Below are 144179 nucleotides of genomic sequence, written 5' to 3'. Positions count from 1 at the left end.
ACAGGTTAAGGATGACTATTTTCCCATTGGTACTGCGACCTGTATACATAGAATTTTCTTGCAGCAGATCTTAACAAAATCTTTGGGGAGGGCAGGGGTGGAGATTTCATGCCATGCACATTACCACAGAATGCAAGTTCAATAACATAGCAATAGCACCATCCAGTGGCAATACCTTCCCTTTACGAAGTTGTTCACTTTTGTGATCCTGATGGAGCAACTGTAAAATATCAAAGTAGGGTATTTCCACTTCTAGTCGCAGTTTTTTGACCAGCCAGCATCCAAAGAATACAGGGACCATGGTGGGAAACGCAGTACTAGCAAACAGTGTGAAAAGTATGTGCAACTGCACATACACATAATTGTACAAAACCAACATTGAACTTCAAGTATCAAATATAAGATTCTGCAACTTGTAATATTTACAAGACCTGCAGTGCAGGTTTATTCCAATGCTGAAATCCTACTAATATAGGCTGAAGGCTGAAAATGCTTTTTTCCTATACTAAGCTGCTTCTTACTGCTTTTTAGGTAGAAAATGATTCAGTGTCTTCTCAGTACATACTGTTAAAAATTAAAAAACAAACAAACAAAAAAAACACAACAAAAAACAAACCACACCACCTACCCCCCCAAAAAAAACAAACAACGCTCCTCTGTGAGGCCTGATCATTCCTCCCTCTATTTTTTTTTTTTATTCCTATTCAGTTAAGTTTCTCTCTTCTACTCATTTAGTTGATGTCTTATTTCCTCAGAAAATACAGTATTTTATATTTTCAGGTACCAGAATGGCGACCTCTACTCATAGTAAGCGCCTGTGGCAGAGCCAAAAGAGATCATGAAAGAAAATGAAGGGAAAAAAAGGCTGTTGTACAGTAATTGCCATCTGCACCTAACCAATATGACAGGAACAGAGAAAGAAAGAACTGGTTTTAAAGACATTCACAGGGTGTTTTTCTCAGAGTAGACACAATAAATAACAGTCACACAGTTTAATAGTTCGGTGTCCAACCCCTGACACAGGCACATCCTTCCATCTTAGGAAAGACTCCTGTAAATTATATCAACCACTAACATACGTATTTGGACAACTACAATGGCACAATTTTCTCTTTGTTGTAAAGTGGGATGACCACACATTGGGAGGTTCTAAGAAAGCTGCTGTTTCAAAAACATTCCCATAGCAGCTGCTGGGATTATAACCCAAAATTTTTTAACCCCCAGAATTTTTTTTTCAGAATTCAGAAATTTGCGCACGACTGTGCCAACAGAAGGGAATGGTAGGCTTATTCACTGTTGCATACAGACAGATTTGCTGAATGCTAGAAATGTTAGCTGAAGAGATCACCTACTTTAGAAAAGTTATTTTAGTGAATTCAGAAGTAAATTAGAGTAGCCCATCTCAGCTTTCACCAAATCTGTAAGATAACTTGTCACTACAATTTAAAAGTACAGTGTTAACTACTGTAGTTGCATATCTTGCTTAAATATCCACTTTCAACTTAAAGCATTCAACACATTTTTGCACTAATATTGAATTTCCCCAAATACTTTTCTCAATAGAGCGAAAGACTGATTCTCTCTTCCTATCTTTGATGGCCCAACACAAGACCTGCAAACATCCTGCTGACCTAAATCAAGGACAAGCAGGATAGAACGTGTATGTACTCAGTTTTGTTTATGCAGATATAAGGAATTAATAACTGAGATGACTTAATACCCTTATATTCTCACCGTCTGCAGGTCTGTTGTTACTCCCCTCACAATCAGAGCCAGCTGCATCAGTTAAAGAGACAAGGCTAGGCCACATGTACCGGGAGCAGGGTGCTTAAGATGCTTAACTGGCACTGGGATTTTATCTCCATCACCTCCCACAGGCTCCTGCACCAGCCTGAATAATGTATATTGGTTTCAGCTGCTCAGCAGAGACACTGGCATCTGCAGCTGCAACTGCACCAGCTGACGCATGTGACCAGAAGGTACCACTGAATCCCTTGCAGCAGCTGCACTCCATCTGTGATCACTGGTTTGGGGACAGAAGCTGCAGTGTGTGTCAGCTGCTGTTTCTACTTCTTGTAAAGCAAGGTCATCTGATCATCCAGGCAGCACGGTATTAGGGCAGCAGACCCCCTTCAGAATAAGCAGATGGCTCGGTGGTTAAGGCACACAGCTTCTGAATTTGCAGCAAGTTTCCCATGCAATTTGCAGCCAGCTATGTTCCCTGTTTGCTTTGGCCACAAATCCATAAAATTACAATCTTATCTAACAGAAAACTGCAAGAACAAATCAATTTAAATGTCTGAGATACCCATATACAATGATTACTGAGCTGTATAAGTACGTAGATCAGAAGATGAGATATTTCCTGGCAAGTCTTCAAGGCTATTCACAATCAGTAAGAAAGCAAATCAGCATACTCTAAAACACAAAACTTATCTCCCTGCAAATGTAAAACAGCATACCCACAGCAGACACGTATACTTACACTGCTAAGCAGGGGCTTCTAGATGTCCTCATTAACTCAAACAGTCAACTTTAAGTGATCATTTCCAGCACACTAACAAAACTGCTTAAGTCTCAATATTTTCCTCACATATCAGGCTCTACATTTTTGCCTGCATAGGTGCACAGAACCTTACCCCAGCAAATACATATGAACATTCTCTGCATATGGCCTTGTCCTGCCAATCCTGCACTGCTCTGGCTCCCCAGTTTAGAACCATTGCCATTTTTTCCCAGCCAATTCTTATGCGTTCTGTAATCTATCCAACTCCCTCTTTGCTGTTCTTTCTCCACTGTTTAGTTGACTTACAGGTGTTAGTTCTGCATTTCATCCTGCAAGCCCTCTGACACTCAGTGCTCTTACAGCAGAACTGATGCAAAAGGAAACTTCTGTAACAACAGAACTGCCAAATTTTGCACCATGATTTCTTGTAACAGGAAGGCTCATCTATAAAACCTACTTCAGAAGTACAAAGAACTGTTCTTCATAAATAAATTTATACACCTTTGAACACTCTAATTTGAAAATGATAGCAAACTGCCTTCAATTCATGGTCTCCTGTTTACCAGGAGGCAAAGAAGAACGATCCACTCCCAACAGCACCACAAACTAGCAGCCATTCCAAAACAACGATCTTCAATACTCTGAAGCCACATTAGAAATTTGAGTCACAAAGAAACTCTTTCAGGAATTAAACACGCAACGTTATTTTGTTGTTGTTCTATGTAGTGTATCCAGAGAACTTCTGAGAGTCAATTATCTGAATTATTTAAAATATCTAACTTTCTTTTCCTGAATTCATTCACTGGGCAGGGGGAAGGTCAGTCATGTTTGAGTAGAGGTTAATTAATAGTACAGTTATTCTTGAACTTAAAAAATTAAATCCTAAACATATGATGTAATAGGTGCTGAAAATTTTAAGCCTTTTTATTAGTCTTGTTTCTTAATTAACCTGAATGTTAATAAACTAATTTTTAGTTCTAAGGCATACCAAACAGCATCTCCAAAGTGACATAAAAATTTAAATTTAAACATAACAATTTATGATTCCAATACTGCTTCTCAGAATACTGCCCTCTTGTCAGCTTTGAGTTTAATGTGTTTTAATTTGATACCTTAGGAATTCCACACTACATATTGCAGGGCTACAGCTGGAAGATTGCATCCTATTTTTGGTGACACACTCCACGAAGTACCTAAAACAGCTGGAGAGAGGCCAGAAGAATGCAGTGAAACTGGGAAGAAGCTGAGATTGTGTGAGCTGCAGGAAGAGATGTATCCTGCATTCTCCAGCCTACAGAAGAGAAGAAAAGGACAGACTTGAGACCACAAAAATAAAAACAATAGGACAGGAATGATCTGTTCTCTGTGTCAGTGAAGAATTGAACAGCTAAAAGAACTGAACTGTATTCAGAACAGATGAAAATTTAAATTTAGTGTGGGAGGGGGAACTTTTCAGTGGGAATGAAGCATCACACCAATACTGATTATGCATTAAGATTCACTGTCTCCACATGACATCTTACTATTTCTGAAGACCTTTCAAGGCAGCTAGACAAATATCTACCAGGAATGACAAAGATGCATCTCTAGCTGGATTAGGGGAATAAAACTAAATGATCTCTTGAGGTCCTTTTCTAAAGTTCTATGAAAGGAAAGGCTATTAATGAACAGCTACTAAATTATTTTCACACAAGCCATTTAATCTGCTCTGATAGATGATCACCTCCTTTAAAAGGGCAGAATCCACTATACCGAGTGTTAATTGGTACTCTTGGGGCTAAGCTTAACCCAGAAAAGACTGAATGGACAACAGAGGCTTATCCATTCTTTCAGTTTCTGATAAACTGTATAGCTTATATTTTTTTATTTGGGGCATTTACATCTGTAAATGAGGATACTTTTAAAGCTAAATTAGTGAAGAGACTGATGTCACATTAGCAGCTTTAGAAATGGAATATCTGATGTAATCATACCTTTTTTACAATAGTATAACAAGCAAGACATCAATTTAGTTCCTCTGGCAATTCAGTTCTAAACAGTCTCACTGAAAAAGATTTTAAGTGAGAAAACTGAAGTCCCAGCACAGGAAAAATATATACCATGTTACTCACTGAAAAGCATACAAGCGTCCAAGAACAACACGAATACACAACAATACAGCTCATTACCTGATTATTTAGGAAAAACAATGGCATTATATCCTGACTACGTCTCTTATGGAATTATGAAGAAACAATAAGTTACATTAAAAAGGAATGTCACCTGGAGAACAGCGCAAAGTAATTACAGCTGCTCCAGTCAAGTCAGACTCAATGAAGACACGGCTGAACTGCCTCTACGCAAATGCACGGAGCATGGGGAACAAACAGGAGGAGCTAGAGATGTGTGCACACCTCCAAGGCCACAAGCTCACTGGCATCATAGAAACTTGGTGGGATGACTCCTATGACTGGAGTGTTGCCATGGAAGGCTACAGGCTCTTCAGGAGAGACAGACAAGGGAAATGAGGAGGCGGTGTTGCCTTATATGTGAAGGAGCAGCTGGAATGCATGGAGATCAGCCTAGGGATGGATAAAGAGCCAACTGAGAGCCTGTGGGTCAGGATTAAAGCAAAATCGGGACCGGGGGACGTTACAGTGGGAGTCTGCTACAGGCCACCCGACCAAGCAGACCGAGTGGATGAAGCCCTCTATAGACAGATAGGGGCTGCATCACATTCACAGACCCTGGTTCTCATGGGTGACTTCAACCACCCCGACATCTGTTGGAAGGGTAACACAGCCAGGCATAGGCAATCCAGGAGGTTCTTGGATTGCATTGAGGACAACTTCCTTCTCCAAGTGGTGGAGGAGCCAACGAGGAGAGGAGCTATGCTGGACCTTGTTCTTACCAACAAGGAGGGGCTGGTAGACAGTGTCAAACTCAAGGGTAGCCTGGACTGTAGTGACCATGAAATGGTCAAGTTTGAGATCCTCGAGGCAGCGAGGAAGGTGCGCAGCAGGCTGACCACCCTGGACTTTGGGAGAGCTGACTTTGGCCTCTTGAAGAATCTGCTTGGTGTGGTGCCATGGGATGAAGTGCTGGAGGGAAGGGGGGTCCAAGAAAGTTGGTTAATATTCAAGGACCACCTCCTCCAAGCTCAGGAGCGATGCATCCCTACAAAGAGGAAGGCAGGCAGAAAAGCCAGGAGGCCTGCATGGATGAACAAGGAGCTCCTGGACATGACCAAAAGGAAAAAGGAGGCCTATAGGGAGTGGAAACAGGGGCGGGTAGCCTGGGAGGTATACAGAGGAATCGTTTGAACAGCCAGGGATTGGGCTAGACAAGCTAAAGCCCATATAGAACTAAATCTGGCCAGGGACATTTAGACAAACAAAAAATCCTTCTTTAAGTATGTCAGCAAGAAAAGAAAGACTAGGAAAACTGTGGGCCCTCTCCGGAAGGAAACGCAAGAACTGGTTACCTGGGACAGAGACAGAGCTGAGGTACTCAATGACTTTTTTGTGTCAGTCTTCACTGGCAAGGACTGCAGCCGCACTGCCCGTGACACAGAATGAAAAGGCAAGGATTGGGAAAATGAAGAACTGCCCACTGTAGGTGAAGATCAAGTACGAGACCATCTGAGGAATCTGAAGGTGCACAAGTCCATGGGACCTGATGAGATACATCCGCGGGTCCTGAGGGAGCTAGCAGATGAGGTCGCTAAGCCACTAGCCATCATATTTGAGAAGTCATGGCGGTCTGGCAGGGTTCCTGCCGACTGGAAAAGGGGAAACATAACCCCTATTTTCAAAAAGGGAAACAAGGAAGACCCAGGGAACTATAGGCCAGTCAGTCTCACCTCTGTGCCTGGCAAGATCGTGGAGCAGACCCTTTTGGAAACTCTGCTGAGGTATATAGAAAACAAGGAGGTGATTGGTGACAGCCAGCATGTCTTCACCAAGGGTAAGTCATGCCTGACAAATTTGGTGGCCTTCTACAAAGGGGTTACAGTGGCAGCGGACAAGGGAAGACCAACTGATGTCATCTACTTGGATTTGTGCAAAGCGTTTGACACTGTCCCACACAATATCCTGGTCTCTAAATTGAAGAGACATGGATTCAACAAATGGACCACTCAGTGGATAAAGAACTGGCTGGACGGTCGCACTCAAAGAGTTGTGGTAAACGGCTCAATGTCCAAGTGGAGACCAGTGATGAGTGGTGTTCCTCAGGGGTCGGTACTGTTCAATGTCTTTGTTGGCGACATGGACAGTGGGGTTGAGTGCACCCTCAGCAAGTTTGCTGATGATACCAAGCTGTTTGGCGAGGTAGTGTCCTGGTTTGAGGTAAAACAGAACCATTTTTGTTCAGTAACTTCGCTTCTTAGCTAGGCCTCTTCTAACTACTGAAATTAAGGGCATATTGTGCAGACAGTGTTCACTCTCTCTGAGTGATAAGACCAATTGTTTATAGCTGATGCCCAGGCACGGTGTGCAGAGAGGCTCTTGCTTATACTTATTGCTGTAACCCCCAAGGCCAACGAGCTTTGTTATTTGCCCCGTTGGAGGGTCGGAAGCGGAAAAGCATAGTGGGGTCTCACCTGCAGGGAGGAGCGGACAGGACAGATGACCCAAAACTGACCAACAGGGTATTCCATCCCATCTGCCTCATGCTCAGTATAAAAGCTGAGGGATCAAAGGGTCAGATCTCTTCCTTCAATGGCCAATGTCTGAGGAGGACTCTGTTCATCTGCCTGTGATCCTGATCCTGAATCCAGATACGGAATCTAGTTCCCGTCCGTCACTAAGTCCAGCCTGGAACTGCCCCAGTGCCAGCCGGTGACGTGACTGTCATCTCAGGAGCTTGATAGGGTTTTGTATGTATTTTTCATTATTTCTTTTTATTTTATTATTAATATTTCATTAAAGTAGTTTAGTTTCTTCTAAGCTCATAAGTCTCTTTTTCCTCCTCTACCTCTCTCTTTGAAGAGGGGTAGAGGGGAGCATCTGTCGGTCCCATCTGGGGTCCCTCAGGTCCCCAGTAGTGGATTTTGGCCTAAACCACAACAGGTAGACATGCTGGAGGGGAGGGATGCCATCCAGAGGGACCTGGACAGGATGGAGAGGTGGGCCCAAGCCAACCTCATGCAGTTCAACAAGGCCAAGTGCAAGGTCTTTCATCTGGGTCAGGGCAATCCCAAGCAAAAACACAGGCTTGGCGGAGAATGGCTGGAGAGCAGCCCTGAGGAGAAGGACTTGGGGGTGCTGACTGACAAGAAGCTCAACATGAGCCAGCAATGTGCTATCGCAGCCCAGAAGGCCAACCGTATCCTGAGCTGCATCAGAAGAAGTCTGGCCAGCAGGTCCAAGGAGGTGATTCTGCCCCTCTACTCCACTCTCGTGAGACCCCACCTGGAGTACTGCCTCCAGCTCTGGAGTCCCCAACATAAGGAGGACATGGACCTGCTGGAGCATGTCCAGAGGAGAGCCACGAGGATGATCCGAGGGCTGAAGCACCTCTCCTATGAGGAGAGGCTGAAGGAGTTGGGGCTGTTCAGCCTGGAGAAGAGAAGGCTCCGGGGACATCTTATTGCAGCCTTCCAGTACCTAAAGGGGGCCAGCAGGAGAGCTGGGGAAGGACTTTTTACTAGGGCGTATAGCGATAGGATGAGGGGGAATGGCTATAAACTGGAAGAAAGCAGGTTCAGATTAAACATTAGGAAGAAGTTTTTCCACTTTGAGGGTGGTAAGGCACTGGAACAGTGAGAGGTTGTGGAGGCCCCTTCCCTGGAGGTGTTCAAGGCCAGGCTGGACATGGCCTTGGGCAACCTGGTCTAGTGGGAAGTGTCCCTGTCTATGGCAAGCGGGTTGGAACTCAATGATCTTCAAGGTCCTTTCCAACCTAAACCCCTCTATGGTTATACATAGTTTATGCATTCGAACAGAATGCACACACATAGGTGCCATCAAGCAATAAGTTCTATTTTTAAAATGCTACGACTTCACAAAAGGTTGAAGCTATTAGAAAATCAAATTAAAGATGTCTTCATGTTAAAATTCACTTATAGAATATCTTCTGTTACAGTAGACTTTTTCATTAAAATGCAAAAATACTGAAAGCTTAAATTCTCCATCTACTCTTAGGACTATCCAAAAGAATGCATATAAACTGAATTATGAATATTTTTACTTCCTTTTGCATTGCCCAGCTTTTAAATAATCATACCAGCAACACACCTAAGTCATTTTCAAGCACATCACCTCAACCACATCATGCCAGTAACAAAAGAAAAAAAAAAAAAAAAAAAAAAAACAAAAAAAACAACCAAACAAAACAAAACACGAACACAAACCAAAACTGAGTTAAAATACTATTCCGGATTTTGCATCTTTGTCTATTATAACAATCTTATTGACACAATAATCTGAATACAAAATATTTTTGTGGTCTGCGTTACAGAAAAACCCCACACAATTTGCTTGCTGTACTCAGGTGCATCTCATCTCAAGCTCAAACTGTGCATGCACATGATGCATTTTATATCTTTTATGGTAGTCTTCAATTAATTGCCATAAAGCTAGCTACTACATAAAGCACCACCTTGTGGCAAAACCTGTACTGATTACATGTCCCTTTTCTAAGGCTTTCAAACATTGCCACAGTTTCAACAGCTTTGCTGCGTATTTCATTAAAAATTGAACAAAAACAGAACTAAAAAAGGATCTGCCAAGAGAAGATTTTCTGAAGATTCTCCTCCACACACACACCATTTATGAAATTTATGAAATTAATGTAATTTCATAAAATGTTCATGCAGGTATTAACTTTTTTCCTGCATCTAGTGCTGTCTCCAGAGGACTGTGAGCAAAATACAACATGTAAAAGAAGTACAGTAAAAGAATGGCATAAAAATCCCATGTTAAGTTAAACTCTCATTCTATCTCTCAGAATATTCAAGCTGCAAGACACACTACAAGAGCCACATAAATTAATTATTGACAGATCAAAATTATTCCATTGCAATATCTTTATGTTCTCTTTCTAAGAGATAAGACAAACAGTATATCATCCAAATGAGTAAAGTGAATAGTCATTTCTAAATTTTATAAAATCTCCAGTTTAGTGCAACATTGCATAACACATACAAACTGATACTCTAAAGAGAGATTTTGTCGAATTCTAAATTGTGCACTCTTGTGCAACAAAGATGCAGAAAGCTACCTTAACTAAGAAATGGCAATCCCAGAAGATTTTGCATGCTCTGCAGCTTAAGACTGCATCTTATTATAAGTATGCACCCCATTCTCTATCTGAAAGAAATCAATACAGTGACAGAAATACACATCACTCTGGAAAAATTAGTCTGCATATTCAAAACTCAGTCTTCAAATACATCACTGGTTGCACACAGTCATGTCACTATTATATTAGCAGTACATTTTGTGCATACCTGGAGCTAATGCAAAATACAGTTAGCGCCATTTTTCACACCATTTTTTAATTTGTTGTAAAATAAGAAAAGTGTCAAGAGAAGCAATGAGGGAAAAGTCTCCTTCTTCTGGACAATCATGCCTCACTGACTGCCCAAACTTGCATATACTAAAACATGAAACCCAGGGGCACAAAGAAGGTGCAATGATTTCATGCTGTTTGTGAAGCCTTTGCCATGAACACTCAGTGAGTAGCAAGCTGAAACCCTTTACAGGGTTCTAAGTCTGGGCATTCAATTTAGTGCTGTGGGCTACCCATCTGCACTTGAGGGTGATTTCAGGAATAGGCAGCAAAAGCAAAAATGTATTTCCTTGCTTCCAAGTACGTAGAGTACATACTAAGTAACAGCAACTACTATCAGAAAGAGCAATAGAGTACTGACTCATCTCATTAGCTCACCATATCTAAGAGCCAGGCAAGTCAATGTCAACCCATCTATTCCTGCATAAATTTTCCGAGTGGTTATGAAAGATCAATTTAACTCAATAACCAGTGCTGTGAGACTCCTGAAAGCTGTCAATTTTGAGCTGGAACTACAGGTTCAAATATTCCAAAACATTTTTCCGTTCAAGGATCTTTTGATATCTCTGTTGTACCACTTATAATATGGTAGTGATAACCAAAGTAGATGACACAGGTACTTAAAAAACATCTCTTGAAGATAACAGAAGAAAAATTAATATATGAGATTAAGTCACATAAGAGCAAGACTAGAGAAGAACAATAAATCTGACACTGGGCACTTCTGTAACTTGATTTGAGCAAAATAAGTTTCGATCCTCTAGCAGCTGTTTTCAGACCTTTGATTTTTGAGTTCTCACGTGTCACACACACAGTATTCTAGATTCTCCACTGGCTTTTACATACATCCTCCTCTCTCCCCTCCAGCTCTCCTCCTTCCCACTACCATGTAAGTGTTGTATCACACAACAGTCTCAGGCTATAAAACCAAATTCCCCAGAGGAACATAATCCTTTTTCTTATCTGCCAACCATAGCTATTATCAAAAGTTTTCTCCTATTTTATATCACATAACCACTTTTTATATAGGGATGAATCAACACTCATTTCCAAGAGCTGCTTAACAATAAAGAATATTCTAACAGAGCCTATAAAGCCACGTAGCAAAGTTTTGTTTTAATATACTGTATACACAAAAAACAGAAGCAGAGGCAGAAGGCTTAATTACAATATTGTATCGATACATAAGCACAATTTAAAAATACTGATCCATTATGTTTACTACCCTGTATGGGTAACCTGCAAATTACTTCATACCATCAACAGCAGGATGCAAAATGAAATTATAAAACATAATTAACACTTGCAATTTTTCATTTTAAATTTAAGTAGATATTATGATTGCCTCCATGAAAGAAAGAAAAAGCATTTCTGCTATAATTTAGATTCTTAATTTTTTGAAATTTTATGCTGGATTGTCTGTTACCAAGAATTTCACGAGAAGGTTTCTGTAACGCTAATTTGCATTGGTGCTGCATTTTAAAGAATTGGGTGGGAGGTGAGTAGGCAGAGAACTGAAGGGAAGAATAGAGGGAGGAATCTGCAATAGAAATTTTGTAGCTAGCCATAAATCATTCTTTATGTACATGACAGTCAAGCCTTTATATATACCACAGAAGTGATAAAACAATTCCAGAGAAAAATCAAACTGCAATTTAAAGTAATTTCTACAGAGGGAGCCAACAACCCAAGGAACAGGATTAACAAAATGCTTTCCAGAGTCCTTTCTAACCATCAATCTCTCATTACATTTACATGTTTTTGAAATATCCACAAGCACATTGCCCAGATTCTTACTCCATGGAATTCCCAAGAAAAGTTTAGAATCAGAATGGTTTCAGTTGGAAGCGACCTTTAAAGGTCATCTAGTCCAACCTCCCCTGCAATGAGCAGGGATATCTCCAACTCAATCAGATTGCTCAGAGCCCCATCCAACCCAACCTTGAATGTTTCCAGGAATGGCGCATCTACCACCTCTCTGGGCAACCTGTTCCAGGGTTTCACCACCCTCACTGTAAAAAAAAAAAAAGTCTTCTTTCTATCTAGTCTAAACCTACCCTCTTTCAGTTTAAAACTGTCACCCCTTATCCTATTACAATAGGCTCTACTGAAAAGTTTGTCCCCATCTTTCCTGTAGGCCCCCTTTACATACTGAAAGGCCACAACAAGGTCTCCCCGGAACCTTCTCTTCTCCAAGCTGAATAACCACAACTCTCTCAGCCTGTCTTCACAGGAGAAGTGCTCCAGCCAATCTCCATGGCCCTCCTCTGGACTCACTCTAACAGGTCCCTGTCTTTCCTGTGCTTAGGGCTCCAGAGCTGGACCCAGTACTCCAGCTGGGGCCCCACCAGAGTGGAGTAGAGGGGATGAATCATGCCCTTCGACCTGCTGGCCATGCTTCTTTTGATGCAGCCCAGGATATGGTTGGCTTTCTGGCCTGCTAGCACACATTGCCAGCGCACTTCCAGCTTTTCATCCACCAGTACCCCCCCAAGTACTTCTCCTTGAGCCTGCTCTCAATCCCTTCATCCCCCAGCCTTTATGGACATCAGGGGTTGCCCTGACCTAGGTGCAGGATCCTGCACTTAGCCTTGTTGAACCCATGATGATGACATTGGCCCAGTTCTTGAGCCTGTCCAGGTCGTTCTGCATGGCATCCCGTTCTTCAGGCATTTCAGCCACACCACTCAGCTTGGTGTCATCCACAAACTTGCTGAAGGTGCACTTCATCCCACTGTCTCTGTCATCAATGAAGATACTGAACAGTACTGGTCTCAGTACAAACCCCTGAGGGAAAGGGGCTTACCTAAAGAAGTGCTTGATTACATGTCATGGAACAGTGTCAATATACAACAATTTGTATTTGCTTTGGGAGAAGGTGGCAATTTAAGAGACTGACCATTCTAAATTACTATTTACTCATTAAGAAGAGTACTTTAGAAGTTTCCATTTGTAGCAATTCTAAAAATATGAGGTTTTGTAAAAAATCAGTTCCACGGTAGACATTTTTATTGAAGTTTTCATACAAACCTCTACACCAGCAATCAGGCCAGTATGATAGCTTGATCTAAAAAAATGAGGAGGAAATCTAAAATAAAGTTGTGTAAAGATGAGAGTTGGTACGCTTTTTCATAAATTTCAGCACCTTGTTATTGCTGTAACAGTTCTCCACATTGCTTCATTGCCAAATCACGTTGTATATTATGTACTAATCCACTCAAATGTAATTACAAGTTAGGGATATTATATAAAGTAACTCACCCCAACCATACAAATGATCTATGTTGTCAGCATACGTTGAATGGGACAACAAAAGATTTAAATCTTAGTATTTCTGATATTTTAGTATCTCCTCCCCCAAAACAATTTTCTACCCTCTTTTTAGGTTTGGTGGGAACAGGGTGGATAAAAAACAGAGGTATTTTAGAGAGACAACACACCAACAGGACACTGAACCCTAAAAGGGATCAGGAAAGGATTTTTGGAATTTAGTGAAGATAAGCTACACCCTCTAGTGGCACAAAATACTGTAGCTTGGTTGTTTCCAACAGCATTAGACAGACAGTTGCACCCCTTGATGTCCTCAGTATTCATGCCTCTCTCACTACATGTTGAGCCATCAGTGAGGCATGGTTGCTTAGTAAATGGGTTTGGGCTTGAGTCCCTTCGCTTTTGCACTGAAGCGTGTGATAGGTAGTGATTTACACATGGTAACCCTTCCAAATAGAAGGAAACTCCACTACAACATTCCCATGAAGACGTTTTGCATCCTCTAGCTTTCTAACATACCCAGACTACTTCTAAACCCCTACCGTAAATTTCTCTACTCTTTCCCAGGCATCATACAGGCCCTCTGTAATCCCCAAACAGCCTTACTATGACTCTAATATTCATCCTTCCAATACTCACTCATATATATATACTCACTTATATATATCTTGGCTAAGCAAAACCAGAACACACAAAAAACAGATGTTACAGATAACTCAAAACTGCATCAGTCACTCAAATAGCTGTTCTCAAGCTTAAGACTTCCTCTCTCCCTTGTTCACTTTCACTATGAAAAAGTATTCATTAGCAACTATGCAGCTAAGAATGAATTCTTCTCAGCAAACTTGCAGCAGAGCAACACATCTGCCCTCCATTCTGACTGCAACAAATCAAACAGCTGACAGAAGAGAAAGGAAGCTTGTATTTATCTTCTTCCTCACTTCATGGCCTTTATCTCTAAAAAGATACATTATGAAAGCAGAGGTAGCAGTGGGGCACAAAATGGGTACATTTCCAACTTTCTCCTTCAACTAATTTCCAAAAAAAAAAAAAAAAAAAAGTATTCCATCATGGCTAAAACTGCTTAAACAAAACAGTTTACAAAATTGTACAACCAGCAGTCAAAGCTGTATTAAAACAAGTGTCCTGAAGCACTGCTTACAGACTCAGTGGTACCACTAAACTCCAAACAATGTTTTTAAGACTCACAATGAATATGTTTTAGGTGCCTATTCATATAAGCTAGTCAAACGACCAAGATTTTGCTACAGCCCATATTTTAGTAAGAGACACTAAAAAAACCCCAACACCTATGCTAACACCACTGTACACAGTGAAAATGGACTTTGTATTAGGCATTGGGTAAACAAACTAAGGTTTTCTACCTTAATATCAATACAACTTAGATCACATCCCATTGCTTGCTGCAGCTAGTTTAAATTTATTCTTCTCAAAAACTTTTGATGTGGAACCATACTAAAAAAAAGAAAAGTCAGCCTAGCCAACCTCACATGTGCACACGCGCACGCAAACACAAGTCTATACTTGGTTAATATGACCTTCAGTTAAAGTCATTTAGACCAATTCTGAGAATTAAAAATAGGAGCAACTCTTGTAAAACGACTGTACAAACGGTCAGGAGAAATATTTTCATTTCCATTTTTCTCAGAGCTTATATTTATTTATTGTTCTCAGAAGGGGAAAAGCATATGCAACATTAAGGCCTCACCAACCTTATTATGTCCAAGATTCCCCAGCAATCTTGCAGGATGGAATTCTTTTTTTCCTCTCCTCAAAGTTACAGGGGATTTGTTGGGGATTTTTTGGGTTGGAGGAGGTAGGAAACATCTCCAGAATAACTGTTCAGCCACACATGCATGTTTACCTTGTAAAACACCTGTGCAAACCTAAGATACTACTGTTCCTCCATCTTTGTTATTCTTGCTGCAGAATAACAAACTTACCAGCAAAAACAAATATGATTGCTCATCTGATTCACTACAACATTAGTATGCTTGGCTTGATCATCATTTAAGACAGTTTGAACTAATCTTGCTAGTTTTACATGGAAGCAGCCTAAGGAGCCTGTACACATTCCACTCCCTGTCTGAGCTGCAGGACAGTGACATCCACCTTGTGTGCATTCAGGAGTTGATTAAGGCAGGGGGAATAGATATTTCCAGCTCAATTCTGAAAATAATGTACATATGCACCAACTTACAATTTTAGTGCTAGCAAACTCCTTTAAGATAAAGTATACACTAATGAAAAGACGCAATTTTAAAAGGCTGCTACAGTCCACAAGTGAATTGGAAGCAGAAAAAAGAAAAAGGTGATCTTTCATACCTTAGCTCTTAAAATAGAAGTTAAGTATGATGCCATGCCTGTAAACCAACTCCAGTCTGTCTTAGTGGCTGTACTTCTCTCTCTAGATAACTAAGATTCAAGGACAACAGGATCAAGCCAAGTCAGGGTGTATCTGGCCCAATTACCTTTGCAGATAAGGCATTCATTACTGAACAAAATTTACATTTTTCTGAAGAACAGCTACATAGAAGTGATCTCTAAGAAACTGAAGGACATCTGACAGTTGGAGAAATCATTGTGGTATTATAGATGAAGAATGCCAAAAGAAGTCTTCTTTACTAGGTAAGTCAATATAAAAGCTGCTGATGTTCCAAAACTGGAAGATAAAGTATTTTAAGCAGAGGGATTTTGGCACTGAACAGGAATATGTAGAGTCTAACTTTGTTTGTATTTGACTTAAAAACATTAGGACAGGTTCAGGAGAACACCTTAGTTACAAGGGCACTGAACCTAAGAATAACTTTACAACCAAACCAGTGACAATGACCCTAGTGGTAAGTTGTCTTGCACCATTCCCTGGAATTGGCATGTCTTTTAAATATGAAAGCCTATCTAAGTATAGGATAAGTAAAGTATAAAATGTAAAGATAATTAAAGAATAGTTGAGTATCTAACAATTCATCATTAAGTTAAATCAGAGAATTTAGCTTGAAGGACTGAAAGTGCTCTGAGGTTCAACACTGTTTAATCTGTTCTGTACTGTACAGTTAATGTGGTCCGAGAAGAGCAGCACACAGCATATTAGAAAAGTTCCAAAGGTCTGTCCTGAAACAACGTGACACTGACCTATGAGAGTTTCTCCCCGGTCAAGTATCCAGCGACATTCAAGATGCCAAGGTCAATGGCAAAAGCATGTTCAAACTCTTTCATTATCGCCAACAGCATATAAATTATCTCAGGAGCTACTGTAGTGATAACAATGAAAAACTAAAGAAAAGTTTCTGTTGCAGCTGATTCATATAAAACTTCAGTTTTAATGAATTTTCTTTATCTAAAGGAGTTCAACCCTCCATTTAAGAAGTGACTATGCTGTGAACAGATCAGTAAATAATACACAATTAAATAATATGAAACATACTAAAAATAAAAAGCTCTAACAGGATTTTAGTATGTTTAAAGTACTTCAAATGAAATACTTCACATCAAAATGTTCAGTTTAATCAGTATCTATTGTGCAAATAAAGACTGTGTACACAGTACAACTTGTACTGTCCAAAATACAGACTTGTATGTCATTTAACTTGTGTTTAACCTCTCAACACGCTAGTACTTTCAATACTCCTAGCTTATTTATACCTTTTAAAATGATCTAACACATTTAATGGGTTAATCATAATTATGCTGTCCACAGCTGCTCCATCATTAGAGTACTCTACATAAAATCAATTTTATCTACCAATCAAAGGCAACTGCTGTTGCCTTTCTTTTGCCAGAAGCTCGAGCAGTTTTAATGTCACAGGTACATTACCATGATGCACAAATCTAAGTTAAATGTCTTTTTCTGTCCTCTGAAAGAACAGGGAAATTTCATTTGGCTAGTAATTCAATCATTAAGGCTTTTAGCAAATAATTCTTTTTCCAAAGGAATTAAATCTTCATCACCAGAATACATTTTAACTGTTTACAATCTATGATCTTACTGAGAAATATCCAAACTTTTAACATGGGAAAACCTGACAGCTGTACATATTAATTCATCTGAAACAGTCACCTCATCTTACACACGGATAAACAAATATTTAAGTCTTTTGGGGGTACTATAAAATAATGCAAAATAATGCTAGTGGTAATAATGGAAACAGACAGTTATGTCCAAGAGCTGAAAGTTTAAAATCAAAAAGAAAAAAGGTGTTTTTCTTACATCTAAGCATGCAGATTCACACAAAAGGGAACAAATTCCCCACTATCTCTATCCTGAAAGGAAGAAATGAGAAAGTAATCCTAAAAATCTCTATCTTATTTGGAAATACAACTTTTATATAACTATTCCACTAGTCATGGAGAAGACACTGAATAAAATTATGTAAGGGCTGACAAGTGAAGCATTTTATACAGTCTTTCATACCAACTAACTATCGTCAAAAAAAAAGCAGTTACATAATGCAGATTTGAGGGATGGCAAAGACGACATTCACATAGAATGTTTTTCAGGCAGCTCATGGAGAACAGTGAGTGAACATAAGAAGAAAACTGGAGTTCATGCACTGAGTATAGCTCTTCCGCAAGTGGTATTAATGTGCAGGAATTAAAAACAGTAGTAATAAAAGAGACAATTACTTCACATAACAAAGAGCTTTAAGAACAAGAGAATTTTTAAACTAAATTCTGAAATAAGAAGTATTATAGCATTGCCTTTACATAACCTGCATGCTTACACGTAGATGTCAGGAGGAATGTTCCCGTTGCGACATCTTTTATTTTGTGAGTACTTTTCTCGCATTTAATATAGTAACTCTTGATTGAACTAATCAGTCATCATAGAAAGTATACCAAGCTCCGATAAGTCCTCCCCAACTTTCAAAACATGTATCCAGTTCAAAAGTCAGTAACTTGAAGAACTTCAATACCTGTTTTAAAAGCTACCATTACTGAAGGAAAAAAAAAATATTTTAAGTAAAAAAAGGAAGGTTTCAAAACCAGGATACAAACTCAAGAATCCCCCTCCCTCATATCTAGATAATATGCAGGCAACTCCTACCAGTCTTTTTACTTTGCATTTTCCAAATATAAACACATTTATGCACAGTATCTAGTATTTACTTTCAATTCAATTGTAGAGCTTTTGTAAGTTAGTACATAGTGTGCCAAGATAAAAAATAAAGGTCATTTTGCCTAAACATAGAACACTATCTAAAATCAGAATAAATCTGATCTTCAAGCCTCTTTGGTTTGGGGCATGTCTTTAATAAAGGAACAAAATAACTGAATACGCTGTTATTGTAATGTTTGATAAAGCTTCCTATGGCTACTTCTCCTTCAAGACAAAAGAATGATCCATTCAACAGTGGATCGCATTTTTTCCCCAGGAACAAGAGTTTTTAGGCTACAAAATCAGATTAGCCAAAACAAGCAAAATTTCAATACAACTGACAGGGCACTGGTGACTTTTAGCTACATTCCACACCGCAGCCCAACTGTGTTGATGGGAACTTGCAAATGTGGGAATGGCTATGGTATCACACAAGTAGGCAAATTAAAACAGTGAGTCAACACTGAACCTGAGGAAAAAAAAAAAAATAAAAAAATCTTCCTTGTGATTTCTACCAGATATAAACATTCATTGCACTTATAAACAAACACACTACAGGCAGTAGCTGTTAGTGTAACCACTGTCACACATAAAACATCAACTAAGACGAACACCGAGACATTTAAATTGCATGTATTGCATCTTAAATTGCATTTTAACTGCAGTTAAGAAATTAATGAAAAAAAATTAAATCTTTTTTTAAACAATTAAGTTTTTAGACAAGTTGTGTAGTTTACAGCAGACAATAATGAAAAGGAGAAACTTCACAAAAACACAAAATTTTTGCCTCAGGGCATTAATAATAAAATATGTATGTACATAGAAAAGTAAATACATATAACATGCATGTATATCACCATAAAAGATCTTACAGTTCTTTGTGCTTCTCCTCTGCCAAAATTTGGTCATTTGGCTTCAGCCCATACCTTGAAAAAAGAAGAAAAAAAAAGAAAAAAAAATCAAACACAAAGAAAAAAGCAGTTACTCCTTTGAGAATATAGCCATAAAATTCTATTTTTTTTTCCAAACTGGAAAATTATTAAACAATGTAATATTTGTTGATTCAGGTACCTCAGGTATTGCAAAGACAGCAGCAAAGTCTTCTAAAAAATTTATTACATGTTCATTAAACATCACACACAGCTTTTGCTTTATATCACAGCTTCAAATTGTATCAGACAGTTTGGCTTGCTATATATCCAAAATCATTACACTTCATACCATAAACTGTACATTGATCTTATAATTTGGATCTGACAAAAGATGACAGTGAGGAATACAAACAATGTGAATGCTGAAAGTGGCTGTAGTGTTTCCCCCCTGTACCAAATAAAACTATTATAATCAATACCAAAAACATTCTATAGAAAAATTATACTTCAACAACAGGCTATTTGGGAAAAATTCTGCAGTCCATACAAGCCAAGTCTGATGAAAATGAGAGCTTGAGAGAAAGCAGCTTTCTTTGCTAGCTTAGCCTAATATGCCATTTAACAGAACAGGTTGCCTATACTGCCTGAATCAGAGGGAAAAAGGAACCCAGTCTGCCCCAGACCAGGCTACAACCAGTCACGCTGCAGGCTGCACTGTCACTCATTTGGGGAAACCTTTAAGAAGTGACCTCACTTTTGTTCTGCCTCAGAGCAAAATCTTTTGCAGTCTCAAAATATTCCACGAATCTAATTGCTATGGTTCTCTGTGGGCTTTGGTTCTTTGGGTTTGGGGTTTTTTTTTTTGGATGGCTGGTTTGTAAGACAGTCATACATAATGTAAGCAGCTAAAAGTCAAATGTCCATTTGATAATTTTGCCAACAGTTAACTGCTCACACTGCAGAGGCAGAGGGTTCCCACTGTCCCTCTGCCTTGTGTTTTTGTTCCTTGCTCCAGTCAACTGCAGAACCATAAATTACTCCTCCTGAGGAAAGATTCTGGTCACCAACCAACTACAATCAAGCTATCTTGCAAACTGATTTTTATTTCAAATAAACAGATAAAATGCATGTTCTCTATTCCTTATAGCATTTTCTGATGATATTCTCTGTGGCTTAAGGACTGATAGGATGGTAAACTGTAAAGAAGACTCAGCAATTAGACCAAGTGACCTGAATCTATTATTGAACAGTGTGCTACAGTATAGTTGTCTTGCTGTAAGAGTCAAATGCAAACCTTGCATTTAGAAGGAGAATGTGGATGAACCCCCACTGTATCCTGATTAGAAGTGACTGTGAAGGGTCTAGCAGCGAAGTGGATAAATGGATGCAAGTCAGCATGATACTATGGCAAATAACCTAAGGCACTCTCTGCATATGTAAACAAGAAAAATGGGTCAGCCAGTGTCTTGCATGTTTGAATGCGGCACTAGTGAGCTTGAGAATGTGTTCAGGGTTGATGCTTGCATTTTAAATGGATGCTGGAAAAACAAGTTTCAAATTGTAACTGTTGTGATCTTACATCTACATCCAAATCAATGTTTTCTGTAATGAACAGAATCAGGCTATTTAATGAAAAAGGGTCTAGCCCAATACCAATCTCTTCATAATTCTGCTACACCTCCCCAATATCTCCATTTGTGATGCCTTAATAAGCATTTTATTGATAGCAAATACTTACATATCAGAGAAAAAGCAAAGAGCTACCAGGAAATTCTAAGAGGAACATCTTTCAGAAGTCAAAGGACGCTAACTCTTCTCATGCAATTTGCAATCTTACTTAAAATTAAATCAGGTCATTTGTTAAAAGGATCTGCCTGTCATAGATGGATATACTCTTGGCTAATATGCAATCCATTTTGTAAATGGAGATAATTTTGCCCATTAAAAAAATATACCCGCATAAAGTCACAACCATTCTTCACTAAAAATAACACTGTACGCTTTTCTCCTCTGACCAGAAACCACACCACTTCAGCTACAACTGAATACAATTTTATCTGCTGAGGATACAGAAAAAAATACCTATACTTGAGCTTTATAAAGCTTCCAGATTCCTTGTTCCTTCACTTTTTTTTTTTTTAAAACCACAATTTAACCCCCACAGTTACTTAGAGGAAAAAACCCAAATAAAACCCTTGACTACTTACTCAGACTAGTAAGTCAGCTACAACAGAAACCATGTAACATAAAGGGAATGATGTTTAACCGATGTGTGATTTTGGCCTCGGTTATGTTACTGACATATCAAAGGGGTGTAGGAAGGACACAGTTGCAGAATGGTTCCTTTGGTGAACCTTGGCTTACCTAATTCTTTTCACCACCCTCTTCTTTCACCATGAAAACAGCATAGAATCATAAAATTGTCTAGTCTAGGTTGGAACAGACCTTTGAGATCATTGAGTCCAACCATCAACCTAACACTACCAAAACCACCACTAAACCATGTCCCTAAGCACCACATCTACCCATCTTTTACATACCTCCAGGGACGGCAACTCCACCACTTCCCTGGGCAGCCCGTTCCAATGCTTAACAACCCCTTCTGTAAAGAACTCTTTCCTAATATCCAGTCTAAACCTCCCCTGGCATAACTTGAGGCCATTTCCCCATGTCATATCTCTTGTTACTAGCAAGAAGCGGTCGACCCCCACCTCTCTACAAATATTCTTTCTTGACGCCTAAAGATACTGCTTTGATAGCAACTTGTCAAAGCAAATATCCCACAAAGGGGCATGCTTGTAGACTTCAAACTTTTATTAGTACTTTATGCATTAAGACAGGACGCATATTGTATTTCACACATAGCTGCTGAAGTATTTAATAAATTTAAATGTGCAACGAGCACAGTGAACAGCTTACATAATATTTCCCAACATGTGTTTCGTAGGCAAGATTGATAAGCACCAGTTGGCTCTTCCTAACTGATGAAGGTTAGATTTCAGACAATTTCTCTAAAAACATTTTAGAAGCCAAGGATACTAAATGCAAAACTGAAGCTAAAGATATGCAACAGAAAAATTTAAAATAAGTTAGGACATTTAAAACCATCTAAGCAACCAGAACATACTGTACATGTGTTATATATTTACATGCCTAGTATTAAAATAGTAAGTAGAAGAGAAGGAAATATGCTATGGAAGTGGGCAAAGGAACTGAAGGGACCACAACTTCACTTTTTTCTTTCTTCTGCCCTGTGAAATTCAAAGTTCAACACATCCTAGTACATTAAATAATGATTATTCTTTTCAACTATCCAATACCAAACTGTGATACAGTTTCAAAACGTTAATAGTTTCTTCATGACTGCTTAAGATCCTATTTAAAAAAAAAGGACTTAAGAATAAAAGTATGGAAGAGTCTACAGCAAGACCATAGGTAAGTGTCAAAAAAAACCCTGTAGTACATTTCAAAAATGGTACCTTTTAACTCTTTGATATGTCATTCACAGTCTGCTGGAAGAGTAGCCAGTGTTCTGGCTGCCTCCTTCAAAATGGCAGCTGCACACAACCGTGGAGATGGACAGATGAAGCGCCCCAACTGCAGCAACACCACACTTCACAGCTGCAGATTTCCACCAAAGCTGCCTGCCCAGACATGCACACCCCAGCCTCTCAGCATCACAGCTGGTGGCTTAAGTCCGACACACTGACTGTACCTTCGGCAAAACTCCCACTTCTGGAAGACAGCATCTTTCTCCCCAAACTCAGTTCCTTATGGAATTTAAGCCACAACATGCTTGGTCTAACCTATAGATGTCATCATATTACAGCCACTCCAACACTCCCTGTTCTGATCAAAGCTCAAGAGACCTAGCTGCAGATAGGAGCTAACAGAGATCATTATTCTATCACCCATTCTCTAATCGCAGTTTAAATGAGAAGTTTCACACTGCTTTACATTACTCTTTTCAGTGTTGAGATAATTCTTTTTCCACAGAGTTCTTTCCAACCTGGTCACAAAAAGGCAGAGTTAGGCATCTACCTTACTAGGACAAATGAGCAACCTAAGCCCTCCACATTTCATCAAGAAACAAAGCCCCAACTCCAGTTCACACTCCAGGAAAGTATCTCTGTGCTTTGACTACAGTGGGGCACAGTGATATAGGATGTCTAAATTAGCCTGCTGAGCAAGGTGATTGGAATGTCTCCCGTTAGTCCCTAACTCCATAACTTCAGAACATTAACAAACTAGGGACATACTTCGATGAGAAAGTCTTGAAAAAATTGAATTGTAATTATCAAGGATGTTTTCAACTTCCCAAGACAAAGCTTTCCTGAACCTCAGTCCTTTTAACTCGTTTCTTTACTGTAACCAATAACTACCAGAACTCAGATCTGAACTTCATGTCTTCTTCCTTCCTACTTGTTATGTTTCCAGAACTGAATTTTACATATATGCAGATACATACATAATATCAAACTTAACCCCTAAAACATTAATTATAAATTCACAACTGCATTAACCTTAAATATTTTCCCTTTCCACAAGCCTGAAAATAAAGTAGCACAGACTCAAAGATTAATGCAGGCATTCTGAGCACAGATATTATACACAGCCAGAATGGTTTTAAGAAAATTTGGCTGTACATACAGGTAAACATACTCTATCAAAAAAATGCTAAGGCCACTTGGAAGAGTTTTACTGTGTAACAGCTAGAGGTGCAACTCTGACCAACACATTCTATTTGGTTATGGTGCTACAAAATAAACAAACAAACAAAAAACCCACAAAAAACAAAGGTGGCATACTCTTCTCTTGCATGTATATGACTTCCCTAGCATTCACCTATGAGTTTATCATCTCAATGTCAGTTTTTGCAGAAAAGGAACATTTTTACTAAATGTCCACTTTCCATTTTTTTAAGCATACTAGAACCTGTAAATTCAGCTCTGACTTTTAAAGATCCTTCTGAAATGGTAATCCTACGTCTCAATGCTTTTTGATTTCCCAGCTTCTACTATGAGAGAAAGTATGAAAATTAACGTGCTTGGACTGGAGTCAGTATTTTTACAATAATGCTCTTAATGTAACAGCCATGCGGCATGGTTCCCTGCAAGCAGCATCCAATTTTACAAAGCCTTAATCAAATTAAAAAGAAAACACAGCCTATGCTAAGTAGGTACTGGTGAAAAACTCCAAATGAATATCAAGTTCAGATCTGCTCTACAAACAAGAGTTTCCCGAAAAGCGGGTAAAACTCACTTGTCCTAAGGCCCAAAGCAAAAACTGGCGATAAGCAAACAGGTTTAAAAAACGGGGATAGATCTTCATAGCTTCAAAGTTAATTCACCTTTCAAAATTTCTCATTTGAATCCACCAATCTAAGCAAAAATGAACATAGAAACAATAGCTAAAAATTGCACAGATATCGAAGTAAAAATCAGCACAGACATACACCGTTGCTTGGGCCAGAAGAGCCAAGACAAAATCTCCATCATGCAGACTACACAGAAACACAGGTAGACAGACCCGTATACATATCAGAGTAATATTTTCAAGAATACTTGTAAAGGAGCAAGACACTATAGAAAAAAGAATTTTTTTGCATTAATCATGAATGTGAGTAGTCAGCTTAAAAAAAATATTAAAACTATTTCAGTAATACAAAGTTGCCAAAGTAAAGCACCCTAGGAAGCTCCAAACATATCTGCAGACATTCCTCTGCCTTGTTTGATGTACAAATAAATACATACTTTTTGCCACAGTACATGGCTCCGACTAACCTTGCTCTCCTTTAAATGCACTTGGGCTTTGCTATTCCATAAGCTTATTGTACTTGACATGCTTTACTGCCGTTACTGTTTTAAGTATTTCCCAGATTGACTAAAAATAGAATTTATGAAAGGGTAGATTTCCAACGTGCTCTTTGAACTTTGCAGAAAAGTCATGCAAAAAAAGGAACAGAGTGCAACTTCTCCATCAGAGACCTAAAGCATGTTGGTTGTGTTAAATGGACAAGACAAGTAGAATTTATGCTATACTAGGCTATGCTTCATCAATAAAAGACAAGACCTTTTATAAAATAATGCTTCTGCAGAGCTCTGTCTTAAATTTTCAGCAAAGCCATTCAGGAACCTTAAGGACTTCGGTATAGTCTTCTTGTATTTCAGATTAATCTAAAGAACTTTCCATAAGAATGATTCAGCAGTTATGTCACTTCAACTTGCAAGTGATGTTAAAGCTACTTTTGCTGTTCTAAATGAAGAAATGTAGTCCTTTTTCTGTTGTTTTTTCTTAATTATTAGTCTTGTAAAAACTAGGACAACCAGCCCATGGGACATTGATGCTCACATGTCCTTTTTCAGACTGTATTGACTGCTTTCTACCAAACACAGTTAACACATCCCACAAGGTCTTTCAGGTCAGAAATACAGCCATGTGTGAACCTGCAACAACAGTGCACCCTCACACGCATTTACAGACCAACGAACACGGCAAGCCCAACAGAAGCTCCCAAAATATTTCTAACACATCAGATTTATGGAGGATGGGTATAGAAGGTCAGCCTGTTTCCTGACTTCCATTTGCAATTTATCAGACAGAATAGGTAATGCTGCCACAACTGCTAACTCCATTTCTTCTAACTTTATCTATACAGAGATCAAAAGGCAATAAATGAACTGCTTTTCCTACAGTAGTAAAATACTACTTAAAGCAAGGCAGTATTTCTGCATTTCTGACCAGGCGACAGTTGCTTAGAAATTTCAGTTAAGTCTAATGTAGCCTTACTCTTCTGATTAGCCTAGTAATCTTTTTCATGTACACAAAGAGGGAGTGTAAGTACCACGACTCGTATTTGTTTGGATCATTGCTTTAAGCTTGCTAAGCCAGATTCTAGGGGCTGTGTGTTTTCTAAATCGAGATGAAAACAAAAAAACACAACCCAGACCACACCATAAATTCAGCAGCCAAATTCATCATGGACCACACGCAACCAGCTAAACCAAAACTACAGCTTTGTGTAACTGGCACACAGATCCACCCTACTCCAAATATTTAAGAGATCTTCCCCCTCCATTAAAAAAAGAAAAACAAAAAACAAAACACACAAACAGGAAAGGGCTTTGATTCATATCCTGAAAGTCTCAGTCCCTTGCCTGACTTGCACTGCTTTTATTCCGACAGTTTAATACATTTGCCTTTTCATTTTTCCTCTGTTGTTTTGCTATAGTCTCCCAGCTTCACCATTTGAATGCCACTGCACTCCCCATTCCCTCAAAATTTCTCTCCCCTTTAGCCTCTCTCCTATTCCATAACAGGCCAATTGGTCCCACCTACCTTTTCACATTCTTTCTTGGCCTTAAATTGACAGCCAAAGAGGGACCCCTTCAACAGTAATTCTGGTTTTAATGACAGCTGATCATCATTCACTGCTACTCTAGGATGACTTTGTACAGGTTAGACAATTTTAGAAAAATTCCTTACAGAGCAGAGACTGCTTTGTTGCCAAATACAAAATGCAAGTCCAGAATCTCTTCCTTTAAAAACTAAAATATTAAAGAGAGATTGTAGGATAGCAATAAAATCCCAAAGAAAACCTGCTTTCAGAAAAATCTAAGTTTTGCAATAGTCTCCTTATACCAACAAAAAGAAACTGCCTAAAAGATTTTTCAGATGTTCTTCTAGGAAAGTATTAGGGCTGCAAGACATGCACATCTCAGATTGACTTCAACTTAAATCAGCGCTAGACCCAACACCATGCCACACATTTATGAGTGATCTAGAGTTAAGTACAGTAGCTACAGATGAAATCCACAGATGACAGCAGACTGACAAGGGTACGTAGTGACACCAGAACATTCTAGCAGACAGGAAGAAGAACCCTTTCAAATACAGTAACCTCAAAATACAGACAGATGCAGAGCCATGTAGGTAAACAAAAAGAATAAAAATACAGACAGGGTAAATGCATCCCACAGAGTAGTAACTTGGAGAGGGGGGGAAAACCAGGCATCATAATCTGCAACTAACTCAACCTGAGCTTCCAAACATATGTCAAACATTGAAAACATCAATGAACTACTTCAATAGAAATAGGAAAGCACAAACAAACAAAACAAAAATGAGCAAAAAAACCACAGGGAGCTGTCAGCCTCCCTAATTATTTTGTCCCCTTCCATTTTTAAACAGAACAGCATGTAGCTAACACATTTAGCTTGGGAAGAAAAAAAAAATGTTGGATGAAGTTGCTAAGTCACTATACATCATATCTGAGAGGTCACGGCAGTCTGGGGAAGTTCCCACTGACTGGAAAAAGAGAAACATAACACTCATTTTTAAAACAGGAAAAAAGGAAGACCCGGGAAACTACAAGCCAGTTAATGTCACCTCTGTGGCACCAAGATCATGGAACAGATCATCCTGGAAACCATGCTAAGGCACATGGAAAATAAGGAGGTGATCAGTGACAGCCAACAAGGCTTCCCTCATGTCTGACAAATTGGGTGGCCTTCTACAATCAGGTTACAGCATTGGTGGATAAGGGAGAGCAACTGACATCATCTACCTGGACTTGTACAGAGCATTTGACACTGTCCCACACAACATCCCTTTCTCTAAATTGGAGAGACATGGATTTGATGGATGGACCACTCAGTGGATAAGGAATTGGCTGGATGGCCACGCTCAAAGAATTACAGTCAGTGGCTCGATATCCATGTGGCAACCAGTGATAAGTGGCGTTCCTCAGGGGTTGGTACTGGGAACAACACTGTTTAACATCTTTGTTGACGACATGGACAGTGGGATTGAGTGCACCCTCAGCAATTTTGCTGCCAAGCTGCGTGGCGCAGTCAACACGCTGGAGGGAAGGGATGCCATCCAGACGGACCCAGACAGGCTGGAGAGGTGGGCCCGTGTGAACCTCATGAAGTTCAACAAGGCCAAGTGCAAGGTCCCGCACATGGGTCAGAGCAATCCCAAGCACAAACACAGGCTTGGCAGAGACTGGATTGAGAGCAGCCCCAAGCAGAAGGGCTTGCGTGTGCTGGTGGATGAGAAGCTCAACATGACCTGGCAATGTACACTTGCAGCCCAGAAAGTCAACCGCATCCTGGGCTGCATCAAAAGAAGCATAGCCAGCAGGTCAAAGGAGGTGATTCTCCTCTACTTGGCTCTCGTAAGACACCACCTGGAGTACTGCATCCAGCTCTGGAGCACCCAACAGAAGGACAACATGGACCTGGAGAAGGGCCACGAAGATGACCAGAGATGAACAGATGACCAGCTTGTTGACAACAAGCTGAGAGAATTGTTCAGCCTGGAGAAGAGAAAGCTCTGGGGAGACCTTATTGCAGCCTTCCAGTACCTAAAGCGGACCTACAGAAAAGGTGGAGAGGGACTCTTTATCAGGGAGTGCAGTGATAGGACAAGGGGTAATGGTTTTAAACTGAAACTAAGTAGATATAGATTAGATATTAAGATGAAATTCTTTACTGTGAGGGTGGTAAGACACTGCCACGCGTTGCCCAGAAAAGCTGTGATGCCCCATGCCTTGAAGTGTTCAAGGCCAGGCTGGATGAGGCTTTGAGTAACCTGGTCTAGTGGGTGGTGTCCGGGCCCATGGCAGAGGAGGGTTCGAAGGCAGTGATCTTTAAGGTCCCTTCCAACCCAAACCATTCTATGATTCTATGACATGTAGGTAGGAGTAAAGCACACACTAGTGGTAACTGGGAAGAGACACGACAAAATAGCGATGGGTTAAGATACTTCTATCTGTAGACTGTTGAAAATAAATTACTTCATAGTTATCAACGACATACATAGAATCTAGTCCAACTAGGGCAAGAGCATGTAGCATTGTCCTGGCAGAGAATTACACTGCTTAACAAAAGTATCTGCTTAAGGAAAAGTTTAAGTGCAACTCAAACCACAGATCTTGGCCATTTCATTTATAAAAAAAAATCCAGACTTTAAACACTTCTACTGGAATATAAATGTCAGGACTGAAAGAATGAAGGACCATCTTGGAGAACCCATGGAGTTATTTCAAGTGTTTTCATTTTTACCCAGTTATTAGTACCCGGTTCTTCTGTATTAGTATGACTGGAGTCTTATTTGGCTGCATCACATCATATACAAACCTGTTCTTCAGATAAAAACTTGGAATTTCTGGGTGAAACAGTTCCTCAAAATATTAGCAGAAAGATTTTTTTTTTTACCACAATCTTATTATGGAAATGAAAGATGGATTTAAGTTTCAACACAGAATTAACTTAAAATTACACTCATGAAGCCTAATGGAAAGAAGAAACACAGTTATTGATGTCATAAATTAGAAGCATTTTGTTTCTCCAATTTCTTGCATGGATATGATCACTAATTTAAATATAAACATTACTAGGTATAGTTTTCCTAGTCTTTTTTCCTCTCATCGCCATCCCCCCAATCAACACTTTCCTAAATAATTGTTTCTAAATTATTCAGTGTAACAAGATAGACTCCCCACTGATAATATGGTTGGAAATCAGGACTTTAATCAGCTATTAATATTGTAAGACAGATTTAAAGGGCTTTTGAAATTGAAGTCAAAACAATAATAGGTTTAAATGATTAAAAGGGATTAAGAAAGCCAGGAAAGTTCAAAGCCTGTTAATCACCAGACTGTGGAAAACTATGATCATTTAATAGGGTCAGCCCTATCAGTCTGGACTTAAGCATATAGTAGTGGCCTTGTCAAAAGAGTTTTTTTAAATTTTTAGCTCACTAGTTTATAGTTAACACATTTAAACACTTCCTGTATACAGCTAAAGAGAAACGTTTTTTCAGTAATGATTTTTGAAATATCTTACTGCAAGCGTCTTTTAAAAAGCTGTACACATGCTATACTTTTTTTGGAAATTGGTACTCCGAATTCTATATTCATTACACTGGTAGTAATACACTTGGTTGACCTTTAGTAACTTCATTAAGGAATAAAATATTAATTCAATTTGTGCAGAACTGTAGGCAGTTCTGCTTATAGACCAAACTCTTTAACATATTCTTTTAATATTATTCCTTTGAGTCTTCAATATTTAAACCATTTCTTTAGTCGTACCAGTCATTTTGCACTGTTTCTGTTCCGAAATCATAACCCAACCTCTTCATACCGATTTTCTTCAACCAGAAATAAACATTGGTTTGTAGCTGAATTCATTGTAATTATAAATACAAACCAGATTTCACAATCTTGGATTAAAGTTTAATTTGCATAGAAACTTAACAAGAACAACCCAACAGAAGCAACATGTACATAATCCAAAAAGTAATAGACTGAAGGGTTCCTGTTCTCTTCCTAGTTATCCATGATTACTTGCTGTTATCACTTTAAAACTTATTGTTTGGACCAATTCGCACCAGTTCCGCAACAGATCCTGTCAGCTCTAGTACCAAAAATCCCCAAGTACCTCGCTGCTGCTGCATAAGGAGCTCAGCTTTGAGAGGGAAATTATAACAAAATATCATTTGAGGAAGGCAGAGTGAATGGCTGTGGACATGACCCTAAGATTCTCCTGCCTAGATTTATAGATTATTTTAATGATTTCTTCTAAATAAAGACACTCTGTATGCCACATATGAATAGCACCGCCAGCTAACCAGCTGAGTTTCTTTAGGCTTGAAAATGAATCCTACATAATTTCTTCTAAGGAGAAGGCTGACTTATAGAGCAATGTGGTTTAGGTGTCAGGATGAACTTAATAGGCTCTACTTCGACAATAAAATACAGGCTAATACTTTGGACAAATTAACAAAGGCAGTAACACTACACTGTTGCAACCATAAACCAACAGTGTTAAGGCTCCATCAACCTGTAATACATTTCATAACTGAATTACAACTTTGTCCCCATACTACATCTGTTCTGTCTCAATCTCCACAAGAAAAAAATGAAAACAGAATGTCCAAAATACAATTATTTTTAATATCTCTGGTACAAGGAAAAATGTCACAACAATGAAATTCAATTAAGACACAGCAAAAGACAATTATTCTCCAGTGAAGAACTCAAAAACCACAAAGTCCAAGCAATAAAATCCTCCAAAAGGAGGATACTGGAAGTGCTGAGGCTGTACTGAATCTTGATTGATATTAAATACTTTATTGTCTTAAAAATGCTAAGAATTGACCTTTTCACCATTCATAGGGACACAGAGAAAGAGACTGGTGTATCCTATTTAATGCAAAATGCATTGCTCCATTTAGAAATCATAAGGAAACTAACAGTGAGTCTTACAGACCAGTTAAAATATTATTATTTATTTAAAAATATAGTTTAAGATGTATTCCCTTTTCCTGTTACACAACATTAAGGATGTCTTTCTGTCTGTGCAAAAGTATCAATTCCATACTATTATTGCAACCTAAAAACTAGATTTCTTACATCATCTGTCCCTGCATCTGAGCACTCATTACAGGACAGTTCAGCTTACAGAAACTTCAACAAAGAATTGTCAGGGAATCCATGTGCCTTAATTTTCCTTCTCTAAAAATGATTTTTAACACTGACTAGAGCAAACAGTAAGCTACAGAAAAGTGTTGCATCTACTGTGAAATTCCAGCCATGCTGAAAGAACTTATCCAAGCCACTAAGGGCATTAGCTTTACTGGAAAAAAGTAGCACATGAAAAATGGCAGAAGGTGTTTCTGCAGTGCACTTAAAATTTTAATTTCATCCTAAGAAATGAAGGACCAATACCAAGATGGGAGACTCAGGGAAGAGCTCTTGAAAGATGAACTCCTTGCTCTGCTACCACTAGAGGATCAGACATACCGAGAACAGCAATTACTGCTTCTAGGAAGAACTGTTCCTCCTTTTCACCTCTAGTCATAGCCACTGTTTCGTATCTTAACCCTTCACCCACAGTGGTAGCTGCAACATCAAGCCCAGACATCCAAGGATCTGGCAGAGGAAAAAAGCACTGAGGTATTTGGACAGTTCCTGCAATTTACAGCTCAGAAGAGCTTCCCACTTTGGCTGCATAAGTTTTGTCCCAGGGCTGGTTGTAGAAAAAGGTGGGTTTAAGCATTTCTAATTTTGTGAGTCAGCAAAAATTTGAAATTCAAAATATCCTCCTATTTTGTAAACTTGGCAGTTGTCATTTATTAACTTTTTACCCCAATTTACATATAAAACTTGAAATTCCCTACTTTTGAAAACAAGCCAGCTACACCTCTGAGATGTTCTTAGCTAAAGCAGGAGTTTGCAGGCGGTGCTTTCAAAACAATAAAAAGCTAGCAATTATTAAAGTAACTTACTCATCTTGATTAATTTGGTATTTGAATGGTGGAGCCTGTTGGTACAACGCTACAGTTCGCCTTAACTCATCTATGCTAGCCATGTCCCTAGCACAAAAGCTGCTAAAGAAAGAAGTCAGGGATTTTACACAGGCTAACTTTTGCAGAGGTGGCAAGATCAGTGTTTTCTTTTTTTCTCCTTAAGAAAAGAAGATAGCTAATTCCCTATCCACAATCCTCTGAAAAGTGATTTCCAACAACTCCAAGTATGTGGAATTGCAATCTAGATGAAAAATACTACAGACTTTGAAATCAAAGCCGAATCTAATCAAGATACACACCCAAACACTTTACATAATGTAAACCAACAAACAATTGCATTCTGCTTAGTACTTTAGTTGTCGTTTAATACTGCTGCATGTAACATCACAATGCACAGCTCAAAACTAAAATCACTTCAATGAAATACACTGGAACACGCTCATGCAAAAAAAGTTTTAGCAATCAGATTCAGCGGAAGGTCTTCAATCTGTTTTCCACTCAGCAACTCTACAAAAATGTTCTCAAGAGACACGTGAGATTCTGGAACACTTTGTCTCTTCTACTGGAAAGACAGGGAAATATAAATATTAGAAATTAAAAGATTTACATTGTAACTACAGCTCTTGTCTTGAAAAAGAACAGCTAAGGTATGCTAGCTTGAAGCCACGTGAGAGACACTGGGATTGAAACATCTGCATCACCATGTACCATTTCTGTTTTCCTATTAACTTAACCCATGGTTGAGACTGCATGCCATCTTTACTTGGAGTGGTCAGGCGCTGAATTTGCTCACAGTTTCATTTCTCACGAAGGAAGATGACCGTGCATTTCCTAACTAGAGTGATAGCATAATTTTACAGTGATCTTTACCACCTATCTTCCTATCAGTGGGAAGCTCCTGCTGCCTAAAAGGAATAAGAAATAAGTAGCCTCAATAATACAAGGATTGAAAAAATGTCCATGGTAATATTTGTATTTCTTTAACTTCTTGCAACTGTTCACTTGTTACACCTTGTCATATTAGGCAATCATATGCTCCCCTTTACAGTTTGTCATATGCATTTCAGAATCCTGCACTGAAGCTTAATCACTTTTGCTGTCATTTTACAAGGGGAAAAAATGCAAGGAAAAAAAATATCACTGGAGTCAGCTGGAAAAACAATCACCCAAAATTGTTTAGCCATAGCTAAAGATAATAAGATAGACAAACGCACACATTTAAAGTAGAACTACAAAATGAAGATAATTTGAATTTTAAAAATTAATTCATGCAGCTTGCAAAGACACAGAGCTTTTCAGAGTTGTCCTAAAAGATATGGAATTGTTTTATAGAATTTGGCACAGGTTCAAAATAAGAATCTAATGGCATAGCAGGACACAGCACAAACATCTACACCAATGACTGATGAACTCATTGAATCTCATGAGAATAATTTTTAAAAACCAACCACACACTTTCACTGAAATATTCTATTATCCTATTAAAGGGGGCAATCAGGAGTTTGTGAAAGGAAAGATCTTTGTCCCCAGCTCTGCATTTAATCTGAACTTATTAGGGGACTGCAGACTTCATGACATCCTTAAGTCTACAACACAGACTTGGCCTCCAGTAACTTGGAGTACTGATGGTTCTACCCTGACAAAAATAGAGTAAAATTGCACTCAAACAGCTGGTTTACCTTTCCTCCAGCCCTTGACTAAGGGAAAACAAGAACACCAGTAATTAAGAGGAAGACAGGCTGCCTCCACCCTCGCCCTGTGGTTACAGCAGAAACCACAGCTCCAACACTCCAGAAAGAAACAGGACAAGAAGAGGCAAAGCCCAGAGCAGGCCTGGACGTGGTTATGTGACACAGGGCGCCAGCATAGTACCAGGGATCAACAAAAGCATAAGCATCTTATAACTTAGGTTACAGTTAACAGTAACACTGACGTGGTATTGCACATTGTTCAGTAACAGCCTAATGAAACAGCAAGTTACTAAAAAGAAATGTTCAAAATTAGTGTTTAATTTCAAGGGAAGAACAGAGTCCCTCTCATCCTCATACATGTAACTTGGGAAGAAAAAACTATTGAGACTGCAAATTTCCTGACCTGAATGAAGCAGAAACAACTACATAGTAATGAGCGTCATAATTTAATTAAGTATCTGATTTTTTTTAAAAGCTGAAGTTTTTAAAAAGTTGAAGGTATTCCAACCACTTCAAAAATGCTATCATTAAAAAGTTGTCTTTTCTGAGAGATGACAAATCAATTTCAACTACAGTAAAAAAACCTGAGAACGTGACTTTTCTATTCCTCAATTCATGAGCGATCAAACTGTTTCACTACATTACTATAGTAACTAGAAATAAACTCCAGCCCTTCCTATGCGGTTGGAAATTTTGGGTTGGAGAAGCAGGATAGGAATGGAAAACAATATTAAAATCACAGCTTATTACCGTGTAATTAAAAACAATGCCCACAACCACACCCAGAACATGAATCAGTTTTTATCCACTGTATCCTAAATTAAAATTAACCTCATAATTGTGCAATCAGGAAACTCTAAGATTAAAAGTTTTTCAGTGCAAATAGCATGTACAACTTCCAAAGAGAAAAGTTTACCATCTCGTTTTGGATCAATTCCAGTGCTCTCCTGAGAAACCCAGCTCTTTCCATCAAAGACATCTTCAGCAAAGGTCTTTTCATTTAGTATCACTGCTTAATTAAAAACAGAGACACTTAATTCATAGAGTTTTTTTTTCATTTAAAGTTCCTTGTTCGCATTGAGGAGGCAAATGGAACCCAGTATTTCATCATTCATAAAAAAATGAAGTTATGATTTGTGGTTTATTACTAAGTAAGTATTTAAGAAAGTGAAAACACACAATAAAGGGAAGAGATAACAAGGAGTGGAATATTTCCTATTCATAAACCTGTTACATCCTATTTTACAGGTAAATTAGTAGTTATAAGCTCTTTTATAATCATTGATGAAACTCAATATACCCTGAAAACATCACAGCTCCTCATGTAGATCTTTGTTCTTGCATAGGCTAGATTTCTCAAATACCCTTTTCCAAATTGAGCTTAACTAAAATCTTTCACTCGTTTAAACTACACATTTAACTAAATGCACTAGGAGAAATTATCAGGCTTGTAGAAAGCTCTAATTACGTTGTCAGGAATGCTACCGAATTCGTTTGCACATTAGTACCGAGAGGAGTTTTTTTAAGACAGCCATCATTACCCTAAGTTTTTGCAAGCAAACACTTAAGTATTTTTTTATAATTTACCAGCAGCCAGATGATGCAATCTGGGTCAATAGTTTCAACAATGTTCTATGGTCAGACCCTGAGATAAGCTAAATTGACTTCTACAGATACAACTCAAAACACAAGGTAATAATAAAGAACCTTCAGCTGTTCAGCTTCTCTGTCACATAAGCCAATGCAACAGCTACTTTCAGTAGTGATCTTTCGCAAGGATTGAAACAATGGAACATCTCCCCCCCCCCCCCCCCCCCCAAAAAAAAAAAAAAAAAAAAAGAGAAGGGTAAATTTTCAGGGACAACAAGTTTTAAAGTTATTACTATGTACTTTCCATACTTTCCATACATTCAGCACTGTACAGCCAGATAACACAATCCCCCACTCAAAGTAATACAAAAAAACATTAACCTGTCCCAGAGGGTTGATGAAGCACACAAAGTCAAAGTAAACACATTAGTGAAAATAAAAAAATAAAAGCTCTAAGTCTCCCACTTAAATCTGGCAGCAAAGTCTGTTTTTGCAGCTTGTGCATTCTTTGATCCTGCAACCTCCTGGTACAGAATCAGTCTTCAAGCTCCTCCAGCACGTGTTTTTGAGGAAGGGCTTGTTTTGCATTAAAGCCTTAAAACCATGTTGAAACCCGAGTTGGGTGAACAGACAAAGAATCACTACTGATTGTGTAAAAGCTATTGAAACCCTTAACCACTTTATGAGACTTAACTGCATGAGTGGTGTTTTGATATTTTATTTTTTTTTGCTATGGGAAGTTACAAAGGCTTCTGTTAAATACAAGCAAAGGTAGCAAACTGAAAATGTTGAGAATAACACATGGCAGAATGGCTAAAGCCACAGCTATACACACCAACCTAAATTTCATGCAAGCAAGCAGATATTTTTCATTTCAGCTGCTTCTCAAACCTTTTCCTAATTTATAATCCAAATTCCCACAAGAGCGGAAAAAAGATCAAATACGTACATCATCTTCACTTCCATCACAGCAAGCACTAAAACAGCCTCAAACAAGAAAATTTAATTTACCAGATGTCATCACTGCTCTATTCACGAAGTTTGTGCTTAACTAATCCATCACCCTCCAACAGTTCTCTGCAGTGAGGAAAGGCGACCAAGCATCTTGGGATCTCCAGTAATGACCCAACCACTTTCAATGCTGCAGACAAATTAGTAACACACTGCAGGAGATCCATATCCATACTTATGAAATTACAGATCAAAATTACAGCATTTCTTCCTTCAGTGTGGTGATATTCTCTTTTCATACATTAACCATCACCATCACTCCAAAACACAAACACACTTCGAAGACGCCATTCATTCTTCCTCTCCCATTTCTTCAAACCTGTTTTTCTAGTGAAGAGTAAAAAGAACATAAACCCATTTCTTAGTTTACAGATAGTTTGCAGCTACAACAGTGTCACAGAAAAGGCAGGGAACAGAACTAAGGAGCAGATGATACAGGCCATGAAAGCTATTAAAAACTAGAGATCTTTATGGAGTATCTTCAATGCACCTGTGCAAAGATTGCCAGAGACCTTGATTTGAAGGAGGGAAGAAAGAAAAAACACATAAGGAGAAAAAGACTCAGCTGCTTTGACAACCAGTAAGTAAATCAAATAGCAACTTGTAAGCTCGGACAATGATGGTGATCAAATAATGAGTCTGGAGATGACAAGTATAATGGAATTCAGCATCCAGACTAGTAAACATACCTTAATTTAGGAGATCATGGCTCTGGTCAAGAGCCCAGAAAATACAATGCTTATAATAATCATCCGTAACCTTGATGTGAGAAATAGGACATATATCATAAAAAGGAGTGAAGATACAGGGAAAATTAAGAGCATGGGCTGAAAGATATTTACATGCTTATACAGGTGCTGGCAATTACAAATATTTTCCTTGCCTTCCCACTGGCTAATTAGGGAAGATACAAGGTTTTCACAAATTTAGAAGCTCCAAGACTAGCATAATAATTCCGCCAACATTAATTTGTCAATCATGATTCTCTCCACTTCCTCAATTCATACAGTCATAGACCCAAATGCTGGACAAGAGCAGGAGAAGATTTGTCCATTCTGTGAACACACGCTTCTCAACTGCTAGATGTGCACCTGATGTGATAAATAGCGCCCAGATCTCTACAGCCCAGAAGTTAACTATAGTTAGATAAATGCCAAAATAAGTATTTGCACAACAGAGTGCTCTGTGGGGGAGCAAGGAAACAGATGCCATCTCCTAACTTTTAACAGCAGGACATTGGAGTATTTACAGGAGTCAGCAGTACTGAGTTTCCAGGGAGTCTCAAAACATGATTGTTATGTTAACTAGAATTTCTTTGCCTGCTTTATTAGAGTTCAATATACAGTGTAGATTAAGTTACTCTTAAACGCCTGTTACAGATTCAGTAGGTAAAGGAATCATTCCTGTTAAATGCCACAGAACTGAGTTCACCAAAAGCTTTAATGAATACCTGTTAGCAAAGTTACTTTCAGAGATTAGCGTAGCTTTAGTTAGCAATTCACCTGCAAAGCATCAATCCTTTTTCTATTCTTTCCCCCCCACACCCACAAAGAGTTGCTCCTTGAGCAAGCATCTATATCCTAGAAAAATTAAACAAAAATAAATGCTGTTAGGTTGTGGAGTTAATACAAATTAAAAGGATCCCCCACCCCTCAAAAAACTATTTCTGATATTTCTTTCATACCCAGAAAAAACAAGGACATACAATGGATTATATTTACTTCAAGACTGCTCTCCAGCTCTGTGAACAGAAACTGAAGTGGTTTTGGGTATCACCAGCTTTCAACAGTGCCATCAACATTGCTAACGCTTTTTCAGATTGTCTCCCTGAAGAAAGATAAGAAACGAGATGCAGAAAATGTAATTACCTGACAGAGGCCAAAGCTTATCTGGCTCAGGTAATGCCAGACTGCTGATGGGATCTGAAAATCTCAGACAGACACAGTGAAGTTCTGTTGTGATATAAATTAAGACCACTTCTCCCAGAAATAGTCTAGGAAAGGCTTAAAACTTTCCAAAACTTGTCAAGAAACCAAAAGACTTTGGAGCCCAGATTAAAACAAAATCCACCTTGAAAGAAAGGTGACAGGGCTGTGCTAACAATCCAAGCCAAAAATACCCACCCAACCCTCCAATACTGCTAATTTCCTCAAACCAAGCTGTTTCAAATCTGCCAGGGGTAGGACTGCATTATGTATTTATTTTCAGGTTTATTTATAACATGGATTGTAGGCCATTTAAATATTGTTAAAAGTACCACTTGAGACTTCCTACACAATCTTACGCTGTTTCCACTTGCATTTTCATAATAGAAGTTACAAAACTAATCTGGTTACAGGATTCATTTTAATACTCTCTCATTTCAGTGGCAATATATACATTGATTAAACTTGCAACATCAAGTCCTTTATTCTGAACAAAGGTATTTACTCTTAAAACTGGTTATACAAGAGAGGAGGATAAACTAACAGAAACAGTGAGAGTTAAATGTATAAAATTCTTGTGGGTGTTTACCTAAACTCTCTCCTCATTTTACCAAGCTACCATTTCTCAAGTCAGAGCCCAGCTTGCCTGTTGCCCCTTTTAAACATGCCCATCCAGTTGAAGAGGTGAGACACAGACTCCAGAGTTCCTGGATCACTGCCAAGATACCAAGAACTGATACTATGTGGCTAGAGATAGTTGCACATCTTGTTTGACAAGAAAAAACAGAGAGTAGGCTGCTATGATCGACAATTTCACTGTCAAATGCTTCGCAGTCCTGAAATATCTATGTTCTTGCACCTCCCTGCAGCATTTGAATAGATAACTTTATTCTAGCAGTTGTTCTACAGCAAGGTTTGCTATTTTATTTCCCGTCACAAGCCAAGGAAGCATGGGATTTGATTCCTATTTCAGCAAGTATTGCATAAAGGTAGTTGGACTTCTGAGTAGAAATGTGCTTGTCTATTTGTTAAATGGAGTACTGTGCATACACCACAAATTGGGAGCTAGAAATAAAATCAGGAACTTGTGAAGAAGGCAGACAAGCTTCTCAGTTTTCAGGTTAGTACCAGAGCTATCACACTACCAGCAGATCCCCATGAAAGTGTTGTTGGAAGTCTGCTTATTGCTTTAACTAATGCATTACTCCACAAAGGCATTTTGGCAGTAAATAAATGCTCTCAGAGCATATGCTGTTCGAGGAGATAATTTAACTTGTCTGACAGGACTCAAATTTGACTACATATGACTTATAATTTTTAAATTAAATTAAATTCCTCAGAACTTATCAGGTCAACTGAAAAGCACAACACACTCTTGCAGGATTTCACTGCTGCAATATAGATCCCACCACCCCTTTAATGATAACAATTTATAAGGATTAGTTGGGGGGTATTGCTGGATTGGGGGCAGGGGCATTACTTATGTTCAGAGACTGATTTTTGAAGTTATTTCAGAAAAAACATAAGGCAGAGAATTACCTCAGAATAATTTACTTTTTCAGAAAATGAGTGTATGTCTTAAGTGTTCAAAGTTCCAGATGTTTTTGAGATTGATATACTCCATGACATTCCTGTCTTTTGCCTCCAGCTTATAATATTCAAGCTCTCACTTAAACACACCTTTAGATAAAACTTGAGTGATAAAATACCCATTGCAAAACAAATTATTGCTATTATTAAAAGCTTCAGAACAAAAGATTTGTGGCTGACAGTACACATTCACAAATAAAAACTCTGCACCTGTTCTTTATTTGGTGATCTGAAATTTATTCTTGATTCACTATTCCCATTAATAACTAAAACAACAACTAGAGAAAAAAATATTAACACTTCAAAAATTAAACAAAGATTTGCAAGCACTCTGAAATATGAAATCAACTTACTATAACTTGAAAAAAGATAAAGTGGCAATGACAACCGGAAGAAAGTGAGCTCGTGCAGAAGGATTTAAAAGAGCAACTACATTTTACACCTCTTGAAAAGGCACATCTCTAAGCTGATCGGAAAACGAGTAAGCTGAATGCCAACAGCAACACACAAACAGCAATTCAGCGATATGGTTATACGGATGGTAGCGTAACAACTAGGCTTAAGCGAGATAACCGACCACATGATATGAAGTGGTCCTGTTCTTCACTGATAAACTGTACTATTAAAAAAATAAAAAAGAAGGTACACTTGCACAACTTCTCTTGGTGTGTTACAGAAATGGGTTATTTGCCACAAAGTCATCACTGAAGAGAGAAAAAAGCACTGTAATAGCACATCAAAAGTAACACACAAATATTCAGACAAGAGCTACCTTAATGACATTGATGATTGTTTCCAATTAAAGGCTAGCAAAAAACAGCACGAAGAGACTAAATAATTGGTAGAAAACAAAAATGCCAAAAACACATGAAAACATTGAAGTTTTTCATTGACACCACCACCACAGCTTTATATAGCTAGAACAACCAAATGTCTGATACAGTGTTGGCTTCTTTCAGCATAAGGCCAGAGAGACCAGCATAAACTTAGCATTACACAAGCAGGTAGTCCTCCATTTATTTGTAGGCATCATTCTGAAAACAAAACTGACATTAAAAAAAAAATAAAAAAATCAAAATCAAGACTTACTTGTCAAGGAAGTCCTTGTCCACAACTGCACAGATATCAAGCAGAGGATTTCCCATTCCAAACAGGACATTTTCACTGCAAGAGAATCAATTATTTCAAGTTAGCTTAGAATTAATTTGTTGTTCCTAGTATATGTTGAAGACGTTTTCTATTATAGAGAAAAGTTTTTCTTTAATACAGTTAAGGAGAAGATACACATTTTGCCCAGTGCAGTAGTCACATGGAGACATGGTATACAGACGCAGAGACTCAAATCTGAGTGAAGTATCATCCTACAATAATCTTCTTTGATCAATATACTGACTGCAAGCAGTCAAGAATATATAAAGCTATATATTCTGTTAAGCTATCATTCACTCAGATAAAGAATTAGAGCTGCATGCCACATTCTGTTGTTTTAAAGGATTGCATTCAAGTTGTAATACCAGATTTTAGACAGGGGGAGCATCAGACCAGGTTACAGGAATTTCACTGAACAGACTTAGTTGCTGTGTTTACTCTGCTACTGACCAATAATTAACAATTTAAGTCTGTTTCAATAAACAAAAAAATTAAGAGACTATGGATTCTGCATTGTCAGCCACCTTAAACAGTGTAGCTGTCTAATGATAAGAATGTCCGTACTTTTAAACCCATTTGAAATTCATTACCATGACTTCTGCAACATAAAAACAAGACATCAGAGATACTGTAAACAGCTGAAAGAGCTGGCTTTAACTTTTTTTTTTTTAATTCATTCAGAAACCATGTGTTACATCTTCATGAGTAGCACGTACTTGGGTGATAATGCAGTAATACCAAAGGATTAGATACGTGGCCTAGTGTCAAGTCAGAGTGAATGCAGCTGTTCTTGAAGGCTGCCTAAAACTACATCCAAACCCATCACATTCCTTGCTAAGCTAACACCTGCTGCCTCCAACTGGCAAGGCAAGCCGTTGCTCTAGCCACCGAAGGTAGCTTCAGTATGACCACTAAATTTACTGTAGACAGTAAATTATCCATGGCCCAGCAATGTGCACATGTTGCCAAAAAGACCAATGGAATCATGGGCTGCATAGGGAAGTGTGGCCAGTAGGTCGAAGGAGGTCATTCTCCCCCTCTACTCTGCACTGGTGAAGCCACAACTGGAATACTGTGTCCAATCCCAGTTCAAGAGGGACAGGGAACTGCTGGAGCGAGTACAGCGAAGGGCAACTAAGATGATTAAGGGATTGGAGCATCTGCCTTATGAGGAAAGGCTGAGAGAGCTGGGACTCTTTAGCCTGGAGAAGAGAAGGCTGAGGGGAGACCTTATTATGGCGTACAAGTATCTAAAGGGTGGGTTGAAGGAGGATGGAGCCAGGCTCTTTTCAATGGTTCCCAGTAACAGGACGAGGGGTAATGGGCACAAGTTAGAACACAGGAAGTTCCGTTCAAATACACGGAAACACTTCTTTACGGTGAGGGTGACAGAGCACTGGCACAGGCTGCCCAGGGAGGTTGTGGAGTCCCCTTCTCTGGAGATTTTCAAGACCCGCCTGGATGCAGTCCTGAGTAATGTGCTCTGGGCAATCCTGCTTTAGCAGGGGAGTTGGACTAGATGATCTCTAGAGGTCCCTTCCAACTCTGAAAATTCCGTGATTCCATGATACGCCTCCCTCTTTACTACGTCTCTATCGAGTATTTGCAGAGAAAGCATATTCCCCATCTCTCCATCCCCCAAAAAGTATTACTGTAATACTGCAGTTGGATCCAAAGTTTATCTGTGGTTTATCCAAAGCTACAAAGCCGAATCTCAAAGTAAGTGAGTGAGCTTTCAATTGTTCTGGCCCATTTAGAGCAAGACAAATGTTTTAGAGACTCGACATCTGCCTACTAAATGATAGATTTCATTAATTTCTACTCAGCAAGATAAGAAAAAAAGAACATAAAACAAGCAGAAAGGGGATGATATGGAACAATCTCATTAATTGTGTCCAACAGAGGTTGGAAACTCATTTACTTACTTGCTCTCACAACTGCTATGAAAAGCCCTTAGCTGACAAATATTTGTCAAATTTGAAGCTACTTGCCAAAAGTACACAGTAAAACTTCTTCCTCTTTATGATGCCACATTAGCTTCCATTAAATGCTAAATTCTCAAGTCCGGAAATGAAGAAGTGGAAAGCATGAGTAATAAACTTGATATTGAGACACAGAAAACCATGCTTTAAGTATCCTAATTTTTGTTGTAGCTTTTAAGACAGGCCTTTACAGCCCATTTCACCGTAAGTGAAATGTGGAAGATGCTGCTTTGTGAAGACGGAGCCAGAAAACCAGCTCACTCCTAACTGAGACAGGCAACATCTGCTTAGTAAAAACCTGCAAGACTCACTAAATACTTTTGTCAGTGTGAAAAGTACTGATTCTTCTAAATAGCATAACCATAAGTTATATTTAACTGGAAGAAAAGAAGAAGGAGAGACAGATGACAGTTAAGAAGTCATATGGATAAAGGGGACTGCAGTTAGAGCCCTAAGACAGGACATTCTCTCCATTTTAAAAACTAAGTATTATTCTATCAGTAGTATTGCAGAACAATGAATAAGTCAGAATGCTGAAAGTGCTGAATGTAGATTTGTCGCAAACTGTATGTTCCTGGACTTGATGTTTAGCTGATTCTCACATTCTGTGAAATTCTACGCATTTTATACCTACACTTAAGAAAAAAAACACATATATTGTGGATAACTTCTAAGACAAGCATCAGCACCTAAGTGTACGGTATGACAGAAAACAGAGCTGTACTTCAAAAACTCTCTGAAATCCAGCTGACGTGTTGAGGTCACTACCTATGAAGAAGTTACCTTGCTCAACGGAAAAGCAAAATAGAAGCTACCAAACACTTAACAAGCTGCAGGCTGCAGAACATACTGGTCAATATACTTGAAGCAGCATGAGAGCAAATGTGTACTGGTTTAACATCCACAGAAGCTCTAGCAAGCCAATAATGTGTATACAAACCCCTAGTATGTCAAGAACAGCAGAAAGAAGCACTTTCAGTACCATTTAATCCAGACAGCTCTTTATACGACGTACAACAAGGCCTGTTCCATCCCCAAGCCTTCCTTCTCCCACAGTATTTTATAATCATGTTCGGGTATTCCAGAGGCTGTGTAATAGGATGCCATCTGGGATGGAAAGTTTTAAAAAGCCAACAGTAGCTATCACTAGACTAGTAAGTGTATGTTCAGAAACATTCCCCTGAAACTTCTGGGTAAACTCTCCCCTACTTCAGCACAGTTGTTTCTCACAACAAAATATAGGACAGCAGAACTTGACAGCTTTTCAAACTGCTGGTTTCAGGTGGGGTAGAGTTAATTTTCTTCATAGTAGCTAGTATGGGGCTATGTTTTGGATTTGTGCTGAAAACAGTGTTAATAATACAAGGATGTTATTGCTGAGAAATTATTATTATACAGAGTCAAGGCCTCTTCTGCTCCTCACACTACCCCACCAGTGAGTAGGCTGGGGATGCACAAAAAGTTGAGAGGGGACACAGCTGTGACAGCTGACTGCGTCTGACTAAAGGGATATTCCATACCAAGGGACGTCATGCTCAGCATATAAAGCTGGGGGAAGAAGGAGGAAGAGGGGGAACATTCAGAGCGATGGTGTTTTGTCTTCCCAAGTAACCATCACACGTGATGGAGCCCTGCTTTCCTGGAGATGTCCTGCTGATGGGAAGTAGTGAATGAATGCCTTGTTTTGCTTTGCTTGTGTGCACAGCTTTTGCTTTGCTTATTAAACTGTCTTTATCTCAACCCATGAGCTTTCTTACTTTTACTCTTCTGATTCTCTCCCCCATCCCAACTGGTGAGGAGCGAGCAAGCAGCTGTGTGGTGCTTCATTGCTATCTGGGGTTCAACCACGACACAAACACATAAAATTGAGTACATTAGTTGTTTGATGTCTATGAAGACAAAAGGTACACAGGTTATGACACTCAACTTATCTTTGTAAATAATCAAAATACATGAGCTAGTATATAATAATAGCTGCCTTGTGTTTTCAATTAACATGGATTTCTACATTTTTGGTTGTTTCAGCTAGATGTTTGAATTAACTAAGTCCCGAGGTACTAGAACTTCCATGCTTAAAACTAGATATTAACATTCCATTGGCAAAAAGGAGAAAAATCCACACACTCCATTTGTACTGAAGACTGTAGTTGTGTCATTCCTTAACTGACACTGCATTTGATAAAAATACCTTTCTGGACAAAATGGGAAGAGTCTAAACAACCTCTTTCGAAGCCACAAATTTTAAAAATTCAACAAGTTTAAGTAGAAATTTAAGATCACCACTGTGATCAGCATTTTCTAATACAAGCTTTGTGAACCGCAATCTGGAAAGTCTAGTGTTTCCACTGTTAAACAGAAAGACTTGGCTGTGTAAATCCTTTGCATGTTCAACCTGATTAACACAAAACTGGGTATATTTCAGTGCAGTGCAAATCACCCTTCCCTTCTTGAGGGGCTGCAAAGTATCTGCACTGCTACACTATTGCACTTTTTTGTGGCACAATAGGAGGTATAGCAGTTACTTGGCTACAGTTTGCTCCTCTGTAAAAATAGAAATTAAAAAAACCCAAACCACATTACATATACTTTGTAAAGCCACATATTGTAAAAGTATAAAATTAAACATAGTATTTTGGATCCTGGAGAATGCTAAACTACAAGTCCCTGGATCAAGAAACTGAGATATTAAACTGTTACAGTCTCACCAAGTTTATCGCTTTCAGCAGTACACATGAACCTCACTGGCCTTATGTTTGCTGTTCAGTCACACTGGACACCTGCATTGATTAAAATTTCACAGATTATTTCCAACCAACTAGATGTAAAACATAGTGAGGAAGCAGCAATGGTTTCCTGAAACGCAAGATTTCACAATACATAGGTTATTTGGGAAATACGTCTCTGCAACAGACACAGAACAAACATTTACGTACTCCACAGCCTCCTTGCCTCTCTCCAGTCCCTTCACTTGTAAGAGGAGTACCAGTATCTAACCACCTGAGAAGTATGCTCTTGCTTAACTTGACTAACCTATTGCAAAAAGAACATTTGGCTCAGCTCTTCAAGAAACAAGTGACAACTGCTCCACCTGCACAAATTAAGGGCATACAATAGACTATACACAATCAGTATGTATATGTGCATATATATCCTTACACATACACACAGAGTACATATATATATGACTGGTATATACACTTTTTAAACTCTAAACTAAGAATGAGATGTTCATACAAATCTAAAACTTGTTTGGACACTGAAATATGCTGTCCATCTAGCAGGCAAAGCTACAAGAACAACAGCAACTTACTTTACCAAAAGCCTGGATGTACACTGCATTCACACTCTAAAGTCTTGACAACACATGCTATATGTTCACAGTTTGCCATTTAAATTTGGACTAGATGAAGATTAAGTTCTAATTAGAAGTTCAAGCAATGTAATTCATTAAATATAAATAAATCTTCACCTGCTAATTATGGCATTTTGTTTGGAAGTTGCCAAGATGATTGATTTTTCACAAATAGCCAGGGTTTCACACATTACTCATCACAAGTTGCAGAAGTAACGAAGTGAAACCAAACTGGATGAAAACACAACAAAAAACCCAACAAAACAAAAAACCCCGCATCAGTACTGAGCTACCCCTTCAATCATTTTTTTAAAAGTCAACAAAATTAACTGTAACTGAATGATCTGGAAAGTTGTGTCCAACATCATGATTATACATTACTAATACTCTGCTGCTGCAGGCATTTTTAAAAATATGGTCCTGTTTCAAGTTGGCTGCTGAACATTAGCAGTACTGTATCTAACTATCACACAGTATTGTTATCATCCCATGCTGCTGTGCACTTCAGTGGAAAAGCAACATTAAAATATCAGTGAAAGCATATTATTAGTTACTGGCACAGAGACTTTGGATACTGGCATGTCTTGCTTAACAAACAACAAGAAGATATCCCTTTATTTCTTAAAAAAAAAAAAAAAATCATATTTTTGTTGCTGCAAAATTTTGTCATCTACATCATAGTAACCAATAGTAAAGGAAACCAAATTGAAAATTTCACCTTTTTCATTGCTCTGTAACAGCCTTATACTGCTATGCAGCTGTAGTTTACACTTAATGTTAAATTCTTATGCTAAGACATTTTACAGTCAGAAAGCCTTAATAAAACATGATTGGGACATTTGGGTGTCTCAGTTGCACAACAGTCTGCTGTACGCCTAGTCTTCATTTTACGAATATTTTAGATCTTACAAAACCAGATCTTACGTTAGTATTTCTATAGGGTCTGATTATGCCCTTAAAAGTAAGGCCAGACAAGGCATGTTCTAAGTCCATTTTCAGCATATCCATTTCAGTCACAGAGGAACACAGTTAAACCCCATATAACACAGGATTTGAATTTAACAAAAATCATTTTTTACAGGTAGTCAAAACAAAACAGCAATAGTACCAGATTCATAGCATCTGAAGCTACAAGCCCTCGACTAAGAACATCCTTCTCTCATCCCACTTACCTACACAACATAAATTTAAGTGAATAAGATGACATTTATTGTTAATCACAACCCGTCTGACACTAGAAGTTCCTCAGAACTATTACTCCATGATTCCAGAGTTCAGACAATTTCCCTTGCATCACTCAACAGCTAATCACTTTAGCATATAGACCTTAAACATACAAGTAGCCTGTAGGACTGCTCACCTTACTTAGGTCTTAAGTAAAGGCAATATTTGGCTAAGGAGTTACATGCTTACATACTGACTTTGAGCAGTACCTTCAGTGAACATTTCATTCATTATGAAACCTTCATAGTCTTCTAGAGTGACACATTCACAGGTTCCAGCTTAGAAGCCAAGCCTAAAAGCCTTGGCCTTACGTAAGCGAGGCTGCCGCAGAAAAGAAACAACTGTTCCACCACTGCCCAGGTCCTCCGGCAGCTGTGCTAACTCCACCAGCTCCGGTAGCGAGGCACTACTGTGATTTCAAAGAGTTACCATCTGTACTCCTGGGTCAGAAACAGTGTGAAATCCAATAACACTGTTTTGAGCATGGAGAGAGGAGATAGGAGAGTCGCTTTGAATAATCATTGAACTTGGAGTCCATAATTCTAGGTATTTCTTTAGCAACTGAAGGACTGATCAAAATAACCGTGTGATGAAGGTTACCACATCACTTCACAATACTGCCCCGTCTTAAGAGGAAGCGTTTTAGGAAGCAAAACGGGTCATAATAATTCCTTTCACTGAACGTTAAATTAAGGGTTTATCATTCTTCGGTTATTACTGATAAACTGCCACCACGGCAGTTCCAACAGACTGCTACGAGCCCAGCCTGTGATTATTACCCTGCTCCTCATCACTTGGGATTCATTTAAAATTAGGCTCCAGTCAGGGCGCGCTACAGCGATGCTGTGAGGTCCAACCGCGGCTGCCGGAGCCCCGCGACACCCGACCCCGCCACAGCGGGCGGCCGCCCGCCTTCAGCCGCTACCTCCGACAGCGGCACCACCGCAGCGCCCCGCCGCGCCCCAGCCGCCGCCCACCTCCGAGAGCTCCTCGGGGCTCTCCCCTGGGCTGGGGCGGGAGGGCGAGCCAGGGCTGGCCCGACGGGGCGAGTCCCAGAGGACCGGCATCGCCCGGCGGCGGTTGGCGACGCCGGCGCGCGCCCACCTGCCCGTCAGGAATATAAAGCGCGCGAGCCCCGGCAGCGGGCGACCCCCCCCACACACACACTTCCTCAGCTGCGGGGGCGGCCTGCCGGGCTGAGGGGCCGGCAGGGAACCGGCGCGGCTCTCCCTCCTCACCCCGAGGGCGCGGGGCGTGCGGCCGCAAAACCAAGTGGCGGCGGAGGGGAAGAGGGAGGAAGGGAAGCAGGGAACGAAGCCGCGCTACCCCACACCCGAAAATCACACGGGTGGAGAAGGAGGGAAGAGCCGAGCTCCGGCGGAATACCACGCCCGCCGCCCCCTTCCCCCGAGGGTGCCGGGCTGGGCTGATGGGGAGCCGCGTCGGGGCTCGGCGTTACCTGAGGGTGGGCATGGCTCCCCGCCCGGCCCGCCGCCCGCCCGCGGCGCAGCCCCGCTGGCAGCAGCAGCACCGGCAGCACCAGCGGCGTCGCCTCTCCGCCCGCTTCACTCGCCGCCCGCTTCACCCGCCGCCCCGCGCGCCGCCCGCCTCGGCCGCGACTGAGCCGCCGGCCGCCGCTCGGCCCACCCACCCGCGCGCCGCCGCCCCGCCCCCGCCCTGCCCGCGAGCCCCGCCATTGGCTGGGGGAGGCTGGCGGGGGCGGGCCCGGGCCCTCCGTGGCGGCGGGGCGCGAGGAGCCGCGGGCGGAGGCGGCGGCGGCCCCGGGGCGCTGGCGGCTGGCCCCGCGCCCCGGTTCAGAAGCTCACGGTACCGGGCGGCACCGCCCGCCCGGCGCCCCAGGCTCCCTGGCCGCCATCTTTGCTACGGGCAGGGAGCACGCGCCTCCCACACACCACCTCCTCCTCCTCCTGTCACCTCCCTCCCGAGGAGGCAATTACGGTGGCCAACGCTAATTACAAAAAAAAAAAAAAAAAAAAAAAAAAAAACCCCAAAAAACACTAATGGAGGTAGCGAAGAGGTGCGGGGTTCTAGCCGTACTGCCCACATTAAAGATGGCCAGCGGGAGCCCCGGGCATCGCTGCCCCTCAGCTGTCACGGGGCGGTGGGAACCGCCGCCGCCGCCCCGGCACCGCTCGCCCTCCCCGGCCGCTGACCGGCGCCCCCCCCGACAGGCGATTTTTACACACTCGACAAGAACGCGTTTTCACGGTTTTTATTGGTGTGTTGGGCCAGGCCTTAACACCGCCTCAGGTGACCTTCTGCGAAGCCTTCTCCTCGGCCACCACCGCCAGCGCAGCCCCGGGTGCCGGCGCAGGCCCGGCTCAGCGCGCGGCCGCGGGCTCCCGCTTTACTGCCAGAGAGGAGCTCCGTCTTATCCCCACCGGGCTGCCCAAGCGCCCAGCGGCCACCTGTGGTACGCCGTTACAGCCCGGTACTCCATCTTTCCAACCTGCTGGAGGGCCAGAGTGGAGACGCTGATGAGATGTGGGCCTGTTTGCCACCGTTTGCGGGGAAAAAAAGGGGTAGTCCATCACTGCCTAACCTCCTCCTTGTCCACCTGACGTGGAATTCGGGCAGAACTGCCATATCAGAAGAAGAAAAGCATCGGTAAAGCCAGGTTCCTGCTCTCCCCTCATCCTACCTGCTTGGCTCATCGTTTGGCTGGCAAAGTTATGGCCAGCCTGGGCAGATTTGGCACTTAATTTGTTAACTTACCTGCACCAGAAACACTGATTCATAAAACTGATGTCAGAAGAGGTTGTTTTTGCCAAAAGTGAATCCCACATTGTTAAGTACTGCTGTGTCACCTCTAATTAAATATTTAAACTTTACAACTTCCTAATCATGTGTCTATTAGCCTTAGTTTCCCTTCCTCTCCATCTACAAAATGGAAATATTGTGCTCAGAAAAAGTAAAGCCAAACTTTTCAACTATTTGCTGATAGTTGGGTGTGTCAGCAGAGAAGATGCCAAAATTTGAGGTGTTCATGATGCTCAAGGACCTGTAGTGTCACATGGAGATAACAGGAATATTTACGTTCAATACCTGAGGGAGGAAAAATTTCCTAAATTCTCTAAACTGGACACTTAAAAATTAATCACCACGTACAAAATTCTCATTAAAGTGTGTCAGGGCTCTTGAAAAGTCAAACTAATTGGAGTGGGGAAAAGCATCCATCCCCTTACTGTTGCAACACCCAGTACAACAGGTCCCCAAATCCCAATGGAGGATTTTAAACTCTAATAAAACATAAATACTATATTTGGATATATAGTGTCTGTATCCTCTAATCCACGTTGAATTTAACAATTTCAATACGTAATAGCCAAACCTCTGTTTTGTAACTGAAAATGGGGTGGGGTGGGGACAGGGGAAATCCCATCACAGACAAATATAACAATAAATACAACTAACACAGCTTGGTCTTGTTGGTCCCACTGGTTTACCCCATGGGTAAATTCCCATGTATTTTAAATAATTAAAAAAAAAAAATCCAGTTGTAGGTTCCCTCATAAATAATTGCCTGACTTTAACAAGCACAAAAGAATACGTAAAAGAAAATAGATATAATACATTAACATGATCTATATTTATAGTAATTTGTAACATAAAACTGCATATTATGAATATTAAGCTGCTGAGTCCGAATGAGGTACCATCAAATGTTTCTAACTTTTTTACCAGTTCAGCAAGATAGGATCAAAAGGGTGTTTTTCTAGAAAATTAAACAGCCGTTCATGAAATAGCACGTATGGGACCTCAACAGCATTTCTCTATAGCACTTTATAAACTTCTGGCTATTCCCGAGAGCCCAACCATCCTGCTTGTACTATCACATACCCGCAGGTTCTACTGTTACTGACGTCTTTGAGGCACCACCTACCACTATGGGTTTTTTGGTCATTTGCCAAGGAACTTCTAGACACCCTGACACATAGGTGGACCAACACCAACCAGGGTATCCCTGGAAAAATGGTCATTTATCCCTTACGGCCATTCATAGACTAACTTTATGACACTTGTGCCACAAGTTCGACTTGTAGTCACAGCACGTATGTGCTAGGCAGCTGGACTGCGTTTGCTCAGCCTCCCTGACACCTTCCAAACTTGCTCTGCTTGCATGGAGCAGCTGACCTGAGCTTTTGCATGTGTTCTGGCTTCAGAAATCCCTGAGAAAAACATGGAATTCACAGCTTTTGCATCTAAAAATATATAATACCTGACCGGGTCTAGCCACAATTTCTCTCGACTGCTTCTGTTAGTACACAGTGAGGAAGAAATCTTCATGACCATATGAGTTCCTCTATGCGTGATGAGCAATCGTTCCTCAGGTGATTTCACTAAAATGCTTTCTTTCAAGCACGGTATGAATTCAAAGTGAACTGCACCCCTATTTGACATAACAACAGGTAAGCACGTGAGAACTTTTAAAATTGCACTTTATTGAAGTAATCCACAAAACTACACATTTTATACATTTGTAACTTGTGTATCCAAGATATAAGCAATCTAGGCCACAGCCTTGGACTAACGTGTTATGTTTTACACCATGAAGACTTGGTATAAATCATCCAGTTTACAATAGATAAACAAAAAATTCTCCATTAACCCCCATATTTCGCCAAATTTCTTCAAAGTACAAAACCAAGGTTAATCTTAGATAAACTCCCACTCTTCTATCTTTGCAAGACAGAAGGTTGATTTTTTACATAACAGCCTCAGCAGGCATTATAAAATGGGACTAGCAAGCAGAAAGTTGACAAATTCTCTTTCAATAACAGCATTTTGCAGAGCTTGCATGTATTTTTCTACTAGAACAGTGGCTGTTTTGAAAACTTCTGCAGAGTGAATTTCACATTTTGCAACATACAATAAGATGTATTTTTATCTTGTATGGATCTACTAGCAAAGTATTAATTTTTTTTTAAATTATTTTAAAATTCCATAGCATAATCCCATTTCTTTTAATGCAGCTTCACAGACCATACAGCTGTAAGAGCAAAGAAAAGTCTATAAATCTGCTAAGTCTTCATCATATTGCAGACAGCTACACTTTTTTTCTCATCTTACTCCAGTCAAATAGCCTAGCCCTTGAGACAGTTACAACTGCTCTGTACCACTGAATGTACAAGGAAAAAGAAAACCCACAAAAATCTCTCCCTGTAAATTAAATCCCAAGGTAGCATAAAGCCAGCAAGTAGCTTTACGTTACCATATCCTTCAAGCATGGAACAGCTTTGACTGTGGTCAAACAATCATTACAGAAATGACTGCAGTTCAAAATGGAAAAAAAATCCCTTTCCCTTCACCAAATTCTGAGTTAACACCCAAAGACTTCTCTCCTTCACACAAAATGCTTTGATATTTATTATATAAATTAGTCTGTAAATTGAAATTATTTAAGAATCAATTTATGCAAGTAGAAAATGAACAGCCTTGAGAAAACGTAGTGTTCACATTGCATCTGCAAGTTCAGTTTGCTTTTTTCAAGAAGATAAGGTTTTCCAACACATTGCCAGCAAATACTAATTAATGACCTTTAGATAGCAACCCATTCCCTGCTTCTGAAACTGGTTTTGTGAAATACTTGTGTACCATTCCTGTGTAAGTAACTACTGAACTCCAATATCACAACCTTGAATCACAAGCCAGAGTTTTGTTTCAAACATTTCCACATCAAATACACCTCAGCTATAATAGCTTAAGCCAAGGTCTTGTTCTAGAAGAAAGTGCATTTCACACTACTGCATTGACACCATATTCAACTACCTCCACATTCACTCAAGCCTCCTTTCTGAGCACCTTCCTTGTCTGGTTATATGTAATATTAGTAGATCCAATTAGATGAGTAATTCTACACAAGCTGTTTCATTAGCTGAAAAAGAAGGAACTCGCAAATCTCGGAAAAATTCACAGGAACTTCAGGATTCATGATGAAATAGGCATATTTGCACCGGCTCTCCTCCCATGGGTAATCAAGCATGCAAGCAGCTCTAGGGACAAGACTAGTCCTGTTGACTTCAGGGAGGCAGCACACAAAGTCAGAGGCGTACTTCTGTACAGGGAATTAGTTAAGGCTATTATGTCTAAACTATCGTTGTTCGTCAGTATGACTCTTCTGCCAGGTGGGCTGCAGGTAATATCAGTACCTGAAGAAAGAGACGCCAGCCATGCTCACGGTCCCAGGCAGAAAGAGACTTCCCACGACCTCCTCTCTCCTCAGGTTACACCCTCCCTCACATAAAGCAAGGAATTATTTTAATTAAAAGAATGAAAACACCGCAACAAGCTCCTCCAATACAAGAACACAAAACTGTGGAAATACGACACACACTGTGAGAAATCCCACAGGATTACATCAAAGGCCGGGCAAAGACACGTGTCAATCTAAACAGTAATTTGAGTTACATATCTGAACAATGGAAAGGAGCACCCGAACTGTAAGAGCGAGGTATTTTCCATGCTGCAAGTCATTCTGGTTTTGGATATATTTCTGTCAACACAACTTTGAAGGGAAGATTGCTGCTGTTACGTCCTAAATAAAGCAAAACTAGCAAAGTCTGTTGCTAGTGTCTTCAGAAGTATTTATTTGCTTTCTACAGGGGTCTATATATCCACTGGAAGAAAAAAGTCTATTGCTTTTATTCTTCTGGGAGCAAACACAGCAAGGTGCTTGAGTCTCAGATCTTTCTTTGTACTAAGAGGCCATGAAGCATACTGACATGGAAAAAGTTACCCGTATTTGCAGATATGAGAGAGTGGAAAGTGAGAAAAGTATAAGCCACGAAGACAGAAACTGAAATGAATACAAATGGGGAGGGAGGTGAAATTAAAAAAAAAAAAAAAAGCCAAGATAATAGAAGAGAAAGAAAAATGATTTACTGAATTCTAACTGAAAGCTTTGTCACAGCTAATTTAAAATGTTCAGAATCTTCTTTCATTTGTAGAGGGCTGATGAAGGAATAAGCTAAATTAAAAGTCAGCTTATTAATAAAATTAAAAATGCATGAAATTAGCAATATTTTTTACAGTCATCAGTATCAAGCTGTCTAAAGTCTAGTGGAACAGTAATGAAAGGACTGCTTTTGAGAACAGCTACCCACAGAGTGTTTGATAATTTATTCTGAAAAGGAAGAGATGTTTAATAGTAACAGAAGAAGAATATTGTACCTTGTACTTCTAGTATGAAGTATTTGTCAAATTCAATGCTTACATTGTCTTCATGTAGATAAACTGATCTGTCCAAACAGCCAGCCACGTCAGGACTATTCAATCAATACAGCAGCTGCAGAACGGCCAGAAGGCCATCATGCAGCACAGGGGACTTCACAGCAGAGGATTTCACAAGTTTGTTAATTTTTTCCTTCTGCACACATGCATATTTTGATACTGACATGTACATATAAGCTCAAACATTTCTACAGAGAACATCCAAATTCTTTTATAACTGTAGCAGTCTGTTAACAGAAGTCTGGCTGCAGTTTTCACAGACTTCCAAGATAAAACCACACCAAATACAAAAGGACACAAATTCTTCGCAATTCTCCTCTAAAGTAATGCCTCACGATGTTTCTAGTAAGTTGATGCTACCACTCAGTGACAAGCCGTTTGCAGTTTTGCAAGCCGATTTTCTGTTCAAACAGAACAGTTTACACACACAATGATATTTTATTTCACACAGCAGAGATGCAGTCAGAAGCCTGGAACAACACAGCACGCATTAATGGCCTTGCCTAAAGCCCGCTGGTTTTAGCGAGGATTTGCACCCGTCAATAAAGACAATGCAAAACCTGCCGCCCAGCAGATTAATGTCAGCACAACGCATTGTTGAGCTGGGAACGCTGGTTTGGGTCTCCGGCTTTGTGTTCTGCTCAATGGGTGGCAAAAGCCAGCCATCCTATATTGCTTTCAAACAACTTTAGCTGAACCTGGTCAGCTTTGCCTACCTCATGAGGGAGCAATATTTGCTTTCCTTTGCCTGAAAGGATCAAAAGGCACTAAAAAAAAAAAAAGTATCCATACAACCTCCCTGATGCGACATTGAGAGAGAAAATGATGAAAAAAAAAAATAGGGGAAGGACACTTTTGTTATTGTTGACAAGGTGCAGCTTATATTGGAGAGTGAAATTTAACTTTTTTTATGTCATTTTTTATATTAAAATAGTTTTCGTGGTAGCCACAGGAAAGATTCAGGTTCGTACCCTATGGGGGAATAAGTAAGGTACGAGACCATCCTTGTTGAGTCCATTAGACATGGTCTTCTGAAGAGGCTGGAGAGCCTCTGATCTAGGTGTTGAGAACAAGGAATTCTCCTCTAATTCTTGGTGTAACAAATACAAAGTTATTATCTCCCAAAATTTTCGAGCGATTTTTCACTTCTTTTCTAACCTGTACGTTAACTGTTTCCAATACCCCTCAGCATATGTAGCAGGGCTTGGCATTAACAACCAAGCCTCACTACAAATACAACAAAATGAAGGAATCTTGACCGTTCTGGTACCTTCCATACTGGCTTTTAACACGGGACAAAGTCCCACAGCAGCACTTGGCCAAACACGTTCTTGCTGCTATGTTCAAAGGAGCACAGAGGTCTGCAAATCTAGGCCAACCACCTCACCCGCTTCATGAGTCCAAACTGCGGCCCACAGCACACATTAACTTTATTTGATCACCGGCTGATTATGGTGTTTCTCCTCTTACGAAACCGAGCTGGAGTCCAGTTTACACTTCATACTGAAATAACTTGAAACGGAATTAGAATCCACAAGTTCTAACAATGTTCCCCATGTTTTATCCATCGTACCCCACAAAAGTATTATATCAGTTTAATTAGTTGCTATTGGAACATGTCACCGTGGCCTTTCATTCCACTGAAAGCACCCTTTATATTTTTAACTCAGTACTTCAATAATGTTCTCCAATTTTTGAATTTTCATGTTTAGGCTCAAAGCAGGTAATATGCACTTTCCTCTAACAAGCTTTATAAACAGAAACATTGCAATTCCCAGTTTCTCGTCCCACCTTGCTTTAAGGCCCATGGAAATAACTGCTGCTTTTTAATTACAACCTTACACTGCTGTCTGCCATTTATTTGCTTTCAGAGCTCAGTTACATTTTTCCTTTTCCACTATCTGCAACTGAGCTTGTCAACTATTATTAGACTTGAAAAGTCACTCAGCTGCCAAAGGAGCAAGTACCCTGACTTTGACAAATTTAATAGGATTAGTTCTTTCAGTAAGGACATCAGTACCGAAAGGGACTGTTCTCATCTCAGTGCTAAAGTACATCTCTTTATGCTATATTTGAGCAAGTTATTAGTTATCGCCAAGGTAATTTTGGACCATTCAAGCCTTATGTCATTAATCCTCTTCACAGACTGAATGCTTGGAAGGAGATCAGCTATCTTGCAATTATATTCATGTGAATAATCCTGAGAAAACAAATCAGAAACCGCACCAACAAAAGCTCCACTACAGCCCTCTCAGTACACATTTTGACCGTGCTTCCTGCATTGAGAAACCTTATATTTTTCTGCTATGACATTTAAAAACAAATGACTTGTTTCTGTGCAGGCCATCGGTCAGATGGGGTTCAGTCAGTGATACTACACAGTGATCACACAAATAAGGAAGTATGGCGAATGGCACTGGTTATTTCAGTATGAAAACACTTCGAAAATATTCCACGTGTCCTGAAGAAAACGTATCCGTTAACCAGGATTTTTAGATAAGCAAATTCCCGCCGAAGGGGCACAGCGACCCCCTTCAAGGGTCACCAATCGGGGCTTTGGGAGGATACCCTCAGAGACCAAGAACAGGGGGTGACAACCCAAGCCGCGTCCCAAGCGCCGGCCGCCGTACCTGCGGGCGGCGCCCCGTGTCACCGCGCCGCCCCGTCCAGCGCCGCCTTTCCCCTCACCCACCCCCGACCCCGAGGCGAACCGAGAGCCCCCGCACACCCGCCGGCCCGCTCCCCGCGCTCCCTCCCGCCCGCCCGCCCGCCGCTGCCCCGGCTGCCCGGCCCGCCGGCGCTCCCGCCCAGACTCCGGGGCCGCACAGCGATACCCGCGGGGCGCCCGCCGCCGCCACCACCACCGCGGCGGCGGTGGCGGCAGCGCAGCAGGACGGCCCCGCCGCCCGCCTCCACGTGCGCCCGGCGCCGCCGGGAGGGGAGCGCGGGGCCGCGGCGGGGCCGCCCGCCCCGCTCTGAGCCCAGCCCGGCCCGGCCGGACCCTCCGGGCGTGACTTTGACCCGCGCACCGCGGCGGCACGTGTCTCGTCCTCCACCGGGGGCGGCACCGGCGGCACCCAGCGACCCTCCGGTATCCCGCTGGGGCTTATTCGTGAAGAAGAACCCCTCCCGCGGCCCCGCCGCCCGTTACCTCAGTTGCTTTTGCTCCAGCTTGAGCTTCTTGGCTTGCGGCTCCCCCGCTGCCATCTTCGCGCTGGGCGGCGTGTGCGGCGCGCTCCGCTCACCTCGGCCCGCCCGCCCGCCGGCCCCGGCCCGCCCCGCCGACCGCGCCGGCACCGCCACCGGGGGGGCGGGGGCGGCGGGGCGGGCGGCCGTGCCGGGCGCCTGACGGGGAGGGGAGGCTGCGCCGCCCGCCGCTCCTGCCTAGCGGTGCGCCGCCGCGCCGCCCGCCCGGCTGGTTTTAGCGCCTGGCGGCAGCCCCCGTCCCCTGCCCGCCGCCGAGGCCGAGGGGCGCCGAGGGGCGGTGGGCGGCTGGCCGCGGCGGCGGGGCTGTGAGGAGGGGTTGGGGGGGTGCACCCGTTATTCGCCGCTCAGCGCAGGCAGCGCCCAGGCCGCCCGCGCCTCCTCCGGGGGGCGGCCCCGCGCGCTGCCGGGCCTCGCCGCCATCTTGGCCGCTGCCCCGGGAGCGGGACGGGCCGAGTCGGGCCGGGGCGAGCGGGCCGCACTGGGCCGGGGGAGGTACGTGGGGCCGGGGCGGGGGGGTGGTGTGTGAAGGTGGGGTGTGCCCGGGCCGCGGAGGGAGGCCTCACCGCGGGGGGCGTTGGTTTCCGTGGTCGGGGGAAGCGGCGGCCGTCGCGGCGGGGCGGGCCTCGGCGGCAGCCGCGGGACTCCCGCCCGGAGGGAGCCGCCTGTGCCCGGGCCCCCGAGGCAGCCGGCAGCGGTTCTGGGTGTGCGGAGTCGGGGAGGGGCGACATCCCTGTCAGCGCTGGTCGCGGGAGGCTGCCCCGTCAATCCCAGACTTCCCGTTTTACCTGCGGCCATTTCCGTTCTTCGGTGCCCATTTAAATCCGATATTATTTCCGCGTTTCAATCATAATAATAATAAAAACAACCCTGCTTCTTCTGGGCTCTGGCGCGTGTGCGGGACAGCGCGGCTTGTGCCGGAGTGAGGGCCCGGCGGGCGGCTGTGGGCCCGTCAGCGCCCCGGGCCCGGCGGGGGCTACGTAGGTTAGTCTAAAGCGATATAGCAGTGATGAGAAGGGGGAATTATGCTCAGGGAGGTAATTAATTTCGTTTCTAGGGGCGGTGGCACACGGCCTGCAGCAGGGGTGATGCAGGAGCCCGTTCAGGGCTACGTGCAGAACCTGCGGCAATGCCACAGCGGGGGGGGCTGCAGGAGGGGTGGTGGCCGGGCCGCCTCAGCTCTTCTTCGGCTGCATTGCTGCAAACGGGCTGGTTCTGGTCATGCTGTACGTGCTTAATTAGCCCGAGAGCCCGTGAGTGTAGATTTGCATAATACACGCTGGAAGTTATCATCCGCCACTGTGCATTGCACATCGCTTCGCCTGGTTCGCTACCTGACAGGGTAATGGAGTGGAGGGTCTCTCCTCTTTTCTTTTGTTTCAGTGCTAATCTGCTTTGAAGTAGCAATGCACTTACTGTCTTTTCAGTATGATGAATGATTTGTATCCATTAGATGATGATCGAACCGGAGGAATAGCTTCACCATTAAATGTAGCTATTGTATAAATAACCAGGCAAAAAAATCATACTTGAATAATGAAAATTTGTGTTCATAGAAGGCAGACTGCAGTATGGGAGAGGAAAAGCTATTTGCAAGTAAATTAAATTACTCGTGCAGGAGATAAAATAATGGAAGCAATGTTTTACAAAAGAACTGACTATGCCAACCATGAGAATGATTCAGCTAGCAGTTCCCAGAAGGTTTGAATAGTACATAGCTTCTCATTTATTTAAAAAAAAAAATCTGAATGGTATTTCACTGTAAATGTCTAGGATTTAATCAGTGATGTGTTGGGTGCTAACTCAAAACCAGAAGAAAACCAGTCTTGGGGAAAAAAAAAAAAGGGACAAGCAGATTCTTTCCTGTCTGTGTGCACATACCTGAAAATTCCTTGCAGATGGCAAATTAAACATTGAGATCATTCCACGCCCTCTAGTGCTTAATTTTGCTGTCCTTGTCCAGGAATGAAATTTCCTGTTGTGCAAAATAGCTATGTGCCACTTAAGTCCCAGTTACTCTTTCAAACAAAGCTCTCCTTACAAGCAGTTCCGCATTAAGAATCTTAAGTAGAAACCTTGTCATGAGGATTCATGAAAGAGAAATTGAAGTCCTTGAGGTAGAGAGGTCTGAACAGCAGGTGACAAGTGGCAGCTGTACTTCATGGTTGTAATAATGGAAGAAACCAAATTAAACCTTTTTAGAATGTTGAGTTCCTTCCTCTTATTTCCCTTTTATTTTCACCCAACTTACTTCCTACGTAGCATCCAAAACTCAGTTAATAAACAGAAAAAAATGTGAAATCTTTTTTATGCTATTTCAACATAATGCAAGGAAGGCTGCTTTTTAACAGGAACTTCTTGGAATATTCTTTAAGACTCCTTACTCTGGAGCCTGATTTTATTCTATAGGATGGAAGAATTAAAGGGGGCCACTCTGCTCTTTTCTTGTGAAACAAAAGGGAGGTAAAAATGGTTATTAGCCCCATTTCTACCATCTGCGTTTTGGACTAGTCGTGGCAGAGTGCACACACGTTAGTAAGAGCTGTCATTTACAGCGGGGTTCCAGTGATAGTTGTTGGCTCTGATCTAGTGTTTCAGTAGTGCATGGCTCTTTGGCACAGAGCTTGTCCTTTCTTGAACCTCGAGTGCCTCTTAAAATAGAGCCTGTAAAAAAGAACTGGTAGCACTGTTGCTCTGGCCCGTCAGACTTAGTGGAGCAGTGAATTGGGAGAGCACGGTGGACAACATCTTCCCAAAGAACTACTGAGCCAAGGCTTTTATGTCCTGTGATCGAATCCTGCTTCCTTGGCCGTTCAGAGTTGTCAGTGGTTTGGCTGGAATATGAGCCTAATTATCAGTCTGTTCCTGACAATCCCGTTGACTGTAAATGCGTGACAAGATATTCACCTTACCTGTGCCCATTTGGTCCTCTTTGTCTATTCAGCACTGCTTTCAGAGAGTGAATTTCTTAAGTTGTCCCTTAGTAGTCCTAAGGCGGCCGATTCAGATGTAAATTGTGTTAGAAATCTTCCATCTTCATGTAAAAACGTAGTTTTAGCAATGAATTTTTAATTGTTTTGGTGAGAGTTTTTTCTAAGAAACTTGCTTTTTCAGCTTTTACAGTGAAGCTTTCTGTTCTTGCAGGTCCCAAAGGGAACTGCAGTTATTCAGGATCTAATATTGTTCTGTTGGCAAGAGATGGAACTATCTTGCCAGCAATTAGATTTATACTGGAACTAAATTGAACAGAGGCACCATGCAAATGTATTATTGGAAAGCTCATCAGTCAGTAGCTAAAATGCTGCACAAATTCTTATGCAGACTCTGATTGTTATTGGTAAAAGCATGGAGGAAGTTGGAAATTTTGTTATGGATACCAAACACTGATTTAAGACAACTTCCGAGTATTCTCAGAAGAATTATTGCTTTTAAAAACAATTCCAGACAGTTACTAACAGTGCTCTAAATAAGAGTAAAGGTAAATAAATGTATACTGAGTATCTGGGAAGCAAAGTGTTTAGTCTTTAATAGGGATGATCTTGCTGATAAAATACGTGCCTGAGTAGGTGTACAGACACAAGCACTTCATGGTGTTAAGTTAGAGTTGATTTGATTCTGGGAGTTTTGCTTGATTAACAGAGAGGGACACCAGGCAGTTCTTAGGAAGGGTTGCAAAAATATTTTTACTTTAATGTGCAGATACGTAAGCTGTGGGCATCTTATAAATGAAAAGATTCGTGACATTTGAGCAGTGGCAGTAAGATATGCTAACAATGATAAGGAGTCTTACAAAAACTGTGAAATTACAGAATGTTCACATTTTAGTAAGATCTGAGACTTCCAGGTATATCGGTTTGAATCACAACTTCTAATGTTGGGGGGGGAGGGGTTGGTCTAGCTCATTATACATATGTTCAGAGCTGCTGTGTTGGCTGTCTTGAAAATGTCATTCCAGTATTTAATAGGACTTCATTCAATTTGCTGTTTTAAGAGCAATGGGGCTGGGCAGGTGGGGAGCAAACATTGTCTTCACGTGTTTGTGTCAGTGACGCATCTTGAATTAGTAGGAAAAAGCTAAACTGCCCACCAGCTGGGTGTGACAAAAATACTAGCTTTAAAATAGAAATAGAACTGCCTATCTTAGCTTATTTGTTTCTCCAGATTACTCTAAGCATTTGATTACTTTCCGTTTGCTTGTCACTGGAAGTTCATTTCCACAAATACATAACAGAGGCTCAGACAGTCCACCCCCATTAATCCTCCACCCTTCAGAGCAGCTATGCCAAATGCAGGGAACATGGAAGCTGTGGAATGCTTTCCCGATGATGATCCCATTTTGAGGCGTTTTCAGTAATTATTACTAGCTCTAAAGGGCATTGCAGAGGTCAGTAATAAATTCCTCACTTCCTCGTTTTCAGAGCTTTGACTGGAACTCAGCTCAGTGTTAGGAAAAAGCAGCTGGTAACAGTATTTCTGCATTAATTACATTTTAGAGTACTTAATTGTAGCTAAGGACAAGCACGTGCAAGCAGTCTTTTTCCCATGCTCCCAGTCTCTCCCTCTTGCCAATGAGCTCCACTTTTGTCTTGTGAGCCTGCTGTGACTTCAGTCCAGATGTTTCTCTGCCTGGAGATTGAAAAAACAGTAACGTTGCCAAATCCAGATTGAGTCAAAAGCAAAGATACAGACTTGGAAACAGCGTATAGAAGGCACCTTAGTTGAAGTATTTAGTTCTGCAAGGACTTCAAATTCTGGTAGGATGGAAATGACTGCCAAGAGTCACGTGGATTTCATGTGTCAGAGCAAGGATGGGGAGTCTGTCAGAAGAAGCTGCAAAACCTCTGCTGGGCTGCTTGTTGCTGGAGTCTCTGTAAGATGCTGTTCAGTCAGGCAGTAGTACAGAAGGCTGTTGGCCTACTAAAAATGAGCTTGAGTGGCTTGCTCTGGACTACAGATGCAAACAATAATCCACATACGTTTCAGTCTGCGTCTTAGGCCTAAAAGGAGAGAGATGGGAGGTTCGTCCTTTTGAAATAGCCCTAGAAGCACACCTTCCGTGTTTTACATAGAGTGGGTTTGTGCTGCCTTCTCAAAGTGGTGTATGTGTACGCTGCTGCACTCTCATGATTCTTAAATTTTTGGTGGTGTGCTTTTGCTACTGTTTTCTTAAACTTCTGAACTTTGATTCAAGACCTTTTACCCTCAAAGTGTCGCAGCTCTTAATATGCTTTGCTGTTTGCCCATGAGTATTAACTTGACCTATTGCTGTGAGGAATCTCACTGTTACTAGATTGATTTCTTATGTTCAGCATTTTTTATTCTTTTTTTTTTCTTTGTAAATCTAGTGTTCTGATAAGATAGAAGAAGGTAGGGTACTGAGAAATGAATTCAGGGATGTCTACATGTCTTAAATGAAATGTGGCACTCAAAAAATAGAGTAGCTGGGAAATCTTCAGTATTGGGAGCACTGTAAGTAATTTTTGTTAAATAATAGCTTACATAAAATATATTTGTAGTAGCACCAGTTGTAAGATATCCAATATGAAATCCACCTTTAATTGGCTGGTGCTGTTTATTTGACAGTGTGTGGGATAAATCAAATGGCTTAGTCTTGTGTATAATAGACTGATGTCCCCGCTGCTGTAAGAGCTTCTTTACTGTAGTCAGCGCTGGCAGAGGGAGGTGTCCAAACTGAGCTGCCCATTGACTGATAGGGCAGGGCTGGTGCCCGTGGGTCTGCCGGCTCTGTACTTCAGCTGCAAGAGGAGAGCTTTGATTTTCCAGAGCACTTCAAATTAGCAGCAAATTAGTGTACTCCTGCAACTTTGGAAGGAGGTAAGGAGTATGTGAGGGGTTTTGAAGGGAACTCTTATGCTAAAAGCAAAATAACTAAGTATCATGGGAAACCCTGTAATCCCCGTCTTCATGCCCAGAAGATAGGGTAGGCAGCTAGGTGGGATCTTACTGCTCAGTTTCCACAGATACTGTAAAGCTGTAATCTGCCATGCACGGGCCCCTGGATCAGTTTGTTACTCAAATTCACCATGAGGCCACACAAACACTGGTATGAACACAGCCAGTACCTGGGCAGCTTGGGGCAGATGACTGACTAAACAGGGGCCGTGGTCCAACGCTACCACCCTTTCTGGCTACCCGTGCCCTCCCTCAATTGCATATCAAGTTGTGGTCTAGTATCCTAAGTGGATCTTACGGCAAAAGAAGACGCCCTACTAACACAGCCATTTCGTGCGCCAGGAGCTTGCTGTGGGCCCAATAGAATGAAGTTGCTGTATTTAAGTAGCAATTAGGTTGGCACAGCTGTGCTTGTTAAAAGTGTATCATGAGAAATGTGATCTGATCAATAGAATCTGTATGAATGTTAACAGCAGGACAACTGCTAAGGCTTAAAAACACTCTGTCACCCATATCTGATATACTTTGTTAGAGTATGGTCCGAAACTGCCTGCAGTCTAGCATAGCTTCTCCACAGTGGGCTGTGTAGATCAAGTCCTCTGGAAACAGTCTTACCAGTGCTGCTTGTACTGAAACGCTCCTATGCAGCTTTGTGTGCATTTCCTGGGAACTGGGTTTTATATTTGTTAACAGATATGCTATTGTATCCATATTAAAATGTACAGAGAACTATTCTAAGCTTCATAGCTGATCACCTTCATATGTTTGGGCTGCCTTGGTGTGGAACAATACTGACATTCAGTGGTTGATTATACTTGCCACTGTTGTGCGACTATCCAGGAGATTTTGGAGGGTGTTAATGTTCAGTGCTGGCTAAATTCAAAACATGTTTAGTTAAACTGGATTAAAGCAATTGTGTCATGGCTCCTTTATAAGAATGCTGTGCTCCCAGTGTTAAAATTGTCTGTTTTTTTAACAAACTAAATTAGAGATTAATTTGGTCCGGGAGAGATACCGTAGAAACATGCAATAACTTCGTAGCTTTATTTCCTTTCCCACTCTTAAGCGAATCAACAATCACAGTTTCCGAAACAACTTCCTTTTATATACCATATTTGCTTAGTTGGATTTTTCTGTCCATGTTTTGACTATTGGTCTTTTTGTGTCTACCACCACTGTGCTCTTCACTTGAGGTATCTAGGACCTGGCAAGGCCCCAGTGAAGATGAGCACATTGCTGTCATGCATGTAAAGGAGCAGCTGGAGTTTGGAATTTGAAAAGCTGGATCTTGGCTCCCTTCCCACATCTGCTGACTTAGATGGAGGGAAATAGCATGCTAAGTACCGTCTTTAGTAGTCCTTTTTCACCTTCCCTGGTGGGCTTCGGAAGACGTACTTTTGTTTTGTTGATATCAGCAGGGCCAGACCATTTTTCAGTGTTAAAAGTCTGTTGGGAGGTCAGCCTAGTACTCTGGGCAGTTTAGGTTTGGACACAGCAACAAGAGCTCACTCTGGATAGAGCTACGTGCTTATTCCAATATTTTGGAATGAGGCTTAATCATACAGTGTTTAGATTCCTTAATATTTCTGTGGGACTGGACCATTTACATTTAGATGCTTCTGTGCCGTCTTCACATTTGTGTGCCAGAGTTAACATTAGCGAAGGAGCAAATTTTATCGGCATTTTATGGCCTGATCCTGGCCAAATATCCTAAGATTCATTAAAACTATGATAGGGTTTTGGTAGATGTGTTTGGCTTCTCTTGGACATACAGAGTTGATGGTGGTGTTCCTGTTTCAAGGTGTGGATGCCCAGTAACTGTTTGGTCTCTTTCCAGTCATGTTTGAATTCCTCCAAAGGCTAAATAAACTTCAGTTCAGGGTATCTCCATTGCTATCATCTGCCCATGTCCACCACCTTCTCTGCACCAGCTGTAGCATTCTCTGGCAACGTAGTAAGTTGCACCAGGAAGCTGATGTGACCAGAAACTCCTTTTTCTGGGTCAATTTATGGCTGGACCGGTTTCCTGATACAGGTAATTGCAGAGCCACAGACCTGCTCAAATCAATACCTGGAAGGCAAAAGCGATGAATAGCCGGTGGCAGCTTCTTCAACTACAGAATGAATTTATGCAGGTTATAAGTACCAGATTAGCTTCACCGTAAGGAGCCAGTGCTTGAGTTACAGTTTGTTTGTTTTGTTTTCTAAGCCCGAGTTTAAACTTGGACCTTATTTTTGTCAGAGAATGGTTATGCTGCAGGTCAGCCGAAGCGTTCTATCTGTCTGATGTAAAGGCTAAAGAGATAAACTGAAGTCTGACAGCATTTGTCTCTTCTGTAGGTGTGGAGAAAATAGTTTGTTCCCTTCATGTGAGTCAACAACTTCGTTCACTTATTATCGCGTTGAAAGCTGAGAAATAGATTGGGAATTAGTTTTAGAAAAAGGCACGTAAGCTTCTTGTCCTATGAAAAAAAATGAAGGATCAGTGGCTGAGGCATGTTATTTGTAAATCTTTAAAGATATTAGAAAAAAGTTACATTCCTTATCTGCAATTCATACTCCCCTTTTTCATGAGTGACTTAGTTTTTAAGTGTAAAACATTTTATGTAAACATATTTCATGTGTGTCAAGCACACTTGAGGCAATTTTATTCATTAAACCAGATTTAAACTCCTGGTTTTGTGTACTTCTAATGAATTCCAACCCTTTATCCAAGTGCAGCTTGGCATAGATCATAAGTAAAAGACTAATCAGCCAGCAAATAAAAAACACTTTTCTAGTTCAGTAGCTGAAAGCTCACAGGCTAAAGAGCTATATCTTTGAGACAGTATAATTCTTAGTTATGTGTGTAAATGTTATACAACTTCCTCTTCCATAGGAGACTTTATGGATAAGTTACCCTTACATGTTGCCAAACATGTTTAAGTGAGTGCCAACTCATGAGAATCAGCTTTTCTTTAAGAAATAACTTACAAATACCAAATAGGGATGAAAGTGAAAATCAAGGGTGCTAGCTTCTTGCTTACATTGTGATATATGTTAGCGACTTAATCCACTGTGAAATATTTTGTGGTGAAATATTCCTCTAAGTAAAGAAAATGCAATTTAAAGAAAAGCAGCAAAGCAGATCTTTTTCTTAAATTCACAGTGTGTGTTAACAAAGAATAACCGTTGTAAGAAAAAGAATCTGGGAGAAGAAATGATGTCAATCCTCATATCCTTTTGTTTATTTTAACTTCTTTGAATGTGTTTCCAACAGAAAATGATCCACAGCCTGTTTCTTATAAACTGTTCTGGTGATATATTCTTGGAGAAGCACTGGAAGAGCGTTGTGAGCCAATCTGTGTGTGATTATTTCTTTGAAGCTCAGGAGAAAGCAATCGATGTTGAGAATGTGCCTCCTGTCATCTCAACGCCACATCACTACCTCATCAGCATCTATCGGGATAAAATCTTCTTTGTGTCTGTCATACAGACAGAAGTGCCACCTCTCTTTGTAATTGAATTTCTACACCGAGTAGCAGATACTTTCCAGGTCTGTCACTGTTAAATAATTTCAAAACTGAAATAATTCCAAGGGAATTTTTGAATAAATTTATTTTAAAGAAAGGTACTGAAAACTCCTGTCAGTGACTTACCCCTTTGCAATTTTTATGTCAAACACTGATTTGTTGAGTACAAAGGAAAAGAATGTATATTTTGTGTATTCAATTGATTTACAGATACCAGTGCATGTGCACTAAAACCCAAAATCCCATTTTGTAAGTGCTTTTTTCTGTAAGCTTTTGTACCGTTAACATTATATAAATGAACAAGAAGGAACATGCAGTCATGAAACACTCTGTAGGGAGGAGAGAGATACGAAGTGTGAGTCAGTTTTCAACTTATTTCACAGATGCTGTAAATAAAGGAACCTCTGTGAAGACTGAGCATTGCCAAAAGATAATCTTATTTTACGAGAGTCTTCTAACTGAAGATGTGTTCATGTTCACGAGTGGGAGAACCTTTGGGATATATATACTAGTAAACCAGATTACAATAATTTCACTGTTCACGCTGTCTTTATTTCTAATTAGATGATAAATGTAACTTTAACATATGATGCAATCAGACTATAGAAGTAGCTAGTCAGTTTAGGCACTAAAATTCCTTGATATATTGGAGGCTTTCTGTAAGCAAAAACACCAAACAAACTTTTACAAAGCATTTGAACAGGAATAAAAACCCTCTCCTTTGTAATCTCTGATTTGTTTAGGATTACTTTGGCGAATGTTCTGAGACTGCAATTAAGGACAATGTAGTTATTGTGTATGAACTTCTAGAAGAAATGTTAGACAACGGCTTTCCACTGGCAACAGAATCTAACATATTGAAGGAGCTGATTAAGCCTCCCACAATTTTGCGCTCCGTTGTCAACTCCATCACAGGTATGAAAATAAATAATTTTCAGCGGTGACTGGCTGCTTAAAAACAAAGCCCCATCATGCTTCATAGCTAAAAAATAATATCGTATCAGTGTGAACCTGGAAGGTGAGGCCGCTGTCCTGCCACTTCTCCCAAGACTTGAATAAAAGCAACTTCCTCCTTATTTGCAGTTTATGCCTGGCCCCTCTGCCATCCCCAGTGGCACTGTCTGGTCCAGCTACAGCTGCTGAAGTCCCTCAGGAATAGCGTTCCCAGCAGAGACTGCACATGCTGGAGACAGGTGCTCTGGGGTTGGTACAGAGCTAGCCCCAAGCCTCGAATAACTGAGGGCATTGGAGAAGGTTATGCATATTATAAGAAATCATTATAGAAAGGTATATAACAGATATCTAATAAATCTTTGCTGACTGGGAACAGATAGCATGACAGGGAGCAAATGGCCTGTCCTCAGCCTCCTCTCCATGCCCCCCACATCCATCAGGCTGTTGTGAATGGTTATGTCTTGCACTGACAGAACCAAATGTCTGTCAGCTGAGCTGATGGAATCTGCTTGTCTGGCAAGCGGGTGCAAGGGAGGTATGCCACGAGGTGTCACATGGGGTCAGAGATATGCGAGATGTTTGCCTGTACATTGTGTTAGAGAAGGGCAGTAGGCGGGCTGCAGGGCCACACAGACATGGTGCTCAGAGGAGCTGGTCCTTTGCACATGTGGTTTAATCTTTGAGTATAAATCTCAGTTTTAATTCCTGGGTTTGGGGGTTGGGTTGTGGTTTTGTTTGGTTTTTTGTTTGGTTTTTTTTTAATGTGGTTTTGGATGGTAGTAGTTATACTTAAAAAAATATCTATGACATTAATGGACTAGATGCACCACTATAAAGGGAATTAAGACTCCTGAAGCCAAGGGTTGCAGCATTAAATCCTCTTGTTTTATCTAAAGCCTTATTAGAATTCCCTAGGAGCCTAAAGCACCTGCCCAGGGTGGCCTGCATCTTGTCACTGTCAACAGCCCAGCACTGAGCGGGTGGGAAGCGGCAGCCTGAGCACTCTCCCGCCTGCCTGGCCAGGCAGCCCAGCCTAGGCAGCACTGCTGCAGCCTGCAAGGCTGCCGAGGGACAAGAGCCACGGACACCGCAACTGCTCCCCTTCAGAGATGCAGTGGGAGTGAGGAAATGGTTGCAACTCTTCCCCCTGCATTACAGCACCGGCATGGGCTTTAGGAAGGGGTTTTCTGTATGAGTTATTTTACTAGCTCAAAAGAATTAAAATTTCTGTTTTCTGCCTGCTAGGAGAGGGCCTACCGCTGGCCATCAGCTGTCTCACGCATCGGGACACCCTACCACATTCGCTGTGCTAAAGGGCACAAGCAAGCATGAGCTATGGCTCTATCCTGAGACCTACTTCTAGCAGAGGGAGTTGTTTCCACTATTCTGGGATTCTAAGGCCTAAGCCCCAGAAGTGATAAGATTTTTTTTTTTTTCTTTTTTAAAGAATCATCAGTTTACTTTATACCTAGGTAGCTCAGGAAGCCCTTTTCTCACACTATTAAGAACCAGTAGCCAAAGGTAACAGCAAGGCAGGCAGGGGCATCACTGTTAAGGACCCCAGAAGTTGAGCCAACAGGTCAGGGTCAGGATCGGGATCAGATGATAACAGGGTCATCTACAGCTCAGTGATTGCCAGGAAAGTCCATCGTGATGAGACAGGTCAAGCCAGAAAGTCAAGTCTGCGGGCCAGGGTCTGGATCGCTTTGGCACGTGGTCAGGTGTAGACATGGCTGTCATGTTGCTGCAAGGTAGCTCAGGTGGGTGCCAAGGGTGAGAGCCTCAGCCTAACAACAGCTCCCCAGCAAAGAGGGTGGGAGCCCTCCCTACAGCTTCTTCCAGCTCTTGCTTCGTGACAACTCTTATCAGCAAATCAGCCCTGAAGCCAGCCAGCTAAAAGTCTTAGGAGAAGGGGGAAGCGTGCTTAAGGCCCTCACAAGGAGCTGTAACATCTTGAATTGCAGCGATAAAATCCTTCACAGGATCTATCCCCCCCCCCCCCCCCCCCCCCCCCCCCCGTCTACTCCCACTCAAACCTCCTGCTGACTTGAGCCTTGTATTTTGCTATGTAAAGTATAGCATGAAAAATGTAAGTCTGGACACATCCTTAAAGTGCATTCGCATCACCTAATGAATGAAATTTTAGTGGCCCAGGTTCTAGTTTGCAGTTCTTGGGAACAAACCTTGCTTTGATTCTTAATTTTGGCAGTCGAAACATTCCTTTTGTAATTATTTACTGATATTGAGTTCCTTTTCATTTTTAAGGCAGTAGTAACGTGGGTGACACGCTTCCCACTGGACAGTTGTCCAATATTCCTTGGCGCAGAGCAGGGGTGAAATACACAAACAACGAAGCTTATTTTGATGTTATCGAAGAAATTGATGCAATTATAGACAAATCAGGTAAGATGCCTTGCAAACTCATTTTTGTTTGTTGAATGTATTTACATTTAGCTGCTGATGTTTACAGAGAATACAATCCAACTGCTTTTTGGGGTGTCTTTTATATACATGAATCTATGTCTTAAATAGAAATATCCAATTTAAAATGGCATGCCCAAATGTATTTCTTGGTTCATCTTAAAATAGCAATATGCTCTAGGCTGCTTCAAGAACATCCACAAGAAATATTATCTACTTAGATGTTTTCTGTTTGTATATTGATTATCTCTTAAGAGATATAAATGGAAAAAAATATTTGAAGTTTTAAATATGATGAGAAAATTATCTTCCATTGTTCCTGCCAAAAATTTTCTGTAGTCCTTATAGGCCCTCAAATGAGCAAGACAAAAGCTTTCATTAGCATTCTTCTCCGAGCAAGACAAAACTTGGTTGCAAAACAGCTGGACAGTATTGTTTTCCTTATATTTAAACTGGAGCCAGATATTATGAAGCATAATTATACTCCTTTCTTTTCTGTAAATGAAACGTGGTACCTTCAAATACAAAAGTCTTTAATCTGAGATTTAACTCTGAGGAGGAATCTGATAACTTTTGTGTAAATGTTGCCAGTGCCAAGAATTAGAAAATAAATGATCAAAAAAGAAAACTGTTATGCTGTGAGGACAGGAGCCTGCTGTTTTGTTCATTATTGGAACCATCAGTTCCTAAAGCTAAAGACTGGATGGCACCATTTTGCAGTGGTATGGGGCAGGGACCAAATCTCTGATTTCTTCATGTAGTGCTGCTGTTGCAGCAGTAGTCAATATTGTTTTGGTTCCGTACACCAATTCGACAAATGCTTTGGCCACCGTTGAACTGGATAGTCATAAATAGCTATTGTGCAGCTCTTGCTCTTGCTGTCTTGAAACTAAAAGAAGGTGGCGGAGTCAGAACACCCTGACAGTTGTGTTACTCTCCTTGCTCAATAGGATTCCCATGAGTGCTTAGTCTGAGGAGTTACAAGCGAGACCGTGTTTGTATTTCTGTATGTATTTCAAGTCTGGTCAGTGTCCATTTCCTACTGAGGATCCACTGCAGTAGTCATAGCTACTCTTTTCTGCTCTGATCCCTTGGGGACTAGCAATGCAAGAATCTTTCTTCCTAACCTTCACTAGGACTAAGAAGTAGATGAGGTTCCTCCCCTAGAATAAGGATGTTATTTTATTTCTTAGGGATATGGTTAACTGCTTTCATCGGAAACAGGATCCCTTCTTTTCAGGCGAAGTATTAACCCACGGTTTCTCCTTCCCCTTGACTAGATCAGCAATAGTTTCTACCTATCTATTTTCTAAAATAACCTTTGCTTGCAGGGTTAATTAGTCCAGAGTCCGGCTCATGCCTTTCTGTCCTTATAGGGCATGTAAGGAAATGAGCCTTTCCTGGGTAAGATGCTTGGTATTCTTGCTTTGGGTGTTTTGGGCTTTTTTTTGCTATATGTTTATTTAACATCAAGATGAATACATAATCCCACTGTTAAAACAAGCCTTGCTTGTGAAAGCCAAGGTTATCTGGAGCTTTATAGCAAAAACTTGCTCTGTTTTGATGTTGACTGTTTTGATGTGCTTCACCTTCCCTGCACCACTACACAACCTGCTGGTTTTCTGGAGACAGAGGACAGGGATGAAAGAAAGAAAGATTCGGAGCTTAGACATTCTGAAATTCTTATTTGCTCATTGCTGGCAACCAGTTCAAGCACATCCAGTACGAGTCCTGTGTAATAGCTGGCACGAGTATAATTAGCTGATTTGGGACAAGCTGTTTGCTCTGGCTTATGTATTTTAGCAAGCTGCCCTGGCCACAGGTAACTGGAATGACCTTTCCTATCTGTCCTTGGCGTGTTCTTGAGCGGTGTGCAAATGTCATCTGTGCCCTCTAGCTGCACTTCACAACGTTTGTTAGGCCCTTGATAAATAATGTTAAGTGAAGCGTCTTTTCTTTTTTTCCCCTGCAGGTTCCACAGTCTTTGCAGAAATTCAAGGTGTTATTGATTCATGTATTAAGCTCTCAGGAATGCCAGACCTTTCTCTTTCTTTCATGGTAAATTTAGCATGTATTTGGGAATTTTAGTTGCTTAGGATTTATTTTTCTTAATGATCAGAGTTAAACAATTTTAAGAGCACAGTCACTACTTCACGTGTTACACATAGGAAAAATAACAATGAGTTTTGCGTTATATTGTAGAAGTTGCTGCATTGCTCATTAGTTGGAATGGCTTTTGTCTGTGCATAAAAATACGCTCACAGGAAAAGCTGTACCAGGTCAGACCAGAAATCCATCTAGCTCAGTAACGTGTCTCAGATAATGGCTAGGGATGATACTTAGAGTCTAAGAAATAGGAATTGTGTGGAGTTCAGTAGCTAGTTCAAACCGCTGATACTTGATGAGATTCCACTTACCACTTTGCCACTACTTACAGAACCCACGGCTGCTGGATGACGTGAGCTTCCATCCATGTATTCGGTTCAAACGCTGGGAGTCTGAGAGAGTCCTTTCATTTATTCCTCCCGATGGGAATTTCAGATTGATCTCCTACCGTGTCAGTTCACAGAAGTACGTTTCCATTTAGACATACCGATTCTTCAGATATACCATCTATCGCTTTCCATCTGAGTAACGACAGATTTCTCCTTGTTATGGGGGGACTTTGCATTGTTGCGAAAATGCATGTTCTCGGGTTTTGTCTCATCTGTTGCTCTGTCCCCACTAAAACAAGAAAACAGTTTTTCAGTGAGCTGCTGATACTCGGCAATCATTTTACAGTGGGATGAAGCACACATGACAGGAATACAGGGCTATTCATTCCTGGCTATCGTTGTTGCTGCTAGATGCTTTGTGGCTAAGTCTCTGTGAACATAGAGGACACTGATCTTCACACAAAGAATAAAGCAAAAAAAGCTAAACCGTAGATATTTGCAAACTAAGTCTGATTTGACTGGTGGCTGTTCTGAGAATTGGCTCAGTGAGATTACTTTAAAAAAAAAAAAAAAAACAAAACCAAAACAGATGGATGGAAAGCGATTAGGACAAGTGATTTGTAAGAAAATCCTTCTTTCTTGTGTTTCTCTGCTAATAAAATCACTTCAGCAATGATGTTGAAGAGCTGAGTATCACTTTTCGCTTTTGAAACAAACAGGTTCTAACTTGAATACCTGCCAGAAACGCAAGAACTGTTTATGAGAAAGAGCCGTATTTTCTCAAGCAGAGAAGTAGCCAGGATGCATTCAGCTACTGTCTTCTCTTTTCAGCTTGGTGGCAATTCCTGTATATGTGAAACACATGATAAGTTTTAAGGAAAATAGTTCTTCAGGAAGATTTGATGTTACAATTGGACCAAAACAGAATATGGGGAAAACAGTAGAAGGAGTTGTCATGACAGTTCACATGCCAAAGGCTGTACTTAACATGAACCTCACTGCTACGCAAGGCAACTATACGTTTGACCCAGTTACCAAAGTAAGTCTTAAGTTTTTATTTATTTAAATATCTAAGATGACATTAGAACAAGTCATACATATTGCAGAGCACCGGAGCAGTGTTCCACACTTAGCAAAAAACTTTCCCTTCAGCATATGTTTAGGAATTATTATCTTCTCTTTAAAACTTACTTTTTCAAACTTAGATACGCACCAGTTGTGATTTCTGGTTTTATCAGTCTCCCTTCCTTTCCCTTCCCCTCTACCTTTCCTTCCTGTCTTTTCCCCTGCCCCTTCACCCCCTATTTTTCTTTTCTGGATGCAGCAGTATTTTGCTGGTGGTTTCAGCTATGGCGTATTTTGCAATCTATGTTCTTTAAAACATACTCACCTGGAGAAAATGTGGTAAACTTGAAAACAGCCAGAAAAACAGGGAGCAGGTGATGAGAAAAAAAAATTCTTCCAAAAGATCTGCCTGAAGACACACAGGAAGGAAAACAAAGGGTCTGAAAAACTCTATCTTGGGAGTTCTGCTTTCTTGCCTCTGAGTTAGGGTTTGAGACCTAAATTTCCTAAATCTCCTGACACTTTTCAGTACCCAGGAACCATTTCGCTGAAATGCAGTCTGAGCCAAACCATTCTGCTGGCTCTAAGACGCTGCTCTGAGCTTTCTGCTGCCCTTGGAATATCTCAGTCAGCAATTGATTTGAATTGGAAGTGAAAGCTCTCCAAGTAACATTTTGTTTCAAAAAGAACTGACCTTGATCTTTTAAAAACAAAAACACCAACAAAAACACTTGAAGTCTCCCTTCCTCTCTGCAGAAATAAATTATACTGTGTTTTTATAATGAATTGGGATAACTAGGTGGATTGTAACTGCAAAAGTTTGTAGAATTAGGGAGAACCGAGGGTTTTTTCCTCCATTTATCAACAATTTTCAGTTTATAAGAACAACAACAAAAAAATCACCTCGTTGGTGAGTAAAGGGCCAACTTGGTTCCATGTACCTTCTTGAAAGTGTAAGAATCAGTGGGAAACAAGTGACCCTTAGGAAGGTTACTCTAGCGGAAACATCTGCTTTTGCCACATGCCTTGCTCATGTCCTCCTCGTTCTTACGTTTAAGTTCCTGCAACCTTTGTGCTGATTACTCTCCTTGCTTCATGGCCCTAGCCGAGCCAATCTGACAACAGGAACAATCACCATTACTAAGGGAACAAGGTGCATTAAGTGCACAGAGCAACTAAGGAACGCTGACAGGGCAAAAGAAATGCCGGGACAGAAAAGACACCGTACCTGCAGGAGCCCTAACCATGCCATCTCGCAGCCTGTGGGATAATTCTCAGGGCTACCAGCGACTTTCTGTACCCAGCTTGCAAACCGAAAGCTTGGCATGAACTTGACCTCATAGGTTGTTTCTTAGAAAGCTACTGCCACTATTCTCTTTCCTGACAAGGTGTTAACATGGGACGTTGGCAAAATTACTCCTCAAAAGCTCCCAAACCTGAAGGGCATAGTGAACCTGCAGTCTGGAGCCCCCAAGCCAGAGGAGAATCCAAGTTTAAACATCCAGTTTAAGATACAACAGCTTGCAATTTCAGGTGAGTGGGTGGGCATTACATGAAATTGGCACTGATGGAATGAGTAGCAGTAGGAAACTAAGTGGGAAACTGTTAATCTTTTAATTGGAGATGCTGATCTGAAGTCAGCTTGGTCCAAAAAGGTAAAGTCTGGTTTACCCAAACCTGACAGTCACCCTTTCCGGAAGATTCCCTTGCCGGGAATTGTGAATTCCCAATTGTTTTGCTCAAGAGAGACTTTGAGAAGTGTACAGAAGAATGAGTTTTTCTTTGTTGACTTGTGCGTTAAACATGCAAATTTATCCTTTTGGTGAAGAGTGATGGTTGATGACTTGGTATGCTGCTCTTGCCTTCCTTTAGCCTTGTACCACTAAAGCCCTTTCCAGTGGTCAAAAAACTCCATTCATTTTGAAGAACGCCCTGCTTATTCTTTCCTTCTGGAGCTGCTTAGTTCTTCACCTTCAAAAAATATGCAAGTAAAATCAGAATGAAGTCTATAGGGCAGGTGCAGAAGTAAATTTAAAATGAACAAGGCCTCGGTCTGCAAACATTTAAATCATGCGAGTAGTCCATGTGTAAAATGCTTCCGTAAGCAGCCTGGCAGGGAGAAGACCCTAACAGAGCATAGCCTCCCATGTGAATGGAAGGAGGATGAGTGAAGACAAGAGAAGACAATCTGTGGTAGAACATGTAGTATCTTTCTAGGTAGGTACCAGGCTACGGTCCTTTTGCTTCCTAGACTACTTTGCTGAGTAAATAGTGGTTAGTCCTTGGATAAGAACATAATCCTGCAGTTTCCTTTTAAAACTTGCAATCCACTAGTTTAAATCTAGTGGATCCAACGGCTGGATGCTGAAGGTAGTAGACCTGTGAGAAGGCAGAGGACAACCTGGAACTGTCAGGTAATGCATAGTTACTGGCATTCCTCAGTTAATAGCAGGGGGATTGCTGGTCCTGACTTCAGAGCGAAAAGAATTCTAGAACTTGGCCTTTGCTTCATTTACATTATTGGAAACAAGCGCAGCGTCTGGGAGCTGTGGCAGACAGACCCATTTGTTCAATAGCACATCCCTTGGAAGGAGGATGTTTGGCTCACTGAGTAAAACAGAAACGAGTTGTTGCCCTCCCGGGGCAGCTACGAGTCGGTGACCAGAATGGTCAGTTCTGCTGTTTCAAAGTGGGTGAACTTGTGAAAGGACAATTAGCTTCCTAATCCATCTTAACGTGCTTCAAGAAAACAGGACTTTTAAACACGCTGACGTGATGTCTAGCATTCCGCTTTTAACTTTGTACTTGTTTTTGTCTTTTTCAGGACTGAAAGTGAATCGCCTAGACATGTATGGGGAAAAATACAAGCCTTTTAAAGGTGTCAAATATATTACAAAAGCAGGAAAATTCCAAGTCAGGACATGAGAAGATGCTCTACTTCGAAGAGGAAATTCCCCTTAAAAAAAAAAACAAAACACAAACTTGACTGCTTAGTGACTTATGTTGCTATTAATTAGGTGCCAATTAATTAATTAATAGACACTGATTAGTTTGGGATCAAAGCATTTGTGCACAGCAGCTCTTAAAATGAAAGCATAGTTTAGTTTTTCTTAATAAGGTACTTTTTTTCTAATACACCTTCACTCTTTTTTTACTGAATTGTTGTGCTGGTGAATAGTTTGATATAGGCGATCCAGAAAATGTTGCAAACGCTACGCTGCCAGGCAGATACCAAAGCCCGGACGCCAATCACGCGAAGGCCGGACAGGCCATTGGAAAAGTCTTGTGGTGGCATATTTTGCTGCTGCAGCTGCCTGCAGAGAAAGCTCGGCTGTTCTCGCAGCCAGCTGCACGCTGGCACCCCACAAAGCATCACGTAATCCCTTCAGAAACAGAGGGCAGCAGGGAGAGGGGCAGGGCTCCCACGGGGCCTGGGACACAACGAGTGTCACTCCTGAGAAAGAGCTTCTGATGAAGACAAAAAAAAAATAACTTCCTTGTTGTTTACAAGAAATCGCCTTTCTTAAGAAGCATTTGCCTTAATCAGCTTTCATTTGTGCCATCTGCAGATGAGCTGATAAAAATAACATTCTGCATTAAATCTGGGAGGTGATTGTTGCTTCAGTAATCCACTTTCTTTCCATTCAATCTCATCATCGTCATTTTTTTTAAGAATACAGTTGCAGAGAGTAAGATCTATTTTTTATGTGAAGCCTTTGCTTTGATTTAGATGTTCCACTTGGAACAAGTGGATGCCACCAGATTTGTGCCATGTGTACATTGGAGCGTAGCTTTTTAGATAGCACAATAGAAGTGTCAAGTGTATTTAATGGTTGTGTGCTTTAATGTTATGAAATAAAGGGAACTCTACTGCAAATACATCTTCTCTTGTGAAATGTTTGCTCTCGTAAACTAGTCATGACGCTCCTAGGTGGAGACATCTGATAAAGAATTCAACAATGACTTCTTTTTGCAACATCTTTACTGAACCTGATCACTGTGCAGCTATTTAAAGTTTAGAAAGGGCATTTAGGAGCGTGGCAGGTAAGCACCTTCATATTTTTTTTATTTTTAAGTGGAGGACAATTAATGTTTAGATTATGACATTTCAAAGACGCAATAGTGATGATGCAAAGCCGACTAAACTGCTCCTTATACACCAGCATAAAATTGTTATCTCTGTAAAGCAGTATGTGCTCCGCGGTACCCATCAGGTTTCAAACCATATATTTGGTCAGTACTTGGCAGGCTGAGAAACCCGAGTTCAGAGTTAAGGAAGGGTGGGATACTGCAGAATATTTGTTCCCCGATTTGTTTGGCTTAGAAATTGATGAATAGGTGCTAATTTTGCTTCAGGTGAAGAACAGGAACTAAAGTCATACAGTAGTCAAAATGTCAAGTTTTGGGACAAAAAAATGATCCAGTCTGAAAAAAAGGAGGGGGAACCACTGGCAGCAAGCCAGGAAGAAAAGAAAAGAGCACATATTCTCTATTGGTAACTTTGCTAATACCACTCGGGTAAACTTGGGCTGCAGACAGCCATTTTCCGTTTCTGAAATTCCATATTAGTGTAGCTAAACCAGCACTTTTAAGAGCCAGCACCTGTAAGAAAGCCTTGCGTTTGTGTAGACACGACACTGGGTAGTAAAAGCTACCAACCCTCTAGTCTACGTGTTCAACTGGAGAAACGTCCACCAATTCATTACTTGTCCCAGAGTTACGCTCCACGTTCCAGTAAATGCCATCTTCCAGTTACAGTACTTTTACTAGAACTCTCATCTTCAGATGTAACTGGTGACATCCGAAGCTTAAATCTGAGTAGGTAGAGCTGCTCTCTGCATCAGTAGCCTGGAAACACCACAAGATCTCCTTTCAGAACTGACCCCACTACCAACAGAGAACATCATGCAATATCAAAACTGGCTCGCCTTAATGCCAGCCCTCTCCTTCAGCACATCACTGAACAACCCGCACCAACCTTCTGGAACTCGGGGACCCAGGGAAGAACGCACAAAGCTGCTGCCGCCGCCAGAAAAGCTTTGGTCCATACTTCACAGCACACCACCACAAGTCACCGTCAACAAGAATTACACTCCCCTGGTAGGAACCACCCTGCGCATGAGGATGCTTTTCATCAGGGAAATGTTTTTTGTTGCGTGAGACTTACCCCTTTTTGCTGTGGGCGTGCTGGCTCCCGCTGTTTCTCCAAACACAGGAAACTCAACTGCAGAACCTGCAACACCTGCAGCAGCGGGGACTGTGCACCTGTATAAATAGTACAGCTTAAGAAATCAGAGGATGTCATTATTGAGGAATTGGTACTGCCAGCTTTTGATCTCCCCTTCTCCGGGTGTCCGGCTCTGGCAGTGCTGGCAAAGGAGATTGGCTCTCAGGTTCTCATCTTCTCTCACATAGAAGACAACTGTGTGAACAGTATGAAACCTGAATTTTACCTATTGTTACTAAATCCAAGATGCCTTCCAGCACTGTGGGACTACTTCAGTCCTACAGCACCAGTAAATGTTGGTTCCACAAAGTCAGAACATTATGTGTGCTGGTAGAAATTTTTAGCAAGAAAAAGTGTTTATGAGAGGTTTATACTGATTCCGTGCCAATCACCCTCGCATTCCATTTGTGAAGTACAATTCCGATTTAGGAGGTGTTGGCCAGAGCAGCCGTTCTTCCCTTATTGACAGGATCAGGCAAATCCCATTTCAAGTTTTTAGAACCTCATTCAGTGCTACAAGAACAGATGACCATCAGGCCTCAGGAAAAAACCCTTTTCTCCCACCGGATCACAGACTCCAGTAAGTTCTTTAATTACTAGTTTTATGGGCACAAAAGACAGAAACAACCTGTTTGAATCTTCTCCCGTTTGAGGAACTTTGCACTTTTTTCTGTTCAGAATACGCAGAAACCACTGTTCTTCAGCTTTAGTATTTCTGCTGCTTCAGCTTTTTGCTCTTGTTGTCAGTGCGGTGTTACCCACTGCTCCCTTATCATTGATACTCACAAGCCGCCATTTGTACAAATGCATTTTTATTGTTTTAACAGAACCAAAGAAAGGTTGAAAACATTAGACTATACAATACATTTTGGTTTATAAACAAAGTTTTATAGTGGTAAAACATTTCTAAGTGACATTCATGGTCTTTTGCAAATTTTTGCTGCATTTCAGGTCCGAAGACCACTAGTGTTCAGAAGAGCAGCAATTGCATAAGCTGCACAAGTATCTTAGCTTCTACAAAACAGCTCAAGAGCTTAGAGCAAACATTCTGGAAGAATATCAAAGGCAACCATGATTCATAACTTTCCTGCAAATATTCCTCAATAAACAAAAAGTGATCTTTGGCATAAACAATTATGTATTAAAGGCATTAGTAATATTGCATTAATATCAGTCAAGCAACTAAACAGTGATGCTAAAAAAAAAATAATATTAAAAATCTCACAGAGAAGCCTGAATTGGGGGGGAGGAAATGTGAGGAGCCTTGAAAAGTAATACAGGAAGACTATTTAGAAAATCCCTTAAAAATAACCCCTACCTATTCAGTGTTATTTACTATTAAATAGAAATTACTACATTACAATTATGTTAAAGACCTGGTATAAACCAACCAAACGCAAGACATTCAGGTTAAGGCTCTGGCACCTCTTCCTTCCTCTTCCTGGTGCAGGTAATTGCGGGAAGAGAATACTAAGGAAAAATCCAAAGTACCACGTATTTCACAATACGCAGACGCAGGGAGTGAATTAAAGATGGACGCGTGCTTTCTCTTGCTAAGATCAGTCTGAGGCAGATGTATCATAATGAGTTTAACTTCCCTTTTTAGATAACAGTGCAATGAAGGGGGGGTAGAGGGGGAGAAAGTCCAACTGTAGAATAATAACGGACAGCTGACTCTACTGCGTGTCTCTTCGAGCTGTTAAGACTGAGCAGTTCTTCCACAAGAGCACTTTGATTAAAGGTGGTTTGATCGTGCAACGATTTTCAGCAAATTAACAGGGCATCATGAGGTCAGTGCTGATCTGGGCAGAAGTCTGCCAGTGTTCCTTGCAAACGTGCAGAGACTCCTTCTAAAACAATAATTCCCCTTTCTGTCAAATGCCAAAAGAGACTATGGAACAATTAAATTTGTGTGTGTGTGTATACATACATATATACATGAAGGCGTCATCCCAAGCCTATTTTAGTAATAGAGTGGGGGGGTTTTGTGGGTTTTTATTGCTGTGGGTCTGTTGTTGTTGTTTGTTTGTTTTTTTAAGGTACAGTAACACTTCATTCAATTCACTATTACTAGAACTTGAAAAAAAAGATTTTGAGCCTCCAAATTCCAAATGTCAAAAACAGTAAAAATATCCTCATATGTTTACCATTAGGAACCGCCGTTTTCTGGTAGCCATCGGACGACCTGAAAAGGGTTTCATGTCCCTGCTGTGCCTGGGTTTCAAAAAGCATATGCATTGTTGGGAACAAGGACAGTGAGGCAAAAGGTCATTTCTAATTGAGTATCTGTATCTTTTAATTTCCACCTTGAGTGGCTGGAATAACATTAGATGGAAGGAAGAGGAAAAAAGAATAATCGCATGTGCTCATTTGGTTTTCAAAAAGAAAGAGCCAGCACGTGGCATTTGCTGGTCCTGGACGTGCAGCTAGCGTAAGAGAACCGGGATTTTTCAGCTCAATACATTACTGAATTGGGCAAGAAGGAAAGAGTTCCATGATTTCAGTACAGTACAAGAGTTGTGGAATGCCTACCCACAGGGGGACAAAGACAGCTCCAGTTTTTGTTAAAGTACTGTTGCCAGGCAAAAACCAAAAGCAAAAAAATACCATTTTGGACATGGAAATTTAATCATCAGTTTACAACTATTCTGCTGACACGCCCCCCCCTCCGCTCCTCCCCTTTAATTAAAAACCCCACACCTTCCACCATTTCTGCATGGTTTAAGAACAGCCAGCTAAAATCCTGTTGAAAAATCGAATGTTTCTGTATCAATAATTGTCCGTAAAAAACTGCTAAGTAACCAATAGTGTCCTAGACTCTCAACACACGCTTAAAGTGAGGTCCATGTTTTATATCAGCACATGGAAACTACTGGAATATACAGTGCATAAATGAAGTGTGCTTCTGGGAGTACAGAATTCATGAAGAGAATCTTCAAAAGAAAAAAAAGATAAGAACTGTCTACTGGTGGAAGCAATTTTGAGGTGTTCGATATCAAATGCGTTCTGAAGACATTTGAAATGCGTTCTCATATAATTCATACCCTCAGAAAGGGGCATTAGCATAAGCTAATCTTAAGCTCATGTATACAGCACCTTTTGCTGTTTATATATCTCTTCTGTTTCCAAAAAAAAAAGGCATTTTATGTTACAGAAAACAATACTTATGTGGCAAGTGTTTACTGATACCATGGGGTCTTTCTGACCCAGCGAAGTGTGAATCCAGCGTCTGTTCTTATCTTAATGGATGCCGCTTCAGCTTCTCTCACAGTTTCCTTCACAGACTGCATGAGATTCTGGGCGTTATGAACCAACATCTCAGTTGCCTGTCAAGAAAAAGGAAAATTTCCAGTGTACTAGTAAATACCACGGTCAGGACAATAGCACAGAAACCCGTTACGCACGAGGACTCACAGGGCGAGCATTAAGTCAGTCGACTGCTGACTTAAACTATGAAAAAGTAAACGAAACAACGAGCCCCTGGAAACCAGCAAGCATTACCCTGGCTCACAACAACACTTCCCTGTTTCTCACTGTATATTTGTGCAAAATCTGAATAAAAGCGTAGTGTCAGAGAATAAATATTTTCACTACGGTCCACCAGAGGGTGCTACTACTCCTCCAACGTCAAACCTGCTGTATTTGTAGAAGCAAGTTCTTAACAGTAAAAAGCGAGCAAATGCAAGGAGATCGAGAACTTGTTCATATAAAAAGTTGAGCTCTTTGGCTTGGGAAGGATTGATGTTCATCTATTAAACTGTAGCTCTTGAGCCAGAAACCAAGGTGCTATACTAAAATCACCTTTCCTAAGCAGCTCCAAACATTGAGTTCCCAGAACACATCTGATATTACATGTCGTATATTTTTCCCCATAAAACTGATCAACAATTCCACACTACCACCAATTTTTACACCTCTTACCTGTTCCGACTCTTCATCGCTGATGTTAGTCCTGCCCAGCATGGTAGCTTTGACAGTGGAAAGAATTTTGAGTTGTGTACTGATGGTTGGGATTCGCTCACAGACCTAAGAAAAGGGGGTAGAAAACACTTCGCATTGTGAACTGAGCCAATACATTTCTCTATTGTTTTTTCAGATAAACTTTTTGATTTTCTTTTAGATTAAGTATAAAGGGGATCGTATAACCTTCGAGACTTTCTGACAAGTATTGGTAGGAAACTTGAATCTTATTTTACTTGCTTAGGGAATTCTTGGGACTGAGCCAACCTTTTTCCCCTTTCCTCCAGACATTCCTCAAGGGTCTGCTTGTTTAGGAATGGGAGGATGTGTATTTGGCTGAGACTGAAAAACTAAGGAGTGCTCTGTTTCCGCTACTATTCTTTGATAGAAAAGAACTAGGAGATGAAGCACAAAGCAATGCAGGGTTAGGACAGACCAGTGTTTGTAGCACAGTATTTCTCAAAACCTCTTTGGGCGCTGGCATCTTCTACTCACCTGTAAGCAAATCCTGACTTTACAGAATACGTACGATCGTGGAATCTGAAAACAGGCAGAGCACTTGACAAAACTTTACAAGCTAAGGAAAGATATGGGATTTACTGCCACAACTCCTGGGCTCATCACACTAAGAGAGGGACAAGAGCAAAAGTATTTGAAGCATTTACAGGTTAACTCATTACCTGCAAGAGGTTTGTTCTGATGCGCTTGTCAGTGCACTGCTTTGCTACCTCTTTGGCCAGTCGAGTGACTTCGTCTGATGCCTTAGCAATATCCTTTGCACACTGAATAAGGGCACGCTTGTTTCCACTACCTCCTCTCACCAGGCGTGACATCTCTGCCATGAGAAGCGCCATTCGCTTAGCAGCAGCAATGATGTCGTTACCCTGAAGAGAACAACACGAGTTAGTGTTCGTGCCAGGACAGAAGCTTCACAGAAGTCACGACTGAACAGCAGTCTACATTTTGGTAGCAACACTTTCAAGAAGAACCATTTGTGAACACAGAAGAGGTTTCTTCAAGGAACAGGGAAGATCTGTACTAAATTACATGTTCCTGACATTTTAATTCCTAACACTCAGGAAAAAAAAGTTCGCTTAAAAACTGGAAAAGAAGTGGTAAAGAAAAGTGTTAGTTTGTCCATGGAATGAGAGTTACTGCTCTGCTTGCTAGCTTTTAGGATAAAGCATATTATTAGTATTTGAAATTCCAGATTTCCCAAAAAAGGCTTTTTTTAAATTAAAAAAAATGTGCTAAATAGCTTGTTAAACCAAATAGCACTAATTAAACAGAGTAGACATAACAGTTGAGCATAAAATTTTCAGTGGCATCTGAAACTGAAGTTGCTAAGCATCGGCTATTCTGATGTAGTGCTAGGATTGGATAAATGGAAGAGAATCTATAACATCCAACACTTTTGTCACAGGTAATGTGGAAATGAGATGCAACTATTACTTTTAAGTTATTCCTTCAAAATAAGTCTTCCATTTTGACAAAATCTCTCCCTTTAAAGTAAAGCTTTTAGGAGAGAAGAAGATGACAGTTCAAAAGATAATCTAGTGATATTTCTTACATTAAAATCCAGATTTCTTGTACATCAAAATTACAGTCACAGAAATACTTCTGAGAAATATCTGAAACGTGTGAATGAAGTATGAACCGAGGCAAAACCATTTCTTACACACTGTTCCAGAGAGAAACCTAGTGCAAGAAAAAGCAGACCTAGACGATCAGTTGTTAGTAGTCCGTTAGTATATTTAGATTCACCTTTGTAGGAAGTTGTTAGACATTAGTGAACTATTTAGTGCCTTGAAGCATTCCTATTGTGCAGATGAAATATTAGCTGAATGAGTTTAAGTATTAGCACACTCTTTCCCCAGTATAATGCCAAAATTAATGACGAATGAAATTCGGAGCAAAGAGTACATAGCACGAACCCATCTTAGCAAATGTAATCTCTATCCCTCTGCATATACTTCCGTGACTCATTATTAGCAAATTCAAGAAGATATCCCAGATATTTTACAGATACAGGTGACAAAAAGCTGAACTATTCGTTACCGTGCCCTAATAGCTAAACAGTTTGCTAGTATAACCAGTTAGGATGCAAGTGACATAACACAAAGCTTTTCCATGTTTTCACGTAGGAGGATCAAGAAATGAGGACCAGTGTCATTTACGAAGCCCTCTAACAAGTTATCCAAGCATCAGAATCTGAAAAGGACAAGAACATTTTTAAAGCCCTTTTTATTACAAAAATTATTTAATATATCTAGCTAGGTAAACATACACACACACATATACATACACACGTCCCTAACCTTTGTTTGTTATGGGACACCAACCTTATTTTTTGCAGCATGCTATAAAAAGTGACCAGCCTTGCAAACACTTGTGCTCGGACAGAAGAGACAGGCTACTTGTGAATGTCTGAACCTCATGTAAGGTTTCCACTGGTTTCAGAAAAACACAATCTCAATTCAGCAGCTAACAGCATTCAGTGCAGCTTCTTCATAAAAGAATTCTCTCAAGACCAGCATTTGCAATACAGCCAAGTGCAAGCCAGCGGTCAGTCAGTCCTCTTCGATAAACACTGCCATACAAAGCCATTCCTTGTTGGAAGGTATTCTAATTGATGGCATCAACGGAGGCAAAGCACAACAGACACGTTAAATGACTTCTTGAATGCTGTATACTCTGCTGTATCTGGAAGTCATTAAGAAACCATTAACCATGGCTTCCCAGGCAGCCCAAATGAATAGAAAAAAGAACAGGGAGGGGGAGGGAAGACAACCCCTACTACAATTTGAAAACTGCCATAACAAAGAAGAACAGGCAGATGCAAAGGGAGACAAAGCCTTTAAATATTAATAAGTGACCGAAATCAAGCTTCAATCCAGCACTGACAAGCGGATCTAGCAAACTTGTGAAGCCACTCTCAGTCCTTAAAACGAAGTGCAGACACACTTATCCATTCAGAATGGCGGGGCCCAGCAGGGATCAAGAGTGATGCAAATGTGTCAGCGTTCCAAATGGCTGGATGCACACGGATCAGTCCCCGGGGAGACTCAGGAGTACCTTACTAGACCACTTGGTTGCTTCCCGATGTAGAGACTGAGCAGCAGCCAGAATGGGCTGGTTAACAGGCTGATTGGTTGGCATTAACAGCAGCTCAGGCTCGTAATCATCTTCAATGTCAGAGGGGAGAGTGAATTCAACATCTGCATCATCCTCCTCATCTATATCTACACCAGCCTCAGCCGCTTCATTAATCACAGTCACATCAGGCTTTGCAGGTGGCAGCAAGGGTGGAGAAACAGGGGACAGTTAGTACGAGAAGCAGAATTTGGTAGAAGAGCATGAACTGAGCTGTTTTAGTGACCAAAACATCCTCTTGGTCTCTCAGGATCTGACAAGACAGCTCTAGGATCGGGTCAGAGGGAAGGGGAAGGAATACAAGATTAGCGGAAGGAAACAAACATTTCACCTGTGAACCAAAGTTACTGAAAATATTAAGAAGTTACAATTCAAAGATGCAGCAACATTTTTCATCTGAGCATACAGCTTCTACAGACAGAGGCTGACTTGCAGAACAACATTTTTCTGGCAAGACAATGGTGAAATGAATGGATTTTCTGTCTCAATGAAAGCCATTTTGACTGCATAGAAGCAGGCACAGCAGCTGATGACGGTGGTATTTGTGCAGATAGAAAGCTTTGTACGGAAGCCCACTCACATATATGTGGTAAGAATAGACAGCAGCAGGATCACAGAAAAACCACTGACACCACTTGCTGTAGATGGTGGGGAGGATGGGGAGGACACTGTAGAAGTGAGTATTGAAGTATCACAGATAACACAAAAAATAACAAAACTGGGTTATGAAAAGAGGAGGTGATACTGAAATGTTATGAATGCCGTGAGTATTACAGTTCTTAAAAAAGACCGAAACAGAATTAGAATAAGAGGATTATGAAGCATATGATACTGTTTTGCCACAATATGTTGTGTCCATTACCTTCCAAAAAAAAAAAAATTCAAGCAAATATATCATGTTATGGTAGATCACAAGGAAGAGGTAAGTGGTATAACAATACAGGCATTTATAATACAAAAATATTCTACATGTTTACTTACTGTATTTCTTTAATAAAAGCTAAGCATGGTAACAGTCAAACTACCCTTACCAAAACCTATGCATTTTCAACTGTGTTTTGCTTAAGATATGGCCTTTTATAGAAAAAAGAATCTACACCAACAAAAATACACAGAAGTTTTGAAAGAAAGTTGTAACTTTTATATACTGCCAAATCAACTCATCTTCAAATACAACTTCTATTTAAGACTTAGTCTAATGAAAAGTTTCCAAATATCGCTCATTCTCTGATTTATCCAAATGAGGGGGAAAGGTAGGGAAAGCTAAAGCAATAGACAGTGTTCCATTTGTACTCCATGAGAAAAACAGAGTACATAAAAGCCCAGAATCCACTCAGTGAAGAGTTGTTGTATTTTAAAGGAGAAAAAACAGAGAGATTTTAAAATCTTACAAGAATGAAGAATGTTCTCAAAATTTTTTTAAAGACTAAGTACTTGTGTCCCTCCCATAAGCATAACACATGGTGAAGTACCAGTAGACTAATGCAATTGCAGAAAAAAGGCAGAAGACAGTTGATACACAGTCTGTTGTGATTTAGTACGAGCAAGTTCTTTTATTTCTGTCTTCCCAGATCTAACCCATATTCCTCAGTAGCACTGTCCATCAATCCCTCTTCCACCCAATAAATGACTTCAGAGACTACACAAATGTTTTTAAAACTTCTTCCCCAAAACCACACTGTCAGAATACCTGTATTCTTATTGCTAAAATGGGACTGTTAAAAAAGAATTAGAAAATGCTAGGCTAACATACCAGTTTGTTGGTCTCAAATTAAAGAAACAGCAACAAAAATAGTGTTTTATAATCTAAGACACTAAGCTTAGAGCTCTTTCATAATCAACAAGGGGTTTTAAGGTCTGCTGCTTGGCTTTGATAAATATTTTAACAGCTGCAGTATTTAATTTAGAATGTATATAGTATATGTAGGTAATTTAGTATGTATATAGTAAAGAATTTTATTACCTGCTGTGTACTGTTAAGTTACCATTTTGGGATTCAAACACCAAACACCTTTAAGAAGCTGAAATTAAAGCTTTTGGCCTCAAAACTACCTTCTGAGATGACTAATACATTCCAGTACTACCTCTTTAATAATATAAATATGTATTTGGTATATCCAGAAGTATGGGGGGAAATAGAGCCTTTCACTTTATGGAAGAGACAGGCACATTTGTAGGACTTCATTTGTATTCTATCTGTACTTCCAAAACAGATGTTCCATAAGCACAAAGTGCTAAAGTTGATTCTGTAACCTACTCAAGCTTATCTTCTCATTCACCATCTAATTTGGTGCAGAAAAAAAGTGGAGATTTTAAACCCCAAATTCTGACCTTTAATTTATACCTGCAGAAGCCTAAATCTCAGAAGTTCTTAGCCAGTTGCTGCCAGAAGAAAAAAATGTAGCTCTTTGGGGGGTAAAAAAAAAAAGGGAGGGAAAGCAAAAAAGTTGTATTAGCATTTATAAGACTGATGAGTTCACGCTGCTTTGTCATAGCACTGAAATGATAAGGAAATTAAGTATTTTGGCCTTGATAGCAAGTGTGACTCACTACAAAAAAAGAATGAGACCAGGCCATCTATATATCGTCACTTTTCTGATCATAAATGCACCAGATTAACTGCAAAGTAACTTGCAGCTCCTTCCAGAATTAAGACAAACCAGCCCATGATTCCTGCAGCTGTCATCTGCAACATCCATACGGACTTTTCAAAGTCACTTAAATATAGCAATCAGCTTGTCAACCTAGAAAGGCATAACAATTAGTGGCTCTCCAGGCAACACTAGCATCGAGGATCACAAACAGCTTAGCATACAAGGCACATTTGTGTTCCTAGAGGTATGTTAATAAAGCATTCTAGCATTTTGAGTAATAGAACACTTGACTCTAGTTCACTCCAAACTTGAAAGGGTTTCTAATTCCTCCTATGGCACTATGTTACTATTTGGTCTATAAAAGACTATTCTCTGTCATTGAGGGAACTGACTTTGTACCAAACACACTGATCCTAAAATAAAAAATAAAAAAATAAATATTCCTTTCACCACAAGACACATATAACAACTTCTTACCTTGCTAGACCATTTCCGTGCTTCATCATGCAACTGCCTAGCAGCCATCATCATGGGCTGATTAATAGCTTCTCCTGCCTTCTGCTCTGGGAACTCTTCATCCTTTTCTTCAGGTGGTGGTGGTCTGGGCGGGGGAACCTCACCTTCTGGAAGTGGCGGTTTTGGAGGAGCAAGCTCATCAGTCAGCTAAGAAAGGCAAAAATCTTATTCAGTGCAATGAAATAGTACACAGAGTGAGTAAAAGATGGTGTCATAGCAAGACATGATTTCATAAGCTTATGCCTTTTTCCTGTTTTTCAAGTGCAGCCTGTTAAAGGAAATACCACGTGTTAATCTCTTCTTTTGAAAGATGGATGGGTATTTTTTAGACTTAAAGCTACCTGTATGCATGGCTGGCCAGACAATGCATTTTATTTCTAAGGAATAATATACTCAAGTAATTTCAGTGTGCAATCCACATGCTGTCAGTGACAACCGTGTATTGTACTACAAACTATGTTGCACTTACATGAAGCTGCTCAAGGTCCGGAGGAGGAGGGGGAAAATCTGGTTCTTGAGGCTGGAAGGCTTCTCTGACTTTGGCCACAGCTCCCAGGATTCTGTACCCAGAATCCAAGAAACTCTTCTGCAAACCTGAACAAAAATCCCATTACCAGTGTAATGACATTCTGTAATACTTAGAACTGCAACATTACCAAAAAAAATTACTTCTATATTGTACTGTGTTGAGTACACTTATATCTGTGAAAAAAAAAAAGATGTTTAAAAACTACCAAATTGTTTACAGTGGATTTACATGTTTGAAATGTTAGTGTCATAGGCAACATGCATGAAATAAAGCCTAGGCTGAGTAATAGCCACTATCAATAGCCAATGTAATTCCTAAAACAATTTTTAGAATAAAAATATAAAGTAATCCAACTGATAACTAGTAATAAATACTTCTAATAATGATTATGAAATGACATAATAAACTAGAATGCTGAATCCTTTTCCCTTGCCAAAGGTCTTTGATTGTATTTTAAAAAAGCAGGATTCAGCAGTTAGTGGTGTGACCTTGATTTCACCATTCTGGGATTTAAGTGTACACAAAATTTGCATAGAAGGGGATACACAGCTGTACAAGAAAAAATGAGCACTATTTCAGCCAGTAAAAAATATGTTTGAAAACAGCTTACTGAATTCTTACCAGGATCAGAAATGTTTCCTGCCACAGCTTTAGCATCCATTACCATTGGTGATATAGTTTTGCTTAGCTCATCAGAGGCTGCTTTAACAGCCTCACGGAATTTAGGGTCTTCTGAATTTTCAACCTCCCGTTTTGCTACCAGTAGGATGCGGTTTGCTCGTCTAGCAATGCTGGTGGCACCAGCTACCAGCATCTGAGGTTGCATGTTGGCCATCGCAACTTTACATTTATCAAGATCTTTCTTAATAGCCTCTTCTGATGCATCCAACAGAGATTTAGTATCAATGGCTTCATCCACCAACCCTAGAATAAAAGTTAAACACATTAATATTCTAGTGTCATCTGTGGAAAGGGATATTTGGTATTCCAGAGACTGTTCACAACCAGAAAAGTAAGTATTTCCAAACTGGGAGGTGGGAGGGATGGAAGAGGGCACGGAAATCAGACCAAACGTAGTACTGTAGTTTTACTTCTGATTATGTGGTACCTCTACCACAGTAACTGGGGTCAGGCTTGCTCCCACTAATGACATCCCAACCTTTTATGCATCTACTGTGGAATGTTACTTGAGTCAAGAACTGGCTTAGTCAGTGTATGCAGCAGCGATTCCTTCCTCCCAAACTTCAAGCATATTCACTACTTTTTGTACCTCTCCCATTCATTCAAAAGGAAATATCCCTCTGGCTGTGCCTTCACTGAAGGGTGATATACAGTGACAAGGCAGTAAGATTTAAAATCCCCACAATTTAATTATGAGATGGAGAAGAAGGTAGTATACAGTCAGGAGATTAGCAGACCATTGCAAAGGATCTGCACTTTGGAAGGACTGAAATATTTAAGTGTCTCAGCAAGATTTAATAGATCAGTAACTTTGTTTTATTCACTGTTTTCATCAAGCTGTTACATCATTTTGAACATGTTTTCTTACCCCCACTTAGTTATTTGTCCTCATTCAACATGCCAAGATTGCGCAAAACAACCCTCACATTGCCACAGTGATATACTGCAAGAACGGCAATCGCAACAAAAAGTAGGTATTTTGGTTTTCCCACAAAAGAACTAAAGCTGAATTTCCTCCCCTGCAGCTTACAATTAACACATATGAAGCAAGCTATTTTTTTTTAATGCGGTAACATATACATTAGTGGAGTCAGAGAGCACATTCCCACTTCTCTTAGTTTATTTTTAATAAGTCATTCTTATGCATATTTCATCACTCCAAACAGAATGGGGAAAAAATCTATACCAGCTCGTTAGCTACAAGTATAATCTTCAATAAAATTCCTACTTTACCTGTCATTTTTTCTACATTATCAATCCACTGGTTTTTCATAGTCTCGAAATGTTCATAAGCAGCTTGATTTCCAGGATTTCTCAGGAGGATCCGAGCAGCTGATACTACCTGCCAATGGAAAACATTTGTAATTATAGAAGTATCAGTATATAACGACATCAAACATATTCTTGAAAATGCATTTGTTTTTTCAGGACGGATGTGTAGCTCCTCATTTGGAATACTAGTTCATTAATTCTAGTTCAACGTCTAGCTGCTTGAAGATTTACAATGCTTCTGTAATTTGCTGACAAGTATTTTTTTTCCCCAGAACTTAAATTCCATTGTAATGTGTCTTAAAAACGCTTCTTGAAAGCACTAAAGTACAATACTTATTACACTACCAAAATTTTAGATGGAAGTTTAATTTGAAAAAAAAAAAAAAAATCATTAAAGAGCATTTTTTCAGCTTACATATTTTTCTAAGAAAAAGTAATTTTGTTTCAAGGGTAAGTCTCTAACACTTCTGTCCAAAAGTTAAGGAGTAAAACATGTCATTTAATCAGTTTGTTCTACTTGGTATTATATACACAAATATTTGCCATTCCCCTTTTAAAAGCATCAGCACTATGTTCCTTGCTGGTATTAACATTTTTCTTTGACAGCAGAGGCATAAAGAAAATTGCACAGAAGTCATCCCCAGCCCTCCCAGACTAAGGAAGCAAACCTGTGGGGTAAGTTCCCTTGCTGATTTCACTGTTGCCTGAATGCCCTCCACAGTAGTTTTATTCGCAGTTCCAACTGCAGCTGCTTTTTCTGCTGTAGCTCCCAGTCTAGCAGCATGGTTTTCAAAGTTTGCTGCTCTTTCATCAAACACCTAGTTGTCAGAAGAGAAAATCTATTAAAAAAGCCTACCTTCCCTAACAGAATACACAATTTCTTCCATGTGTCAAATACCAGAGACACCTTAATAACATCCAAACTTAATTCATGTCCCCAGAGGGTGCAAGAGCACACAAAAGCTTTGAAGCTGTTTTGTTGTTTTAATCTTTATGGTAGTGGACTTTATTCTTTACTAACTCACTTGAGCAACAAAGGATACTACCACATTTTGTATTAAGTGCACTAATTCCTGACGACTACTGTTGTAACAATTACTGTGTTAAAAATATTTTAGCTCAGAGATTAATCTTCAAAGCTATAATCCAAAAGTAACTATATTTGGAAGATAAATATATAGGGGTTTACCCTAAAAATTGAAGCTTCATATTGAAAAAAAAAATCCCTCATTCCACAGTCCTTAGTTATTCAAGGCACAGAACACTGACAAGAAGCTATCCTGTCATAAAGCTAAATTCCCCAAGACCTTGGGAATCATTTTGATCATGTACAAATCAACTAGCTAAATAGAGCTGCCAGACACAGCTTTAGATAGTTCACATGCAGACAGTAGCTTTGAAGTACAGGAAACATTATCCAGCAAGAGAACAGGTTAAATCTGTTGATCAATCTTGGCATGAATTTGACTATTTTAATCATTATATAATAATGTTGAGATATACAATCCACCAACTAGTGTGTCAGTGATTTTTGCACAAAAATTTTTAGCATGCTGAAGGCAACATGGTATGATATCACAGGGGAAAATCTTTGCCATTTATTGAAGTTGGGGACAATACAATTTCCGGGGATATACAGCACAATTCGCAATCTCCAAGAGTCCAGAGAGATTTGCATGGCAATCATTATGCTGTCAGAATTAATAAGAATGTATCACAAGCTTGAGAAAAAAATACTGATTCATTTTTCAGAACACAAAATACCGGTAAACTTAAACAATATCTGAAGCTTCACATGGGAAAAAGACCACCTGGGTATACTTGCCTCATCTCTATTGGGAGCATCAGAGGGAGCAGTGGCTGCTACTGCTAATAATTTAATAGGAGTTGTGGTGTCACTAAAAACATCAGAAACCTCCTGGGTCATTGCCTCTTGCATCCGTGTTTTAAGATCCTTAAAAAAAAGAAAATTATTAGCATATGATACTGGAATATTAAGTTTGTAGGGACTCAGATCCCATAAAATCTCTTCTTGCAAAAAAAAAAAAACCAACCCCAAACAAACCCATTACAGTGGCAGCCATTAAAATAAAATTATCTTAAAAGCATGATCAATGAATCACTTTCTACATAATCTGAAATACAAGAAGCTTACCTACCACTCCTTAAATCAGCATCAGAAGCTATGAACAGCATGATTTGAAACCTCTGCCCTCAAATTCGCAATGCTAGCATACTATTTTCTTTTAAAATGAGACTTCCATTTTACTTCTAAATTGTTCATTTGGAATTAATCCCTACGACATGATATCAAGGCCTTTGTAGAAAGTTTGCTTTAAGCATCTCAGCTAAACCAACAGGTTCCTTGCTGCACTTCTGTTTTGATTGATGCCTCCCACACACAAGTACTTTATCAGAGGAGTGCAAATACTTCAGCATATCACATGTTTCACTGCATAAGAGCAGATTCTTACCTTCAGCGAGTCCTGAAGCTGAGCAGCAATTGCCCTGGCCTGAGGAGATTCTCCCTCTCCTCTTGCTGCGAGGTCAGCTAGCTGAGCAGCCAGTTGGTCTACACGGTCACATTTGGCAAGCAGGTCTTGACGATAAGGTCCCATCATGACATTAGCTAAACGACGACCTTCTGCAACCAGACCCCGAATTGCTGCCTGCCCTACAGTGCAAGAAGTCATGTTGCATTAACATACAGCGGAACAAAAAATTGAAAGCATGAATCAGATACACCATGAAGTGACACTTCAGAATTCTTGGGTTTTTAAGAACACCTTTCTATGTAACGGAAAGGACCTTCTGCAGTTTATCATTGAGTAATTGCAGTTCAGACTAAGAGGGATTCAGCTCTCACCAGTTTCTTTTCACTTATTACAGCAACTCTGGCTAAAGATGCATCCCTTTTAACTAGGGTGGTCTGACAGTAGTTAACCATTACCGCTGTCAGGTATTCCTATGTCTGTTGACTCCAAGAGAAAGCACCTGTAAACTCCAAGTACTGCAATTCATCTCCACATCATTACAAGTCATTAGAAGATGAGCAGGAAGAGGAGGAGAAAAGCCAAGCAGCAAACATACATGAAAAAGCAGAATACCCTCTCCCAAGATTCCAGAACTCATGGTAAAAAGTGTCAAATGTCCAGAATGGGGCAGGGGGAGCACCTTACAAAGCCTCCATGCTGCGTCAAAAGTTTTTCTGTAACAAAAGTTATTTTTAGCTTTGGTGACCTAATTCACTTACAGAAGCCTCCTGTTCTTTCACAAGAATATGGTCCTCTGTTCTTTCAATAATACAATAGTATTCTTCTTTTAAAAGAAGTCATCAGATAGTAAGTCCTTTAAAGACCTACTGAAGAACCGTTTTAAGCCAATGCTAACACACAAGTAATCCAAGTTGATGATCAAGCTCAAAATTACTTAGAAGGAAGCTGTCACAGGACCTGACTATCCAAAAATCACTCAGCACTGCCACCATCATTTTAGAAAGCTTATTAGTGTAGCTAAGCTTAGTGCTGTTGGAAAGTCCCAAGATGTTTTTTAATTGTTGTTTTGTGTAAGTCAAGCGTAGCCAAGCAAGTACACTTCACACGCCAGTTTAGTATTTCAATACATCTTTCCTAGTTTGTATCTGCCGATTACAATTACTTTATCCATCACTTAGCTAGGATAATTTATAATATCACAGCATATAAATATTTGTAGTAGCTAATGCTCTGAAGCGGCTCACATGTTTATAAAATAAAATACACAATCTGCCTTGTTACTTCAAAATTCAGTTTGTGTTGAAGCACTACCCTGGGGTAATTTCAAACACACAGTTATTTGTGACATGGCCGTGACTACTGCAGAGAACACTGAAGTATTTTCACATTATCATAGCACTGAAAATATCAGGCCAAAGTCTACCAGAAGTGCTGTCCAGACTGAAGAAAACACATATCAGATTTATATTCTTAATATACCTCTCCTATAAGGAGCCTGCCAAGTGCCAATGCAAGTGAAAGACATTTAAATGAAAAAAATTGCACAATGACATCATGTTACAACTAGGATATTTTTTTTTAACTAGAAACATTCAAGTTACGGGACATGCCACATCTTGCATCTCTACACACATTTTTGTCATATGTCATATGCATTTGATTAAATTCTGTAGTATATATTCAGTGTTGAGAACCTTCAGTTCCTTCAGCAAGTTTTCAGTATGTATGCAAGCCTCATGATTAACTAGGCACTTACAGACTTCAAGGGGGATTTAATTTACCTTTGTTTCTTTTCAATTAAAAATAATAAAAACTAAGTTTAGGGTTTGAGCTTTTTTGAGCCAACCACCTCATAGGTTACTATGTTCAAGAGAAACATCAAAATTAGGAAGGTTTTGAGCCACTGCCAAAACATCTCATGAGACCTATCTACCACCTTCTTGGTCATCTCATTCTGTGTGCAATTTGCTCATCAGAAAGTGTCAAAACATGGAACTCCACTATTCTGTTTAAAATATTGCATATAAATTTGCACTTCACAAGTGTCCAAGCTATCAACATCACTAAATCTTTAATTCAAGGATCTGTCATTGGATATTCACACAACAGAAGTTATCTTGACAGACAGGGAAAGGTGTGAGAAAGAGGTATTAAAGATTTGCAGTTATAAGGCATGTTTCCACTCGTCATTATCAGTTGCACTGCTCAGACTTAACTGCTATGGAAAAAACTACTGAATCCAGTTTTCAAGTTTCATCCACCTACTTGCAATAGCATCAGAAGAAGCTATTCTTCTGAATCAGAAGAGATTTCAGCAATGGCCTACAATAAGCTCTCAGCAGAGGAACTCCTGAACGATAACTATATTCCCACTGATAGCATGCTTGGATTCTCAGATCACCTTTCTTTGATTAGGTAGCATTCTCCTCAGATAACCCAGCAGCCACACAAGAAGTGATATTTTTAGGTCAGGCTTATGAATGTTTTTCTCCTCTCCGAAGGACTTACTCAATTTGCTGGAGTAGGTATAAATTCAAATTCAACATACTATATTTGCATGGTAATAAGAGCAAGAAGTAGTCCAAAGTTTGTCTGTTCTACAGCACACGTTCTCCTATTCTTTGCTGAAGTTTTTCTTTCCAGAAGACAGAGAACCATGGGCCAGATTGATATCGCAGCCAGGACTTGGCTATAAACCTCCAGCCAGAAACTGCAGGTCTCCACATCAGTGGAGAGACTCCACGCAGTAGTTTCAGTCATAAAAATTACTATCAAGTTTATTCATAAAACTGCGGGGGAAACAGTACACGGAAACACTTACCTACTCCCCGATCGGCAACTGTAGGATTGTCTATCCACCTTTGAGCTTGCTCAATCTTGCCCTCCAAATGGACAGCTGCTTTAACTGGCCTTGTATTTGCTACAGCCCTGTTTGTTTTGGACTGTAAATTCTGAAGTGATGTAGCTATCTGCTTAGCCAACGCACGGGCCTCAGGAGAGTCACCTTTCCCACTAAGGAATAAAAAAAAGTACATTCATATAAAGACCAATACAGCTAGTCCTAAATTCAGCAGGAAGACACAATGAAAGGTACTTCATCTTTTTAAATAAGGTAAAATTTGACACTTGAGTCTCAGAGCAAATAATGCAGATCTGTCATCCATAAATCCCCACCTCACACTTCTCTGCTGTGGCACCTGGGTATTAATATGTTCAACACAGCACTGAGGTGGGGGAAAGCATGGTGCCGCCAATGATAATACTGATGCACAACTTTGATTTCTCATACTCGTGGCTGCCTTATGAGCAACTGCAATAATGCCACATACATTACAAGCAGAAAGTAAGCAGCAACAGACCCAAGGCTATATATAAACTTGAAACAAAGTAGCACATTAAGACCTGCAGCAGCTAAATCTCAAGAAAAACTTGATTAAAGTGTCTAACTAATGAAGAAAGAACAATATTTATCTTCATATTGCAACTGGACATAGATGAAGATCACAGTTTATACAATAAGTGTTTCTCCACTTTCATTCTCAAGCATCCTCTTTGCAAAACTGATATAGAAATATAATTTCTGAAAGCCTTATTAAAGTTTGTGGTTACAGCTTAGAGCACTGACACTGCTTGCAGTGGTAGATATTCCGCTTTGCCATTTAGTAAACTGCTTAGCAAAAAACAGTGATGACATTTGTCTGTATAAACAAACCTAAATTTCACATTATCTCATTCCTTTGAAGTGCTTTGACATTATAAAGCAGCTCACTTTTGGCTTCAGTTTGCCTGTCAAATATTCCATACACAGCAGAAAGAAAATATTTTCTAGGTAACACAACTCTAGTTACTCTTTTTTTTTTTTTGAGGAAGATAGTGCAAGTTGGGCTTTGGGATACAAATCATTAGGTTGAAGCATGAAAAAGGACACCATATTTCATAAATTAAATTTTTACAAGATTAAAAGGATTAAAGTCGTCCCGTGTCTGTCCCCCCCCCCAGGAACCAAACAATTGTTCGCACTCAATTTTCACTAAATGCAGGATAGAAACTCAAAAGTATAAGATGTCCATTCCCAGTTCTTGGGAGAAAATATATTCCCCAATTAATCATCAATATTTCAATTTTGCTCACCTCTTTGAGCTGCAAATGGAAGTTATTCAAATAAATTAATGGTGATAAAACTAATACATACTGTCGTCGCAGATCTGACAGCTTAGCGGTCAAAGCAGAAATTTCCCCCAAGGAACGAAGAATATCATCTCTTTCTTTAGGCTCCTCACATAATTCTGCAACTTTCCTTGCTTCAGCCATAATTCCCCGAATATGTTCTTCTCCTTCACTGCCCCCATTAGGATCTGCAAGCCAATTCTTAATAGAAAGAAGTTGTATACAAGTGAACAGAAACAGTAATATTATTTCTATAGAGACTTTTAAACAAAAAGAAATACCAATACAGCTTTCAAAACTGTATTTAACAGAAAATACTTTTCAAAAGCAATTTTGGTTTATTAGGTACCATGAAGTTGTTCTGTTGTCTGGCATATTTTCTGTTTTGAAAAGATATCAAACTAGATGAAGTCTACCCCAAGATTTTACATACTCGCTCTCTCCCCAACATTTGCCAACGGTATTTTCAGAAGTAAAATTTAACCAGTGGTTTTAGAGACTCATGATCTAGGTTTCAGAAAAAAAATTAAAACAGATGCTTTTGTGGACAGCGTGGCACTCTTTACAGAGCTCTTCCTAAAAGGTCTCATTACCATTTCATTCAAAATATATATATATAAAAATGTATATTTTTATATTTAGTTATATACGCATACACACATTTAGATAAGATATATATATATATAAAGTTAATTATTTGATAACCAACACCGGGTAATAGGCTGTCGGCTGAGGGAGATTAAGAGTTACAAAAATAAAGGATCAACTAAAAGAAAAAGTAATTTCATTAACATTGCTTTGCTTTTGTCATGAATGTGAAGTTCTAAAACCTGAACTCTGTTCCCAAAACAGAGCCCAAGGAAAGGGCTCTGGTTTTACCCACAGGTAAATCTGTGCAGTCTGAAACTCCACTAATTTTTTCTTTAATAACATCAGTTTATGTCCAAATTTAGAGTGTTTCATCATTTTAATTTCACAACCTTGAAATTTTTAGCAACCCTAAAAAAATTATCAAAAAAACCCGTCATCAGCCGCAGCAAAACTAACAGCACCCTGTAAACTGAATTTAAGATTTTTCTGCGTAAAAGCCAGTGTCCCCTACATGTTCCTCCTAACAAGTAACTGTGTTGTGTTTGCAGACAACTACAATAGTTCAGCATAAAAGCCCTAACAGCCGTAATGTAATCACGTTCTGAAGTATTTATGAAATCATTAGTGGTACCTGAGCAGCATCAATCTTCTTAGCAATTGCCTGCTTAGAGTTTGTCATGGCCTCCAACTTGCGGGCTGCATTCTCCACTTTTGCAGTGAGCAAATCCAGACCTTGTGACACCTGCTGCGCTTTCTGCATAGCCATGGGTGTAGCGCCCTGTCCTCTGCCCAAGACAAAAACAGCATCACAGATTCAGCTAGGATTGAACAAAGCTGTTTTCTAATGAAGAGACAACAAAAACTGTTCATGAGCATTCCCAGCAATTATTGCAAGAGATACGGTATTTAATCAGATTTTTTTTTCCTTCTGGGAAAAACGAGAATAACTTGAGGAGGAACACCACAGCAAGAAGAGTTTAAAACTAAGAGCATGTTTTCCCTTTTCCAGAATTTGACATTTAGCATCCTCAGATGAATGAAGACGTTTTAAGAGTCACAAAGTAAGGCTACTTGAGGATACAGGTCCATTAAATTACCCAGGGCAAGGCCTGTTATCTCCTCACTTATAGGTTGCTGCAAGTCAGTCAGAACCTGCAGAAGTTCTGTCTCACCATACCTAGGTGACAACAGCAAGTCTGTAAGTGAAAATAAAATGTCTTGGTTGCCTCAATCATGTTGACAAAGTAGATTGAAGGTTCTTAAAATGGTGAAAAGGATGCTAGCAATACAAATTTACAGGACTGTAGGAAACAATGTGCAGCACTACCACTCTTTGTTCAAACGCTCAGGAGTTAAAAGTTGGATAGAAAGATTCCTTCAAATACGTATGCCTGAGAAAGTTAGTTTTGCATACGAAATCTCATACTCCATTCCAAAACAACCTGACTACCAGAAAGCTTTTTGAGCATATTAACTTTATCAAACTACTAACTTTAAAAAGACCACAGTAAGCGTAAGGATGACAAGCACACTACTGACATACTGAGGGGTATTTACAGAGTCAGGCCACTGTCTCAAAACACGTTTCTTCATACCTTATTTCTCACAGACTGAGTTGGAGTTATTTACATATTAATACAGCATATAAATTAACTCCTTTGTTTGTAAATCATAGTCCTGTCTCTTTCTCCACCTCCAAAAATATTAAACAATACAAAGCTGACACCAGGCACTGCTTTACATGGTAAGAGTTTAGCCTAATTTCTAACACTCTGTGCAAAAACTGGTACAAAGAAACTCCTACATTCTCCCAGGTCCATCAGCTGGAAATCCAAGCGAAGATAAACTTGAATCAGCTTCTCGTCCACTACCACTATTATAGCTAATATACATCTCTTTTTTTAATGACAATAAAACCAGTGTTTCTGAATTTTGGCCCTTTTAGCCTTTATATAGCAAACTAACAATTCTGGAATTAAGTTATAGAAATTCCAAGGTTGTGTACATAGCCTCACAACACTTCAGAGCCTGGCAGTCTATGGATTTTAAACGATGGCAGGGAATTTGTTCTTAAGGTAACTCAAAACACAGTTCTCCAAATAATTTGCATTTGCTCACTTCCTACACTTCACTAGGCCTTAAGTCTTAAGTCAGAGGAGGCACTTATTTTACCTAAAAGCCTTCTTTTTTTTTTTTTTTTTTTTTTTTTTTTTTAATAAAAACCTCCCAGCTTGTATTGCTTTTTCTGACAATTTGAAAGACACATTAACATTTACGAGAAAATATTATACCATGAAACCATTACCTGTATCCCTAATGGATTGCAAGGAATAGCTTTTGGGCATTCCCAGGTCGGCTATTTTTTGGGGTGGGGAGGAGCGTTACAACAAAACAAAGAAACCCATGTTAGGGTACTCTAGCTTAACGACTTACTACACTGAGAAGCAGCTGAAAAATTTCTTATACTCAAAGGAAACTGAGTTAGTGTTCAAACTACATGGAATAGTTATTTCTCTCATCCTCTTTATGCCTTCACAAAGGAATACCATACATCCTACTTTCTGGCAGAAGAACAAAAGGCCATAGTACCTAACACCAAAAAACATAGCACATTTAAAGAGATTCATCTGCTGCCTAAAACCAAAGCCCCTTAAATTCAAGACACCATTGTGAAAGAATAACCAATTTCTAATGAGGAGGCAGAAAAATGATAAAGGACTCTGGTTAAATAACACTCTATGCGAGAAATGCACGTGAAGTTCAGTAGACTTTATGAGTGACTGATAAACAGCTTCAACAACTACTGCTTGTGGTCTAACATCTCAATAAACACCTAAAAACTAGAGTATTCGTGTATCTTACAGTCATTGGGCTATATCCTCTTTGGAGGACAGACTTAACAGCAGAGTTTAAAATTTCATTTCTGCCTAATTTGGAGGAAGGTTATGTGTTTGACATTAAACAAACTCCAAATTATCTACTTGAACAATTTTGCTCATCATGTTATACAATTAAAATTTCACATATTACTCTTATCAGAAGAGACTGAAGTAAAAAAGGCAAAATACAGCTACTGACCTACAGGTTAGGAAGTGACACAACGGCAAGTTGAGAAAAATTGTTTTAATAGTGCTGGAAAATTGTCCATTAAAAGTAATAGATTTACCTAGCTCTGAGGTCAGCCAGTTGATCAGTCATCTGGCCCAGTGTTTTGCATGTTCCCAGAATCTCTCTGCGTTCTTTGCCTGCACACAGTTCTCCCGCTTTTCCAGCTTCATCAAGGATCTGCCTTATTGCTTGCTCACCAGCATCCCCTAAGATGCAGAGTCAGGTAGTAAAACAAACAAGACATTCCTTGACGTATACAAGTAAACTGCTAGTCTCATCACGTCCCACCACATTAACTTCATTACGTTCAGGCATGAAAATAAGTGTACCAAAAACTATGAGATATACGCCAAACATTCAGGTGACAAACATATTATGAGGTTAGTTCAAAGTAAAATAGTCAGTAAAATCTGATTTGCAGTAAGTTCTACAATTATCTTTGCATTTGTCCTTAGCTAATGAATTTTTAATAGTTTATTTCATTAATTGTCAGTGTCAATGATGGAAGGCTTTGAAAATAACTTTGAGGTTTCTGGAATTGATTGTGGCAAGGGGAATGAGGTCAGAAGTAGTATAAGCAGTAGCTCCACAGATAAAAACAATTCACTTCCAACTTTACAACTGCATTATTTTGGTTTCAATTTCAGAGGAATTATTTCAGATAAGGTCTTTCAAAGCCTAAATGGAACAGGCCTCTATCCAGCTTTATTTGTTTCAATGATGCATACAAAGGCAAAACCTTTAGACAAATAAAGGTGACTGTAGTTACAGCATTTATGGCACATTTTCATGTTAAAAATTTTATGACAAGACTGAAAAGAAAAACACTTAAATATTACTGTTAGGCAAACCTAGAGTTATACAAAATTGAAAATACAAAAGGAGGAATTTTAAGTATTAGCAACCATTGTAATTAAATACTGTTCAATGCAATTTATGGGGTTTTGTTTTTACTAGTGGAACACAAAGAAAAACCATGTATGTTATAGAGTATGTTATTCAGACAAGTGAAAAGAAGTAAAGCTTTCCAGATCATTAGACACAACTTGTTCAATCTCCAAGATCTAAAGAAAGGAATAAGTACAGGCTCCTTCTTAATGATCCACTATGTATGGGTTATTAATGCTTAAAGGCAATTTTGTCTTACACAACAGGATTATTAAGACCTTTAAAAATCAAAATAGTTTGTGCTGTTTGTTTGGTTTTGTTTTTTTTTCATTACCTGGAGGTGCATTTGGATCTCTCAGCCAACCTTTTGCCTGGTTCATCTTTGAATCTATTAAGGCTAACGCTCTTTTCATGGCTTCAGTGTCCTTTACAAAAGAGAAACCACCAAAATGATTCTCAAAAAAATCAAAGCACAAATAGCCAACACAGCCAAAGCAGACAGAAGTTCTATAAAGCACAGTGTACTTACAGAAACACACCCATATAAGCAGCTCAAAACCCATTTTCAAAGTAGCAGGTCATAGTAACTTCTTTCCAATTAAGACAGACATTTTCGTTTCACTCAAAATGCAGAAAATATGCATGCAATTTTAGTGATTGTTCTATTCCTTTATTTACTAGTGGTTTAACTTCTAAAGTCAGAGGTCTAATAAGCACACATCTTGGAGTTAGTTCCATTTTTTTCCTTAATGTACATCAGGGCACATAGAAAAGTTGTAACAATGAGATTAGAGTAAACTTTTCAAAAATGGAAATTGGCCAGTGAATTTTACTACTTACTTCTGTGTAAGAGGTTGCACATCTACATTTTTCACCTGCTCTACTGCTTAAAGCCAAACATCTGCTATTTCAGAAAAATAGACTGCCAGCTAATTCCTGGAATTCTCAAATAGGGAGTTTGATGTCTTCGGAGACAAACACATGTATTCACACGTGGTTGTTTTAAACTCAAAACTTCTTGGCCAAGAGCATCAGAGAAGCTGTTTCTTTGACTATTATGCTGCTATTATCCAACACCTCTTTGACTAGAGGAGATAAAACCATCTCGTTCTCATTTCTCCGCATGCTGTTATTTGTTCATGTGTCATCTCTCCACTAGGGGCCAGAAGTTTTCTATCTTATGCAAACGACAAGACAGTGAAAAGAGTAACAAGTACCTTAAGTAGAAAATTGGGAAAAAGCCCAAATAGCTTTTTACCACATATGCCACGGAAATAATTTGAAATACATCTAACATCCCATGATTAGCATATAGATGATGAAAAGAAGCCTGACGCTCATGCTATGAACTGAATTGGACTGTCCATGTCCAACTCTTACAAAGAGGTGCCTACTAGCATCAACAATCAGTATCTGTTACAGCATGTGATATCCTGACAACACTAAAGAACTGCCACATTTTTGTGGAGTTGTTCATTCTGTGTAGCCTCAAACATACATCACTGTAAACATTTTGGCATTTAAGCCAGTTTTATTCAGGCATGTTGGTCTGTCAGCTATTCATAAGGTGCTATAATATAATTCAGCAACCAGCTTTCCAAAAGGTCATGCAACACTGCTCGATATTTTAAAGGGCTCTTGAATCGCAGCCTGCGAGAGAGCACCAAAAGCAGAATCTTTTTCGCCTGGATGATTGGTTCTTAAATCTAGAAACTGGGTCTCAGAGGACTTGTTTGAAAAAACTTCCAAAGGGTAGGATTAGGATACACAGCTAGAGGTGGGGGTGGGCACATTCTGTTAAAAGTCATCCTGTCTACAGCTTGCATTTAATATATGACAAGAGGTAAGTAAATAGTCACTTAAATATTCAAATGTATATAAAAACCTTACTAGCTGTGAAAGTAGGTGCTACAGTTTTCCGTTGTTTTAAAGTAACTGAAGCGACTTCAGTTTGAAATGAATGGTCTACTACAAGCCTGTCTACCCATAAATAATCTGAAACAAAACTAACTGAATTTTTAAAAAGGCAACAGATGTTGCTTAGTGGGCTGATGAGATGATAGGTGTGAGATAGCTGAGAGTGTTGGGAAAAGTGTCTTTGCCCCTCCCTTTCTACCAGCACAGGCTTTTGTGTTGTCTCAGCTGCCTGCAGAGTTGCAGTTTCAGCAAAACTCTATAGAAGCCTCTGAATCTGAAGTCTTATATCAGGCACTTAGGATTTTATAATTGCTAGCACTACCCAAGCAATAACAGGACCCATCTGTCCATCATGAGGGCTATATAACTGAATTGCTCCACTGTGTAAATCTTGCTATCCTGTGTGGCTCTGCACTCATGTTTGCAAAACAGTCTCCCCTTTTCCTATTAAAAAAAAAAAAAAAAAAAAAATCTGGTAAAAATCCTAGTGTGGCACTTGAAGTGTTCCAGAACAACTGCTCTTAAAACGCGAATTTCCCATAGTCACAGCTCAAACTGCCACAGCAAGGAAACCCTCTCAGCTTTAGCCTGATAAGGAATTTTCATCGCAACAAGATGAGTAATTTTTAAATAGGAAATTGAAAGACATCCTTAACTAGGTTTGCTGGTACTAGGCTTTTGTTTCTGCCACAGTTGTGTCTGGTGTCAAATACTTGGCAAGTGACAAAGGTGTAGCAATCCTGAAATGTCTGGACTTATCCGCCAATTCAGGCTATTAAGTGAGAAGAAAAAAGCAGAAATATTCAATTTAAACAAAACAAAGCAACTTGCTCAAGGTCTTACTGCTTGAAAGTGCCTTGATATCCCCGACTTCTGGAGCTGTTTAAATGCCTTGTTCCTGTCTAAACAGCTAAATATGTTTAAAATTTTAGTCTTTGGGATTTGCCAGCAGGATATTAGTTGCAAGCAAGAAAAGAAAAAAATCCTACAGCTATATCCTGCAAAAAAGTTTAACGTAGAGTACTTTTATCAGCCAAAAAGTATTCTTTCCCTCCTCTCCCCACAGTTCTGTTGGCAAAAGGAATTTCATTAACTAAAGCAGCACTATTACCTTTTCAGAAGAGATAAACAAGTTAATCAAGTTAAACAGCTAGAGAAACATTGTCTGAGGGGAAAAGAGCAAGTTGGCTTTTTGCAAATCAGTTCATAAAGCAGATGAGCCCTTATTCAAGATACCTTTACGCATCGCTACTGCCACTACTAAGAATTTTGAGATTATTCATGGAGCAGGTGGTATTGGCACTGCTTTGAAAAAGAGCATAATAAATCCTACACAATCCCTTGTTGAATATAAAACACGACCTCTGACTCAATAAAGTGGTCTAGTCTAGCGATATCTGCATTTCATTACCAAAGAAGGGAATGTTGAAGGATACAGACAAAGCCAGCTTTCTGGCAGAATAGATCGCTTAGTCACTATCCAGGGTTCAATCCTGCAAGATACTAGATACTTTTCAGCTTCCTACAACTTTTAACTCCCTCCATTTCTAAGGAAATGGAAGATGTTTAAATTGAGTATTACTTCAAGTTTATTGAAAAATAAATGCTAAGAATATACAAAAGAAAGCTAAACTCCTCTGTAAAATGTAAAGTCCAAAGAAAAAAAAGGTACAAAGCTACAGATAGAAGAAATAAATACAGATTGTTTTTGTCAGAGTATTTGCTCAGTATTTCAATTCTAAATCAGCACACTATTTTAAAAAAATCCAGTGTTGGTGCAAGCAGAGATTATTGCAATCCAGTAACAGTAATGTGCATTTCAGAGTCTAGAAAGACCAACAAAAACAGTTTACAAAAAAGCCTACAACTCTGGCTCCACGCATTTGTTCATTCTCCACTACCCCTACATAGATTTTGTGATACTTCAATGTACAAACAATTCAAGCTCGAATAATAAATATATAATGAACTCCAACATCAACAGAAGCATGTACCACACAGGTAAAAATTCAGACCTGTGCATCCTCAAACACACCTTACTTTGCTCCAGAAAAGCAGGGCAAAATATCTTTCCCTTGACCGTCAGGCATGAAATGCATACAACGGTAATCTCGAGTAGAAATAAAGAACTCGTCCCTCTCCCTTCCAGAAAAATAATGAGTAAGTCAAGCATTAATGGATATATATATACACAAATACAGGAGAAGGTCTGTAATATGTGGCAAACTAGCTCCCGCTTCTGCTTTTTTCAACTCAAATTCTTTGTCATAACTGTTTGGCTAACGCCCAGTGCTACAGTTCCAAAAATTGTCAGAGTACCTTAATTTAAAAGACAAAATACAATTAAGAAGTTGTCAACTCAGAACAGAAGGACACTTCGATTATACTAGTCCACACAACATATTTATGCATTACGTGTAATGACCATTATTTTCCATTTGGAAATACTGCTAATACCTATTTTCTTAATAATTTCTTAATAATATCTGCCTCGCTAGCAAGAGAAGTACGAATTTCCTAAGGCTAAATTGCTAACATTTTGCAAGAGTCATTTTTTTACCATGAAAATTTCCTAACTTGTTGCATAGAAAAAAAAACCCTGCATTTGTATTTTGTAAGATACAGGAATGTTTAAATCCAAAAATAAAACAGAGTTGAAAAAATGCACATATAAAATTGAAGGCTTAGGCCCAGACCTGAAGAACACGAACCATTTGAACTGAAGGAGGGCTGCTGGTGAAATACTATGGAATAGACAAAATTCCTGATCTAATAACGCTTTCTGGGCATGCAGAAAGCTTGTTCCTGCATGACTGGACCCTTTATTTGCAGCTACAGAGACTAATAACATAAATTAACACAGAAACATTCAGCAAGAATGTGCTCTAAAATCTTGGGCTAACTATAATCAGACTCAGAAAGACAGCCTTAATGCAGTTCAGCTTGCAGTTACCATTCCCTTAGTGACAGCCAATTCCACCTGTAGCTAGACAGAGCTATTAAGAACCTTTTAAAACTTCCGTGTGTATATACATAAGTATGGTGTCACAGCTGGCACACAAATAAAAGTTGCACAGCACACAGTCTGCACACAGCACAAAATCCCACATACATGCTTGTTTGGTTTTAGTACAAGGTAGATGTGGAGGGTGTGGAAGAAAGCTTACCTTCTAAAGGTGAGAAAAGGGTAAGGAACAGGAGAACAAAAACAAAGATGCACAAAGTAGTCATAATAAGGAAGTGATAGTGACAAAATAACTCAAAAGGCAAACTAAGGGTCAAGTGCCAAACAATATAGGCCAAAGTGATTTTAATGCCTAGATTACATCAATGTTAGATTTTCTGCAAGACTTCATTTGTTAATAAGTCTGGCTTCAGGTCTCAATATTTTCTTTAAATATATTTACAGTTACTTGTTGCTCATAGCACTAACCCTTAAAAAAAAAAATCCCTTCAGCAATTTACTTCAAGGTACTCAAAAAATTGGCAGGAATTTCAGTTATCCAGTTACATTTATTTGTAAGCCCACAATAACACTTTTATGATTCTGTTTGTCAGACCTGCTTTATGGTCTGCTAGACATTTCAGTATCTTCAGCAGGTACCACTTAAAAGCACCACTTAACTCCAGGGAAGTGCCTGCAGTCACTTGCACAACTTAACACCGAGTTGTAAGGAACCAGTACTGTCCATATGCCAGCTTCACAGACATCATACTTATCCAGAAAGGCTCTTCAATCTAACATGCATTTCTTTGAGACATGGCAAAGACGAAAAATGGCGCAGGGAGAAAAGGAGGAAGTGTTCAAGGAAGGATCCCCCAAAATGGACTAAAACTGCTCAACTTCAGGCCTTTTTCCACAAGGCATATGACAGCAACCTATCTCTTCTAGTAGTATTTATCTCACTTATGAATGCCTAGATACAAGACCAGTTTCATGTATAAAATGATAGCTTTTTACCCAACTTTCCTCTGTCAAACATGATTACGTAGCCACTGAGCCACCTTCAAATGCCTTTAGTTTCTTGAGAGAAAGCTAATTTTGAAAGTACATTAATACAATAATCTCTGAAGATGATCTTTGACCTTGAAGAGATTATACAATGTGATTACAAAGCGTTACAAACCTGATGCACAAATACATATTTCGGTCTCAAAACCCCAAGTTCGTAGAGTATGCAACACAGTAGATAAAAATTAGACTTCTATATACAAACGTAGGTGTGATACATACCTTGCTTGCCCAGGCATCTTCATCCCAGGAAGTGAGTTGTAATACACGGATTATTTCATTTATCTCAGCACTCATTTTCTCTACTGTGAAATTGCGATTTTTCAATGCCTCTTCTATTCCCTGGCTTTTAGAATTTTTCGTGGTTACAAAAATCTTCATAGCTGTGAAAATACCATAGATTAGAAAAAGGTAAATGCATAATACGATCAATGCTCAAGGTGACCTCCTATTGCATTAATACAGAGGCAGTACATTTTATTTTGCATGGAAAACTTTATCTCAAAGAGACTGTAGTTTTAATACAAGAAGCACAGTTATATGCAACCAGTACAGAAGCAAGGTCAAGGCTGTTATTTTTAATAAATATAAGACATTGGAACTCCAGCTCAAAATAGACAGCAATTCAGAGCGATATTAAAAATTAAAGCCGAAAATACCTGAAATAAGTACTGGCAATAGCTCCTTCACAGTATTCATGGAGTTGACCAGCATAACCCTATGTTCCTGATGAGTTAATTCCTGTTGTCGCTCATCAATCATTTTCGCCATCTTTGTCATTCCTAAAGATTAAAATAATTGAACATTCATAAATAAAGAAATGTAATAGTAAGTCTAATTTGCAACATTTGAGCTTTCTAAAAAAGAACAAAGTGTAATGACTTATGACAACTATATTGAAGTTTAAAACTTATTTTTTATATTAGCAGCTGTTACTTAAAACACATTCCAAACACTTCAGAGAAGCCACTGATTCAAAACCTAGCCACTACGCAAAGTAGAATAGAATCCTCAAAATTCTTGATTTAAAATCCCAGCAATAAAATAGGAAAATACCTGAAATGACAACTTTAGGACATGAAGTCACCTCATGAACTCTGGAAGCTAATTTATAGGGTTGGGGTTTTTTTCCCCTTTTCTTGATCAAAGCATTAATTGAGTGGCAGAAAAAGGAAACATCAGGGGTTGGTTTGTTTGTTTGCCTACCAGAGTTTGCTCTACCAGAGTTCAAGAATTGTATCTATTTATACTTCAGTTCTGCTATAAATATTTCAGTGCTCTAGAAGTGTGGAAAGCATTAAATTTATTCTAGAGCAAATCAATTTTCAATAGCTAAGACTTTGAAGGTACATACAACAGGCATAAAAAGTTTTGTGGGCACGGGCTGCAAGTGTTGAGCAGCATTTAGTTCAGGCAAAGAAAGCACTTCCAGAGCATGCCAGAAGCACAAGATTAGCTATTTATTTAGAACAGGATGATCTTAGGGAAGATTATTTACAATAGAGGTACAAGCTTTATCTCAAGCTTTTTTATCTCATTTCTAAGAAACTAAGACACTTGCCCAACACCTATTACCCCTACCATACACACATAACAGCAAATTATGTCTATGAGGTTCAGTGAAAAGTCCCAAATGCTTGTGACTGAGCCAAATAGAATAAACTGAAGTTTGGGGAAACTTCCATTTTAAAGACATGGAAGACAATGACCACATAAAAACTGAAATTGTACACCACATAAAAGAACAAGTTTCACAGAAAGAGAAGATTGCCCTTTTTGCTTCATCTTCTCCTGTTCAAAATGAGGAAAAGTCTACTTAGTTGAAGGAAACTTCTCACAGGACATAAAAAAAAGTTAGAGAACACTATACCTTCATATGGAACTTAAAGTTTTTCACATCTAGAAACAAGATAAAGTATACACATGATGAATAAAACCAGGATAATCTACAAACATGCTCTGTGACATGAGAGCTACTAGTCATTTAATCTATGATCTTGTTATTCTTACGCTACATACGTATTCTTATTTATATATAAAGTACTAACTAGATTCCTGCTCTGTTTATATAAGCATTCTTTAGGTCAGCGTAACATTAATTCCAATGCTTGCCTAATCTAGCACCACAACATCTAGAATTTATAGAATGCTTTTGTTAAATATCTACTTTATGCTTAAACTAAAGCATTTGGAGTAGTGGATGACAGAGATTAATGGTAGGTTTCTTCTATAGCTACCCAGTGCTTCACTTACCAGTCGCATACTTCCACCAGTGAAAGTGTGAGTTAACACAGTGGAGTAGCAAGTAGTGAAGGAACATCAAATAACGAACAAAAAGAATTTTTTAATTTCTGCAACCTCATTAAAATGTTAATATATAATATGTAGCTTACACTACTACGAGAAATTCCTACTAGTCCTAACCAGCTCAGTTAGTACAGACATTTTGTCAGCTTAATGGACTTTATAGCTGTGAGTGCTTAATTACACAGTTTCTTCAATCTGTTTGTTTCACCTACTAATGCATGCTTACTTCCCTCATATAATACAGTGTAGGAAAAGCACAGTACATATCTGTGTAGTACGTATCATTTACCAACATCTTGACTGTTTTAGATTCTTAAGAGAGAATATAAATTAGAAAACGGTCATCATTCACCCTCTAGTTTAAAACTCTTTCCAACAAACACTTTCAAAGCAATGGTTTTATCATTGTCCAAACTCTCGGAACTTGGGTGAGGAAGGTGCTGGGGTGAAAAAAGGGTAATGGAAAAGACTATACTTTAGTATGCTTATGACAAGCTGTAGCAAATCAAACCTGGCCCTAGATTCTTTGTGTATGTCACCAAATCCTCCATAGTCTCTACTACTTCCGCCACAGTCAGATATTCCAATATTCCTTTGCAGACACGGATGATTTTACGGACCTAAAAAGGAACATTCCATCATTTATTAGATGAAGCTGAGTTACAGTTGAATTAGAAATGCAAGCCTATTATTAGAACAGAATAGGTATAGCATTTGCTAACATGACATACGGGCAATCACAAAGGTCTGGGATACTCGATAAGTTACCCATCATGCCATTACTCAAGAGTGCTGTATCGACAAAGACTATTTAATCAGCATTACACTACCCAGAAATGCAAAATGCTACTTCCAGTGTTTTCACTTTGTATGATAAATGAAGGATATCATTGAGAAAATAGGTTATAAGGAAGTGCCTTTAAGTATGCTGGCATGCTTGAAGTTTTTCATTGCAATTTGATCAATAAGGAATACTTCAATCACAAAGCAAAACTATATAGAAAGCAGACTCCAAGCTTTCAGAGGAAATATTATTCACCATACAGCCCTACATGTGGATAAAACATTATCCAGCATTCCAGTGGGAAAGGTAGATCCGACATCTTAAGCTTTCCAGAAAAATCTGTGAAGACCGTACTTTATTTACCTCTGGACATCTGCCTTAGCTTAACCTTTTCAATTCATATTTGATTCCAAAACAGAGTTCTCTGTTGGTTAATCTTCTAACCTCCTGAACCACATTATTTCTGACACCAACACATACAACTCTCACTGAAGAATGAGTTAATTAACATTCAATTCGTATCAACCACATGCAGTGTTCAGTCCCTAGAACAGATCATAGTTTCCTCTAAAAGTCATTTCAGTTTTGTCCCAATGTTAGTTCATCTTGAAACATAGTAAGACAGAGACGTGCCAAATTTTGTATTTGTGAAAAATCCATTCCAGACTAAGATTTTCTTTTGGTTAACATGCAGTTCGTCAGAGACTAATTCAATGAAGCATTAACTGCACAGAAGTCAACTCACTTCCTAAACACTGGAAGCAGTCAGATTAATAACTTCCTTGCAATTCTGTCTTATAACACTTTGTAGTATCTATTAAAAACCACTTAAAATAATGTGTAATCACAAGTGCTACGGAGAAATTCCATAAGATTCTCCTCATTTCAGGAAAAAGTCCTAACAGTACCATGAGCTGATTACATGAGAGACAAGGATGCCACGTTAGACTACTCAGAACAGCAGGAAGGGTAACACAATTTCATAGATTAGCAGATTGGATAAAATTTAGAATTAACTTCAGCATTTCTAACAGTGTGAGCTTCTTTTCCTCATAGTAGCAGGATATTTGCTGTTTAGAAACAAACGAGACTCCCCATTCCCAGCAAGAGGATCACAAGAGTAAGATTTGTAACAAAGAAACATTTTCAAGTATTAGACACTCAAAGCTTCCTTCTTAAGTTTCCTTGCAACTCTGGCATTTTGTCCATCTGAGGATGGACAAAAAAAACACAAACCAAAAACCAGCACCTATGAGCCACTTTTTGGCTTGTGCAGCAGCCAAAACAGTAACTGTTACATCTATCAGAACACATTTTCTGGCTAACCAGCCAGACAATCTGGATTTTTATTACCTCCCATGCCCCAAGGCCAATTAAACTCCCACAGCTAATGAGTCAGCCAGACAAGTTAGGAAGTGACCTAGGGCTTTTCAGTGAAGGGATACAAAGAGTATAAGGATCAGTAATAGGGGATGGAGAAGGGAATACAAAAAAAAGTGTCAAGCAAGATGTAAGGCAGAGTCGATGGGATCTGGCCTTTTTGAGGAATAATCACAGGCAACGCCTAAGCATTATGTCATAAAAAGACGCTCTTAACAAAACAGAGCAACAAGCCCAGGCTCCTTCTGACAGAAAGAAATGCAAAATATGCTTCCAATCGAGCTAGAACGATCAAAACCACATTCATCTACTCAATAGTTTAGATTGTGCAGGTACTATTGTGCAGGTACCTATGTCAGTCATGTTGGGATTCCTACCTCCGCTTCATCAAATGTCAGAAGTAAGTCTGATGTTCCAGAAAGGATGCCTCTTGATCCATCAATTAGATAGTCACGAGCGGGTACTGAATAAGGATCTGCTTGCAGCATCTGGGCTGCCCGAACAAGTTTGGTGCAGGCATTCTCCACTCTGTGGAAAGTCATCAGACAAAACTTGCTGATTAGTTTCTTTACGTATGACAACAGACTTGAGAAAACACTGCATTTGTTTTTAACTTTACAACTTAAAGCACTGCAAGCAAACTGATCATTCTACACCTTTATCATTTAAAAAGCAAGAACATTTATTGTACTTATTTTAACAAGAAAGTAATAAGCAACTGTACAACACAGTTTTTCAGAAGTCATGCAATCTTCCAATGTAGGGAATGTTTCAAGTATCCCGTGTACAGCAGTCAACACAGTGTCATTAAGGAGAGGTCCCAACATTGCAAAACACCTTTCATTCTTAATGACAAGGGCAGGGGACAAAACAATTATTCATTTAGGACTTCACAATCAAAGTAATTGCTAACCTTCATCAGCCTTGTATTGGCATTGTCATTCAAGAAGCAATTGCTATTAATAAATATTGAATGATAGGTACACATTAAGACAAAAGAACACAGTATTAAGAAAACCAAGATTCCTTGATTGCCCTGCTTGTTGAAGCTGTTGTTCAGCTCTTCAGAGTCTGTTAACACTCAGGACAGAAACAGCATTTTAAATAGCCACAAGACTTAGTGATAAGGTATGACTTTCAAATGCAGCTTGCAATTCCACATTTAAAAGCAGAAAGGAAGTTTTGCAAGACATTACAGTATGTAATTGCTGTAACACAGAAGGTACTACAATAAACAAATGAGCTCTGAAATTAGGTTCCATCAAGCCATTTAACACAACAAATTTAAAATATCAGACTGGAACATTGAAAAGTTTACGGTTCTGTTCTCTTGTAATTAGTTCATGACAACTTAGAGAAATACAGAGTTCAGACTTCACTTCCATGTTAGCTATGCTATTCACAACTGTAGTTATTGACTACACTGATTGCGACTTTCCTTCATTCTCTCCTGTCTCTTTGACAGAAATTTAAGTGTAGTCTAATACATCGGCTCTATGCATGTGAGTGCCATGTGCTCATTCAAGTTACACAAGGTTCCAACAAACATTAAACCCTTTTATTACAGCGATATTACCTCTTATTGCAACCTTTTCACGCTTGTCATATAGCCTGGGTTCTAGTGACCACTTTGACATACTCTTTTATCATGTTTTCAGTTAAGTACTATTGGAAAGTTACACAGACCATTTTCTCCCCTACATTCCTTGTTAATACAAATAGCAGAACTTAATGGTTACATCTAAATTTAACTATACTGGAAATAAGACACTCGTTACAGGAAAATGTACTTTTTTCAGAGAGTAAAGTTTTCAGCTAATGGCTCCCTAGAGTAGACTGAATTGGGCCAGCTGACCTTATCATAACCTGCTCTTGAGTGAGACATCTGCTCAGCACATCAGATGGTGGTAACTCATAACTGAGTAAGAAAATACAGGGGGACTTCAAGGCAGAAAGTGGGAATGGTCTGCTCATTAATATGCAACGTACTTAGTTGTATTCTTAAAGTCAACTGACTTCACTAAATTAGATTTCCGCACTTGCTTCTCAAATTTATTCTTTTCAACTCTGCCAAAAAAAGGATTAACAAATCACCTATTCAGCCAGCTCAGAGCTATAGGCTCAGAAATACTTAATTTCCTACAGTTCAATTTCATGGTCATCTGTTTAATGCTAATGATTACTTCAAGACTGGCTTTTCTATTTGTAAAGAAAGGAATTAACATGAATTAACATGAACAGGAATTAACCCATAAATACCAAAAATAAAGATTCTAAAGATTCAAAGTTTTCTTTAAAGTTGAACCTCTGAAAGGTAAACTTGCATTTCACTTGTACAATGTCTATTTTGTATAAACTTTCCAATGCATTTGAAAGACTTCAGGAGTGTGCACCAGGTACAAAAAAAGCAGAGTGGTGTTTAAAAACCAGACACCTCCATCCCCTGGAAAGCATACGTGCTAGGAAAGAAAAGATTAGAATTTGAGGAAAAAGTAATTCAATTACTTTAATTAAAAAAAAAAACAAAAACACCGAACAATAAAAACATTCAATGCAATGAACCACTTGTTCTGTCACAAGAACCAAACATATTCAAAAGTTCTTAATAGAAGCTCATTGCTCTGGTGAATGTTCTGATCCCTATATTCTATTGCAACCTAAAAAAAATCCCAGCTTTATAAAAAAAAAAATTATAATTATTTTTGAGGCATGATTTCAATAGAACTATGTTAAGACCAGCCAAATTCTTTGTGGAGAAGCCACAGGTAATATTTCAACCATACCACTTTTGGTAGTCGATCAGCTTCATTCCTGTTACTGTCATCTTTATGAAATGTGAAGAAAAAAAATCAGCTTATGCTAACCTACCATTTTAGTTTTTAGGTTTTAGGATTGACCTCTGCTCTTCCCAGAGATGCCTGCCCAAAAATGCCAGGCAATGCCTTTGAATAATGTTAGTTTCAACTTCTAACCACTTCAGTTGCAGTGAGTTTACTCACTACAGTTTAGATTACTTGCAGTTCTAGAAATAAAAAGCAAATATTTACATTAACATTAATTTGTTAGTACACTTACTAGGAATGCAGCTCCACCTTGACTACCAAAATAATGTTAATATAGAATAGCATTATTGCTTGATTTGTTAAATGAGTTTGCATGTGCAAGTTAAACACAGACAAATTTTTATTCTCAGTGGAAACAAATCAGGTGTTACCATGTTCTTTGCCTAGAGATTACAGCTTTTTCCTTCTTTACATGAGAATTATAACAAGTAATATGAACACATCACAAAACATCTGATATAAATTATATGCATTACTCATACTCCCTGGTGTTTAAGACAATTAAGATAAAGAACACAGCATTTTTTAACTCTAGGTCAATTTTTCCAATGTGGTTTATGTCAGTAGCAAGCAAAGAGATGCACGAAAGCTTCTCAGCAGCCAAATTATTTAGCTGCACAATCACACTCCTACTGAAAAACTTTACAGATTACCATCATATATATTCATTATGAACCCTCAATGCCAGTCTCAGGCAAGCCAAAACTCAAGTTTTGAAAAGAATAAACAGATCTTCTCCCTTATCCTCCAAGAGCAGTTTCCTCAAGACTGGTGGTCCTTTTAAATGGACAAAGTATAGACAGGGAATGCAGGGCTAGCACATTTGCACTGCTGCTTACCCCATCATCCATGTGCTAGTACAAGTTCTGCTGGAGCAGTCCCTCAAAGAGGATTGCCAATTCCTGATCTAACACTTCAGAAATAAAAACCCTCTCTCCTCCCAGGAAAGAAAAAAAAAAAAAAATAAAAATCAACTTCCCACATCCAGATCCTGCCCTTTAATGCAGGAGCCGGTAAGACTCCCTTGGCAGCTCACCTGTGACTGTCACTTGTCCCCACAACACAGATATCGGTGACAATACACCCCACAGTATTAACAAGGAACTGTTGATATGTACAAGTTCATTTTCATATAAACTCCACATTAACAAAAAACAACAAATGCAACAGATTATCATTCAGAAAGGCCACTGAACATTCCTAAATCATGTTACTGCATCTAGGAGAGTAAGTACTATGTGAAGTAGGTTTCATTACTGTGACAGACAGCTTTGTTTCCCATTTTTCATTATATCACAATTCAAGCAGTCATGAATTGCTGCAAGAATTCTTGCACCCAGCATAAAGTGGTACCAATTCAGCAGTGCTTGTGCAACATTTCTACAGTAATTTAACTATTTAAGTCTCTACAATCTGCTAATTGTTGATCAAAGACTGGTTGCAGTTAAGAAAAATCTCTTTACCTTAATCCTTTACTTGTCTTGGTGAACAAGAAGCTGGAAATAAACTAAAAACTCTACACATCCTAGAAAATGAGCACAATCGAAATTACATATTTGTATACAACTCACCAAGAAAAAAGTTTTGGTCTCATTTCGATACCTAAACTCTCCCCTTAAAAAAAAATAATAATAATAAATCAAACCTCTCAACACCCAAACAAGATCACAGAGCAGGAACACAGCATAATAAATACTGTAGTGGATTATATCAAAGGCCCATTTAGCTCAGTATCCTGTCTCCAAAAGTAGCTTCAAGTAGATGCCTAAGGAAGGTTAAGAACAGGATAAGCATTTATTATACTTCCTCTGGGTGCTCTCCCATCCTCCAACTATTTTCAGTTCTTGGGATTTCCTGCAGTTTGTCCATTTGATAACCCACAATGGGTTCCTCTAAGTACTTATCTATTAACTGCCAAACCTATACAAAGAATTTTAACAGTACATAACTTGCTATAGAAAGAAGGTCTCCCTATTGTTGGTTTATAAACTACTAGCTCAAAGCAATGCCCCCATCAAATTCTTGTACAGGAAGAGAAGTGCAAGTTGCCATCTTCTCCACGTAACTCATGCTTCCTTAGACCTTTGTCAGGGGCCTAATCTCCTCTGTCTCCTTTCCCAGGCTGAAGAGTTCCAGTCTACTTAGCTTTGCCTTATACAGAAGCAATTCCATACCTTTGATTGTTCTCCAAGCACTTCCGTGAGCTTTTTCCAGTTCTACTACAGCCTAAAATTTAGGGACCACAAGTGCAGGCAGTATTCAAGGTGTGAGAGAAAAATATACAGTGACATTTTGGTCTCTCATCCTGTGCTGATAAACCTAACGTTTGGTTTACTTTTTGACCACTACTGAGCATACAATGGATGCTCTCACCAATGTATCACAGCTCCAAGATCTCACTTGCCATTGGTAATGGTCAGTTCAGAGTCAATCATCCTATCTGAAGCTAGACCTGCTGTGCGCATCATTTCAGATCTTTCAAAATAATTTCATCCACACTTCATATCGAAGTCACTCAGTTTAATAAGGTCCTGCTGTAATTTCTCAGGGTCATCCATTAATCTCACTACCTTGCGTAAGACTTTGGGTCATCAGCAAGTACTTTCAACTCACAGTTCATCCTGGTTTCCAGGGCATTTGAGAACACGGTGAAAAGCACAGTTCCAGCAGAGATCCCTAGAGCCCTACTGATTACCTCCCACCGTTGTCAGGGTTAACCACATAATTTTTCCCTTTCACTTTTAATTTTCTCTCTTCCATACAAGAACTTTTCTTATTACCCTATAACCCTACTTCATTTTCTTAGAAGCCTTCAGACTTTTCCAGAGTTTAGAAATCAGTGTATGCTGTATCACCTGGATTACCCTTGTCCCTCTTTGTGATATTTCTAACACCAACAGATTTATAAGGCAGAATTTCCCTCCACAGAAACACTGTCAATTCACCCAAAGCAAATTATATGCATTTGGGATCTATTAATTCTCTTTCCTAGTATAGAATTTCTAGTCTTTTGCTCCAAAGGTATGTCAGACCTGTAGACCTCCTATTCCCCAGATTCCCCTAGAAATTTTCTCAGGCAGTAGCATCACCTTGATTGACATACCAGGTAGTCTTGAACTTTTACACTAATACCACCTGGTCCCAGGCATTTTTTTATCATTCATTTTATCAATCTACAATGCAACAAACTAAATTGCTTTTCACTGCTCAGCAGAAATTTTCTCTTTAGACATCGTCTGTTCTCCATTTTAGTATTTTCTTACTTGCCTCAATGCTTTCTTTTTTTGTCTATCTGCCTGTTTTGTATTTGGGAATACAGTAAAATATTCAGTCATTCTGTAAACATTGGACAACACCGATAGAGCAGTCGCTACATTCAGTAGGTTATAGGGCAAAGTCACTTCAGTTAAAGTTTGTCAGTTGGCAGTAAGCAGCTTGGCAACTTCACAATAAGAAGTAATACATGATTTTTAAGACCGAAGGCAGCAGAAGGAGAAACTCAGTTGTCCTTAACACTGAGCCATGGAATTAAGAGTGTCAGTCACTGCCCTTCAAATATCTTAGATTTCCAAGGCAGATAATCATGTATCAGCTGCCTATTCTGACAAATTCACACTTTTCCACCAACCAAATAAACAGAAAAGATTGGGAACACCACGTGATCTCTGACACTGTTAGTTAAAACTACAACAGCACATAGCTAAGCACCATTATTACTCCAAACTATTTTTCCTTTTAAAGGAAGAAATACCCTAGATACGTACAAGCATGTAACAGGAAAGTTCACTGTTGACGGAAAGTTCATTCCTGGCAAAGGTCAGCTTCAAGACCCCAAAGAGCTATTCAAACATAAGAGTATTTTCTAATCTGTACAGCAGAAATGAGTAACAATGATCTATCACTGGAACACGTTTCCAGTACCTACAACAGAAGATTTACAATAAAATGAGTTTACTTGATAAATGCTGGTGGCATATCCCTTTTCAAGATCTGGTCTTCTGTTGTCTGCACGGTCTCTTTTCCAACCTGCAGGAGAAAGAAGTCATACTTAAGATGCAGAATTTCACCGTAAAGCCCAGATGAAAATAAATAGCAAAATATCAACAAAAAACCTGATTTGTACTAATGGCATTTCCTTTCACTGGGTTTGCTGTTGCTGTGTCTGCTTTTGATGCTACTATATACTATGGTTAGTCTAACGCTTTAGAAATCATATATTGTTTCTTGCCAACATAGGCACTTAGTTGTAAAAACTTAATCACTGTGAACTCTGTGGGCTTCCCTCCCTCCTAACCCCCACAAGTCAGAAAGCAAGTTAAAAAAAAAAAAAATTACCCCCATTTTGCTATTTGACCCAGTCTATTAGAAAAATGTAGTTAATTACTGAGAATACAACCCACATCCACATTCACACCATCCTTTAGGCAAAAATAATTACACAGAAGTTAATAAAGAAAGAGATAGAGTAAGATCTGGAGTTTTCTATACACTAGCTCTTGTGTTATACAATAGAAGTCTTTATAATTGGTAGCTGGCTCTCTGGACTGTGAGATCACCAACTTGACAAAATATTTCCAGCTCCTTTGTTCACTGTATTTTCCAGCTGAATAAGCTATTCAGAAGGGCCTCACAAAGCAGAAGGTCTTTAACCCAGACACTAGTTTGTGTTAAGAGCTGCCAGGCCTGCTCAAGCTAGACAAGATAGCCCTGAAAATCCCTGATTTAAAGATGTGCTGGTTTTTGACAGAAGTTATAGTATGCCAGTATGCACAGCACTTGCCAAGCCTTCCAGAAGCACCATTGCCTTGCAAATTTATGCTGCTTGCCAAAAACTGTGTCTCTAGTCCAGTCCTTTTCAGACGGGCTTTACAGAAGTACATTGGCCCTAGCATTTTCTTTGGTTCAAACAAAGACTCAACCTAGTCTACTTTTTTTTTTTTTTAAATCTATTAGTAATAAATATCTATATGACTGCTTGTGAGTCTGTAAGTAATAAAGGGAAGAACAGAGAGGAGGTTGAAAGTTCTCCATTTTATTATAGGTTTCTGTCACATATGCTCATTGTAGGCTCAGTAACAGCCATGCTCCCTCCCAGGTCACAGCACTGCAGCATTGCTTTGACTCCTGGACTTCATGGCAAGAGCTCAGGCGCACAATTATAAATGTATATCATGTCCTGTTTCTTGTGAGACACGCACCAGAGAGTATGCCTGCTTTGTTCTAATTATTTCCGTTGTACTCACAAAACACATTCTTTATATTTTTCACATGTTTGTATACACACATGCATGATAAAAAAATGACACAGAAAAGCAGTAATCTGCATAAATTTTGGATTATACATAATTTAGACAGAAGGCTGTCATCAAGTGAAAATGAAGAACCATTGGGAAGAAATCCCATTGACTTCAAGATTTATTTCTCTTGCAGTTGTATCAATCCACATACAGTTCAGTTTATTTAAAAAAGTGTTTCTTAGGATATACAATTTTCGAAGAACACATGAAAACTAAAGCTTACGGGGGGGTGGGGTGGGGCAGCTTCAATTTGATGGTCATTCTAACCATCATTATTGCTATTTTATATTGAACAGTCAGTCAGGAGCAACCAAGAAATTTCTGCTCAAGTTACATCAAGTAGCAAGAGTGTTGTAAATTACTTTTAGTTTTATTAGACCATACAAAAAGCATTTCTTCATTGATTTGGAAAGCATAAGTTTCTTCTGTAAAAGGATATATCTAAGTTCACAACTCAAAGCATTATTGACTAATTATAGATATATGTATCAGTATATATGTGCATTTTATGTATTTATACATACACATATATGGACATTTTTGCTACGCCTAGCTAGGCTCTTCAGTCTTCACATGAAAGTAATGAATAGGATGAGAGTCAATTCCCACTTCCATTTTTTGCAGGGAGTTTTAACCTCAAAACTTTCCTGAAACACAGTCTTTGTCCTAAATTCCAAAGGCAGATCATTTCTCTTCCAAGTCCATCACAAAGCAGAAATACTCATTCCTCCAATATCCTCAGCACTATACAGCACACAGACAGGACACAGCATTTCAGGCAGTTCCCACAAGGCCTCAATTAAAAAGGTTCCCTACCTTTTGAGAAGAATGGACTTTTTACCGTATTTTAAGCACTAATACAGCATGTACTGACTGCATCTGTTTAAGCTTAAAACCTTGTGGTTTTAAGGAAAGCATTTCATATTTACATAACTATTAACTAACTTTTCCAGAAGTTGCTCTTTGCATTTGTAGCAAAGGTATAGAGATAGAATGTAAAGAACAAAAATACTCTGCTCACCATCTAACAGTCAAAGTCTCAAAATGAGAAGCCACATTTGGGACTGAAAATTCACAACCCCAGAAGAGTTTTGTGGGTTTTCTTTTTTAGTTTTGTGGTTAGGGGGATTTTTTGTTTCTTACTTTGTTTTAGTAAGATCTGGTTTCTTCAGACTGAAATTTTACATGGGCTAAGCAATTTTCAGACACACTGCAGTGTAACACAAGGGACAGATTCACTCAATTCTACCTTCTCCATACCCCAATACCAAGGGAATGAAGATTTCTTCTTTCTTTCCTAAAGATGTAATATCTACATGTTCCTTATTTCAGACAGAAAGTTTGTCAAACTTCATGCTAATACAGAGCAATTATCTGGGAAACTTGTATTTTATTTCTATCCAACAGTATACATGTGGAAAAAACAGCATTCCTACTTGGGTTTCTGATATTCTTACCTCCCAAGACAACTTTTCCCTAACTAACTGGGAAGCAACAGTCTCCATGGAATAGAAGCTTCTGCATTTAAGTAATACCGAAGTGGCCATTACTCATGGTTCCAAAGAAGCTGTACTGGTTAACACAGTAAAGAGACTGTAACTTCTTGAACACTGTACCTGCCCAGAGCAGCACAGAGGAAGGGAAGCTCTCAAGCAAAACTTACCAAGACAGTTTCATAGTTACAACTTCTACCCATCCATATTCATTTCCATACTCTTCGGGAGAAGAGAGACAAATCAGCTGAATCAAGATAAAGAACGAGCTACTTCCCTGCTACTTAGTAACACTGAACAAGAAGCTGACAAGTCTAGGAGTTTAAAGGAAATGGGACATGCACAGGTCAGAGGGCATATGGCCACTTGAAAAGCCTTCTAGGAGTGCAGCTAGAAGAACCAGGCAGAGGTTGAGATTTCCTGCTGCTTTTGGCTTTTAATTTTGCTTGTAGGTCTCATGCACTCTTATCTGCCACTAATTAGTAGAAGATCAGTATGTTTTAAGCTTCCTGCTGGGGAGTATTTTCTCCATGGAAAAGCAAGAGGAAAACTTTCCGATCAGGCTGAGGTTTTTCCTTATAACCAGTTTTGCAGCTTTTTGTCATGTCTGCTTCTGCTGCAGGAAAAACAAGACACAAGTACTCCACAAGGTCCCTTTCCCATCTTCTTAGCCTGCTGGATAAAGCAAAGAACAGCTGTTTAGTGAGAAGGGGAAACAGTTTCAGGTTCTGTAATTCTCTAAGACTTTGTTTAAACAAAAACACAAACGCTGAGTAATATCTAGTTCTCTTAGCTTCTAGAAGTTTGAAAGTACAAACTGCATGTATCATATAGAATAAAACACACAAATATTTAAGATGAGGGTCCAAAGTTTATCGTTTGGGGTTTTCTTTAGCTTGTTTTCTTCTTTTTAAACAAATATTCTTCTGAATGCCTACATTGACAATGCCAATTTCACAATTGGCCAAATGAAGGAAGTGAAATTTTCCTTGCAGCTTATATGGTTTCCCCAGTTAAAAAAAGATGCCCTTAGAAGAAATAGCTCTTGCAATGTTCCGGAAGCTAAATTTAAAACATCTGCTCTTTTAGCAAGTAGCCTAAGAATAGTCCTTCATCATTATCCAGTGAACACATACAGCCCTGGCTGTAACACTATCAGACACCCAGGTTTCTCTCAAGGAATAAGCTACAGTTTTTGAGTTTTGCTTGACAAATCAAAGTAGCACTCAAAGTGATCTGTATGCTGTAAAAGCAACTTTACCATAAACTACCTCACATTAAAATCCAGTTGCTGGTTTATGCATTCTTCCATGTTTTCAAGCCTCCAGGAAGAACAGTGGCATGACAATGGGAGTGTTAAATCTCACATCAGAAATTTGTTGTACTTAAGCGAAGTACTCTGCAACTTCTTTCTTAATTTCTTTAAATGTCTGTCCTGAAAAAATAAACTTAAGTATTGTGGTGGGTTGGTCCTGGCTGGACACCAGGTGCCCACCAAGCTGCTCTATCACTCCCCCTCCTCAGCTGGACAGGGGAGAGAAAGTATAACAAAAGGGTCACGGGTCAAGATAACAGGGAGATCACTCAGCAATTACCATCATGGGCAAAACCAGACTCAGCTCAGGGAAATTAATTTCATTTATAACCAATCCAATCAGAATCAGGTAATGAGAAATAAAAACTAAATCTTAGGATACCTTCCCCCCACCCCTCCCTTCTTCCCAGGCTCAACTTCACTCCCAATTTCTCTACCTCCTCCTACCAAGCAGTGCAGGGGGACTGGGAATTGGGGTTGTGGTCAGTTCACACGTTGTCTCTGTCATTCCTTCCTCCTCAGGGGCAGGACTCCTCACACTCTTCCCTTGCTCCAGCACTGGGTCTCTCCCACCGGTGACAGTCCTCCATGAACTGCTCCAGCGTGAATCTCTTCCACAGGGCATAGTCCTTTAGGAACAGATTGCTCCACTATGGGTCCCCCCTAGGGTCACAAGTCCTGCCAACAAACCTGCTCCAGCATGAGGTCCTCTCTCCATGGGGCCACAGGTCCTGCCAGGGGCCTGCTCCAGCACAGGCTCTCTACAGGGTCACAGCCTCCTTCAGGCACATCCACTTGCTCCAATGTGGGGTCCTCCACGGGCTGCAGGTGGATATCTGCTCTTGGTTAACCTCCATGGGCTGTAGGGGGACAGCCTGCCTCACCATGGTCTTCACCACAGGCTGCAGGGGAACCTCTGCTCTGGTGCCTGGAGCACCTCTTCCCCCTCATTCTTCACTGGCCTTGGCATCTGCAGAGTTATTTCGCTCACATATTTTCACTCCTCTCTTCTGGCTGCTGCTATACAGGTGGGTTTCACCCCCCCCCCCTTCTTGAATACATTATCCCAGAGGCACTACGACTATCACTGATGGGCTCAGCCTTGGCCAGTGGTGGGTTCATCTTGGAGCTGGCTGGCATTGGCTCTGTTGGACACAGGGGGACACAGCTGGACAGAGCTGCTTCTAGCAGCTTCTCACAGAAGCCACACCTGTAGCCCTACCCGCTACCAAAACCCTGCCACAGAAACCCAATAGAAGTATCTGCTGTAACTCTTCAGTGACAGCAGTTTCTACATCACATATCCACATCTAGAATCCATCTCAAAATGGAGTTACCAGTCCTTCCCCCCACCCCTCATTTTAAGAAAGTAAAATTGGCCTAGATTTCAAGACTATGAACAAGCCATCAAGCAGAGGCAGAAGCAAGCCAAAGTTACACCAAATTTATGCCTACACCTTCCTGGCATAGACAATGTAAATTTCAGACCAGACTGAAAAATACAACATAAGCAGAGAGAATTAAGTCTTCACGAAAAGCATTTTGAATTCAGGTGACAGACATGGGGTCTTACTCACACATGACAATACAAGGAAAATGATGACTGAAGTTAATGGTGTCCAGTTTTGTATCCCATACTTTTCATAGAGTTCTTCCCTCCCCACAAGGCTTGTCCATTGAAGGCCTAGAAAGCACATTCCTTATCTCAGTGCCAGTTTATCTCAGGGGGTTCAAAAGTGGCAAGGGCTCAATAACTACTTCACAATTGTTGTCTTCCCTTTCTGAAACCAATCACTGGAGCCAAATTACATGGGAAGCTTTTGGGAAGGAACTCTGGCAGCAAAAGAAAAGCAAGCAGGATTTTGCTGTTTACCTTCACTGTTGTCAGCCATAGTATTTTGATTGGAACCCATGTTCTGTTTTTATTTACAGTATCAAGCAGATCTAGTTCTTCAATTTATTTCGCTCAGCTCTTTCTTTGAAATACAGCTGTTGGAGTTCATGTTGTTTTATCGTGCCCTGACTTTTAGCTACCATAATCCATGGGGTAAATGTTCGCAAAACAGAATTTCATACATCTTGGCATAGCAGCAAAGCATAAAACTTTGCCAGATGCAAGTCAAACAGCTTTGGGGTACATCATGAAATTTCTTGGTCACACCTAAATTTCACAAGTCACTCAAAAATTATCATTAGTTGACATAAACAGCTTCCAGTAAAGATAGAACTTTCAGCAAACTGAACAGAAGAGACAAGCAATGTTGAAGTACTATGGAAAAATCTAGGAGAACAGGTTTACAGGTTACTGCCTCCTCACAATCTAATCCTTCTCATCCAATAAGACTGAAAGAACCAGTTATAACAAGGTACAATAATACAACTTTTTTAAAACTCAAAACTTCATTTTTTCCCTTTCAAAGGCTCTCTTGGAAGCCTTTAACAAAGGAAATTTCCAATTTCTTCATCACTTCACTCTCATCTTCCTTTGAATTATAATTGGGATTGATATGTCACTTGCAATTAGTGAGTTTAACACTGGTTTAAGAAGCTTTAAGTTTTTCTACTTATCTGTAGGGGAATAGGCCAATGCAATTAGAGACTGAAAAATAAGTCCAAAGAAATATGCAGCTGAATTCTTTTCCTGCTTCTAGTTTACACCAAACAAACAATGCACATATACTACCAGTGACATCAGTCAACAAGACCACTTTTCCTTCAAGCCAGGCGTGAATCTAAAGAGATTGCTGAATCAGAGCCTATCTGCTTTGCCTTTCAGTTAACATGGAAGCTGTATACTGGGTCCTGGTTTTCCCATGATTACCCTGGAGACTGCATTTCAGGCATACCAAGGTACAATTTCAAAGTCACCTGGCAATAAGTCAAGTAAATTAGAACACTCCAGCCATCTGGTCCCTAATAGCAGCAAACTGACCTACCTGTCTACACTGGTGATTAAGACAAATTCAATTGGCTTGAGGCTAAGGAAATCCTACTGTCCAAGTAAAATACATAACTATGAAACAAGAACCATATGGAAATCAGAAAGTGACATCATTTGTGAACCAAAAGACTTTCATTCATGCTGCTATTGCCTACTAACTCTATTACCAGTACAAAGCTGAGGCTTGGATGGTTTAGCAAATTACAGGATGTACAACTTAAAGGAAACAAAGGACATACTGATTACGTGAGACTTTACAGAACTATTACAGTTTGGAAATTAGTTCTTTTCTCAAGAGAAGAGTTTCTTCTTCTAAACCAGTCCTTCTGAGTTAGAACTACTTTAAGACACTATAACTCCACTTCAGTCAAATAACATAAGTCAGCTCTGACCTTTGAGCATATATAAAATTCACCTGGAAAAATAAGATACAGCAATTGTCCTCTACAAATGAGATTCACAGCTGCAACTAGCTACTGCCACCTTACAAGTAAGTCTAAGGAAAGTGCCTCATACCCAACAGCATCTTGATAGGTTACAAAAACTAAATGGGTTTAGTACTGAGGCAAAGAAGGAATACATAAGAGATGCTACCTTAATCTATTTACTTAAGTCAACCTGCAAATGCAGGAACTAGATGGAGTTCTATCCCTCATTGACTTTGTTTAATCCTAATGTTTCCCTGAAGGGAAACATACTCATTTTAAATTAGCTTTATCGATAAAGTAACATTTTTCAGAGTTTTTAGTATTATATTAAAAATATCTTCATGCGTTCACTAATATATAGTTGAAGTGACAAACTCACAGCAGTTAGCCCTCCCACAGTAAATGTTTCTTCACCAGCAAGATACATACTAACATGGTATTTCATAGTTATTATCCACCTTCTGTAGCATATTGGACAATTTGTCTTTCATAAGAGTCTCATTTTACTTGACTAACAGTTAATTCAAGGGTACAGTAAGTTAACAGTGTAAATCATCACTAAAATGTTGTAGCTAATTAAAAAAATCCCTTTTAACAATATCTAGTTACATTAAATAAAATAAGGACTAGAAATGGTGGGCTGTTTTCCACGGGACAGTGCTCGTTTACAGCACCATTAAAAACTTAAGTGTGTCAGAAACTTAATATTAAGTGATTATTTTCCATGTTGATTTTGCCTTCAGTGCCTGTGATCCCTTATACCGACTCTGAAAGGAATTCAGCATGTAGAAGACAAGCCACTTATGTGCAGAGTCATCACAAAGAATTTACAAACTACTACAAAGCAGCTACTCAACAGAAATATCTGATACAAAATATTATAAATGAAACAAAGTGTCTGATTTGGCATTAGTTCGAGTTAGATGAAGACTTTGCTGTTAAAATTAGTGTTTAATAAAACTTAAACTTACTATGTATTCAAGTAACAAACTACTTTTCACATCCAAAAAAAAAAAGCTTTAAAAACAACTACTTTCAACAGCATTTGCTACTTATTTCTTGACTCACACTGAAAAAGAAAATTATTCTTCGAAGAGATTAAGTGGTAAAGGCTAATAAATGACAGCATAGCAGCAGATGTTACCCATGTACTCAGAATCTTCTACTACAGGATGACACAACTAGTAAGAGTGGTATAATCTAATTCCTAGTTGTCAGTGGTTCCTTTGAGAAATTAGGTCTGTAGAATTAAATGATAGAAATTCTCACTCAAAACAATTATTGTCTTCCATGCCATCTTGAGTAGAATCTACTCTTAGCCACTTTTACAGTTCACTTTCAGCCATGAAAACATATTGCTGGAGCCAGCCTAATTCTGAAACAGTGCTTTGGACTAACATTAATATACATCACATTCTACTTCTCTATGCTCACCCAATTAAAGCATTTGAAAGCAGTACTCTTACTCTTGCAGTCCCTACTAGAAAACTTAGTTCAAATAATACTGAAACCTGTGGGACTTTTCTTTGTACCAATGGATTTGTTTGGCCCTATTACTGTAGACGGTAGCACCTGAACATGTGTGATGAGATGGACAGTAGCTCTGTAACATGAAGCTATTACTATTCTCAATTGAAACAAAGGGAGGAAAATGGGCAGCATAAGCAAGCAACTTGACAGTTACAATCAGTACATACAAATATCTAGGCTAAAACTGCTTATTTGGTTAAGTTCCCATGATTGGGAGAGCTGGACAGAGTCTGGCTTCATATCTTGCATACAAAAGGAGTAATCCTAGTCACTGTTAGTTTGAAGTGGTACAGAAGTAAAGCCTCTACAAACCTGTCTTAAAAGTTAATCTTTAAATTCAATGCTGAATCATAAAGAAACATCAGAAAGTTTAACAACTTTAAACCAGAAGTTTTTTCACTGGAATATGTTAGCATTTTAGAGCTCCATTGTGCCAGGCACTGTACAAATACATAATATTATCCAGCCTACATATAACAGCAGACCATTGCTGTGTCACATTAGAAGAACATTGAAAAAGAAAAATAAATCAACTCCACATTAGAATATGGACAATAAAGTGCCACCAACACTTGATAGTATATAATTGCTCTCACTTTGAGACATTATAGGTACCATTTTTAACTGTTTAAATCCTTTTAGAAGTTTAATAGAAGCTAATGAAAAGTCCTTTAAATCTTTGCAAGGTAAACACATTTAGAGATGCGGTTCCTTTACCTGCTACAAGAATGTGGCTGAAAAGAGAAACAGCAGTACTGCTGCAAATCTGACTAAAAACATCTCCTACAGCAGGAAGCCACACTTGTTCCCAACAACATTTTGTCCTATTTGAGGAAGTTGCTCCAAATTTAAAAGCAACGGAACAGAAGAGAACCACTCTGAGCAACCATTATACTCTATGAATCAGAAATACAAGTTTTCGGGTCAGCTAACAAGAGAGCTGGAAAACCTGTCTGAAGAAAGGAATTGCACTCAATTGTGATAGCAGAAGCTAGATACATCAAGTTTACAAACCCCCTCACAGCTTACTTCCTCTGCTGCCACATAGTAACAAGGTTACTTACCAGCATCACCAAAATATTTAAAACTAATAAGCCACATGCAGGAAAATTTGCTCTTTGCAACAAAAAGTGCAAGTCAACTATATAAAAATCTGCCACAACAACAGCTAAGCAACAACTCTTTGTAGCAGTTAGCAATCGCTTCAGGGTCGTAAAGTCTCTTCAGTATTTCACTATCTTGAGTAATCGGAGAACAGGTCAGAGACTCCAACTATACCCCGTTCCAAACAGCTGGAGCAAAATTGTTATGCCAGACATTGGCTTGCAATTGCAAGATAAAACACCTTATATTCTATAGCTTTGAACCACAATAATCATTGATGTCAATCTGGCAAGATAAAAAAAACAAAAAAAAAAAAATCAGATTAACAGAAAAATACATTCCTTCCTGCTGCATAGGGAGTAGGGTGGGCTCACCTGGTCTGACAGCTCAGGTGCCAGTGGAGTCTAGTCAGAGAACTACGGAGTACACGTTTTCTCCAGCATAACTTAAGTAGCAAAAGAAATGCTATGCTATTACCTCCCCCCCAATAAACACTGAAGTCAAGCTGAAACCCAACTAAAATTTACTGAGGTTCCCACTCTGGTTTTTCAAGAGGGGAGCTTTTTATAAGCATGACAAAGATTCAAGCAGCACTTCTTCAGTTGCTACAATTAAGTCAGTTGTTTGGCAGTTACTAGTCCTTCACAATCCAGTTTTTTTGGTCATTCTATCAGGGCAAGCTAAATAAAAAGTGGCCTTTTCGCTATGACTCTGGAGTTCGAGAGAAACTCCATTTGTTTATCTCTGGTACTCAGCACAACTATTATGCTGTGAAAGCTGCAAAGACAGCTAGGCTTGCGAAAGAGATTTTTAGCGTAGGCCAACAAACACTAGTCGATTTACTAACTTGTTCTCTTACCTAAAACTTCATAGAAGTTACGCAGTAATTTAAGAAAGAGTTTTTACACTTGAGAATAAGTTTTCTTTCAAGTATTGAGTGGTTTTGTAACCTTTTTATAAACAAATCAGCTTTTGAAGACTTAGTTGAAGGATATTTAGACACATGTAAACACATTTCAGAGGTTGAAATAGGAAACTGCTTTTGAGATCAACCTTGAGCAAATTTACAAAAAAAAAAAAAAGATTTTAAAAGCAAATAGACATACCAAAGAAAGTAACCTTCCCAGTAACTTTTGACTGGGTGCTTGAAGCAGCATAAACATTCAGTACACCACACACTTCAGTATTAAAAACCTCTCCTCTCCAAAGCAAGTTTAGATGACTACATGGATATATATGTTCGCAACTGACAAGGTTTCCATAGATTTTAAATATGAAGGTTGAACATGCCAGCTTGCAAACCTTAGCTCTAATGGTTTAATTCAATTATGTACTACTATATCCCATTTTGAGATTAACAGTTTAACCATTCATTGCCTATGCACAGACTGATATTTTACTCCTAAATGGGAAGTCCATTTGTTCAAAACTTCACCGAATTTGTGGTTACCAAGAACCAAATCTACCCAAAAACTCTTCCAACTCACAGGTTATCTGGTTGTCATGTGTACTGACTACCAGTCTGGTTGAAGCCTGTTTCTGCTCCTTCCAAGGAAGTATTTGTGCAGGCAAACAAAACAAGGCCTGTATAAGAAAAGAAAGTTTTATTAATGCATCCCTCCTTAAAAACAGTTGCAATATGCAGCCTCTTCCAAACTCAGGAAGAGGTTTGAAGACAGCAGAGGAAGAAACTCAGCTGGAACATCTGAAGTTCCAGATGAGTTTTTAATAGCTTCTCTACTTCTCAAGGAGTCTTCAGACTCTTCTGTGGCTGAAGAGCTGATTCCCAGAAAATGGCTGAAAGACTAGAAAGGGCAAGGAAGTTGATATGGTTCAGCCTTCAGTAAGCTTCCCGTTTTGATGCACTGGCTCCTTACATTATACAGCAATTATTTGATGAGAATTAAAAAAAATAATAATAAAAAGACAGAAGAGAACAGTCATTACCATTTACTGTCACACAATACCTTAGCTAAGGTGACACTTGTGATTTATCCAGCACAGGACAGAGTACTCCTCATCAATTCAGGGGTTGCAGAAATAACCACCATCTCTCCTACTGCTACTTTGGCACTTCTGTGTCTATTATCCATTAGAGAAATTGATTTCTATAACTATTTTATTGTGCACTCTTGAGCATTTAAGGAGGGACAGGCTTGCCTCTGTAGTTCATGCAAAGACTCAGCTACTAAAATGCAGTTCAAGTTTAATACCATTACACTTCATTATTCCCACAAACAGAAAATAAACATTGGAAAGAACAGTCTGGTAGTGCCATCAGTGCATCCATTGAAAAGGAACAACAAAAAGCCATTTTTTGTCATCTACTTTGAAGAGATGCATTGCTGGATAAACAACAGCACAAGAATACCAAGTACTCCTGAATATGCTTATAAACTGCAAATGCATTTACATTTACATTCAGTACAGAACAAGGCTTTTGGTCTTTGACTACTGCTAACTTGAAATGAGACTGCCTTGAAATAATCTGTACCTTTTAGGACAGTTACAGAATTTAGACAATTTTGGAATTACCATATAAGGTTTCCTGTATCCTAACCAAGCGGCTGAAAACTGTGACAACTCTAGTTTGGATAGCAATGAGACCAGAACAGTTGCAGCATACCCAGACATTTTAAGCTGCATACACAAAGATAGCAGAGCATAAAGCTTGTAAAACTAGCCAAAGCAGTACTTTTTCCTCAGTTCTGTTATTCATTATTTCATTTATGCACCATATTTACCCAAGGACAAAAAGCAAGGATGACAGTCGCTCAAGTCAAACCTTCTTAGGCCACCACAGAAAATCAGTTTAATGTGAAAATTGCTTACCTCCACTGCAGTGATAAATACTGTACTTTTCCTGTCACACACTGTAAGCTCTAAATATCATCTTTCATTAGTAGATAGATACAGATTGAGCAGCCAAAGAGCAGAGGCACTCTGCTGTTAGAAACAAGGAAGAATTGGTTGGGAATGCAAAGGTCAGGTGCAACCTTAGCTGCAGTGACCATGAGATGGTGGCATTCAGGGTCCTGAAAGGAAGAAAAGATAAATCAGACCCCAGGAGAACAGACTTTGACCTCTTCAGGGGCCTGCCTGGATAAATCCCATGGGATACAGTCTTCAAAACAAGAGAGGTTCTGGAGAGGTGGTTGATTTTCAAGGATGCCCTACCCTGGTGAGCAGCAAGTCAAGCAAAGTGGCAGGAGGCTTGCATGGACGAACAGAATTCTCCCGACAAAGCTGACATGAAAAGTAGGTGTACAAGAAACAGGCACAGACAGGTGACTTGAGGAATACAGAGGTGCTACCTGAGCATGCAAGGATGGGATCCATCCCAAAGCATCTAGATAGAGTTAAATCTGGTGAGGGACACAGGACATGAAGGACAAAAAAAAAAAAGCTTATTTAAGCACACAGCAGCAAAATGAAGACAAGGTAAAATGTGGGTCCACTGATGAATAGGTGGTGGGCCTGGTGACAACACAGAAAAGGCTGAGGTACTCAATACCTTCTTTACTGCAATCTTTACTGAGAAAAATCTGCCTTCAGCAATCCCAGGTCCCCAAGAAGCACTGAAAGTCTGACACAAGGAAAACTTACTCTTAATGAAAGAAGATCAGGTTACATTTGCTATTTTGTGGGTGTAACCATTGATGGAAAAAGCAATGCAATTTTCTTACAAAAGGTCTCTTCATAAGGGTTCTAAGCCAACAGCAACAGGACACACAAGCTTTCTACAGGAACAGCTTGTTTCTGTTCTCCACTCTTTACTGGAGAACCCTGACATGAATCATCAGTTTCCTACTGAATCAGGGTACTAGGAAACTGTTCCAATACACGTTCTCTCAGTGAGGGAAACAGTTATAAAGATCATCATTTAAGAGTCGATATGAGCTAACAGTTTCAGTAATCATGGAAAGCCTTTAGGAGTTAAGAGGGTTTTTTTCCTTCTTTCCCCTCTCAGTCATTATTGTTATCCATTGATCATTATTCATAATGTAAATAATTATTCTGAAGCATCAGAACATGATTTACTTCAGAAGAGATTTGTTCCAAAGTGAGTTGTTCAGTACATTTGCACAGAAAATGTACTTGCCATTATCCTGAGACTATAGCCAACAAGTCATGCCTCAGTAGACTTGAATTATTAGGCAAAGTAAACAAAGGATAGGTTTGCCCTCTCTACTGATTATCTATCCAGTTTCATATTCTTACAAATGCACTAGGGCCTGAAATTACTACAGGGACAAACTAGACCTGCTTCCAAATGTTACACATAGAGTTTCCCCCCAGCAATTCAGTTTTGAGCTGCTAGGCTCATGTTTTAAGGAGAAACTCATTGGTGAAATATTTGTAACCGAAAAGAAGATCCAGTCTTTCTTTTATCATTTCATCTCTCCATGCAGCAAGTCATCTTGCATCCACAAAGTGTCTTCTGAAATGCAGATAGTTACAATAACCACTCATCTGTGGCGCATTTCCATGCATCAACACAAGCTGTTATTATAGACTCCAATTACAAGATGTTATTTAGGGTTAATTCTCTCTCACCTGATGTCATAAAAATTAAGGAAGAATTATACAGTTAAACATTACAATTAATATAGTGGATGCACTTGTAACAGTTATAAAGAAGATACTTTACTGTTCAAATTAGATAACAACACCACCACCTAGTAAGAGCACTTATTGCTGTGTTTGAAGATAAGTGCCAGGAAGGTTATTTTGCAGGAATTAAGAACCATGGCCACAAAAGCAAGTTCTGTATCAAGCATCGCTTCTTAGCATTTGATTGAGCAAGTGAGAGAATAGAATTTGTGTTGCCAAAGGAAAGGGGAAAAAAAACCCAACCCACACACACTACATTGCAATGTTTAAGGTCTAAGTTGCCAGTCTGACTTGCTTTTCAGAGTGAGAAATGGCAGCAGAAGACTGATATTACTAACAGTAGGTATTTTGTCTTCATATTTGAGGTGGGGAAAAAAAAAAAAAACAGAAAAAAAAACCACACACACCACACACAAATCCAGTAAGACAATGCAGTCAGAAACAAGAGCTTAGGAACAACACATACAAGCTGTACAACAGAGAAGTAGGGATAATAAAGCTAGTCTTAGCTATACGTGAAGCCACTACCAAAATTAAACTGTGCTCAAGGCAAGAACTGACTAGGACTGGCCTATTCTCTGCTTTGGAAAAGTAATTGGAAAAAGTGTCATTTGGTTTTTATTTAAGAATTCTAGCAGATTTGGAACAAAAACTATACCCTAGCATTTGCAACAACCAGTTAATGATTTCAGGCATTATTTCCAGTAACTAGCATTAACACCACATGTTTGCTAACACATCTTTAAAACCACTGCTTGGTTCCCCCCTGCCTAGTCCTCTCAAAGACTTGCTTCATCAATCCAATTTCAACTATATTGGGAAGGGGAAGACACCTGTAAATTACCCTGTTTATGTTCTGAAGCTACACGTTTCTAAGTGTAAAACATACTGAACCATGTTTTACTTGGTTCATTGTTTTATTGAACTCTATAAAAGAATTCCACATCTACAGTCATACTACTACATGGAGAAAAGTATCTCTTTGTTTCAAAGCACAAAGCAAAACTACATGACACTTTAAAGTAACAAGAAGTCAGGAACAAGAAGAAATCGCTAAACATCAACCTTTAATATGGATTTAACAACTTCTCCCTCAATGGTGTAATTCACTTATGCAGCAGAAAGGACATGTTAAGTTTTCCAGAGCAGGAGTGGTGTACACCATACTGTTGGCATATGGAATTTTTTTAGTCTAACTGCCACTTTAAGGTTATCCATCCCACAATAATATTCTCAGTTTTTATGCCCAAAAACCAAGCTGCATGTAATTAGCAATAGAAGCATTCACCATCTCTATGCACATTTAAAGGAACAGAGAACAAAACATTCCTTTTAAAACTGATGGTATAAATTAAGTCTCCAAACTTAATAACAGAACAAAGAGATTGTTCCATTCAAATGAGAAGCTGATTTATCACTTATGTAAAGATAATTCCTAACAGATAAAAGCAAGAAACAAGTTTATTATGTGCTTTTGTTATTACAAAGTTGCTTTTTGTCTGATTAATCATTAATCACTCTTCTCCCTGTCCCTCCCATGCACACACCCTAATGGGCTTTATTCACTTTCTCAAAGCAGATGGCCACAGTTCTCACAACATGGTAAATCATCCTTAAAGAAACTGCAGGTACACTGAAGTAGAATGTTCAATTTTAAAAAGAAGGAAATTTTTCTTGTTTAAAAAACTCTCTCTCTACTGACACTAATCACGTGTTTCTACTACACATAGACAAGACCTAGAAACCTATAATGAAAAGATTCTTATGAGAGCATCAGGGCTCTTCTAGTACTCTCATTCACTTGTCACCAAGTTTTGAGTCCTGTAGAGTTCAGATTAGCTGATGTAACAACCCATTTCTTTCAGCTTAAAGACATTCCAATACAATAAACTGGACATGGGAAGGCACAGATCTATACATACCCCATGACAAGTTACAAACATGAAAAAAAAAAAAAAAGAAATTCAGAAAGCTACTACAACCCCTTGAGAGACAGCTTTTGTGCTATGCAGCAAATTTTGCAAGGAAAAAGCTTACATTTTTCCTTTTTTCTCCATCCTTTTCTAAGATACATAAATACAGAAACATAAATATTGCAAGCTAATTTTTCTCTCAAAAAAGAGAAACACTAAGCTGTCCTCAATAGCTCACTCTTCTCTTGTGTACCCCAAGATACAAGCAAGTCAGCTATGCCAGAAGACGACTTAGGGATAAGGAATCATTTTACAATCCTCTCTCCACAACAGTCAGACCATTTCTCCTCATTTTAAGTGTTTAGCCACATATTTGGCTTTTGCTGCTGCAATCATGACAAGGTTTACAAGGCAGGCTGCATTTTTCAAATTCATTTATATGAGCAATTTCCAAGGTGGTGGTTTGCATTGTTGGTAAGCAATTCACAACTTGTCCAGGGAAAACATGCAGCTTTCTGCATGGTCCTGCAACCCCAGGCAACTTCTCACTTGACCAAGGCCCATGGATATGCACCCAGAATATGCCGATTGATTCAGATGATTATTACTTCTTCATCCACTAGGATGAGACAAGACAGCTGCTAAGCCACACTGAATCCAACTCTTTTACAGCTGAGTTTGTTTGGTTTGTTTTAAACTTTATGTCACTGCATAGGTACTGGTAAAGAGTTTCACCTGTTTGGCAAGTAATCTGTGTGGTTTTAGTTGTGCCTAGATGGGGTGGGCTTCAGCTGGTGGTAGTTTAAATAGAGTGACAGCATAACTTCAGGAAGTGACAAAAACCTCTGACATGAATGACTGATCCAGTGCTATAGGGTGTTGTTCTTATCAAGTACAACCTCCAGTTAAGCTTAATCTTACTCTAGACTGCTTTTATTTACTTTTTAAATTAGTGCTTGGCCCTGCTCTACTTAAAGGAAACATCTGATAAAGGATGACTGAGAGACAGGATATTTACAGGCTAAGAGACCCTTACTGATATTAGCCTGACCTGCTAGTTGTCATTAGCGACTGGGATGCAGAAAGATGTCAGTATAGCTTTGTAAGACTCCATAGCTCTGCAGGTAAATAAAGGCATATCACAGCATCCACCAAGAATCCATTCTTGAGAAGGGTGATGGTTAACAATGTAATAGAGAGTAAAGCAATTTCGCCCATAAAAATAATGTCATAGAAATTGAGTGCATGCAGACACTTGTGAAACATACAGATTCGAATACAAAAGGACAGCACCTATAGCATAGAGGATGGAAAGGCAGAAGCTGCATCATCACCTGGACAAGTGCTGGCCTTTCAGAGCAGATCTCTGTTCTGAAAGATCTCAGCCACTTCATTTGTGACTGTGTCTTACAAATCTTTCATTATGAGCATTTCACACCAGTGTCATTTTCCTCAGGACTGAAGAAATAGGTAATGGTCAGACACTTAGTCTCAGGTAAAGCAGGTCAGTTCTTTCAGAGCACTGACCTGGTTCAACAGCCCAGCCTCTGAAAAGCCAACATGTCCTTGAGTTGCTGATGCTGCTCCAGTATTTAGATTATATGTACTTAAGTCCCTTCTCAAGTTCCCCTTTATTACCTTAATTCTCATGCACAGAATTAGTTCCCTATCTGTCAAACTCAGTGGCTTCACCCATGGTACTGCTGCCATTTGGCAGAGCAGCAGCAACTCTGCTCTAAAGCACTTCTGTCCAAGACACCGGAGAGAAGTGACAAGAGTGGGCTATGCCTGTACTGACATAAAGCCAAGAATCCATACAAGGCAGTAAGTGCATAGAGTTTAAAACATCAAAGTAGAACTTGCTTTCTCTGTTTGGCAGTAATATAATGCTACTGTGAACATAAACACTTGTAAACTCACTACTGGAAAGCAGAGGTTTTTCTCCTCCATGAGATAAAGTTATTTTATATAGTGTGTGTGATAAGTTTGTTTTTTGCACCATCATTAGTCATCTTTGATAGAATTACCTCTTTTTAAAAATAGGCTAAGTTTGATGAATGCTTTATTTAAAAAAATTAGAAACCCACCATATGGTTAATTTCCTCACAGTGAAGTTTGACCAGTTAGAATTCTGAATTCTATTTCACTGCCCACTAAACCAATAGTATATTTAGCAAACTCCAAATTATTCCCTGCCTATTGGGCTTGACTGCTTTCTCCCTGTCAACAAATTCTGTTGTCTTACAATGTTACGTCTTTAGCTATGAGAAACACCAAACCAAACCCCAACCCTCCCATAAGAGGCATACATCCATGCCAAATATCAGCCAATAAAAACATTAAGATCTCCAGTTAAAAAAAGGACTGATATAGTACTTAACTAGTCTTGTGATATTAATCTGAAGCCTCTCCCTCAAATTCCTGGCTCCAGTCAAAGGTTATTTTTGTGCAAAAAAAGCTTCTGCTTCTTACCTCTACATGCAAATTTTTTACATGGGCAACAGGTACCTTATCTCAAAGTTAAGAAATTTCATGAAAGTGCTTCAAAACAATTTGAGTATTGTTCTGCAAAAGTTATCCCCTAACAGAACATTCAAGGCATGGTAGAATCGAACTGTCACATATTGGGAACTAATACAGAAGTGCAGAATACCAAATCTTTGATATTTAGCAAAGGAAAGAGACTAACTTGTAAAGATTTAGTTATTTCATTAACTTCAACAATGACTTGGACTGTCTCTTACCTAGGATTACTTCACAATTAGGTTCTGGCAAGGAAGCATCCTTACAGTAGGTTTTGTTGGGTGTGCAAGACTTATATTAGAACCACCACAAAACTTAAGTCAGCTTCAGGCAAACCCTAAAATACAGCACATCCATTTCTGACAGAAAATACAGAAATACACACTGAATGGCAAACTGAAGGAAGAGTTCTCATATAGAGGTCTGAAGTTAAGTTATCCAGGAGAAAGACTCCCTAATAGTCTCAAATTTAAGACTCTCATATCTATCAACCTCTGTTCCATCTTGGGTAGAGTGTATTGTGTTAACTCCATCTCAGGAATGTTAACAAAATAAACTTTGAAGTTATTGCACAGAGCTCCTTCCTCACAGCCGTTTTCTCACTTCCTAGCCCATTTCCCAACACAGCACATCTCCTAGGCCTCACACAAGAATAGGTCTCAACACTTCAAACATTACTACCAGCAGTTGCTTACAGATGCAGTAGTTACATGAATTAAATATTGCACCTTTCAAACTGTGGCTGAGTCAGAGAATGGTGCTGCTGTATATGACAAGCTGTCACTGAAGAACTTCTCTGCTGGTCAGTGCTTACCGTCATGTACACTTTGCGATACTCACACTACATAAAGAACCCTGAGCTAACAGGAAGCAACACAGAGAGCTAGCAGCGACACTACCATCTTGGTTACACTGACAATTCCATCTTTGCTCTCACCTGTGAAGCCACCAGAAGAATATTCCTGCTCCTCTGAAATTGCAGTTTCACAAGTCACCTTTATACTTCAGAATGATGCACTGAAAACACATGTCCAGACGGGAAACAGAACTTTAATTCTGTACTTTTTCTAGTCTAGTCAAAGATGTATTCTACCAGGTCAGGGCATCTTCCTTGCAAGTCCCACCTCAGATCACACCACTTCTGTTTGCTCTTTGTGAATTAACACAGAAAAATAATTCAACGGTCTTTCCTTTTATCTAGCCAGCAGGCAAGAAAAAAAAAAAAACAGAGGTGTCCAAAATGAAAGAAGAGCTGGCAGTAGCAAGCTGCAGAAAGAAACTAATTCTGTTTCTGCATTTCTCTAACAAATGCTACTTTCAGATTCAGTTTCTTGGGGGGGGGGGGGAACAGTCACACAACCCAGTGACACAGGCTAAGCTCAGGGAGGCAAACCGTTATTCTATCGTCTTCCTTTCAAGGAAAAGAATTTCATACACTCAGGCTTCACACCCTTACAGCCAATGTACCTATTACATCAGTTCATTGCTGCAGGCTGATTGTTATTCATAAAAACAAGAGTTCCAGCTAAAGTTAGCACAAAGCACAAGTATTCCAGACAGTACAGCCTGTAAAATTCACAGTTATGGGGACCAAGAGTTGCAATTACACTGTAGCATACTGCAAAACCTCAAAGTGGCAGTAGCAAGTACTACAGGCCAAAATCTGATAAACACATCACATACATTAGTCATCTCAACAACTTCTTATACCCACAAGCCTCACGATTTCAGTGCACTAATACATCAGTTAACACTGACACAACATTTTAACTGTATGTAGCCATTTCATTTTGAGGTAAAGTCTGCTGGTAAGGGATATCACTCGCCATGAATGACTTAAATTCATTTGCAGATACTCTGAGTTCATTTTTGAACATCAGATGTTATTTGCTCACATTGAATTCTGTAAAATTCTTGACAGAAGAGGAAGGTAAGTATTATCAGGTAATTATCAATGAAATAAAGGAGCATGCAACATTGCAGTGCTTTCTATATCGATAAAGACAGTTCTGCCTTGCAACAGTTTGCTATTCTTTTGATGCAGCTGGTTATAAAAGTACTAATGCAACTAAAACATTTCAAGTGTATTAGTCATTTGCACATCTCGGACTGAAGTGACCATATTGCAAATACTCAGATTGTAAAGAAACATGCTAAGTATAGCTGCTTTCAAGAAGCTGAGAGATTCAAGCCAGTTTTAAGTCACCTTTAGCTTCCCACAAGCAAACAGTCACTCACACTCGAGGCTACCTATCAAACGGAACAGACTACAACTCCAAACTTTGCTTAGAAACCACAGGTCTGTCCCCCCTCAGCTCTTGTGCCGACAACAAACTGCCAGACTTCACCAATACAAAAATCAGCATGAAATGCCTGGGAGGTTTGGGTTTGTTTTTTTTTTTTTTTTTTTTAAGGCTAGAATCACGCCAAGCGAGTGTTCTGCCTTTTATAGTGCATTACACTTAAAATAGGAGTTTCCAAGACAGCAGGGGAAAAAAAAAAAAAAAAAAAAAAAAAAGAAACCCACACGGCGTTATCAGAGACATCCGTGACATCCGTGAGACGCCTCAGGGCGCGCTCCGCACCGCGGGGAGAGGGCGGTGCGGACAGGGGCAACTACAGCACTTCGCTGCACTTTAAGGCGCTGTCGTCCCTCAGGTGGGGCAAAGGCAAAGGCAGACTTCCTCAGCCGCTAAGACGGTGAAGAGCCCGCTGCTCCGGACAACTCCTCGCCCTGCAGCAGGACTCGCCGAGCTCCTTCGCCGCCCGGGGCGGGAACAGCCGAAGGCGGCTTCCAGACAGGAGCCGCAGAGGTCCAGAAAACCTCCCAACCTGGCCCTGGCCCTGGCCCCGGACCCCGCCACCGGCGGCACCACCGGGGCAGCCGCTCCGTTACGGGGCACCGGTCGGGAGGCGGGGCCGGCACACCTGTGGGCGACAGGCCGGGGCGGAGTCCGCTGCACCCCGAAGTTGGCCGCGACAGCCAAAGTCGCTCCCGTGAGGAGGAGTGGAGGAGGCGGGCCGGGCCGGGGCGGCCGCCGCTACTCACCCGCACCAGGTTGCTGACAGCGGCCTGCACGGCCGACACGGGGGCGGTGAGGTCGGGAATGGCCTTGCCGTCCACCTCCCCCTCCTCGTGCATGATGACCAGGTGGGAGATCTGCTGGGCCACCGGCTCCAGGATGCTCTCGATGGTGCGCGTGTGGAAGACGGGCATGGCGGCGGCGGGGCGGGGGGGGAGCCGGGGCCCGAAGTCCGTAAAAACTCCTGGCAAACTCTGTCCCCGCGGGCTGGCGCCCCGCAGAGAAAGCCGCGGCCTCCACGCAAGGGAAAAAAAAAAAGAGGAAGGAGAGGAAAACAAACGACCACTCAAGTCCTCCCCGTCGGCGGATTACGGCAGCCCGGAGAAGCAGCGCCCAGTTCAGGCTCGCGGAGGCGGGACTCGAACTCGCTGCCCTCCTGTTTCCCCCTGGCAGCGCCCACCCCGCACTGGCACAGCTCCTCAGCCAGGCGGCGGCTTTTCAAGCGCCGCAACCTACCCTTCCTGCGGCTTCCCGCCCCCTCGCCCGCCGTCGCCCAATGGCCGAGCGGCCACCGCCGCTCCCAGTGGCGCGATGCCGCGTCCATCAACATTCCAGTACCTCCCTCCCCTGCCCCCCTCCCCTGCCTTTCCCGCACCACCCGCCTTCCCAGCCAAGCTCGGCTGCGCGGGCGCTGGTTTCCCAGCGGTGGGATGACGTCAGACATTCTGGT

The 144179-nt window shown here is 39.8% G+C and overlaps 3 protein-coding genes across 6 annotated transcripts in view; 1 reads left to right on the top strand and 2 right to left on the bottom strand.

The window, feature by feature from the left end:
- Nucleotides 1-58625, bottom strand: part of ADK (adenosine kinase) — a 305604-nt gene extending 246979 nt beyond the window's left edge. The window contains exons 1-3 of one of the 2 annotated variants that reach the window (XM_082486535.1): nt 58492-58625; nt 41472-41546; nt 19259-19312 (exon numbers count right to left, since the gene is read on the bottom strand). In XM_082486535.1, the coding sequence (XP_082342661.1) occupies nt 19259-19312; nt 41472-41546; nt 58492-58547 (185 nt within the window). In that variant the 5' untranslated portion in view covers nt 58548-58625. Of the gene's footprint in view, nt 1-19258; nt 19313-41471; nt 41547-49548; nt 49680-58491 lie in introns of those variants that run through there. The other variant, XM_082486536.1, reaches the window with a different exon arrangement.
- Nucleotides 58626-58926: 301 nt separating this feature from the next.
- On the top strand, nt 58927-77819 carry AP3M1 (adaptor related protein complex 3 subunit mu 1). 2 transcript variants are annotated; one of them, XM_082486534.1, is made up of 9 exons: nt 58927-59039; nt 67717-67992; nt 68713-68884; nt 71189-71326; nt 73317-73402; nt 73782-73915; nt 74611-74818; nt 76233-76377; nt 77669-77819. In XM_082486534.1, exons 2-9 carry the CDS (start codon nt 67720-67722, stop codon nt 77767-77769), a joined length of 1257 nt encoding a protein of 418 aa, XP_082342660.1. In that variant the 5' UTR covers nt 58927-59039; nt 67717-67719; the 3' UTR covers nt 77770-77819. The 2 variants fall into 2 exon arrangements, with proteins under 2 accessions (XP_082342660.1, XP_082342659.1); XM_082486533.1 differs by lacking the exon at nt 58927-59039 and having other exon boundaries at nt 66989-67992.
- Nucleotides 77820-82763: 4944 nt separating this feature from the next.
- VCL (vinculin) lies at nt 82764-143904 on the bottom strand. Of its 2 annotated transcripts, XM_082486154.1 has the most exons (22): nt 143476-143904; nt 121224-121294; nt 114803-114953; nt 112773-112881; nt 110614-110736; nt 110177-110337; nt 104360-104450; nt 103196-103343; nt 100661-100814; nt 99464-99639; nt 98093-98283; nt 95251-95450; nt 94602-94730; nt 93445-93594; nt 92738-92846; nt 91445-91747; nt 90764-90888; nt 90256-90441; nt 87107-87316; nt 84712-84915; nt 83993-84097; nt 82764-83397 (listed from the first exon to the last, which is right to left on the bottom strand). In XM_082486154.1, the coding sequence occupies exons 1-22, from the start codon at nt 143641-143643 to the stop codon at nt 83251-83253; spliced, it is 3411 nt and encodes a 1136-aa protein (XP_082342280.1). In that variant the 5' UTR covers nt 143644-143904; the 3' UTR covers nt 82764-83250. The 2 variants fall into 2 exon arrangements, with proteins under 2 accessions (XP_082342280.1, XP_082342279.1); XM_082486153.1 differs by lacking the exon at nt 87107-87316.
- Between the last annotated feature and the right edge of the window lie 275 nt (nt 143905-144179).

Source organism: Vanellus vanellus (assembly GCF_965231255.1).
Source record: "Vanellus vanellus genome assembly, chromosome: 7".
Taxonomy (NCBI): domain Eukaryota; kingdom Metazoa; phylum Chordata; class Aves; order Charadriiformes; family Charadriidae; genus Vanellus; species Vanellus vanellus.
Note: the sequence above shows the minus strand (reverse complement) of the source record. Positions and strands in the feature narration are given on the sequence as shown.

Excerpts from the sequence above, each read along its gene's own strand:
- VCL (XM_082486154.1), bottom strand. The coding sequence starts at position 143,643 with ATGCCCGTCTTCCACACGCGCACCATCGAGAGCATCCTGGAGCCGGTG. Across the intron at positions 95,451-98,092 it reads AGTTGCCGATCGGGGAGTAG|GGCAGGCAGCAATTCGGGGT; the intron begins GTAAGTGTTTCC and ends CTTGCACTGTAG. Across the intron at positions 94,731-95,250 it reads AGCTTCAGGACTCGCTGAAG|GATCTTAAAACACGGATGCA; the intron begins GTAAGAATCTGC and ends CTTTTTTTTAAG.
- AP3M1 (XM_082486533.1), top strand. The coding sequence starts at position 67,702 with ATGTGTTTCCAACAGAAAATGATCCACAGCCTGTTTCTTATAAACTGT. Across the intron at positions 67,993-68,712 it reads GAGTAGCAGATACTTTCCAG|GATTACTTTGGCGAATGTTC; the intron begins GTCTGTCACTGT and ends TGATTTGTTTAG. Across the intron at positions 71,327-73,316 it reads TGCAATTATAGACAAATCAG|GTTCCACAGTCTTTGCAGAA; the intron begins GTAAGATGCCTT and ends TTTCCCCTGCAG.